Here is a 101,284-nt window from a genome sequence, read left to right as displayed (position 1 = left end):
CTACCTAGTCAATCACCAGGGGTAGAAGAATGTCAATGGCTCTCACAGGCTCACGGATCCATCCGTGGGCGAGTGAGCTTGAGCCTTTGAGCGACGAGATGGGGCACTCAGTCCCTGGTTTGAATGTTATGTCAGGTTAGGTTAGGGGACGGGAGGGAGTGGGCACTCTTTGGTGGGATCAACCGTTTCCGAGTCGTTGCTTGCTGCAATTGCAGACCCGAGCAACTTGCCTACGGACTTTTTGGGTATGGATGCAACGGTGACGGAGATGCTTGGGGAGATAGTGAGCTGCAATGCAGCTTACAGCGAAATGAAGCGTGGACAAAGCTGCATGTGCAGAGCAGAGCACGTCCAGATGAAAAGAGAATTATCTGACAGCTGGAACCTCCACTGTACAGTATAGTATGGTACAGAGAGATCCAGCCTGCCTGGGATTGCTGGACTATGGAGCAGACAACAAAGCACAGAGCTCAAGCACAATAGGTAGCCAGCACAGAGTGAGCGGGTCGTATTGAGGCTCGAGTGTGGGATGATCCCTGGAAAGGGAGAAAATAGGGGTCTAAAAGATGGAATTGCTTCACGAGAGGGGAAAAAAGAGATCACGCGAGAACGAGGATGAAGACGAGATGGCCAGAATGACGATTCGGCAAGAAAAATAGCAACAAAGTTACGGATAGAAGAAACAAGATCAATGGCTTTGGTTGCAAGGATCGGAAGAAGAAAAACTGGGATTGGGATGGATATGGATCTCGAGAGGTACAAAATAGCAACAGACAGTCCAGGGGAGTTTCTGGTTGTCCATGGCGGTCGAGAGTAGCAGCTACAGCGGACACCTACTAAAACTTTAGCGCAGCGGCGCGGACTTGAGAATATGGGGCGGCAACTTCCTTGGTGGAGCTCTACCTGGAGCAGGGCGGATCTTTGATTACTGGAGCGTAGATCCAGGGACATCAATTAAGAAGATACAATGATCCTTATTATTTTGTAGTTGTTACAATACAAGGAATAGACTTTTCTTTATCTCTCTCTCTCTGCATGTTATTTCTGCATGTTGCAGTTTATTGCAGCCGATGCAGAATCTCTTAGCTCAAGAGTGAGACCGTTTCAATGAAGATGGAGATGGAGGGCCGCCAATTGTGGCCGCCCAGGACAGTCTAAAAAAGAAAGCATCCATCCATCTTACCCAGGTACGTTACAGAACTATATTTGCACTTACAGTCCAATGACGGGCATGATACCAAGATTCTGCAAGAGAAGTGTCTGTGTGCATGTGTTTCTGCTTGCTTCTTTCTTGTATGACTCTTTGTACCAGGTAATCGACGGGAGTAACTTGAGATTATTTGCGCCTTGACGAGTCGGAACATTCAGTGTTTCTCCTTTGCGCCAATTCCCGAGTCGCCCCAGTCCTACAAGAGAGAAAAAGAGAGAGAGAGATCTACCCTTGTTATGAAAACCCATGTCCTTGTTCCAAGATTCGAGACTATTCGTTTCTTATTAGCGGATGAGCTGCGACATTGGTCTTAAAACACGGCAATGGTCCAATCCATAAATAAACAAGCAAGTAAATAATAATAAACAATTACTAAAGAATGGTCATCGCGAAACAAGATCATACCAACAAACCGGGCAAGAAAAAGAAAGACTAGAATCAGACTTCAAAAGTGTCCTCTTCTCTTAAAGTACAGTATCGTCAGGGGTTTATTGCGATCCAATCAATGCATTGTCTTGTTGCTAGCCTTGCAATCCACGAATCGTTTCGTGTGGCAGACGATCCAGCAGCCTCAATTCCTATCCTATGGACTCGTGCAGTCAATTTTGTTCGTATTGATATTCACTGTAATTATGATAACCGCCAGACGATTCACCGTTCGACAGTTCGTCCTGAGACTCCAGACCCCTTGAACTATAATCAGTTTTAACTTTCAGTAGCTCTTTTGGCGTTGTTTATTGTTTGGCTTAACTTAATGGGCGGCTGTTTCGCCAATCTTTCGCATCTATCTCTGTACTAATCTTTGCAAGGGATCCCCGCCCAGGATTCTGTTGCAACAGTCCAGATAACACGAAGGGGAAACAAATGGCTGATTGCCTGTGCCTTGGCCTTGGCCTTATACCCACTCAATGTTACTCAATTCGTCTACCAGTCTTTCATTCCTCTGTTGTGCTTCTTCATTCTCGCCTCTTTCTATCTATCTCATTTCCTTTTGCATTTTAAGTCACACCATGAGTAAATAATCCTCGTACGCAGATCCAGCTTGACTAGGATAAACGAGAGCAAATAAATTCGAGTCTTTTTCCTTCTCTTCTGACATTTGATTTTTCAGGTCTATTCGGCATCGCCTTGATTTGCCTATCATCCCATCTCCATACTTGAGGATATGGTGCAACAACTCGGTTGTATGTAAACTGGACCATGTGGGTTTCTTTGCGTCCAAGGCTGAAAGCTGAGATACAAGAGAGATCCACCGCTGACACTTTATTTCCAATACCAGTAGACCAGGTTTGATCAAAGAAATGTCTGCATCTGCATCTGCATCTGCATATGATCCTTTTCGTTGCTTTTTGCTATATGATCCTAGGATATAGCTGAAGATCTGGGGTCCCTTGCCAATACCGTCACGTCTTAGCCGATCACATCATCCGAACAGACAAGACAAGACAGCGGTTTGTCTCTCGTCTATCACTTTTACTCGAGGAAGATTGCACATGTTTTCTCCGTGCTTCCCGTTCCTGCATCGTAGTACCACGTTGAATGCTGTACGGTGCTTTAACGAGTAATACCCACGCACATACACTATCCCGTCTGCATCACATGAGATCACACATAGACGATCAAGTCACTTTTCCCACTGCCCACCTATTGTGTCAGGTGCATCATGTCCATTAGGTTTTTGTGCTTCCCTTGCCTTGTACCTGCGCAAGCGGGTAAGGATAACCCACTTTCTGTACCAGGGGTCCACGGTGAGAAAGGTGACGGAGGTTTTCAATTATTAAAGGTACATATCTTCAATTAATTTCACCTGATAAACTGGAGATTATAAAAAGAAAGCTGCTTGAAGAATGGCATCAGCAATTGGGCACGGATGCATGATGAAATCCTCGTTTGCTCTCAAATAGGATGAGTTGCCTTTTCTTTTTTTGGTGTCTTAGTTTGAGAACGCTTGGACACCCACTATTTGTGTCCCCCTGGGATCGCTGTACGCTATTCCCATGCTAGTCTCAATGCAGTCAAGCGTATCTCAGCCATAGCAGATCCTCCGCCACATCTCAAATCCTACAGACATTGTGGCTTGTGACATTTCTTAAACTGATGATCTTCTATAATATCAGACGCGAAATGAGCGACTCAGCAATGTTTCGAAATAATGACATCTCAAGGAAAACGGAAGTATGAAGCTACCGACGCGTCAAGTAACAAGAAATGCACCAAAATATTAAGTGACACGCCCGTGAGACGCGACCTCTTAGAGCATTGCTACAACAAAGTCACTACGCTGAGAGAATATGTCCTGTTGAAGCTGCCCAACGGCTCTCGTCTTCGACGGAAAAAGGTAGCATCTATTGGCGGAGGAGAAGATGCTGGAGAGATAGAAAAGACTTTATCACGACTGCTTGATACATCGCTAGTTTGCTTTGCCGACCAGCAGACTCCCATAGACGACACAAGATGGGAGCAATGGCTTGTGTTCTCTCAAAGGGAGGATGAGTCCTATGTTAGTATATCAGATGGAATCGCAGGATCTGTGTTCTCCCAGAGTGAGGTTAGTATCGTGTATCCTTAACGTGGGCGATCACTAACTTGCTTGTCCAGATTGTGGATTTCGTAGTATGGCTCCTATTCTCCAGAGATATACAGGTTGGAAAACGGCCCAAGCATATACTGTGCGATGGCTTCAGAAGATCTGCTGGACCAGGTGATCAAGGAACGTCTAGTATTCCTGGGCTGTTCAGTCTGTATCCCAATTCCCATGTAAAGGCACTCAGGGAAGCCCCTTGGCCACAGCTACTGGCGCTTCTTGGCAAATCCGGCGAGAAGATCATGATAGGCCTTCTTGTCGATACTTCAATCTATGTAGCCGTTGAAGCTGGCTTCAACAATTATCACCAGCTGACAGGTAGGATCTACAGACTTCCTGCGAAATGTCAATCTGACTTTTCTAGGCGTACCGCTTGCAGATCTTGACCTCCCTGGCGGCAATGTGTCGCTGGGAAAGGGGTCGGCTCGTGAAGTGCGCAAACCAGCAGATATAACACTGGTGAGAAGCAGGATATTCTACGCCAAACCATCTCTCACCACAAACGGACTTGTCCAAGCTGGTTTCAAACACATTCGTAAGTCGGGCGAAGATACGTGACTTTTCCAGAAATTGACAGCTCCAGATGTGTTGAACCGGTATCGCAAATCTTCAAACCCTGAAAAATTGGATACAGAACGCCAAGGCATAATCAAGCTCATAATGTACATGTTTCCTCGTCAGTTCAGACTACACAACGTCTTCACCTCTCAGGTTGACCCCGCCAAGACGTCGCAAAAGTTCCAGGACTATACGTTAAGAGAGGAAGAAATTGCCCCTGCATTTGAGTCCAAGCCAGGAGACACTGTTCCAAGGATGCCGAAAATACCCAAGCGGCTCCGCGGCGACGTCGAGGAACTCGTGAAACGCTTACAGGTTCTTCATAGCCGATGCTCATACATCGAGCTGTTGAAATATTACTGCCCTTGCGTATTTGATAGATCTTCAAGAAGCCGGAGACCAAGAAATAAGAAGATTCCAACATCCTCTCGGAAACCAAAGGCTTCACAGCACCCATCTCGATCGAACTACAGGTGTACTTCAACCCAGATGAACCCAGAAGCTGGAGCAGCCAGCACACAGGTGCAATCATTACCGAAGCACGATTCTTTGGTCGAACTAGCTACGCCGTCATTTCAGGTTTCAGCTTTTTGTCAAGCAGTCTTGTCTAAAATCATCCCTGATAGCTTCTGGGGAGACGATACTGTCAAAAAGCACAACAAATCAATTGTAATGCGAAACATTGATCACTTCATCAAGCTGAGACGCTTTGAAGCCATGTCGTTACATGAAATAACGCAGAAACTTAAGGTAAGTAAGTGCCTGGGGAGTTTAACCCATCCAGTAACTTACCATATACCAGATCGCAGATATCCCATGGCTCAAGCCTCACAACGCTGGTGACCAAAAGCCCAGCAGAACAGACACCGAAAAGCGACTTGAAATCTTCCACGAATTCCTTTATTTTGTTTTTGATTCACTCTTGATACCCCTAATCCGCAACAACTTTTATGTCACTGAATCGAATACCCATCGATACCAAGTCTTTTACTTTCGTCATGAAGTATGGAGACAGATTGCAGAGCCTGCCATGGCAGACCTTAGAACCGACATGTTCGAGGAGGTCAAGCTGGATGAGGCGCAGCAGATATTGCAAAATCGACAGCTTGGCTTCAGTCAAGTTCGATTATTGCCCAAGGGCGGCAAACTGCGTCCCATCATGAATTTGCGACGACGGGCTATGACTCGGGGTCCTTCTAGGAATCTTGGTCGTAGTATAAACACTGTTCTAGGACCGATTCACTCTCTTTTAAAACTGGAAAAGGTATGATCATTAGAGTTCACATAGAAGTTGAAGCTAACCAGTGGTTCAGAGGACCAATCCTTCAAAACTAGGCTCTACCATGTTCTCCGTCAGCGATATCTATACCCGCCTCAAGGCCTTCAAGGAGTCATTAGGTCCTGACCACGGCAAGTTGTACTTTGCCAAAGCTGACGTGAAGGCCGCTTTCGACACCATTCCACAAGAAGCAGTCGTAGAACTCATGCAATCCGTGCCCAGTCAGCCAAGATACACTATCATGAAGCATGTAGAAGTCAAATCAGGCGAACGAGCAGTGTTATGCGATGATAAGTCTTCTTCCAAAGCTATCCGACGATGGTATGCCACAGCTTTGAGCGAGAGGGAGAAGCCAGATTTCGCAACGCGCCTCGAACATGACTTGGCGCCGAAGAAAAAGAACACTGTCTTTGTGGACAGTGCTTTACGCAGGACTGAGAATGTTGGAGATCTCATGCGTCTTCTGAAACAGCACGTTGAACAGAACCTCGTCAAGGTGGGAAAGAAATACTACAGACAGAAAGTCGGTATTCCTCAAGGCTCAGTTTTGTCCTCGTTCCTATGCAACTATTTCTACGCTGATCTTGAGGCAAAGCACTTGGGTTTTCTCGATTCACCAGATTGCCTTCTCTTGCGTCTTATCGACGATTTTCTCCTAGTCACTTTGGACCAGAGCAAGGCAATCAAGTTTGTGAATGCCATGCATGTTGGTTTTCCCGAATACGGTGTTGCAGTTAACCCGGCCAAGACAATGGTTAACTTCGACATGCTATATGATGGCGAACCCGTTCGGAAGTATAACCACGAGAAAGGATTTCCTTACTGTGGAACGACGATCAGTTGTCAGACGTTGGATATCACCAAGGACAGGGACAGAGATACCAATATCAGTATGTTACACATTGCATCCGGTTTGGTCTTGTTACTAACACTTGAGTAGATGTATCGGCCTCCCTCACTGTCGACTTTGGTCGTACTCCAGGCCAGAACTTCCAACGAAAAGTCCTAAGTAAGAAACCTTCAACATGAATCTTGAGGATATACTAACCATTGTTCCCTTCTGCTCGACAGACGCCTTCAAGATCCAGTCCCATCTAATGTTTTACGACACAGCTCATAACTCAACTCGAACCGTTATTACATCACTACAAGGCGCTTTCGTTGAGACTGCCAGCAAAATGTGGGCATATCTTCGCTGCCTTGGAAAGAACCAACATCCCAGTAGTGAAATGATACTCCGTTAGTATACTCAACTCCATGAGGTGACCTCCGTCTTCTGACTAATCTTTCTTAGGAACTATTGCCAAGGTGATAGATGTGGCTTATCTATTGCTGACCAGCAAATCTCGAATGATGAGATATCCTCAGTATACTTGTGATGTGCGAAAGTCACAAGTTGCTCTGTAAGTAGACTTTTGGTGGCTATTCCTAGACTTTACTGACCTCAATAGCACTGCATGTTTGGCCTTTGAGAAGGTGTTGGCAGCTAAGCAAAGTAACTATCAGCCTGTGGTGAAGTGGCTTCGTAAAGAGGCAGATAGACTTGCTTCCGGACAAAAGCACGAATCGCTACAAACGCCAAAAGGCACACAGATGGCGATTTAGATAGTGACTCCGTTGTCAATCCGTGTAAATGGGTGGTCTGAAGCTCTATATTCTGGCAAGTTACTCTAATACATATCTATACCCTATGAACCATCGCTTTCCCTAATGCTTGCGCCATCCCACAAAGTTGGGTGAACCCAATTCTATATAATCTCAAAGTTGGATACCGCTCTTCCACCAATGCTTGTCTGAATGCCAAATAGGGAACAAGTACCTCTCCCATCGCCACCAATGATCATCTGGATGGCCGAAACCTAACCATCGCAAAGGAGAAATAGGCACAGGCTCGAGTAGCCAGATACCAGCAGATGAGATATCGTCTGTGAAGAAAAACGCAGTATAATACAACCAGCCAGCAGTTGATACAGCGTTGAAAACTTGCCGAGCTCCCCGAGGGGTGTTGGGGAAGGTTTTGTCCATCAGGTGTAGCAAAAGAAGCTGGATGATTATACCAAGAGGTTGGAGGAAGAAGAAGACTGGAGCCCTCCAGGGTTTGGTTTCAGGCATAGAGGATATGCTTCCTGCTCCGTGAAGTAAGGCAGACTGAATGAAGGACACATACATGGTGACAAACTGAGTAGCCAATGACCCCTTCTGCAGATATCCTTTATCAACAAGGAACTTTGCAGGGGAAATGAACTGGAGCCTGAATGTTTGATGCCAGAAAGCACCCCACCAGCCAGCAATTCCCCGGTCGAGAACCTGTGAGATTGGACCGAAGATATTGGTGTACTGCCAGAGCTCTCCGCGCATAGGGTACACATAGCTGAATACATAGTACTGGAACAAATCATGCAGATTGAAAATAGCATCGATGGCCGCGTATATGCCTATGAGACATAGGAACTCGCGGTATGCTTGAAGAAGCCACGGAGGAAGTTGCTGAAGAAACAAGGGCGGTGGAAGATCTTGGTCAGGACCGTAGGTGCAGTAGGGATCCTTTACCATCATGACGGAGCAAAAGTCCAAGACGAATGCAAGGAGAAGGACATTGCGGAGGCGAGTCCATACAAATTCTCTCTCGGTTAAGTTACGATAGTAGCCGCTTTTTGACACGACGGGCATGTCTTTGAAGGATACGGGGTCTCCATCGCGAATATTGGTTGGGATCTCAGGTCTAGGAACTGAAGTTATAGAGCAGTTCCAGCCTGTTGAGAAGAGTTAGTAACGAGGTATAAGTCATTCCCAACTGTTTTACGTACCGACTTCTCGAAAATTAGTAGCCAAGTCCAATGTCCAGTTTAATCTTTCACCAAAAGTCCCATTTTCAGGAAACCTTTGCCAAACGCAGATTGTATCTTCAAGATCTTGATGCTTAGCGCGAGTTCCAATATCTCCAGAAGGCGCATTGGCGTTGGCATAAGATTTCCTTTGTCGCAGTCCATTTTCGTGAATACCGTTGGCATCAAGAGTATCATTCTTGACAGTTCCATTAGATGATGCTGGCGTTTCTTTGTCTTTAGGCACTCTGATGATCCTCGCATGGTCGGCCTGCGGATTGGTCCATACTAAAAGATTCAAGTTCGCCAAGATACCCCAAATACCCATAAGGCCGGCTGCATAAGCGGGAGCAACATTGTAGCTCGACATGTGCCGAACTATATAGAGATCGAACACAAAGACAAAAGCGAGGATGAGCCAACGTGCATGGTAAAGCCAGGGCCTATTTCTATGCGGGATTGCTAGATAGATGGTCGGTAGGAGAAAAGGACCGAGAAGGCAAAATGGAAGAACGAGAGGTTCTCGAAGACCCTGGGCGACTGCTTTATGGAATAAAGCTTGGTATTCTGCGCGGGCAATATTGCCAAGATTGGGTATTGAAGTAACAGTCATGGCTGATTCTGAAAAGACAGTTACCGCTTGAGGATGTCTTTGTATGTAAGATGATGGATAGGGTTGTATCGACGTTTACAACTCTATCATGACGCAGATCGCAACTGCCGGCATAAAACGGGAATAGAATGGCCAGTGAAACTGACACTGTAGAAAAGTCTAGGCAGGATGTTCTAAACAAAAAGGTCGAAAAATAACTATAGTATAAAAAGTTGAACTGGACCCTTAAGATCGAAGTGAAGGATTTAGCGTCAGGCTAGAAACAGGAAATAGTCATAAAAACATCGGTCAAAGGGTCATGGATCTGAGGCTGAAATAATAAAGGCGATGGATGGTAATACAGCGGTGGAGAAAAGAAAAAGAGAGACCCTCTAGACCCTCTAATTAGACCCTGGGAAGAGCCTTGGAAACAAGGACACATGGATGTGATTAATGTAATGCCAGCTGTCGATCCATTTACTGAGAAAGTGGATAACTATGTGAGACATGATCTACAACTCAGCCTCATATGAAGCTATGGATAATAGATTTTGTGAATCTCTCGTCTTTATTAGGCTGTAGCGGAATTAGTCAGATTTTCTGGTTTGTAGTGGCCAAGATTTGCTGACTGGATTGTCGAATCCTTCCTTCCATTCTGTCTCTTGTCTCACAATCCACTATAGCCTTGGAGCCTCCACTGCTTACTATCTATCAAATGAACACCTTGAAAAGCCCATCAAAAAGCCAAGACTCTACTTAACTCTCTGCCCAAAAATGGCGTCCACCGTAGCAGTACCCGCTGCTGATAAAGTCACCAAGCATAGAGCGTGTGACGAATGCCGTGAGTAGCTTCATGTCTCACTGTCTGACTCGGAGACTTATCGGCCATTTTCTCTCCCAGGATCCCGCAAACTCGCCTGCTCCAAAGAACCCGACGGCTGCACCCGTTGCAAAAAGGAGGGAATAACATGCTACTACTCGCCCCAGAAGCAGATGGGTCGGCCCCGAAAGAGACGCCATATAGATACCGAGGAAGAAGATGTCACTGCTGCTGTGTCAGCTTCTCAGCCGCTGCCTCAAGAACAGTCTTTGCTCTTCCTCCAGCCCGCTGACGATATATCTTACCCTCAGCTTCAAGATACATTGCCGAGTGGAGACTTCCTCGATACTCTCAACTTCTTAGATGACCCTGTTTCTACAGACATCAACACTTGGGACTTGTTACCCAACTACAATGATGCTCTTCCATTCGATCCTCAGATCTTTGACCACGATGGGTCCTTCATGGAAAACAATTCCGCTTTACCAGCGCTGAATCTAAGCGGCGTCGATCTCTTGGGGACCATCAACTTTGGAGATACAGACCTTTCTCAAGACACCGTCTCAAAAGATCTAAGCCACACACTCCATCGGTACCTGACTGATCAGATCGAACCGCCAAACGCCGAATCACATCAAGCTTCAGACAGTTCAACACCCCCAGACTCTAGCGACAATGGAGCCTCTGTGAACTCCCCCGATGACACTGCCAGTTCACCAAACCCCTCGATGCGGTCTGTTCCCACGGTATCTTGCAGTTGTCTATCAACACTATTCTTCGCTCTCGAATCCCTGGGAAACTTACCAAACGAGGTCATCCCCGCTATGAAAGTCGCCCGAAACGCTTCCAAGGTTGCTCACGACGTTATCAAGTGCACCATTTGCTTAGACTGCATGCTAGAAGAGCCTCTCAAACCACCTCCCATCCAAGCCTTTCAGAACCTCATGCTTCTCGGTACGCTAGTTCCATCAGCATGTAATGCCTATGCACGTATCCTCGAAATGGTAGATGAAGAAACAGCCCGGGCAAAGAAAGAAGGCCGGACATTTTGGTTTGCCTTCAAAGATATTGGTGGGCTATGGGGTTGTGTTGGAGAAACGTCAGAGGGCTGCACGGCTTACCAAACGTACAACAACAAAACCATGCCACCAGACTTGTGGAGACTAACCATCCGCGGCCTCCTCCGTCTCGACGTTTACGGGCTTGATGGGAATGATCAAGAAATTCCTGGAGCTGCAGCGTATCGACAGCTAGGTCTCAAGGATGTGGTGGACACGCTGGAGGAGCGAAGCAGACAGAGACATGCACTCTTGGACTCACGGGCAGCCGCTGGACATAACCATGACCATATCGCTGGAGTCATATATCCATCGAAACCGGTTGCTCCGTCAGAACGCAATTGTACTAGGGTTCTCGAGACGGCTCGCATTGCACTGGAGAACCTCGTCATTGCATAATTTGCGAGAGACTTTTCTAGACGGACTTCGATATAAAAGGATACAACTGATGATACAGGATATGGCAGTACTATATTGGCTTTTTATAACAAGATATCACGACCGGGCGTTTCGGCTGATTCAACCAGCAGTAGTACTCGGAGCGTAATTTTGGAAATATATGGCCAACGGAAAAAAGTATTGTGACTTCTATTTATTCTCTGGGCACAATAGATCTCTTCCGCTCTATAATTATGCAATGCCTCTGACATGTTTTAAAGCGAGGATACCACGAGGGTCACGGACTTGCGTTGCCAGTGTAGAAACTCAGCAGACCTGATCATTCAAGCACTTATATGATATCAGTTCATTCTTTCATAATATTCTAGTTACATCTGAAGCCAGTACTCATGGCCATATTTCATTCAAGTTCTCACCAAGGCTCAAAACAGATCGCCGCCTGACCCACTGCCAACCAGATGCTCAATGATAAACGCCTTGCATGCATGCCGAGACTACCAAAATGCACTCGCCCTGTCCAAAAAGGTTTCCAAATTTCATCACGAGTCAAGATAGGCGCCAAATATGCACCAGAAAGCGCGACGTAATCAACATCAAACTTGTTCTTGATCCTCAATCATACCAAGAATATCAAGCTCAGCCTTAACAAGATTCTCAAACTCGTGACGGTCAATACCTGACGCTCTTGAAAGCAAGAACAAACTTCGGATGCTGCGCGAAACGTGTTGCTTCACACCAAACTCGTTCTGTGTCTGTTTGCCAGCGGAAGCCTCGAGCTTGGCAACCGTCTCTGAGCCATTGGAGCTTGCACTGGAAGCTGGACGAGGGTGTAGTAGCGCAGCATCAGCATCATTCCCGTTCTGTGTTGATTCCTTGGGATCAAGTTCGGCCAGCGTCCATGCACCCTGGGTCTCGTTGAGCTCTGCAGCTTCGGCAGACTCGTGTGCCCTTCCCATACCGAGCGGCGGGGAAAGCTGTGCAGCAACCTCCTCTTCATCAGGATCATGATTGTCCATAGCAGGCTGTACACTGTCGTACTGGGCAAAGTATGCATCCTCTGCTGAAGCTGCTCGTACGTCGCCGACTTGTGAAGTGGTCTTGGAAGCAGGAGCGGGCGACTTTTGTGCGGGGGTGCGGGCTGGTGTTGCATCATATCGTGCCCAGTAATCATCGTCATCGTCCTCATCATCGTGGCCACTATCTGGAACCTGTAAACTCTGGCTAGAGCCATTGGTATCCTTGGCGATATCGGTAACCTTCTTGGCCTGAGTCTCAACAAACTGCCGCTCAGCCTCTGCGATATTAGAGGCGCCTCCAAACTGCAAGAAAGGCGAAGGCTTGTCTGTGACAGTAACCTCGCCTACTCTCCAGCCATCGCCACCACCTTCAACATCTCCAACACAGTATATCAGCTGGAACGCCAATCCAAGAGTGGAAAGTGCAACGAGGGCTTGTAGGGTTTCTTCGTCAACTCGTCGAAATCGTGTCTCGGCGTCATAATCCCAGTCAACCTCGACCTCGCCGGACACAGGATGCGGCTCAAGGCTACCACCCTGGGCAATCTGTACTAGTTCTGGTATTTTGGCTTTGTCGTAGCAGAGCAGTTGGATCCATGGCTCAGAGCTGGATGTAGACAAAAGCTTGACTCGCTGACGTAGTATAGGAGAGAGAAGTGGCAGGATGCCAATGGCAGGCTCTTTAGAGATGGCGGACGGTGGGAGAGCAGGTAGGAACGGTGCCAGAAGTTGTGTCGCGTCTGGCGGGGGAATTTGTGGAGTGGCCATGGTGAAGATTGCTTGAAGACTGGTCGAAGTGTTTAGCTATGTTGCGATTGCGACTTGTCCAGCATCAGTTATGACGAACTGAATAGAAAAATCGAGGATCGTGAGAGTGGATTTCACGTGCAAATGGGTAAGCTCGTGGACCCAGTAGTTGTAGGTCAGTGGACAGTACAAGTTATAGATATAGAGTAAGATTAAGTATTAACAAGGGAATGTGAAAAGTTACAAGATAAGAAGAAGGATGTTAAGTATGAGGGGGTGTTGAAAATATATGCGACGGGTAAAGAACATGTGTTTGGGGGTTGTTTGCTCGGCAATGAGAGCCAAATATTAAAGGCAGGTACCTATCGGCGATGCGGCACAAGACGCTCAAGAGGCAAGTGACGTGCCTTGTCCATGCGCACTTTCCCCCGGAAATCTCCAAGCTCTACTCGATTGTGGGAGTCGGGCCAATAACGGCAACGGAAGATAACATGAGGAGAAGAAGGGTCCCGGCCGGAGCAATGGAGACTCTTTAGAGGCTCGGGAGGCTCTCTCGGCGGTTGTGCTTTGGTGGTAGCGATTGTGGGGAAGAAGGACCCCACGTTACGTAGTATCGAGAGGTTAAGCTCTTGATAGAATAGACGTTACGAGGAATGATGTTGTTTTTCGTATCTGATTATTCAACAATGCTTTGTGAGGATATCTTATTCATGCCTGCTCCAAGCATCATTTGATCTGCACTATTTCAATGATCACTCGCTTTCATTACAAAAAGTGCAGGTGACAATTCGACGATTTTGGTAGGCTTGGATGGCTTAAGCTAACTGTAACAGGATAGACCTGGTCGAGACCCTTGAGATTTCTCCAAGTTGATCGCCTTTTATTCTTATCGGTTCGGTTCATGAGTTCCTTTTCGGTCCAAGAGACCCCGAGGTTATCGGACATCAGATGTTGATTTACCTCTAAGAAATATCGGGATCCTTCTCTTTCCTTTCTGACACAAAGCAAAGGATCCCAAAAATCGATTAACCTCCATAAAGGGCACAGAAGGAAGGCTTCTATCTCATCCGCCAACAACCGCTTCCACCCGCTTATTCTAGGCTAACTGCTACTAACATCAGAAATTATGCCGTCACACAATGGAACTCATAGAATCCATCGTGAGTGCGACCAGGAAATTTCTAGCCAATGTGGCCACGGATCTCTTTCCCCGTGATGCGATACCTAATTATGACGAACTCACCAGAATCCTCTATCAAAAAAGCTTCGAAAATTTACAAAATCTTTATTTAGAGCTTTCAATATTTACCTAATTTATTATATTATCCGTCGGAAATACAACGCTATATTCCAATATCGCCTCCGCACATCGATCTCCGTTGTGTCGCAATTTGCTTATCAGTAACTTTTAATCAGCAACTTCTACCATCAATTCATCTTATTCACCTCTGCACCAGCATTTCACGATCTCGATATTGACCGTATCCGCGCTTCTATCGCCAGGCGCAATTGATTCTACTTAGCGGAAACTCGTGTTATTCCGCAGTCCGCCAGGGCTGAAGCTGGATGTCACACAAAGAAGGGCACCTCAAGGATGAGGTAGGATTCCAGCTCTCCAGCTTACACGACTCCTGGCTTACGATCGTAATTAGGGCTCCAGGATTCAAGTAGTTGCTGCCGGTGGAATCGCGGGATTGGTTTCAAGGTATTTTCCATCTTCAATCCTCAAAAAAGGGGTGCCAAAATTAATTTTGTGTGGTTTCTAGATTTGTCGTCGCTCCTCTCGATGTCGTCAAGATCCGTCTTCAGCTTCAACCACACTCTCTTTCCGACCCGGTAGCAGCTTTGCGCAATGCTCCAGCCTATCGAGGAGCTTTCGAGACCCTAAAACACATACTCAAGCATGAAGGCCTAACGGGCTTGTGGAAGGGCAATGTCCCTGCGGAACTCTTATATGTTTGCTATGGCGCTATTCAGTTCACGGCCTACCGATCGACGACTGTCTTCCTCCGAACGGCATTTCCTTCGAGATTACCCGATGCTGCGGAAAGTTTTATTGCTGGTGCAGCCTCCGGTGCAGCAGCCACGACTGTCACATACCCTCTCGATTTATTAAGAACACGATTCGCAGCTCAGGGGCGACATCGAGTATACCGATCGCTTCGTGGCGCAATCTGGGATATCAAGCGTGACGAAGGATGGCGAGGATTTTTCAGAGGCATTGGACCCGGTCTCGGTCAGATTATGCCTTTCATGGGTATCTTCTTCGTCACATACGAGTCCCTCAGAACATCGATGGAGGGACTACACATGCCATGGGGTAGTGGAGATGCTACAGCTGGCATGTGCGCCAGTGTCATCTCCAAGACAGCAGTGTTCCCTCTTGACCTTGTCCGAAAGCGCATTCAAGTTCAGGGACCAGCACGCAAACAATACGTCTACGAAAATATCCCCGAATATTCCACAGCCCGAGGCGCTCTGAAATCAATCTTGCGTACAGAAGGTTTCCGTGGCTTATACAAGGGCTTGACTATTAGTCTTTTAAAATCAGCGCCGGCGAGCGCTGTCACTCTCTGGACCTACGAACAGAGCTTGAAGGTGATGCTTGATTGGGACTCAAGCAGTAAGGAAACCATCCCCAATGAGTTATAGACTGTAACAATATTTAATAGATTTATCATGACAGAATGATTCGCCAGATTATCTACTGCTACTTGCGTGGTTTTATCTACAATTGTTGGTTTGTCCAAGTTTATGCAAGAGCAAGCGCAGCATTCTTTGCGTCCGCTCGCTCAATGCACTCTTCAATGACCTGCCAGAACCTGGCAGTATCGACTCCACGTGGGATTCTAACGCCCTGCTCACCAGGGGGAAGCAACTTGGCGATTGTGCGACCTGTTTGCTTACCCGCCTTGGCTTCCTCAAAGGTACCCTCGGTGATGACCGTAACGTCGAAGCGCTCGTCGTGCTGAGGAGGCTGGCTGTGCTTAGCATCCCACTCAAAGAAGGGGATCTCGCTTTCTGTGCCAATGAGAACGGCGGCAACAGCTATAGGGTCATGCAGAGGGGGGCCGGCAGTGATGCCAAACGCATCGCTAGAATTGTCAGTTGGAGGCGCTGGTTTGCGGTGTTATGACTTACGCATATGTCTGGGCAAAGAAGTAAAGGAGCTCAACAAGCATAGTTCGGAGACGGGTCTTTCCAGAGCCCGTCTTTTCAGCATCAGGTCCATACAGAAGCATATCTCTCACTTCGGGTGTAGCCAGCACCTGATGGCTAAGGTCAAGCGGCACAATTGTGGTCTTGGCAGCAATCTCCTTGTTATGGAAGACCGTCGCAGCAGCCTCGGGGTCGACAAGAATGTTGAACTCAGCCCACGGCGTGTAGTTTCCGATTCTAGGTCGACCGTCAACTTCGCCCAGCGGCGCATCTGAGAAGCCGTCGCCGATGGAGCCGCCCATGAGACTGACACCCTTGATGCGGCTGATGAGTTCTGGGTATGCGCGGAATAGAGCTCCAACGTTGGTCAGCGCACCAGTCGCGACAATCCATGCTGTGCCAGGTTGTTGAGCTCGGAGAGCCTCGGCCATGGCCTCAACGGCTGGCATGGTAGAGGGGGTGACAACGGGCTCAGGAAGAAGATCAGTGCCGTCTAGTCCAGTAACGCCATGAATGTCGGTTGGGGCATGAAGCGCAGGACGCTCGAGGGCCTTTCCTAGGCCGATGTACAGAGGAACATCATGCATTCCAATGGCGGTCAAAACAGAGGCCGCATTGTATGTGGTGTTCCTAGGTATGAATCAGATCATATTCTCTTATAGTATGGTACGGAAATCAAGGTGTAGTGAAGTAAACATACTCAAGAGGGGCGTTTCCAAAAACTGTTGAGACGCCGAGCAGTCTGATCTGAGGGTGATAAGCGGCAAGAAGAATTGCGAAAGCGTCCTTTGAGACTGTTAGTATTACTGGACATAACTGTCAAATGGTACAAAGCAATTGTTGAACACAAATCTGATGGATGAGTCTTGTATCACAACTAAGCCCATTTCGATATGAGACCAAAATGAGAACTCTGCGTTTGTCTATACGTACATCATGACCTGGATCACAGTCCAACCAAACAGGAACCTGAGCGTCCGACATTGTAGATAATAGGTACTTGGTCCAAGACGTTGAGAAATAAGGAAACCAAAAAAGTCTATACAAGAGAAGAGTTTCGAAATAGAGTCTGTTTAGGAAATTAGGCAGGTTTCAGTGTCAGCCGCAATTGTACTGACTGTATCGATACTGCAGGTGAGTTGTTAAAGTTGTGACGTTTCATCAGCCTACAGGAAACTCTTTAATAGAGACCCTGGAAGCTCTAGTTAACTTATGGTGGGGTTCCATTATCTTCCCCTCATTTTGCTGGTTATTTCTACCATGAATTGACTGGAGTCCGGGGTGCACGTTCCAAGCATTTTGTTTAATCTGACCTAATAAACTTGACTAGCAGACAAACTAAGAGGAAACAGCTTCCTCTTCAAGCAGGAGGTTAGAATCTATTTCGTAAAGCTTTTGTTTATCATGGCTAAAGATTGTACAATGAGTTGTTATACGGTGAATAATTATGCCTGGGGTATCTATGAGGCTCGGCTTCCGCCGAATACCTATATTTCATGATAGCAGTCCTGACTATCTGGTAGCCGAGGTCATATATCTCATGTCTTCTTGCGTGCTTCCATAACCCGCAACACATCGGCAGCATTATTAGCATCGCCCTTTCTCTTCTTTGGCCCTCTCTTTCGTTTTGGTCCACCTTTTGATTCTCCCTCGTCATCGTCATTGTTGCCTCCCCACTTCGAAAGCTTGACTTTACTCTCATCAAAGTCTTCCTCATCAGCAAACCGACTTGTACCGAAGCCCATATCCAAATCTTCGTCATCTCGGTCCGCCATCTGAAGAAGCCTCTTCTTTCGTTCTTCCATAGCCTTATTTTGTGCCTCCTCATCTTGACCATCATCATCGTCTTCGTCGTCACTATCTCCCTTGTCTTGCTTGATTGGGTTGAGAGCTGCTGCGCGCTTGAATGCTGCCATGATTGCAGGATCAGACATTGATGGCGCTTTGATCTGTTCCTCCGATACGAGACCCGTCTTGGCTCCTTGGAAGTAATTCCGGGGTGCTTGTGGTTTCGGTGGTGGTGGCATTGAAGTATCTGCGGTGGAGTCGTCGGTTTTCTGTTGCTTCGCCTTCTTGGAATCGTCGTCCGCGTCAGAATCTGAGTCTGAACCGTCCATGCCAGCCAAGGGGTCGTAATCGTCACCCACGCCATCAAAGATGTCCATGTCCATATCCTCTTCGGGCTCCTCTTCTTGCTTCCTGTACTGCTCCGGGACCTCCATGCCGAGAGGCTTTGCATCCTTATCTGGCATCAAGAGACCGGAACGGTCGGTCTCCTCTTCGTCGGCACCAGCTTGAACTTTGCGTACCTTCCTCTTCTCGTGCCCATCTTCATCCACAATGATCAGAACTTCTCGTCCTTTGCTGTCCCGCTCTATTCGTGAGCCGGCCTTTTGCTTAATTCCAACCTTTTTGAACCGATCTCCAAGAGTGTTCTGTTGTGCTTTGGCTGCTTCTCTTGCCGCCTTTAGTTCTGCCAATATTTGATCGCGTGTTCGCTTTTTGCCTGGTGCTAGAGATACTGTCGAAAGTTGGCCCTTCTTCTTCGTCTCCGTTTTCTCTTTCTCTATCGCCTGGACCTCTTTGTTTTCCATCTTCTCAAACTCATCGTCGATGTCGATCTCGCCCTCGTGCTCATGCTCGAGTTCTGGTTCCGGTTCGGGCTCGGGCTCTTCCTTAGGCTCATCTTTCTTCTCGCCATAGATATCCTCTCCCTCTCGAATTCTCTTCAAAAGCTTAAAGTCGAGACCCTTGACCAGATGGGTGCTGCTTAAATCTCCACCGGCGATCTCGAATCGTAGCTTCTCGAACGTCTCTTGGTCGATCTCCTCATCCTTCAACTGCTTTTCGAGGTCTTTCAGTTTCTCTACCCGTTCGTCTTCCGTCTCTTCGTCACGTTCTTTCGATCGATCGGTATAACCTGAAGCGAGTTTGACACCCTTCGGATCGTAAGACTTGAATTTCCTCTGCGGTCGAGCTGCACTGTTACGTTCGGCAAGCTGTCGCGCAAAGTCTGCTTGAGCACCAGCTACAGCGCGTCTTTTGTATTGTTAGTATTTGATGTCAAAGCGGCTGAGGATTGACTTACGGTGTCATTGGGATACTTGATCGTTGTCTTGAGCCCAGCGCATTTCCACCAGCTGGAGTTGATGAGGATGCGCCATCTTTGCTATTGGAACTCTTTTGCGAGTTCGACGCTATGAGTTTACGAAATTGTTCGTTATTCATCCCGAAGTCTGTCGCCCCAGTCGCGGCGCACTTAATCAGCGAAAGACAGCGTTAATGTCGTGATAAATTGCGATCTCGAAAGTTGAATTCAGAACTTCAACAATAAGGTACATGGGCCTTGATGTGTGGCTTGTGACTGTGGCTGTGCATAGAAGTCACGAGTTATCGTGTCGCAACGCGATTTCGTGCTCCACTTTACGCGCTTTTGACATCACTCGACCACGCCTCGGTTTGTCGCATGTCACGAGAACTTCACAACCATCGCACAGCAAACGACTGAACTAATTCTGAATGAAATCTACTATTCTTGGCACACAAATATCTTATAACATTTTATATTAATCATGTAATGCAAGGATAGCGATGCGAAAGAGTTCTCCTGGCGCATTATCCTTGCCACCACTATTACAAACCCTTAACAGACATAATACCGCTGTCATCACAAAGGAAAATCCAAGATGGGAAGCGTTCTTGATAAAAACTCTTCTCAAGTGAGAAAGCGCATCGAGACGCATACTTTTGAAAATGAAGGCGGAGATGAGTATGATGGCAGCGAGTTTGGTGGTTTCAACGACTATTTTCGGCGCAAGAAGATCAAGCTCCAAAATCTGGATGCAGAGACGCGCGCAAAATCGGACAAGCCTCAGATATTCAAGGGAATTGTCGCGCATGTAACAGGATATACTCAACCGCCGCTGCACATGTAAGTCTCACTGGGAACATTTCCGGTCTGGTTCTCAACTTACACAATGACAGTCTACACCGCGAGATAGTACAACATGGCGGCGGTTTCCTCCAGTATCTGGATTCAAAAACAATGGCTACTCACATCATTGCTTCAACTTTACCTCCCAAAAAGTCTGTCGATTTCAACCGGTACCGAATCGTCAAACCTGCCTGGATCATGGATTCTATCCAAGCAGGACAGCTACTTCCATGGTCTAACTATCGAGTCTTGGACGAAGGGCCGCGACAAAAAGTTCTCAAGTTTGATGGGAGTAGCGGTTTATCGCCAACGACGCCTCGGGCTAAGCAAGGCTATCGTGAAATGACAGACAACAGTTTCTATACCAGTCAGTTCAAGGCGCCTGCTCTGCCTAGCCAATCTTTAAGCCAAGTTCTTGAGAAAGCTCAGACTCCTGTTCTCACTAATCGAGCCTCGGATACCACGCAAATGGAAGGTGTTGAAAATCCCTCTTTCAAGAAGCCTGAGGCACGCTTCAAACCTCGTTTCGACGACCAATCCAACACAGCTTCAACTCGTTCAAAAATAAATAAGGACAATAGTATTGAATCCCAGACAGAGGCAGTCTCCGTGCCTACGGTACAGGACAAAGCACAGGAACCTCCAAAACTGATGACATCTGAGGAACACAATGCTCAATTATTGTCCGACCCACGGATTAGGAAGTCCTCGACAGCCAATCCGGATTTTCTGAAGCAGTTTTACTCTGAGAGTCGACTGCACCACCTTTCCACATGGAAAGCCGAATTGAAATCCAGAATGCAACGACTAGCTGCAGAAAGGGGGCAATCACATTCGAATCTCAAAAAGCGCCCTAACTCGAGGCGGTATGTCATGCATGTTGACTTTGACAGCTTCTTTTGTGCTGTTTCGTTAAAAAAGAACCCCGAATTTATCACCAAACCGGCAGTTGTTGCGCATAGCACAGGGTCAGGGTCAGAAATTGCAAGTTGCAATTATCCTGCTCGAGAGTTTGGAGTGAAAAACGGCATGTGGATGAAGTCTGCACTTGAGTTGTGTCCAGATCTCAAGGTGCTCCCTTACGACTTTCCTGCATATGAAGAAGCCAGTCGCCTGTTCTATGAGTCCATTCTCGACATTGGCGGCTTGGTACAAAGTGTCAGCATAGACGAGGCCCTCATTGACATAACATCCATTGTCATGACATCCACTGGATCTCAAGGCACGGGTTCTGATCCAGAGAACATTGCCCAGGAACGAGACATGGCAGACAAGATTGCAAAAGATCTTCGTGAGAAGATCAAATCTCTTACAGACTGCCATGTTTCTGTTGGAATCGGCGCGAATATACTGCAAGCCAAAGTCGCATTGCGAAAAGCTAAACCCGCTGGACAGTACCAGTTAAAACCAGACGACGTCTTGAATATGATCGGAGAACTCAAAGTCGAACAGCTTCCTGGGGTTGCCCGTAGTATCGGTGGCAAGCTCGAAGCTATCGGTATTGTTTTGGTCAAAGACTTGCGAGAAGTGTCGAAAGAACGCCTTGTTTCAATCCTTGGACCAAAGACCGGTGAGAGACTCCGAGAATATGCCCGTGGCATCGACCGCACAGAAGTTGGCGAGCAGCCGCCGCGCAAGTCTGTATCTGCAGAAGTCAATTGGGGCATTCGCTTCATCAATCAATCGGAAGCAGAGGAGTTCATATACAACCTTTGCAAGGAATTAGAGAAACGACTTTTGAACGAGAACGTCAAGGGAAAGCAATTCACCATGAAGATTATGAGGAGGTCGATGGATGCGCCTCTCGATCCGCCGAAGTCCCTCGGCCATGGCAAATGCGACACATTCAACAAGAGTACCACTTTCGGGGTGGCCACCAATGATCAACAAGTCATTGGTAAAGAGGCAGTCAATATTCTGCGGTCTTTCAAGTTCAGCCCCGGTGATCTCCGCGGGCTAGGAGTGCAAATGACCAAACTTGAACCTATCAAGACAAATCTGGCGGCTCCGGATGGTAGTCAGAAGAGGTTAGCATTCAACGCTTTCACGAAACCTTCGCCAGCCAGAAAAACTGCTTCGGCAGAACCGATCGACGAGATTAAAAGCCCAGAGAAGCAAAGGACAACACCTGGCCGTGAAGTTCACAAGGATCCAATTGCCGATGATCCTCTGACACCACGAAAGCAGAAAATACATCCTGCGATGGCGTTGACAAGGGTTAGTCAAGACGATTCGAAAGCCAAAACACCTCTCAACATATCGGGAACTCAGTTCATCATTCCCAAAGACGTGGATCCCACCATCCTGGCAGAGCTACCTAGCAGCATCCGAAGTAAGCTCATGGCTCAGAAGTCCCGGATACCACAGGAGGCCGAATCTCCAGTACCCAAATCTAGATCAGAGACTCCCGCGCCGTTGGATGTATGCCCAACTCAAGTTGATCCGGAGGTTTTCAACGCGCTACCTGATGATATGAAGGCCGAGATTATGGCAACATACGGGCGAAATCCCAAACCACCTACACCACATCAATCTCCACGCAAGGATCGTACAATACAAGCGAGGAAACCTCCTACACCTTCGAAACGAGGAAGACCGCGAGGCTTGTTTGGTAAAGCTCAGAGGCAGAGAGATGCCCAAGCCGGTCTATTGCAGACCAATTTCCGATCACTGAATCAGGTTGGTGACGCCTTTCAAGAAGAGGCTGCCATTGAGGAACTTGATGCGGAATTTCTTTCGGAACTGCCTGAGGATGTGCGTAAGGAGATCGTTGAAGATTACAACAGACGAAAGAGAGCCCAACAAAAATCGCTAGAGGCCCCTTTACGAAAACAGATTTCAACGGACTCAGACGCAGCACTGCCAGGCGGACAACTTAGGATTCAGTTCGCCGCAGCGTCACGTGAAATCTCATTTGCAAGTTCCGGAGTAACATCAACTCGGGAAATCAAAGACATGCTGGATGCTTGGCATACAGAAACAAGGAAGAATGGCCCCCACCGTGGGGATATAGAAGTATTGGAAAAGTTTCTTGAGCGAGTGGTGCAAGAAGAACGAGACTTGGAGAAGGCGACAAAGTTGGTCAAGTGGTTGGATGTTTTAGTTGAACAGGATGGCAGAAAGGGGCGAGGACAAGAGGTTTGGAGACAATCGGTTGAGGGCATCAAGGTGATTGTGCAAGGTGCTGTAAAGCAGCGAGGCATGGCACCGTTGAAGTTCTGAACAACTTATTGGTTACGACTAGATTATGACTATATACCCATCTTACATGACTTCTATGCTTTTCACCAGAGGATAGGCCACCCACATATCAAAGTGACAACAGAGATACTCCGAGTATGACAGAGACGAACATGACCCCCGGTATCTGGAATGTGGTCGCTTTATTTTGTGCATCCCCTCCATTAGAGAGTTGGTAGACACTCAATCTAAGTGGTCCTCCACAAACCTGAGATGAATTGCCCTCACACGGGTTTTCACAGTCATCGTCGTCAAGTTTCGCTGAGAGACTTGACAAGTAGGGAGAACACCAACATTCCCTAACAATAACTATTAGTCACAGCCATCCTAAGACTATGATTTGTAACATACCTTGACCACTCTAAACCGGCATATTTATATTGTGTACCGTTCGAAGTACAAAAGTCGAGACACATAGGGACTGTCATCTTTCCGGCTTTAACGAGGTGAGAACCATCAGCAAGGGCGCGCTCTTCGGCGGAGTCTTGGACTTGTGTTGTCTCGTTGTAGCAGCCGTAGTATGTATACTCGTTTGATCCGCGATAAATACTTGGTTCCGAATTTTTGGTTGAGTCCTGGGATGAGACATAAGAAACGGTGGACAACAATAGCGTAGTGATATAGGATGCTCGCATGATTTCGAGGTTATGGTGTTCTATTTCGTAACTTTTTGGTTGAACAGGTCGTCAAGGCTGTGTAGATAGACACGACACGAACCTCAGATACGAATTCACGATGCAGTCAGAAGAGAAATACGGTTTTATTGATGTCATCTACTAGAAATTCCATTTCTACCGACGTAGTTTGACACTGAAGGCTTTGCACCGGCGGAGGCGCATTACTTTTATATCACTGGAATGCACAGAGGAGGCAAAAGACGGACTCAGCGACGACAACTGTTCTGCTTTAGGAAGTATGTTTGTTCCTCGCGATTGATTCTTGAAAGTTCTCTTATACTCAAATTTGTTACTGACTTTTCTTGTGGTGCCGATGTGACTGCAGTGTGTACGGTAGTAACGAGACATGACTTATGGTCAGCACACAATATCAAGTACCGCCGATGGTCCTTCTTATCCTCGATGTGCCCACCAGAGGAGGTCCAATATATAACATATTCAACAAAAATGCATCATTTCATCTTTAATAACGCTCTTCCTATAAACCAGCCTGCCTCTAGACTATCAGGTCCAGTATTCATATTCCAAGGGCTTTATCAGCTATAGGAGTACTCCCTAAGCCCAACATCTTTCTTCGCAACTAACAACGATTAGTCTCTGCCATATCTCTCTAATTTAAGTAATACTCTAGTTTATCATAAACATCAAGTTACTCAGCTTCTAGAACTGAAGTGACTGACATCTAGACCCCGGCTTGTGGAGTACAAGAAGCGTGGCAACCAGTCATAAACCCCATATTTGCTTAGAGCTGGAAGCTTAGAACTAGAACCCACCTGACAGAGAGATAAGGACAGGTAGGTACTCCACGAAACCCCCAGTCTACCACCAATTTGGAAGGTACCTACCAGTCTTACTCTTCCACCAAGACCTAAGCTCCTGGGGCTGGGCTTGGTCTAACCTGAAGCTTAGTAGGTACCCTTGGTTTTCGTCCCACTACATGGAGAACTACTACTAACCTAACAACCTCCTCTTCTCTCTTCTCTTCTCTCCTCCGCACATTCTCCGCAACACCAATTGTCGAGCGTAATATTGAGCGCATTGCGACAGTGATTTCTTCGCTTGTCTGACCTCCTGCGCATTATATACTCCTACTCTCTGGCATACTCCGCACTTGCGCCAGATCTTTCGCGCTTTCAAAACCCCTCCATAAGCATCATTCACAATGAGCGGCTTCATTGATTACTCCAAGAACACCAGGTCAAAGAACTACCATGGATCTGGCTCTTTTGCTACTTTCATGATCATTGCCCGTAAGTCACCCTGTTGCGACCAATCGCTTCTTCCAAATACTGACACACGTCTTAGCTGTCTGCTTCTTCCTGGGTATCCTCTTCGCGTCGTTCCCCTACGACTTCCCTCTCCTCTGGACTAAGGCCCCCGTTCCCGACAACTTTTTCGACCATCTCGAGACGCATCTGAAGTTCGTGCACCAGTCCCCCGCGCTTATCAGCCGCATTCTCCACATTGTCATCTCCATCGGTTTCATCGGCTTCTTCATCAAGCTCTTCCGCCCGAGCGAGGCCAACTTCCTCTTTGACGGCGCTTCTCTGATCCTCTACCTCATCGGTTTCGGTGTCTACGTTGCCAACATTGTCAAGGCTCTCCGAAGTGTCAGCGCCGATATTTGGACCAACGATGGCTTCGACGGCAAGACCCACGAGGGTGAGAGCGGCGAGATGATTCTTGGTCGCGAGGACAGCTTGAAGGTTCTTTCCGCTAGCAACACCATTCTCGCTCTTGTCCTTGTCGGCATCCTTGTTCTCCAGGCTGGTGAGTGGTATGCTGAGAAGAAGGAGGCTGATGACTATGCCGCTATGGAGGCCAAGGAAGCCGCCGAGAAGAAGGAGGGCTCCCCTTCTAAGGCCTCTAACAAGAAGAAGCAGTAAATACTTTTCCATCGTTGCGATGCAAAACCTGGTTGGATAGTCTGAGTTCGGGTCAACACTTTAACGAGTGTTCTTACTCGATATGTATAAGTTACTGTATAGCTTGTAGATTGTTAATCGGCACCCCGCATGTTGGGAAAGGCAATTTGTTGCTTCATCATCTGATATTTATTCTCTATGTTCAACACCATACCGTGATTCGACATGTTAGCAATAGCAATAGCGCATTACCGCCTGTGACGACCCATTCAAGGTATAATAACAGCTGGAGTGGTCCTGAAAGGGCAAAACGAGATATCGAGGGGAAAAGCACATGCATATACTAATCCAATAAGTGTCTCTTTTTAATAAAACTATATACCAACGCTATCTATTCCATATCATTAAATATCTCCGACTTTCAAATAACCTGACTTAAGCATGATTTATACAGACATCTTCATCGCAATTGTCTTATGGGGGTCATATCCCTTGACCGTAAAGTCCTCTGACTTCCATCCATCAATGCTACCACCCTTTTCACGGGCGATTTCCAGCTCGGGGAAGTCTCGGGGCTCGCGCTCTAGTTGAACCTTGAGGGCGTCAACGTGATCGAGGTACACATGGGCATCACCCATAACGTGAGTAAGGCTACCGGGAACCAGTTCGCAGACATGTGCCATCATATGTGTCAGCAGGGCGTAACTGGCGATGTTGAAGGGGACACCGAGACCCATATCACAGGATCGCTGGTAGAGCTGGCAGTGAAGGTGGCCCTGGGGCTTCTCTTCTGGGTTCTCGTCCCTGCTTCGAGGATAAGACACATAAAATTGGGCGAACATGTGACAAGGTGGCAGAACCATCTTCTTCATATCGGCGGGGTTCCAAGCAGAAAGAACCAGGCGGCGGTCGTAGGGGTTAGTTCGCAGCTTGTGAATGATCTCAGCGAGCTGGTCTACTCCCTGGCCAGTGTAGTCCGTCTTGGCATCAACATACTCGGCACCAAAATGTCGCCATTGGAAGCCATACACTGGTCCCAAATCGCCAACCTCACGATGCTGAAGACCAAGGTTGTCGAGGAACTCGCGAGAGCCATTGCCATCCCAGATCTTGATGCCGGCGTCGCTTAGGCTTTTGGAAGAGGTGTTGCCCTCGATGAACCAGAGGAGCTCGGCGATGACGGCGCGGGTGAAGACACGTTTGGTGGTGAGGAGGGGTAGAATGGGTGTTCCATTGTTGTTGAGGGAGAATTTTAGAGGTCGAGGGGCGAAGATCGAGTATGTTCCTGTACCAGTACTGCAAATGTTGTTAGATATTGGTCAAAGTAGGCGCATCAATGGTGACTCACCGATCAGGTCGACGCTCGCCGGTCTCGAGAATTTCTCGAACGAGGTCAAGATACTGGTTCTCTTCATGGTTGATAGACTTTGAGCCGTTGGAGGGGTTGGCCTCTGCGGTGTTCTGTGAGATGGTCATTTTGGCGGTGATGGTGATCAGTTGCTGAGTAGAAGGTAGTGATTTGGGATGTCGAGTGTCTGGTAGGTGGGTAGGTGCATCCAGGTATCAGAAAAGTTGACTGTCTCGAGTGGAAGACGAAATAGCTTGGTCACTTTGTTTGGATCTCTGCTGGCTAACAAGGTGATTATTTCTTACGCCCTCGATGGATGGTTGCTAGGCATTATGCAATCAATTAAACTAGACGCGTCTTGTCGCGTCCACCGCGATTTCCCCCGCAGCCCCGCCATTTGAGACATTCCCCAGTGATAGAGACAGTATTAGACTCGAAAACACATTGGGGGCTTACTGACAAGCAAATAATCTCAACCACCAGGTCTTATATGATTGAGCTGAAATATGTGAGAGTATAAAAAGATTATTCCCATATACGAAGTCAAGGCTAGCCCTAGCATAAATACTTAGTGAGTATATCGGTTGAGCTAATGTGGAACGTTATTTATCATGGTCCCAAGATCTTATTTTCCGAACTTACACAAGTTCTTGGCAGGAGATTCCGACCAATGCCATAGTGTATTCTTCCTTGTCTCTGGTATAAGGAATATACAGGTGGTAGTACCTATGATACATCTACCTCTCTGCAAGCACAAATCTCAAGGACAAGAACAGACTAAAACAACGGCTTTTCCAGACATAAAATCCCTCACCTCCGCAGTTGAGAAAATTCAGATTGATAAACAGCTTTGTGTATCCATATATGAATTATTTCCTCCTATTCTTGTGTCTTTCCGTGAGAGGTCCTTCACCGGAGTGGATAATCTTATCAATCAGTTAGATCAAGGTGCATGACGCTAGTCTTGAAACTGCCGCAAAAGGCCAAGATTCCGTCCCGTGTTACAGGGCTTTCCAACATCTTATAGGGCAATTCAGAGTTCAGACGGAGCTGCTTGTACTCAGGGACCACTTGAAGAACCATCTAAAACCCCTCGTCCCTTTTAAAAATGCTCCAAGTACGAACCGAATGTAACGGAATCCCTGAGTCTCGTAGCTTCAAGCCGTGCACGGTCGATCTGATAAGCCAGATCCTCATCTGATTGGGTGAAAACCAGAAAGTCTGATGTCACATGCTGGACAGTTAAGAATTTTCTCCATGGAGGGTCTGGCTATGGCTCTGGCTCTGGATGAATGGATGTCCGAAACAAGCAACACCAGTACTTCCTAGTAGTAGCTCTTCTGCATGACGCTTGATCTCAAGCTCGCAGTGCAGGCCGTCGGTTTTATGTTACAGGCATTGGCCATTAATAACTCGTGCAGGTAGAACTCGCCCTGTACTGTAGCTGCGAGGCAATTTGTTCCCCTCATCCTAAACTTTTGATTTTTTCTCGGGACCTCTCTTTGTACTCATCCTTCAACAAGTGACTCACAGCGCATTTAACAGCCACGCTGCGACTCGCAAATTGGATATTATTTTCCTTCCCCTTTCGCTTATCCTTCTAATCTTATAAAACGACTTGCGCTCTTTCTAAAGCTATAAAGCTCCAATTGTTTCGTCATTGAAGCTACGGTCGATAGTCTGTAAGGCCCATCCTGCGACTCTACCCCTCCGACGAAAACCACAGCCACGACATTACGTTGGTACTTTCCACCACCGACGAGCCGTTATATAATACCTTATACTTTGTCGCGCACGTCATTTCTGTCAAGCTTCTTTGCGACACCGCTTCAATGGAGCCCAGTCCCATCTCTGTCGAGGCGACCCATGCGCCCGAGTTTCCCCTTAAGGGCAGGACTGCTCTTACAGAAGCACTCGAAGATGTGCTCTACGGATCGGTATGTGTTATTCTTCAACCAAGTCTCAACTATACTGACAGAATTAGATGGCCGGCGCCGTTGGCAAGTACATCGAATACCCTTTCGACACAGTCAAAGTTCGACTACAGAGCCAACCCGATCACCTCCCTTTACGATATACTGGTCCCTTGGATTGTTTCCGACAATCGATCAAGAGCGATGGAGTGCTGGGACTTTACCGGGGTATTACTGCTCCTCTAGTGGGTGCTGCCGCTGAAACAAGCAGTCTGTTCCTCTTTGAGAGTCTTGGTCGCGAATTGCTGTTCGCAAGCAACCTAGCCTCTCGAGAACAAGGACTTTCGCTACCGTACCTTTGGCTCACTGGTGCCTTTTCTGGAGCTTTTACATCTTTTGTCCTTACACCGATTGAGCTTGTCAAGTGTAGGATCCAAGCTCCCATGTCGGCCAACGGGTCGACTGGTGTTCCTCTCCGTCCCATTCCTGTTATCAAGCAAGTCTTTCGACATGAAGGCCTTCGTGGGTTCTGGCATGGTCAGCTGGGTACGCTCATTCGAGAAGCCGGCGGTGGCTCTGCTTGGTTTGGTGCCAAGGAGACAGTGACGAGCATGTTCTATCAGCTCAAGACGAAGACGGCTACCTCTGCGGCTGAGAAGCAGAAGATTCTTGAAACCCCGCTACCTTTCTGGCAACAAGCGATTGCTGGCGCATCAGCGGGTGTGTCATACAACTTTTTGTTCTTTCCTGCGGATACAATTAAGTCGCGAATGCAGACGGCCGCTGTGAGCGACCTCCACCAACGACGAACATTCTGGCAAGAAGGTTCTATACTCTGGAAGCAACATGGCATCCGTGGTATGTACCGTGGCTGTGGTGTTACATGCCTTCGATCAGCACCGAGCTCTGCCTTCATCTTCATGATTTACGATGGGTTGAAGCGAAACTTCCCTCTTCAATAACACGGGAATGTTCGGTGAATGTTTCTTGCTTGTAGCGGACGGGGTTCCATATTGGTTTGGAAAAGCGATTTTGTTCTCACGCATTGTAACGACTGGATAGAGCATATATGGCGTTCATCTTTGAAGTTTAAAAATATATCAGGCTGGCGGGTTGGAGAATGAGTTGAAGGTATTATTTCTCAGTTGATGATTAAGAGATAGGTAGTTACATAAAGCTTTTAGTATAAAGAGGATTAGAGCACGTTAGACTCAAATTGTCTCAATGCGTATGCATTTAAATCTTGTGATGAAAGTCTGAGTTTCATAACAATCTCCTGACAATTCACTTTACTGCTTCTTGTTCTTGTTGTTGACCTCACCACTTGCAAGGTCCCAGTTGTTCAAGTGTCCAATGGTGGTGCAAAGGTAGGTAGCAAAGGTGAGCCAGCCGAGATAAGGAACCTGCAACCAAGCAGAGACAGGATCGATGGAGCTGTAGAGGTAGGTGAGATAACCGTTGACTCCGAGCAGTGTCAAAATGTCAACTGAAGCCTCAATGGGGCGGTAGAGACCGAAGAAGAGAGGGGTCCAGATGAGGTTGAGGCCAAGTTGAACAGAGTAAAGAGTCATTGCCTGTCGAGTGTTGACGATAGTCTCGGGGGATGAGAAAGGAGAAAGACCAATGTTAGCAACTCGGTAGGCGGCATATCCCATGACACTAATTAGCATTAGTTGTGTTGTCTTTTATATGGCGGGGTTAAGACGTTGTCTTACCCATAAAGAACGGTCCAAACGGGTCCAAACAGCCATGGTGGAGGTTGAACCTTGGGCTTCTTCAACGCAAGGTATGTCTTTTGGGTTTCTATAACAAAAATTGCATTAATGAAACTGCTGATGACATCTCCGGGAGAATGTTAGCTCACGAGTAGCGCTGAAGCCAACAGCTGTGCCGAGGCCGATAGGTAGCAAAACCGACAAAGCCGGCTTGAGAAAGACCGAGTCCGGCAAGGTGAGGGCTGGAATATAGGTTGTCATGGTAAACACTTTGGATTGAGGAACAGAACCAATGCTTAACTAGCAGAGCGAAATGGAAAAGGAAAAGTCAGGACATGAAGTGGTAATATCTACTGATTGAAGACAATGACGTAATACATTTTGCAGTATGCGTAAACTCTCTCCCGAAAATGCCGAAGCTCCGGATGATAAATCTGTCCATTAAAGGGATAAAGTGGGCTGATATCTTCCAAAACGGAAGACAACATATCGGCCATTCAATTGAGGCATCACGATCGCATCGAGCGAAGCCTGTCAAATGGAAACTACCTAACTAAAAATGTCAATGCTTCTCGGTAACGAGCTGTCTACTCAATTGAGTCAACGTTCTGGGTGCGTCTCTGAGCAACCGCTGTCTCAGGCGTTTCTTGGACCGTAAATTAATATCCATTTATCGCGCTAATTGACCATGCCGCGACCAGTCGTGATGGGCAGGGGTTGGTCCAATTTACGCGTTAGACTGTGGCTGCTCTAACCGCGATTACAGCGCACAGACCATCTGTTTAATTGATCGTGGTCCGCGCCTCGCGTTTCTACGCGACCTCAACACGTCCAAACGCCCATTTCCTAGGAAATGGCAAGGGCGATGGGGCTCTTCCATTCTTTAATTCTCACAGCACATAACCTGCAGTTGCCATCGACAACACTTTGTTTTGCAACTTCCTTACTTTTCTAACCCTATACTACTTTTTGTTGGCAAGAGTTATCGACCTGCATCTGTACATTACTGTATATAAGTCAAAGTCGGAAGGTCCTATCTATCTATAGCCATGGCTCGCACAGCATCGCTAGGAAAGAGAGCCCGGGGTATCGACGAGACTGGTGAGTCCTTGATGGAAGGAACATGACCGACGCAGTTGCTAACTTGATGCTTCCAGATATCCCCTGCCAAATCACTACTCCTAAGCGAAGCCGACGTCTTGCAAAGGCTGCCTTTTATAACGACGAAAACCAAGATCCCGCACACTCCCCTTTCGACGACGAAGAAGACGATGTGTTGGCCGAGCTACCCCCCCGAACTCGCAAGTCCCCGTCACAGACAACTACAAAGCAGAACCCCGTCACACCTTCCACACCACGACACCGAGATGCTCTATCGGTGCCTCCTACTACGCCTAGACATGCTGTCATGTCGGCAGGCAAGCTCTTCAAACGATTGACACCACACACACCACTTTCACCAAGCACCATTCAGACTGTCTACCACCAAGCACGACAATTATTTGCTCGTGGAGCAGAGCCTGGTCAACTTGTCGGTCGAGAGGAGGAACGAAACCAACTCACACAGTTTCTCAACCGATACGCCTCTTCCACCCCTAATGGCTGCCTTTACGTCAGCGGACCTCCAGGCACAGGCAAGAGTGCTATGATCACCGAGATTACTCGACAATATGCCAACCACAAGGACATCCAATCTGCCTATGTCAACTGTATGAGCGTTAAGTCTTCCAAGGATCTCTACACTACACTGCTTGGTGCTCTTGGTCAAGGCTTCGATGCATCCGAGGCAGATGCCATCACCACTTTGCAAGGAATGTTTGTACCAAAGACGAAATCAGGCACCGTTTACCTGGTTACATTGGACGAGATCGACCACATCCTGACTATGGGCTTGGAGAGTTTGTATCGAGTCTTCGAATGGTCACTACAAAAGAACTCCCGTCTCATCCTTGTCGGTATCGCCAACGCCCTGGACCTGACTGATCGATTCCTTCCTCGACTGAAGGCCAAAAACCTCAAGCCTGACCTTATGGCATTCCTCCCTTATACGGCAACTCAAGTCAAGAACATCATCACCACACGACTCCAATCACTGATGCCTGCTGGGGGCAAGGAAGGATGGGTGCCGTTCATTCACCCTGCCGCCATCGACCTTTGCTCCCGCAAAGTTTCAAAGCAGACTGGAGACCTTCGCAAGGCCTTTGAGATCTGTCGGCGCGCACTGGACCTGATAGAAGTTGAGACTCGATCAAAGCATGAGGAAGAGGCAAGGGAGGAGCTATTGCAAATGTCACCTTCCAAGCGACCTCTTGGGGAGAACATCAACGGAGCATCAGGTGGTCCAAGAAGCGTGGTGCAGGTAATGGCCAACTCTCTCAAGGCTCTCACAGCAGAAACGGCACCCCGCGCATCAATCAGCCATCTCAACAAGATTACGGCGGCAGCTTTTAGCAATGGAACTACACAGCGTCTCAAGGCACTCAACCTCCAACAGAAAGCTGCTCTATGTGCCTTGGTGGCCTACGAGAAGCGAATCCGCTCTGCAGCCAAGATGGCTAATGGCGGCGCTACACCTTCAAAGTCGAAACTGCTGGCACCTACTATCAAGACTTTGTTCGACGCATACTGCCAGCTATGCACACGTGATTCTGTTCTGCACCCACTCTCAAGTTCTGAATTCCGCGAGGTTGCAGGCAGCCTCGAGACTTTGGGATTGGTCACTGCATCAGACGGAAAGACTGGAAGTTTTGCTGCACCACAGACACCCAGCAAGAGGGGTCGCAAGACTATGGCTGCGACCGGAGATGAGCGAAGACTCACAAGCTGTGTCGCAGAGAAGGAAATGGAGTCTGTAGCCGACGGTGTTGGCGCAGCTATTTTGAAGAGCATTTTGAGCGGAGAAGCATTGGATTAGACCACAAAAAGCATTCAAGGGAAAGCATGTAACAGCATTGTATGGCGTTTTGGGTTTGTTTTGTCATGGTTGGGCTCTGTTTATCATTATCTCATCGCATTTGCATTGCATTGCGCTGGTTGGTCACAAAGGTCTGGGTAGTAATCCAGAATTACTGGGATGGATAACGATACCATGTATGTAATTGTGTTCAGGGTTGATCAAAAGGTAGCGTAGCATGCGCCTTAAGGATAGATAATGCGAGTACGGGTATTGGACATGGCCATTATGGTGTCGTTAATAGAATAGAAGAACATAAACACACAATCGATCGTACTGCCTCCCATGTGAAGATTCGTGAGACACATTTCTAGTTTCATGTTACCTAATTTTAAGGATGCCATGTTGTTATCTAGAGATTATGGAGATGGTGATAACATCCTTGTCTATTACATGTAGTACTAGCATAGGGGTCTAAAGGTTTTGCAAGCATCATTCTCCCCATAGTTTGTACTACATAGGATTCTTCGCCCCGGCCCACGGCCCACGGTAAAGTTGCACTGAGAGAGGGACGTGTTGGTACCTCTAGGTCGCGTCATGGCCAGCGCTGGCGGCTTTTCCCGGACACAACCACGCCGCACACCAAATCTGTAGAATGACGGGGAAGATTCTGATGCAACTGTTGTCCTTTGCATTCACTCTACAGTAAAGGCTGCGGAGACGTAACTTTGCAAAAGTGCACTTCAAGCTGGTAATAGGTACGGCGCAGTAGATTCCAGCTGTGACACAAAATAAAGCCTCGAGGGACGGGAAAAGTACTCAGCTGGCCGTTTCCGCTAGCCTCTTATTAGGGTTGTTTGTCTTTCTAAGTTAAACCCATGGACCCAGGTCTTCGGCTGGACATGCGAGCCAAGCTCGTCGAGGCCTTGACCAAGCTTTTCTTGGCGGAGCGATGGCCTGCAATTCCTTGGCATCTGCACGCTGACTTTACAGGTAGGGTAGATTCGAGATTGGAGCCCTCCCTGATGGAACAAATAGTCTAGGTTTTGGGATAAATTCAATTGTACCAGGAATGAAAGTTTGAGAGAACATCTGGTTTAGGTAGCATTCAAGTGGAGAAATGATGCATCTCAATGACTCTTGTCTATTTCCTGACGTATTTCCCCTCCAATTACTTCTAGCAATTGTTGCGAGGCCGTTCGATGGAAGGCGCTATGGGGGTGATGTTTACTCTGCAGGCGCTAGGAAGGTACTGATCCAATTGGTTGGCTCCTTCCCCCCCCCCTCCCGTCCGTCCCGCGATTGTAAACCTTCAATCGTGGCTTACATACAGTTGCTAGTGCTAGTTAATCTAGGTATCGTCCGTCCCATCGCTCCTGCTTGTTACTGCTGCTACTACTACCTCCGCCTCCGCAACCCAACATTCGTCACTCGCTTGATCGCCCAATCCAACTTTTTCACCTCATCTTGCCCAGACAGTAGCGCATTAAATCATTATTCTTATTTCATATTCGCGATCCTTCATTTTATTCCAATCCTTGTTACGTTTCTTGGATGTCGATCTCCCTCTCACTCGTACCCCTCCTGCAGGCTTAGAACACGCAGCCCCAATCCCAATCACAGCCCCAGCCCGACCTCCGACGCGCCGGATTTAACGTCTCTTCCTTCCACCGCAAACTTAACCTTCCCGCACCCGCATGCATACAATTCAACGGCCTCCCGGCACGATTAGCTATCAGAGCCACGAGGCTGTGAGCTCTCGTTCCAAGGCCCGCGACGTCGGTTTTATAAGCTCGGCGTCGCTATCGACCTTGGATCCTGGTCCTGATGCCTTTGGCAACACGTCTGGGAATGGGTCGCCGTTCGAGATCTTCTCCGACGCTCTCTAACGCTACAGAAGCTCCTGGTCCTACGAACTCGACGGCTCCCAATACCCCCAATAACGTCGCGACATCGTCAACGGTCAACTCCGCTGCTTCCTCTACAGCCCGCGCCCCGGGGGCGACGTCACCGACGGCATCTGCCACCTCCTCTACGCGCCCGGGGTTCCTTTCGCGCTTCAGCCTTCCCCTCTCTCTACCTTTGCGCAATCGAAACCGCAACGTCACCGACTTTCACATCCGTGCCGAAGAACCCCATCGTCGATATAGCGCTGGCGACAATGTTCGTGGGGCTGTCGTCATTGTTGTCGTAAAACCGATTCGAATTACTCATCTAACTGTATCGCTGCATGGGTATGTGCGCGTCCTCAAAGATCCAACTTCGGTCGCCAAGGCGCAAGGGACTATTGTATTACCGCAGAATGGTGACGCGGCGCGACCACGATATCACGGCAATGGTCTTGCAAGCCTCTTTCAAGACGAGCAGGTATTAAGTGGCGAGGGACGGCTGGAGCCAGGCAGATACGAATTCGGGTTCGATCTCTTGTTTCCCGATAAAGGACTGCCAAGCAGTATTGATGTAGGCTGATCGCGTAACTACTGGGTTCCCTATCATTACTAATCCAATCTGCAGTTCGAGCGAGGAACGGTTTCATACATGGTTACAGCGACGCTAACCCGGCCAACCTCGATTGCCCCAACGTCATCATGCGAAAGAAAAGTAATGCTAGTGGAAAACGTGGATGTCGGACTACTGCATGCTCCCCGGCCGCGTACTATTTTCCTAGAACCGATCTCGAAACGAAACCGAAGGAGAAAGTCTATGGCACTAGACAAGTCTTCGACTGCCCAATCCGAGATTAACGAACTCAATACAGGGCATGAGTTGACAGAGACACCGACAGAAGACTACCGCGAACACACCACAGATCCTAGGAGTCCAATTCAGAGTGATTTACGAAGTGAAGTTAGTGGAGATAGCGGTGTTAGCAATAGCACGAGCTTAAGTAGGCTGGAAGCTCCACTGTCCCAAGTAGGGACACTCACGTCAGCGAAGCAACAAGCGGTTGATAAAAAGACTATCACGGCGACGGTAGAGCTACTGAAGGGTGGTTGTTTACCTGGGGATGCCGTCTCTGTGCGGGTCACGGTTCAGCATACCAAGAGAGTCAAGAGCATGACAGGAGTAATCGTGACATTGCTCAGACAAGGCAAGATCGACAGCAATCCTCCGAATGGCCTCTTCGACGAATCTATGAGCCGGGACGATGTTGCTCACATCGATAAGGAAGAGGTGTTTCCCCGATCACGAACAGGTCTTGGTGGCCTTTCGTTGACCTCATCGAGTTCGACAAGTATATTCCGTAAGGATCTTGACCAGAACATCGCACCGCTGATCATTGACCCCAACACCATGCAAACCTCAGTTACTGTCACTGTCAAACTTCCGGACGATTCCTTTCCGACAATCAAGGGTGTTCCTGGAGAAATGATCAACTTTAAGTACTTGGTTGAGGTGATTGTTGACCTTGGTGGGAGGTTGTCGAATCAAATGCAAACGGGTCCCGCTAGATTCGGGGCCTATGGTCATGCAAGCGGAGATAACAACACGTACGGGCCAAGGAGAGGAGCGAATATCGCAGACACTTCACAGATGCGCCATGAGAAAGGGGTTATCGCAGTATCGATGGAGACAATCGTGGGGACCTCGGACTCGTCACGGGGTAAGAAGAAATCTAGGGCCTCGCCGACATCACGGAGCGTACAGATTCTTGAAAGCGACGAGGAGGATGTGATAGGACAAGAGCCAAACTATGGCGATGGGGCTCCTCTCGAACATTACCCAAGTAACGGGCCGCTTTCCCCCGGTGGCTATTTCTTCTCACATCCCAACGGGAACCGACGCCATCCTATTCCTTCGCATCCGCCCCAGCCATATTCACAAGTTCCTCCCTTACAAGGTCCATCGCATTCACGCGACTTCGCCGGGCTAAGTACCAACGGTTTTGGTTCCTCTCCTCCAGTCCCCTCATATATTCCTCCTCCTGAGATACCAAATGAGAACAACCTGTCAGAAAAAGAAAGAATTCGGCAGGCCGAGACACGATTGCTACCAAGTCAACCTCCAGGAGCGGGCCCGTCTACAGGTGAGAACCAGGATGATGAAGATATATACGACGCAGAGGACACACCTCGGGTTCCAGACCTGAACGCTGGGTTTGATACGAGCACCTCTAGTGCTCCCAGTGCTCCTGAGGCTGGTGCCTCTGCACCAACCGAGGATGATATCGAATCGGCAGCGGTATCGTCGCCAGGGGCTGTGGAAGACAAGCAGGAACTTGAACGGCAGCGACTGCTAAATGAAGCCAGTGCTCCACCAGAAGTTCCCGAGGATATGCAAAGAAGAAATATCAGTGGTCCCTCAAGGGAGATGGATGCTGAAGCTAGCGCGCCGAGTGCGCCGAGTGCCCCTTTAGTTGATGATTATGATGAGTTTCCTGGATATGGTTCCGGGGCAGGGCCTTCCAGCGGCCCGAGCCATGGCGGCGGAGAACAGTTACCAGCATACCAAAGATGAGTTGGCATTTTGCCTTTCTCTTGGAGTATATTGTATAGGCGCATTTAGTATATGGGTCATGATGGGATTCTTATATAATTTGCGGGCACACAGGTTGGTGCCCGGGCGTTTTCGGGCATATGATGCGAGTTATATCACGATAAATATTAATATTGTTGAATACCCATGGTTGAGTCTTTTCATTCTCGACTACATATTTGTGAGCGGACGGCAATTTATATGGGAGGTATGCCAACATGGCGAGTATATGACGTATAAAGGCAGATGCAACTACACGTTGTCCTTAGATTTCGTCCATATAGGGATGTATTTTTACAATTGCTCTCTATGTCTAATGCTGCAGCACCACAGGCTTGCCGCTCTCCCAATTATCCAGGCTCTCCTTGATATTCACCCAATACCGTAGGCGTACAGCCTCGTGCTTCGCAGCATCTATATCGTCGTTCTGGAAAGCACGTTCCAAGACCTGTTCACTCTCAGCGATGCGCGCATCGTTTGCCGCACGAGGTTCATCTAGATCTTCTTCCTTCTCAGCATCCTCGATTTCCTCTCGTGCCTCCAGCACAAGCATCAGGAGCTCAGGCTCTTCAACCTTGAGGGTCTCGTCATTGGCGACGTCGACACCCCGCAGGGATAGCAGGTACTGAGCTCGCAGCAGAGGATTGGAAAGCGTCTTATAAGCTTCGTTTATAAGTGCGGACATAGCTTCAGCACGGGCCTTATCCTGTGAACCATGCATATCCGGATGGGCGCGGGCTTGCAGACGAAGGAATTCGCGGCGCAAGGCTCGCGTATCGATGGGGAAGTGACCCGCTGGAGGCGGTCCATCGGGAAGCGTCTCGGGGAAGAGCTCATAGTGCGTTGATGGCGGGGCACTAGACGATGTCTTTTGCTGTGACTCGGCCTGCGCAGCACTTGAAGCAGCGCGGGAGTAAGCGAAGGGCGTCGCGGGGCCCCGGGCGGCCGTTAGAAGAGCCGCATGTCGCTGTATAGGCGTTGTTGTTGTTGTTGCAGAAAGACGTTGTGAAGATGTGAGAGTTGAGGCTCGGCGGGCTCGGAGTTGACACCGGACACAAGTCCGAGAAAGATCGCGCACGACAGAGGAAGAGATTGAGGATCGCATATTGTATGAGAGAGATAACTGCTTCTAAATGCGCAAATATAAGAGAAAGTTGTCTTGAGATTGAAATTCTGATATGGCGAACTGCTATATTATGCAGTGGCACAAGTAGAAATTATCATTATCTGCGGATGTCGCTCGGAAAGCACTTTCTCAATGTCGTAATAAATCTTTAGCGTAGAATGACCTCAGCGACTGTGGCTATCATGTGGCGCATGTTGTGGCGCACCCAGTCATGATCCTATGCCTCGGCCAAGGTCGGCGGTCATGATCGGGGTCTAGTCCGACCCAATGGCAAACAACATAATTGTGTTTCTCATCCATGATGAGCCTTGAAACGGGACTTTTTTATCGATAATTCTACTAGGGTTCTCATGAGAAGATCCAATTGATCTAATATCGCTTGTTTCTCATACTCTAACCCATTCTATATCTCTCTTGTTCGCTCTTCTTCCCTCTCATAACAAAGAAAACGCATAGATCACCCCCAAAGGAACCCCCAATCCTCAAAACCCAATTGGAGCGGGATAAGATAATTAGTGCCTGCCGAGTCTGTAGATCTGCCGAAGTTGGTTTCGATATCTGACCAACGTTTCCATTTCTCTTCTTTTCATATCTCTTTCGCATCATCCCACTTCAATATACCCTTTTGTATCATCACTCATACAATCAATCACATAGTCCAGTATGGCCAAGGTCTTTGACGCGGCTGAAGGTATGAACAAACCCCAATTGAATCCTCATCATGTCCATGTTTACAGAGGGCGCGATCGACTGACACGCGATTGCTCGCGATAGTGGCCAAGCACAACACAGCAGAGAGCTGTTGGGTTATACTGTACGGAAAGGTCTATGACGTGACAGAGTTTCTGCCTTCTCATCCCGGCGGTAAGAAGATCATCTTGAAGCTTGCAGGAAAGGATGCCACCGACGAATATGATCCCGTTCACCCGCCTGGCACTCTCGAGGAGAACCTCAAGCCCGAAAACGTTCTCGGTGAAGTCAACCCCGAGACGCTCAGCGAATCTCAATCAACCGGCGAAAAGGCCGTTACACAATCCAATGCAGACGAGCCTCTGCCATTGGCATCACTCATGAACCTGGACGAGATCGAGCAAGAAGCAACGAAGCGCATCTCGAAGAAGGCCTGGGCATACTATTTCTCTGCTGCCGACGACCTGTTTTCAAAGAGCTACAACAACTATGTCTTCAAGAACATTCTTCTTAGGCCGCGCGTCTTCCTTGACTGCACAGCTTGCGACATCTCAACAACATTAATTGGTAATAAAGTCGGACTACCAATCTTTGTATCTCCGGCCGCAATGGCCAGACTAGCTCATCCTGATGGCGAGCAGGGCATTGCTAAAGCATGCGCTCGGTTTGGCGCCATGCAGATTGTATCTAACAACGCTTCCATGACCCCCGAGCAGATCATTGAGGGCGCGAAACCTGGTCAGACCTTTGGATGGCAATTGTATGTTCAGAACCAACGCGACAAGAGTGAGGCCATGCTCAAGCGCATCAACTCAATGCGCGACTACTACAAGTTCATTTGTTTGACACTGGATGCGCCTGTTCCTGGAAAGCGTGAACTGGACGAGAAGCAGAACTTTGACTACTCTGAGCCTAGTCCTGCCAGCGGCGAGAGCAAGCCTGGTGCTGGAGGTGTTGGTCAGCAGCTCTTCTTCGGTACCGCTGCTGATTTGACGTGGAAGACGACCCTTCCTTGGTTAGCAGCTCATACCGATCTGCCCATCGTGCTCAAAGGTCTTCAAACCCATGAGGATGCTTTCTTGGCAGCCAAGTATGCTCCTCAGGTGAAAGCCATCATCCTATCCAACCATGGCGGTCGTGCCGCTGACACAGCCCCTCCGGCCATACATACCTTGCTCGAGATCCGAAAGTACTGTCCTGAGATTCTAAGCAAGGTCCAAGTATGGATTGATGGAGGAATCAAGCGAGGAACAGATGTTGTGAAGGCGTTGTGTCTGGGCGCCAGTGGTGTTGGTATTGGACGTGCTGCTCTTTTCGGACTTGGTGCTGGTGGTCAAGCTGGTGTTGAGCGAACACTTGAGAGTAAGTTGAACCTAAGATCCCAGTATACTAAAGTCTTGGCCAAGCTGACACATGCAAACCGCAGTTCTCGAGGCAGAAACGGCCACATGTATGCGACTGCTCGGAGCCAAGAACATCTCGGAGCTTGGCCCTAGATTCGTAAGTTCTTCCCCAGCTTTTCCCCAGACTCCACCGTCGCATCTAACCGGCTCGGCAGGTCAACGCTCGACAGGTGGAACGAGATATCTACGATGGAGATGCTGGGCTGGATCGTCAAGGCTTGTGGACAAAGTCTAAGCTTTAGATGGGAGACGATCAGCTGGCGACGACATCTTCATATGTCAAATACATCCTCGGCAAGCACCCCCGCCTTATGAACAAGGGGCCCCTGCTTCCTTTCCCTAGTTGATTTTTCCTCCTCGAAACGGCACAGCGGTTGGTCCTAGGATACCATTATACGAGCTGCAATGTCGTTGCTTCTGCCTGGTATTATTACAAGGCCACAAAAGAGAAACAAAGACAATTCGAATATCTTAAACTGAGTCGCAGATGACAAACCTGCGGCACGACCTGACACCAAACAACATGTGTTCCCACAATTGATCAGTGCGTAGGGTTGAGCAGGCGTGCTCGGAAGGCATCGTTGCGGCGTAGTCTGTAAAAGAATTCAGGATATTGACCGAGTGTGTAACATCGAGAATAGAACCAAACTTTATTCAGCCGACGCCACTGGCCTGTCTTCCTTCACATGCAGATCTGAAGGGAAAAGGCGCTTTACACTGAGGAGTAAATGCCAATTCATCTCCAAGTTGATCAACAAGATGGATGGATCGTGCCCTGTCAACCAACCAGCCATCGGAGGTGGACTATGCAGGGACAGGGGCTAGCCCAATCAAACGATTGCCCCCGGTCAAATCCAGGCCAGACTTCAAGAAACCTGGTATTCGACCATACCGTCAGTGGATGTCCCGGCCGAGATGGTGTGTCGCATCCGGTCCTTCCAGAGGCCACATGAACATGAAAGAGAAAGAGCTGAACCCAAACCCCTCTGCTGTTGGAGCAACAGTCTGGCAGTCCACTGGCTTGCTGGCAGGTGGGTCAAAGAAAATCGAGACTTAGTTAAGGATGTCATAAAGATTAGCATAGTTTACTCTAAGCCTAAGCCTAAGCATATCTAAGTCATTTTGTCAGTAGGCTTCTGTGTCCTGGTTATTTTCGGACCGCCTGGCTGGCTCTCAACTACCTACTACGTAGTAGTGCCGACAGCCACCCTCAGGTCCAAGTGACACTTTTGAATGTGGCGCCTCACGTCCGTCTTTGTCAGGGAAATAAGAACGGTTGGCTGTCAAGCAAGCCACTTGCGCAACTCTAAATCGTTGTTCGTAATTGCTGTAGAAAGAGGGGTGCTGATACCACAACCAGACGTCGATTTCGATTCAATCTCAGCCCTCAGGAGATGATTTCTGTTGGTCAAACAGTCCATCCCTAGCCTTAACTAGCCAGACCCAGTCTAACATTGTTCCCCATCCACGGACGGTTGATCGTCCTGGTAGTGCGTCCTTGGCGGAGACATGTGCTGTGGTTGGACAGTGACAGTTTTAATTAGCACACTTTTTATCTGTCGCGTGCAACTGTTCTTGGCAGCCCTGGCTATTCCTGTCCGCCGTCTCAGGTGCACTATACAGTAGTACTGCTGTTTGTAATAGTTTCGGGCAATTGGTCGACACAGACCATCGATCAAGATTTCAAGATTTCAAGATTTTCAAGTGACGGAAGTTTCGGGAATACGCGAAAGGGATTACCGCCACAAATTCTGTGGCAGCAAGTGCTGTGAACCTGTCGTCTGTGTGTTAATGTTTCCCGTCGTCGTGCGAATAGCATCATGTTAAAATCAGCCCAATGCGACTCCCTGCCTCAATTCTCACATCACGCGGAATCACTCGAGGCTGCCTCGGAGATAAGCTTTGTCGAATCGAAACAGAAGCAAGGTTCAATGAGAGATCTTGCTTGAAAGATCGTGTTCCAACTAGACTATGAACTTCATAGATGGGTGTGCCGGTCATCGTCCGTTACACATCGAAAATTCTGCGACGTCGAACATAGAGGCAATGCAACTCGTTGGTCCTGAAAGATTCACAAGCTGCCGAGGAACAACTAAATAGGAATTGTTAGGGATTAGAAACCTCATTGCTGATCGAGGAAACACTCACCTCTTGCACCCCCGAACTCGTGCGGGGGCAAACCTGGGGAATAGCGCCATGTCCGCTCATCGGCGACTTGCCTATTCTGGCAACCAATGCCCGTAGACAGATGCAAAGGGACTCGGGCCAGGGCGATCTAGTCCTGTCAAGGTTGGGAGGCTGCAATGGTGCCGTACAGTAAGTGGATGGCACAGATGCAGATTATTATGGGTGTCCTTAAGTTCCTTCTTGTTTCGCCGCAAGGTTCGCAGAATGCCTGGTCGACCGATTCTACACCCCGGTGCAACTACTTATATTGCCGGTTGCTCTCGTTCCATTTTCCCCCTTGTTGCTCGTTGAAGGTTGATTTGTTCTCACTTCCATAGCTGTGTTCCTGACTTCTCTTCTGAGGAACCCATCTTATATTCCCCTTTTCCTTCATCTTCTGTTTGTTCAAGGGCAAGCCCTTGACTATTGGTAATTCATCATGTCGGAAAAGAACGAAGTGACCCAGACGGAGAATGGGGTCCAACCCAAGAACCGTACTTGCGCTCGACACTGCAAGCGCTTCTGGTGGGTTTATCTCATCGTTCTCTGTGTTATTACTGTCATTGTGGTTCCAGTGATGTAAGTACAAGTATCCGTGCTCTCGGGATCGTCAATGAGCTGACCCTGTGCTTTAGAATTTTGGTTGCTGTCCCCAAGATTGCACAAAGCAAGATCAACGAAGCCGAGCTTGAGATCCAAAGCGTCCAGATTCTTGAAACCGAGCCAGATGCCTATCTCATGAAGATCGATTCTTCCATCACCACTGATGGCAAGATCCATGCATCAGTTGATCCATTTGAGGCCGAAATGTATCTCGAGGACTGGCCAGCACATGTACCATTTGCGATAGTAAACATGCCCGAGACCAACAGCAACAAGCACCAGGTCGTGAACGTCACCCAGAATGTTAAGATTGCCGACATGGAGGAGTTCACTCGATTCAACGTCTGGTTCCACAACAACGAAACACTGCGCGTTACCGTCAATGGAAAGACAAAGGTCAAGCCAAGTGGTCTGCCACGCAAGTACGATGTCACCTTCAAGAAGACAATTGAACTCAAGGGTCTCAACCACTTCGCTGGCACCAAGGTTACCGATGGCCACATTGGCTTGAGCAGTGACAAGAACATCCCCAACTTCAACGGCACAACTGTCATTCCAAATGCTTCCGTCTTCACACTAGACAACGTAAGTCACCGATATATCTTTCCAAGCTCAAAACTCACATCTTCAGGGTAACGTTACCTTCACGAATTTCGTCGGAGACACGGAAGTTGGTACTCTCACGATTCCAAACCTGGTCCTTAAGCCAGGCGACAACGTTGTCAACATCACCGCCAAGATGGATCAGAAATTCATCCTTGACACCGTCGGCAAGGAGCCTTACTGCAAGACAGGAATTATTCCTTTCAAGCTGTTAGGCAAATCAGTCGTAAACCATGGCGAGAACCTCACTTATTTCGCCGCGGCGCTGGGAAGCTCCAACCAGACTGTCGAGATTGACATTGGCGCTATCTTGAAGAAGGATATTGGCTATGAAGTCAAGTGCAAGAGCGATTGATCGTAAAGCACTTTTGATGTTTGGGTCGCGTGCTGAGCATGTCGAGGCAGGAAATGAGGATGATAGCCGTCCGGTCGATTAATATGAAGCTAGGTAGTGGTTTGACCGAGACGTAGCCGATCACAATGATACCTTGATGCGGGTCTCCATTTATACCCGAGACTCTGATAACAAGCTCTGGTCTCTTTATATTCATCGAGTGACAGGTTAGCTCGAGATAGTTCCAGTATGTCGTAAGTGTCAAGGTGTCGATAAATGTTGAACAGAATCGTTCTTAGTTCCATCCGCTTTTCCTCTTTTCGCCTTTCGAGAGCCCGCCCTTCATCGTTGTGTCATGGCCCGTGGTACTTGTCGAAGTGACAAAGTCGACGGCTGTCCTGTTACCGCTTGCTCTCTCAGCCTCCTTCTCCTTGGCTAACTTGTCGTTACTCTTTCGTAACTTGTCCTTGAAAGCCCATTCAGGAAAGTCTGCAGGGTTCCAAAGGTCGGTGGGTAATGTGGTAGAATATTGATGACGTTCATCAATCTCGACAAATCTCATTAACTTGTCCATTAAACTTGGATTTTTCAGTGCTGAAGACTGTTCCAATTTGGCGTTAAAGTGAGTCCCCTTCTTTTTTAACTCCAGAAATTGCTCAAATTTCTTGTTGGCTCCAGGTGGTGGTGAGCCTGGGGGTGATGGGGGAATATCCATATTGGGGGCTGATGGCAATGTGAGATCTCGAAGAAGAGCACGATTGGCCGAGTATGGTGAAGCTGGTCTGAATGTTGGGTCTTGGTCATCCACGACAGCTTCTTCCATGGGCGGTAGAGACGGTCCTAGCGGTACAGCATTTTGTTGAATAGGACCAATGGCGACCACGTCAGGGCTTTTTGGTTCAGGTACTGTTATTGATGGTAAGATGAGATTTGCTGTTCAGATAAAGACATGAGATGTATGCTCACCTGGTGCGGTAGACTTTTGTTCTGCCTCCTTACTTTGCGACTTGGCATCATCATCTTGTGTGGTTGAGACAGGCTGCTGGTGAGAATTAGATAAGATGCTGAAATGAAAAGTAGAAGGGTACCTCAGTACACTTTTTTGCGGCTCGGGAGAATTGACCTCCTGGACATCGTCCTCTTCGTCGCTGCTTGCGTATCCTACTAAGCCGGCCATATTTGGTGTCCCGTAATGTGAGTTGACAGAGATGAGATTGAGCACGGTATACAATTCGTTGCAGGGGACTCGAGTCGTCTGTCAATAAATCGAACCCGAGGCAGCTGCGACCTGGAATCCTTTTTAGTCTAGCGCAGCTCTTGGTCTTCAATACATAAAATGTGGGTACCTCACCTGCTGCTTGGTGGGTAAAACTCGGAAGCCTCGAAACCATCAACTCAGCTCTATGCTTTCCATCTAAGCTTAAAAGTTTCAAGCACCTACAAATCGCCCACCCCTCCTTTGTACAGCTTATTTCATTTGGTATTCATCTTGAGGTGGATCACGACTCTCGGTTCCTCTGATAAATCGCCGAATAGAGGCATACGGATATCATACATATTTGCGCCGACAAGCGACCACGCGCCATCGCGCATTGTTATAAAGGCTTCGGTCTCCCCTTCAAGAGTACTCTCACCAACGAAGTGTCCTGCTGAGCCTGCGAGACCATCAACAATGGCTCGGCCGAGAGACTCGCGCTCACCAAGTCCTGCAGGCAGCACCCACAGTTCCCGTCGTTACCGTAACGATGATCGCCGGGATAGGGATCGTCGCAATGATGGAAGGGACCATCGCCGGCGTAGTAGATCGCGCAGTCTAGACGTAAGGAGTCAGCATCACAATTCTAATCGGCTTTATTCTGACGAGCTGCTCCATCAACAGCCCCGAAATCGCGACCGAGATAGAGACCGTGATCGTGCACGAGATCGAGACAACTACCGCCGAAGAGACCGCTCGCCAGACCGACGTGATGATAACTATTACCGAGGCGGACGAAGAGACAATCGAGAAAGAGATCGCCGAAGATCGCGAGAGCGCTATGATGATCGCATTCGCTCACCTGACCGCCGGCGCAACCGCAGTCGAGAGAATGATAGGGACGTGAGAAGGCGAGACGACTCCCGCAGCCGTGTCCCTGGACGCCGTGAGGGTACGACTGACTCTCCTGCTCGCAGCAACCGTGAGGATGGCAGAAACCAGAAAACGCCACTCGGCGATAGTGGCAGCGCCGGTGCCAGCCAGGTTCGATCCTCGTTTCCTCGTTTCGAAAGCATTGCTGATGGATTACAGGCGCAAACTCCCAAGGCCGATGGCGCGCAAGCCGATGTCGATAAGAAGGCTGAGAGATTGGCTAAGCTTGAGGCATGGAAGAAGAAGAAAGAGAGCGCAAGTCAGAAACAAAAAGAGGTAAACCCCAGTCAGACAAGGAATCTCTTGGCTGAAATGGACAAGAAGGCAAGCGGAGCGTCGTCTAAAACAGTTTCCCCATCAGTTTCTGCCGCTGCTTCACCTGCCGCTACGCCTACTGTTGAATCCCCCGCTGCCCCCTATTCTGGCAAGTTTGATCCCAAGGCCATTGCCAAAAAGTCCGCAGCCTCGCGAACGCACGACGCTTCAAAACCTGCACTTGGCTCATTGGGTGGACAGCCTGAAAAGCTTTCGGTTCCTGTCAAGCAAACCACTACTGGTACGTCTGGGTCTAATCCTCACTTGCGGAACTCAACTGACCCCTCCTTTTTAGCATCTGCTCTTCCTGCAAACAGAACAAAAGCAAGTGGCTTTGGTTTCATAAAATCCAATGCAGAGACTGAGAAGCTTCCTGCCAAACGTAAGCTTGACTTGGACGAAGAGGATACTACCAAGAGAAAGCTTACCAAACTCCCTGCCTTGCCTATTGAGGCTGATGATACCCCATACGCTGACCAGGATGATGATGAATCTGACGGCGATAACTTTGCTGAGAATGAGGAGGAGGCCGCTGCTGCTGCCCGTGCAGCTCATGAGCGACGATTGCAAGCGGAGAACCAAATGGATACAGGCGAGGAAGAGACTAAACCTGTGGATGTGCAGATGAACGGAGATGCGACAACGAATAGCGAGGCTGCTCAGCCTGAAGCTCCCACGGAGATGGAGGTTGACGAGGAAGATGATGTTGATCCTTTAGATGCTTTCATGGCCGATCTAAAGCAGGTTGAAGTTAAGCCACCTGCAAAGGTATCAAAGACACAAAAGGTTCAGGAACCCGAGGCCTACTTCAGCGATGACGAATACGATTTCAACAAGAAGGAAGACGGCGATGCGAATGCATTGTTGGCCATGACAGCAAAGCGAAAGAAGAAGGATATCCCGACAATTGATTACAGCAAGATCGAGATCGAACCTATTCGCAAGAACTTTTGGGTTGAACCAGCTGAACTGAGTCAGCTTACTGAGGCTGAAGTGGCCGACCTTCGCCTGGAGCTTGATGGCATCAAGGTTAATGGAAAAGATGTACCTAAACCGGTTCAGAAGTGGGCGCAATGCGGCCTCACACGTCAGACATTGGATGTCATCGACAACTTGGGCTACGAAAAGCCTACTCCTATCCAGATGCAGGCACTCCCGGCCCTGATGTCTGGTCGTGATGTTATTGGCGTGGCCAAAACTGGTTCCGGAAAGACGGTTGCTTTCTTGCTTCCTATGTTCCGACACATCAAGGATCAGCCCCCTCTCAAGGACACAGATGGCCCCATCGGCTTGATCATGACTCCTACTCGAGAGCTTGCCGTTCAGATCCATCGAGACTGTAAACCATTCCTCAAGATGATGGGTCTCCGCTCTGTTTGTGCTTATGGTGGAGCACCTATCCGAGAACAGATTGCTGAGCTCAAGCGTGGTGCAGAGATCATCGTATGCACACCCGGTAGAATGATTGATCTTCTGGCGGCAAACCAAGGAAGAGTCACCAATCTGAAAAGAGTCACGTATGTTGTGCTTGATGAAGCTGATCGAATGTTCGACATGGGTTTCGAACCCCAGGTCATGAAGATCTTCGCAAACATGCGACCTGATAGGCAGACAATTCTGTTCTCGGCTACTATGCCTCGCATCATCGACTCGCTAACCAAGAAGGTGCTGAAAAATCCCGTCGAAGTCACAGTCGGTGGACGCAGTGTTGTGGCGAAGGAAATCGAGCAAATTGTCGAAGTTCGAGATGAACCATCAAAGTTCCTCCGTGTTCTTGAACTTCTTGGAGAGCTCTATGACCGCGATGAAGACGCTCGTACTTTGATCTTTGTTGAACGACAAGAGAAGGCCGACGACCTGCTCAAAGAGCTGATGATGAAGGGCTATCCCTGCATGTCAATTCATGGAGGCAAAGACCAGATTGATCGTGATTCCACTATTTCAGACTTCAAGAAGGGCGTTGTGCCTATCTTGATTGCCACCTCAGTCGCAGCTCGTGGTCTCGATGTCAAGCAGCTCAAGCTTGTCGTCAACTACGATGCTCCTAATCATTTGGAAGATTACGTACACCGTGCAGGCCGAACTGGTCGTGCTGGTAACACTGGTGTTGCTGTCACTTTCGTTACACCCGAACAGGAGAATTGCGCCCCAGGAATCGCCAAGGCACTCGAGCAGAGCGGGCAGCCAGTACCTGAGAGGCTCAACGAAATGAGGAAAGCTCATCGAGAAAAGGTCAAGTCTGGAAAGGCTAAAGACACATCTGGTTTCGGTGGTAAGGGTCTTGACCGTCTCGACCAGGAGCGAGAAGCGGCTCGACTCCGTGAGCGCAAGAGCCACAAGGCCGAGGGTGAGGAAGAGGAGGTTAATGAGGATAAGAAGGAGGAAGAGGACGAGAAGGCCGAGAAGGCCCTCGACGCCATCCGAGCAGCAGCATCTGGCGTGCTGTCTCGGGAGACTGCAAAGGCTGATGATGCAGATGCGAAATCCATGCCTCCTGTCAAGACTAGTGGTGTAGTAAAGGACAAGGCCAAGGACCCATTGGACAAGGTCAGTTCGGCTGTCAGCGCTATCAACAGCCGACTTGGAAAAGCCGGTCAACTTCGTGCTGGTCAGCCCATCGACAACAAGGGTCCCGATGCCGGTGCCTTCCACGCCACGCTGGAGATCAACGACTTCCCTCAAAAGGCACGATGGGCTGTCACCAACAGAACCAACGTGGCAAAGATTCTGGAAGCTACCGGTACATCGATTACGACAAAGGGCAACTTCTACCCAGCTGGCAAGGAGGTTCCCGCTGGAGCAGAGCCCAAGCTATATATTCTCATTGAAGGTGACACCGAGGTTGTCGTTGGGTCTGCTCTTAGTGAACTCACGCGCTTGTTGCGTGAGGGAACAATTGCTGCTGTAGATGCCGACAGCAGAGCACCGGCCAGTGGACGATATACCATTACTTAAACGTGCTTGGTCTGATGCCAACAAGTAGACGTGCACTATCATCGTCATGCTTGCACGGGGCTAAGTCGTTGTCTAGGGCGTTGCTGAGGGGGCGGTAATGTGAAAGAGGATAAAATGTATACAACTATAGGAGTTAATGACGGCGTTAGAAACCCTCCGTGGGGGATTTGGTTGTTGCTGTTTACGCGATTGCAAGTCTGTGGATTAAAAAATAACGTGCTGTGTGAACTCTTCTCTATAACTAGTAGTATCTAAAGTGAAATAAACGCCGTGAATCAGAATATTTACTCGACAACGATAAAAACAATATCCGCCAAGTGCCCAAGGGCTGGTATACCAACATTTGCAAGCAAAGGAGAGTCTGATAGCTAAATCCTCGAAACTCGGATTATCGTGCAGCTGCATCAGGTCGCATGAAGTCAACTTGCCTCCCAACCTGCTCATCTAAGCAGAAGACCTGTCTCATGCCCAATTTCGAGCCTCTGTCGCCTGGTCCGCTTCACGCGCTCGAAGCTGCTCCTGACTAGCATCTTTCAATGTCTCTGAGCGAGTCTGCTTCTTCTGTGCTGCTAATTGCGTCTGTAACTTTCCACCCGGCTTCGAGGATGCCTTGGCGCGTGCCTATACTTTCATGTCAGCTATGGTGCATCGATAAGAGTCTCTGGGTGAGTTCTGACCTCTGCCGCTTCGGCGGCTTTCCTTCGCGCATTCTCTGGATCATCTGAACCTTGAGCAACGGCTGATCCACCTCCCAATGTTCGCGGTGGGCCGCCGACCGTTTTCGGGACCGGCGCTGTACCGGCAGCCGGAGGAGGTGCGGTGCCCAAGACACGGCCGGGTTGTGAGAAAGCCTCAGGCTCAGTCTTGCCACAAATGTTTCCCATTGCTACTTTGCGATGCGCAGTGGGTTGATATTATGTCTAGTTGACTTATATAGTGAATGAAGTGCTTTGGTTATTCAAACAGTGGTTTTTTGTTTCAGTGGTGATGTGTGATGTATTTTGCAATGCGTTGAAGAAGTTGAAGATAGTGAGTGTTGATTGCGCGGCGGCGATACTTAGAGGTTGGAGTCTCGTCGTGCCAAGATCCGAGGTCAGGTTGGGAGGGGCTAGAACTTTCCAAAGGGGAAGACACGATCGTGAGAGCTCTTATTAAGACACGTTCTAGAAGCAGAGTTTCAACGGCATGTCTTATCAGATCTTCAATATGATAAATTTTACAATGAGATTATGACAATTTGCGTTGTTGAGGTTATTTACGGTTATTTATGTCCGTCTTGATAACGACTTGGAGAGAAGTAGCGCTGCGCCTCAGAGGCTCATGTGAGCAACGTCACTCGGCAATGAGGTTCATGTTTATTAACAACTTAGTATAACTACCTACACAGATCATAAGCAAATAAACTCACTAATTTAAAGTCTCATCACTTAATCATTTAAGCTAGGTTCACATAATCTCTTTATTCCTTCCTCATCTGTCAAGAGAAACTCTGATACGTATAGAAGGACAGGCAGGCTGGAGCTCCAATAAGACATAAGTGGACCCAAATCAGAGTCCGGTAACGTGATTGGCTTTCAGTATACACGATTATTTGACTACAATACTTGTGCTTTGATGACTTCAACCTTCACCTATTCTTTCTGACTTAGACAGAGTTAAAGAAAATAAGACCAACAGGGTGCCCATAATTCAATGAATGGTTAGTCTGCTCCAAGAAACAGCTTGAATGCTAGGAGGTATCAAGCGGAGGACTAATCCTACTCACCCGGAGATGTGGAGTTAGGTCGAACCGACCGGAGCGGATAGGATCCGGATATCCAGAGTGTAAACGAGTGGACTACAATACGAAAATACAGTCAATAAAACTGGGCATCGGACCTAAATGCACCATTATTCGATGGCTCGGCTAAGGATGACCCAGGGTATAACGGCCGAAGGCTCTGTGGAGGCAGAGCTTAGACAGGTGCCTGAAGATATAGGGTAGCTCCTTCATACAGAACTCTTCGACTCACTCTACACACGTTCGACATGGCATTTGAGATCACTGTCTCTTAATATGTATTTAGAACTTTACTAGTTTGTCTGCTTTATCTTGTACACCGCCACGGAGAATTCTTCATGTGTGCAAATACACTGGCTCGATATGGGGTTTGTCGTGAGGTAACATATATGAAACGTTCACATCGAGACGAGCACAAGGTGACCGAAAGAGCACACGACAGAGAGAAGAAAAATCCTTTGAAGGACCCTTCCAAAACATATGCAGGAACGGAGCTTTGGCCTAAGAGAGGCCACCTGGGGCCGTTGATCCGCTGCAAATCAGAGTAACGGTAAAGACCTTATTGTCTGGGTTCCAGCCGGAAGGGTAGGCCGAGAGACATTACCAACAAGATTGGAGCGGTGAAAGTGGATTGACTGGAGATGTGTATGTGATGCAGGAACTGGGCCATCATGGTCACTGACCTCATATAGGTTGATGTATTCACAGAGGTAGACTCAGACGTAACCCCCACAGCAAAGACCGGGTGATTCAGTCAAGGAAGCCATGTTCTACCATCTTGGCCTAGATCAGACAAAGCATACAGGGTCAATACTGGTCGAAGCAAACATCCCACGCTCACTCATACACGTATTCCCCAATTCATATTAGGGTATTGGTTTCGCCCCGAAAGATTCCAGTCTCAAGGGTCATAGAGAACCAAGAGAGCTCTTGGCCCTGGATAATCTCTCATGCCCTCCGACCACCTGCCTATTCTTTTCTGTATTAGTGCAGAAAATTACTGTAAAAAAAGCACAGAACACAACCGATCCTATCCTGAGGCCTGGTAGACTCTGAACCAGCAACCATAGTAGCCATTCGCGCGTTCAATCCATGAAGTCTCATTGGCTGCGCATGCTAATCTCTAGGGAGCTGGACCCGCTAGAACGCACCGTGACCCACTGAAGTTTACAAAGTGCCTTAGTGTTGTACTGTACCCTTGGACTGCCCCTCCACCTTCCATGCCCAGTTCTTGAGCCGCTTGGCCATCCGGGTTCTCATTCTCATCGACTCTCTAAGCGTGGGCCAGCCATTCGCACGCAACATCCCACTGGGGACTTTGCTATGACCATCCATTTATTCCAATGACTCTCGTTAACATCTCGACTGTAGCCTCTATTCAGAAGCCTTTTTTGTGCGTCAAGTAACAAACAACAAAAGCAATCGTCTTCACTAGAACGACCGATTGCTGTTGTCATTTCTAGCAGTCTGTCCATGAAACCATGGACCACTCTCACTCGACAGCCTTTACTCCCCATTACCACCAGCCAACTTCTTTCGATGCCGAAAAAGTCGACTATGGCTTTGACTCTATGCTCGGCCACGATACTTGCCTGACGCATGGACTCGATTCTCTTGGGACTTGTAACAATACCGAGAATGCTTGTCTCGACCAGCGCTGTTTTGACCACTATGGCAAAACTTCTGCCGCAAAGAACGTCCTCGAGATTGGCCTCGATCTGAAATCCGGCACCGATAAAGCCTCCCACAGAAATGATCAGGCAAACATTCGTCCCTCGAGGGCAAAGACCCGTTCGCAATCAAACCTCTCCAACTCGCCTGCAAAGATGATGTCTCCTGCCGCAATTAGAGCTTCGGCGCATAGACAAAAGCGGAGGAGACAGTCCGAGCAGCTTCAACATCAACAACAGCAACACCAGCTGGACTATCACCATTCATCAGCCGCTCATCATATGCACTCCCCCCACTTCCTTCATGGCCAAAACATACAGCACATCGAACCCACCGCGGTCCTTCAGACTGTCAACGAGAACTTGCACCACAACTTCCATATGCCTATGCTGAGTGGCCACCACCCATCGTTTGGTGATGTGCAACAGCACAATGGTATGTTCTCGCCTTCAAGTACCTATGGCCACTGGCCACACGCTGTTGCTCCTTCCTGGGCCACCATGATGAATCAAGCCACCATGGCTAACTGTATGCCAATGCCATGGCCAACGCACACCGGTTGTAACGACGCTGCTTCCGCCGACTGTACATCTGCATGCGGTGACAACAAATGCTGGAGTGATTGCGGGGACGGAGATGATGCAGACTGTTGCTTTGATACCTCTTGCGCTGAGCTTGACTTTTCCCACAACGCATGCTGTTTTGAACCAACATGTGCCGATCTCGAACCATGTTTAGATGCTTCATGTCAGGAGGCTGCGATTCCTTGTAATGATCAGCATTGCGTCGGGACCACGGTTTCTACCACTCCGGCCTCTATCTCCGTCACAACACCCTCGGCCGAACCAGAGCCTATGGTCGGCGCCATCCTCAGCCCAATCGAGCCAAGTCGAGGCGTTTCTTTTGACATCGACTCAGCCATTAGGCAAAACTTTGGTTTTGCGCATGATCTTGGCCATAGCTTTACTGATGATCTGAACCAGCATGATGGAAACCTTAACAGTGGTCACAATGGCTCGCTATTGGATCATAATGCTGTTTTCCCTCTGTCCTCTCACTCCCCCACGCCCAAGACTGAGCTGGCCGAGAACCAGTCCATGAATGAAGAGACTGATTTCACTTGCAAATGGCTTTGTGAAGATGGCGTCCTCTGTTCGAAAACGTTTGGAGGCAACAAGGAACTTCAGGATCACTGCAAGAATGAGCATGTAAAGCACTTGAAGAAGGGCGAAAATGGCTTCTGCTGTACATGGTATGGTTGTATAAGACCTGGACCATTCTCGCAGAAGAGCAAGCTAGAGCGACATATGCAGACTCATACCGGATGTAAGTTCCAGCTTTTGACCCAGAATCCTGAAGCATGTACTGACCGCGGTTACGATAGACAAGCCAGTCAAGTGCAATATCTGTGGCATCATGCTTTCTGCAAAGCAATCACTTGATCAACACATGCGGACCCATTCGGGCGAGAAGCCATGGAAGTGCGAACATGAGGGCTGTGGAGCGCGTTTCAAGCAACAAAGTGCTCTCAGTAAGTCTGTTGGTTACCCAGTAAACGTAGCATGCTAATCCGTTTCCCAGCCATGCATATGCGTACACACACTGGAGAGAAGCCCTTGATGTGTGAGATTTGTGGAAAGCGCTTTGGTGAATCGTCCAATCTCTCCAAGCATCGCCGCACGCATAACGTCCGTGGTAGCCATGTATGTGAGCACTGCGGAAAGGACTTCCATCGCTTGGACCAACTTCGTCGGCATTTGCAAACACATCTTTCAGATGGCGAGCGTAAGAGCAGCAAAAGCTCCTGACATGGTCCTGCGGGGATGATTGGAGATGGGTGATGGAAAGTTTCAAGTCGTAAATATTTTTGGCGTTTCGAAATCAGCATTGACGGCGTTGGAGGTTATCCCTGGGTTTGGTTTTCATAATTCTATACTGAGACGCGGCGTTCTTGGAACAAGCTGTCCCAGATGGGCAGCACGAAACGGATGAGATGAGCGCAAGATCCAGATAAAGGTAGATAGATACCCGATGCCATCATGACAAAAGGAAGTAATGGACATAACGAGGTCCTCGTCGGACCACAGCATAGTCACTAGGCACAAACGTGCCTCAGCCGGTTGATGTGACTTGAGAGTTGATGCTGTGTGACGGTACTGGCGGTACTTCATGTATGAAAGTCCTTCTGCCGTGCTCGGGAGTTGCATTGGCTCCAGCATGCTGGTCCATGTCGCTTAAGAGCCTTGCCGTTGGATATGAACGATGTGGACGAATGAGCTCTACCAGTGGGACCTATGTAGGCCGTCGAGCTGTCAATCTCTCATCTCATTGAGACACCCGAACAATGGCCAGTTTCAACTATCTGAAAATCGGATAGAAATCTGTTACCGCTGCGGGGTCCTTTTTTAAATGCCGATTTAGTAGACAAATCTAAGACGATTCATCTTGAATCAGTCGAGATAGGGCTCTGTAGGTCAGGAATACATTTTGTGTAACAAAGTCCAAAACGAGGGCTGAGCGGGTGAAAAGTAAAGAAATTGGCCGAAAATGGCTGGATGAGGTTTTCTTTACGTTGCCTTTGCCTGTTAACGGAAGGATGTCGTTGGGGTTGTGGTGGGGTGACACGGGTTGGAGTGATCCGAGGCGCCTTTCAAGGGACCAACCGAATATGGCTGAGCCGTAGGGGAGAATTTTGGTATACAAATTAGTAGTCACTGGCATATTTTCTCGTTCAATTGAACGGAGGATAGATGAATGAGATTCAAAAAGGGGTCATGGGGTTGCATTTTCCCCCAATGTCTCTCAAGGTTCTGGTATTGAAAAGTTTATGCCTTGTTAGTTGAGAGCTCACGAGGCAGCAATATTTGTTGACAGTTATTAATCGAAAAGTGTAGCCGAGAATACCGTACAATTTGACAATCTGTCGAGATAGACCCAGGACATCAATATCACTGCTCTCACGTATCTTAGGAGTTGTTCATCATGACCTCATTTTTGTTTTTTAAGACTGCCTCCGGGCAGCCTCTCGTGGACATAACCCGTCCCAGATCGAGGCCCAAACCGGGAAATAAGTACAAGTCAGACCGAGATTCCCTGAGCCATGCGATGCAGATTTCGAAGTCTTTTGTTCAAAGAAAAAGCACGCCGCGCCCTCCATACCCCGTTTCCTTTCTACCCAGTGTCCGTCACATGCCAAGAACTACAAGCATTTTTAACTTAAGCCTGTGAGGGTTGTTAGCCAGTTGATCTCGAGACGTAATATAACGCCATGGAAGAGCTTCATGATCCTCCACGGCTCGTGGTTATCGTACCTTGATGGCGAACTTGCGCTGAGGGAAGTGGACAGTGCGCTTCTTGGTCTTCTCGAGAACGCGGGACTTCTCATCGGGTGATAGGCGGCGGCGGATGGCACGGGTCTGCTTGGGTCGGAGGTCGAGAGGGGCGTACTTCTTGTTCTTGTAGAAGAGACGGAGCTGAGCCCTTTGCTTGGCGTTGATGACGGTCAGGACACGAGCGATCGACTTGCGGATGTCGTGGCTATTCGAATTTGCGTTAGTGGGGCATAACTTTTTTTTTGACCATCTCGTGCAGCAGCAGCACAGCTGCAACACCGCAGAGACGAGGGAGAAATGCTCACATTCTGTTCAGCTTGGAGCCGGAAGAAGCGACCTTCTGGATGCGGAGCTGACCGAGCTCGGTCTTGAGCTCAGCGAGCTGCTTTGTCAAATCATCCTTGTTCTTGCCCCAGAGCGCGCCAGCCTTAACCTTTCCGGACGACTATTCAACCTGTCAGCGACTTGTCCATTCCGTGCTGTTGTCTTGCGTGAAGTGTGCTATCGAAATCAAGATCGAGTCTCTCGAGTTGAGTTGTGGGATGACGATCGTGGATTGTGTATGATATGTGCGTCTGGGTCGATGGAATGCTCGAAGATTCTCTGCTGGCCGCAAGAGACGTCGACAATACGCAGTCGACATCTGTCGTAACAACAAGGGCGTGGAATGCTCGTACTCACCATCTTGAATAGCTTCGAAGTGGTGTACGAAGTGTGTCGACGAGTGGTTTGCAAAATTATCAGCCTCGACCTGTCACCGTCCGTGTCGCGATAGATCGATTTAGAGAAGTTGGCGAGTAGGTGCGGAAGGTTAGGGCTTGCAAGGAAATGGGCGGTGGGGTTTGAGAAGGGATTAGAATTTTTGATTGGCAAGTGGGCTTGCTAGATTTTTCGTTTCTTTTTTCGGTAAAGGTCGTTTTTGGGAGCTCACGTGCCAAGGCATGTGACTGAAGCTTGACGCTACTGTAGGCGGTGTGCAATTCTGCCATTATTCGGACCAGGTGTCGGGCAGTTGGTCTGTCGTCAGGGAGTTGATCATGAGTTGGAAGATCGGCTGAAGCTTGTGCAAATACATCATCACGCAATTACCAGAAACACATTCATAACAAACAAAATGTCTTCTTCGGGAGCTCCTGACTGGAAGTCCCTACGACAACAAGCCCTACAGCTGGAAAAACAAGTATGTCGAATAGCCTTATGCGCCGGAATATTAGCTGACGTCGCCATTACTTAGACGGATAACTTGTTCCACACATATTCGCAGTTCTCGACAGCTCCTAATATCCCACCAAAGCCAACCGCAGAAGAGCGCGATACAGAAAAAAAGCTGGAAGGATTGTTAGAAAAGGTGCGCGCTGATGGTCTGCACTTGTAATCTCTTATACAGCTTGCTAACTCCGACACAGCGTGAGAATGTCATCAGCCAACTCAACCGACTTCTCGATTCCGACGCCGCCCTCTCCGCTTCTGCCATGAAACAAAACAACCTCTCACTCCTCCAAAAGAAATTCGCCAACCACAAGAAAGATCTGATACGTCTGCGCTCAACTACACAAGAAGCTCGCAATCGCGCGAACCTTCTGACCAATGTCCGCTCTGATATCGACCAATACCGCCAGAACAACCCCGAAGCTGCCGAGGCCGACTACATGCTGGAGGAGCGAAATCGCATCGACAACAGCAACGGCATGATCGACAACGTCCTTGGCCAGGCAAACGCTGTTCAAGACAGCTTCATCTCACAGCGCGAAACATTGGCGAGCATCAACAGGAGGATTACGCATGCAGCGAGTCAAGTACCCGGGATCAACCTGCTTATCGGAAAGATATCGGCAAAGAAGAGAAGGGACGGTATTGTCATGGGCAGTTTTGTTGCATTCTGTTTCATTGTCTTTTTCCTCTTTTCGTAAAAACTGAGCAGGACTTGGTTACTTTATATAATGTACAGGTGTTCAGGGGTATCAGCGTATTTGGTATTGTACAATAGGCCATGGTGGGGGTCATGATGTCTAAGATGCTAAAGTTACAATCGTCTCTCCTCTACTGGAGGACGTCTAATTACAAGAGTTTTGGCACCTCGAGATGCTGTTTACCTGGGTGTTGCTCCTTGGCTGTGGCGGGCAACACAGCTTCGTGCTTGATCTCGTCCACTATACGTGAGAGACCTTTGGCCATACCCTCTGTTTCGACGGGGTGGGCTGTTCCACTGCCTGCCCATCGGACACGACAGTACTGGTCGACAAGGAAGACGTATCCGACCTTGCTGTTGAGTAGACCGATGGATTCACGAATATCGTCGGTGACACCTCGTCGTACTAGGAAGTACTTGTCCCAGTCCTTTTCGGGGAACTGCTTTCGCAGCGACCCCATGAAGAATCGGATCAGCCAAGCCTTGCCAGCGTTATCCTCGTAGTTGATGTTGACAAGCTGTGTGGTTTCGGTGTTCTGTTCAAGCACTTGGTGGAGTGCTGGGTTTTCCTCCTTGGAGGTGAAGCTGCCGACCTGCTGCTCAGCCCATCGACTGCTGAAGAAATTGATGACGGAAGCCTTGCCGGTGAGAAGTGGTGTAGTGTCGCGTGGGTTCCTATCCGTCTTGAGGAGAGTTTCGCCGTAGAAGTTGGGGAAGAACAAAGAGAGTTCGGCCTTGAAGAGGCGTGGAGGTGCGATGAAGGATTTACCCTCATGGTATTGAAGGTTACCCCAGTCTCGGAAGTATGGTCGTGATATCTTTGCCGTTCTATCAACATGCACTGTTAGTCTATGCGACAAATAATATGTCTGATAGAGACTATCTTACAACTCCTTTCGTCTTTGCAGATGCTTATCATAGTTGACAAAGTCCTCGCGACGCTGTTGCATTGAGCGACTATCAATGCCTGTATTCTCTCCAGCCTTTGGTGGTAAAGGCATACCAATTGGTCGAGGGAGAGGCTTGGGCACGAAGTGGCCCTTTTGTCGTTTTCCATAACTTCGAGGAGCTTCAATTGGCTTGGCAACATTTGCTTGAGGATCTAAGGATGCGCCAGCTCCGGGCTTCTCAGTCCTTGCCGGCCGAAGAGCGGAGGTGGTGAAGGATCGTCGGGCTTCGCAGAAGAGACATGTTAAGGGTCGACGAGCGAGACCGGAGAGGGATAGGTCGAAACGTCGTGACGCCATCATGGTTGGTTGGCGGGGGAGGAGAGCAGGGTTACTGGGAGAGAGACTTGAGGCTCTTCTCTGTCCCTAAGATCAGACGTTGGAAAATTATTGACAAACCCCAAAAAGTCCAAAGTCCCCACGTTCAGAAACGGGAGCAGTGGAGCACAGGGCAATTGCCTGTATCGGCAATGTGGGGGTGCCGGTGTTTTCTGACAGAGAGACAGAGCCGAAGGGTCGCGGTCAGATCGGGCTTAGTACCCGCCAGTGCCGTCATTCCCCCGGATTGGCGGTTATCCACGGACGGGGCCGATGGAAGCCAGGCTTTCGGCTTAAACGATGCCATGGTATTAACCATCTCCTCTTTCTTATGAGGATGACTTGGTGCTGATATTTGTGATTTTCTTCTGCTTGTTACTCTCATTCCTGCAGACCCAATTGATAGTGCATTACAATGTTTCTCCAGCGAGGATCCCGTGTGCTACAGAAGCAATGGCACGTTGCCAGAACCATGGGCAACATGGCAATGCGCCCTCAGTCTTCAATGAAGGTCTCTTCTCCCAGATGGTTCAGCGAGTCTAGAAGATTAATGGCTATTAAGCCAGTTGTCCTGGCCGATATTGGTGAAGGTACGTCTTAAGCACTTACACCACCCCAGGATCTCACTAACACGAGCAGGTATCGTCGAATGCGAAGTCATTCAATGGTTCGTGGAACCCGGTGCTCGCGTCGAAGAGTTCTCCCCACTCTGCGAAGTTCAAAGCGATAAAGCCTCTGTCGAAATCACAAGTCGCTTCTCCGGTGTGGTCAAGAAGCTACACTACGAAGCAGGCGAGATGGCCAAGGTCGGCAAGCCCTTTGTCGACATTGACATCGAAGGCGAGGCCAAGGCCGAAGACGTCGCAGCGATAGCTGATCAACAAGCTGATAAGAAGGATGTACCTCCACCACCACCCTCAGAGTCCAAGCCCGAACAAACACAACCACAAGCTTCACCAGAAGCGCCAGTCGAAACACCAGTAAAGGAGAAGGGCAAATGCGCCAGCATCGCTACTCCGGCGGTGCGACATCTCTCCAAGGAACTCAAGGTCGACATTTCCGAAATTGAAGGAACTGGAAGAGACGGAAGAGTTCTCAAAGAGGACATTTACAAATTTATCAAGGAGAAAGATGCAAAGGGTAGCGCTCAGCAAATAACACCAACTCCTACACCTTCTCAGCCCCAAGACACCTCGGTGCAGTCGGAAACGGTTACGCCTCTATCCAACACACAACTGCAAATGTTCAAGACCATGACACGGTCATTGACCATTCCACATTTCCTCTACGCAGACGAGATCGACTTTTCAAGTCTTGTGGAACTGCGCCAACGTCTGAACCGTGTTATTGCCAAGGGCCCTACCGTCGAGGGACAGCCAAGCAAGCTATCATACCTACCTTTTATCATCAAGGCCGTTTCACTAGCATTGAACCAATACCCAATGCTCAACGCTCGAGTAGATGTTGACCCCAAGACCAGCAAGCCATGCCTTGTTCACCGATCGCAACACAACATCGGTATCGCCATGGACACTGCAGGCGGTCTCGTGGTACCCGTGATCAAGAACGTCGCATCCCTCAACATCCTCTCCATCGCAGCAGAACTATCAAGACTCCAAACATTGGCAAGCCAGGGTAAACTCAAGCCAGCTGACTTCCAAGGCGGCACCATCACAGTATCAAATATCGGAAACGTTGGTGGTACATATGTCAGTCCTGTCATTGTGGAGCGCGAAGTAGCCATTCTAGGTATCGGCCGTATGCGAACGGTACCTGCGTTTGACGAGAACGATAACGTGGTCAAGAAGCAAGTTACAAACTTTAGTTGGAGCGCTGATCATCGTGTTATTGACGGTGCTACTATGGCACGAGCTGCTGAGGTTGTGAGACAGATAGTGGAGGAGCCGGATCTTATGGTAATGCATCTTAAATAGTTGGAGGCGTTAATGTATATAATTTAGAGTTAAAAATACAGTTTATGATCAAGAACGAGTGTACCAAGAGTGAATCTATTGCTGTGCCGTTGTGTTGCAGGGCTTCAATGCAGTCGATATGGTGGCCTCACCTATTTTCGAATAAAGTCGAGGTACAGAATATGAATAAGCCCAATCTTTAAAAGCGGTTCTTCCGTAACCAGCTTGTTGTTGAAGTATATAGAGGCCTGCTCCAACGCATATAATTAAACCTCGTGATGCATATAATATCACAAGTGCCGACACGGCGTTGCCGTGCATGATGGCAACCCACCAACTCAAAGCTTCCAATGAAGATGCCTGCCTGTAAAAGAACATTGCAGTGGTACATCGTTACCATTCGCACGCTTGTTGGACTTGAGTCATTTTTCTCGGTGAGAGAGCTGAACCGTAGTCAGGCTGGCTGAGTTGTCATGAAGCATATGCATGAGCTGGATTGGGCTTGTCAAATATACAACCCTGTCATGTGCGACCAATACGGACAGTAACTATAGGCAGCCATAGTAGATCATTTAATAAACATCATATACAAGGTAAGTACCAAAGAAGCTCTTAGAACCGTTTGTATTTCTGTCTGCATTTGAAGCAGATGATAGATCTATAACATAAGCTGCAGGTCGTGCCTCTGGAAAATAAGCCTCAGACCGCTTGTCTGGTAGCTAAGCTATTGCTCTTCCTAAAGAGCAAATAGATCGACGCGGGTACCCAAACAAGAACAAAAAAAGGACCCAAACCCCCAGGGACAAGGGAATACCGTGCCGCCGTCCCTTTTAGCCTATCTGTATCAGCAGCCTCACCTTACATCGCCCCGCGGTTTCCGGGACCCAGCGACTGCAACTCTGACATTTGCGGGGAGAGGAGGGGCAACCCATGGGGCATTGAATGCATGACCCAAGATTCCAAGACTGAGACCAAGATTAAGCCAACTGACTTTTTCTTTGGATTCTTGTCCCTGTCCATCCCCTTGTCTTTGCCACGCCGCACCGGAAAGCCGACCGAGGATGTGAAGGCAAACTGACAAGACTTTTAACGCCGTGTAAAAGTAAAAAAGTGTAAATAAAAGTATCAAACTCCGAAATCCTGAATGCAAATAGCCGTGTAACGCTTTGACTCCCTGCTCGATGATAATTTTCGCATAACGTTGGAAGGTGGCGGGTGTATTGTGTGGTGTAAGTAAGGTGGTCGGTGAATGTTGTTGAAGGTCATGTATCAGTCATATGTAACTTATTTCATAGCTTGTCTTGAGACTTGGCCATGGTTTCCAATACATTGCTTAGAGCTTCTTGCTCAACCTCCTCGATAGGCCGGCTGACATCGATGGTGATAACATCCTTCTCGTCGGACAAAGGTCGCTCCAGGATATCGAATTGGCTGTGCACCATGTTGGCGCCCATGTAATGGTTCTGTCGTTGTGTGACACGAGCAAGGAGAAGCTCTTCAGAGGCGTCGAGGAAGACGAAGTGGATTTGGATGCGACGATCGTAGTATCCAGCGACACGGATGACGTCGCGGTACTTGCGCTTGAGGGCTGAGCAGGTGAGGACGACACCACATGACCCAGCGTTTAAGCGGTTGATTGATTCTTCTCGTAGGGCAGTGAGCCAGTCCCATCGATCCTCGTCAGTTAGGGGGATACCATTTGCCATTTTTTCAATATTGGCGGGAGGGTGGAACTATAAATGTTAGTGATGATATGCGATGTGAGTAGAGAATATACGTACAGAATCACCCTCGATATAAGGCATACCCAATGACTTGGCCAAATACTCAGCGACAGTCGTCTTTCCACATCCAGCAGGGCCCGTAACCAGCCAGATGTGTTGTTGTCCTTGAGTCTTGTGACCGTTGATGGCGGCCGAGTTGAGGGATGGGGTTGCTGCCGTCATTGGTGACGAAGTGGTGGGCGACAAAGTGATGGATACAGGTTTTGTAGTAGCCTTGAGGGGCATTGGCGTAGAATTGTAGGTGAGCATTTTCGAGCAGTGTTTTAAAAATTCGAATCGATTTTAAATAAGTTGTTGAATTGTTTCGAGGTTTTGAGTAGAAGGTTGCTCGTTTATAAGTGGATGGACAGACGCCTTGTTGTAGAATAAATAGTCCCAAGATACGGATACGCCTATGATCCAATACTGAGAATCCAGTGGCAGCAGTGATAAAAGGTCAATGAGATGAGCAATGACGTAGTAACGAGGTGTACAGTTTATGAATGAGTACAGACAGAATCGAGATGTATGAATGTATGATATTCGTTACTGTAAATCAAGAGCACAAGTAAGCAAAGTAAACAGACAAAAAGTGCCAAAAAGATCAGTGAAGCAGCAAGGACACGAGGGGCTAGAGGGGGATCTATATAAGCCTTAACTACAGGCAGTACAAGTCATAGCTGATGTTAAGCCAAGTTCCCTTCCCTGGGCTTTTCAAATTCAGGCTCAAGGAGAACCGGGGAGAAGGCCGTGACAGGCACGAAACTTTGGAAGACCTCCACTGTCGGTTCTTGTTCCATAGGGTGGCGTGGGGGCATGGGTGTAGTGAAATGGGCCCGGGGGTGACTGTCACCCGCTGGGCAATGTACCTAGTCTTTTGACTCCAGGGCATTTCCTTTGAAAGAGGGTGACTAGCATTGGAGGATAATTGGTTGAACCCGAAAAGGTCACCTAGACTCTCGGGTCCGGGCATTTCTTCCTTGATGGGATACACCTGCAGTTACTGTTGCAATTACAGTATCACAGTCGAGTTCAACAGTACATACTATTTTGACTCTCCTAGTGAAAGCATGGCTGTGGATGTGAGTGGACTCCAACTAGGAGGAACAGGACAAAAAAGCTGTCAGGGGAAAAGACAAGAGATTGGTGAGGAGTAGGGCCCCATGACGCTCGCTGTGGGACACGATGATGATGAAAGTCTGAACCCCAAATTCCATCTCACCCAGTCCCTGTCACTCTCCCGTTAATATGGGATGGTGAGGTCACGAGGCCTCTTTAGCACAACATCCCCTTGAAATTTTCCTACATACATAAAACATCATGGAAGAAGATCGTCAAAAGTTATGCACTACCTAGTGTACATCATCGGCTTTGCATTGCGCTGGTTCTCTAATGCGAGGCGACGCGAGTACACAGATGTTACTACAAGCAAAACAGGGGCGGATCTACACCTTTATGCTCCCCGGAAAGAAAAATCAATCCTTGCGCGGAGTTTCCGACTAATTTACTGCTTCGACGTCTTTAGCCGCCCAACCGCCAGCAACCAACGTCAAGTATCAAATGCAAGTTCCCGAGAGCTATCTGAAATAGGTAATTCTTTCAAACAAGGATGCGAGTTATCTTGAACAGTCTATTGCCAGTAGATAAAGGCCTACAAGTACAATCGAATGGGTCAGCACTTATCCGGTCTGACCCTACGGATAAAGACTCCCTGTACTCAGGTCCGAGATCCCATCTCAGTCTGACAAGTCTGACCAGAGATAACGTTGAATTGAGTTGGCTTGATTGATAATTCAGATGTCTTTTACTGTTACCGAGGTGTAGGTCCGAATTACCTGTATCAGCAAGAATATTACCCGTGGGTTGACCATTCATTCTCGGCCTATTATCCTAGGGTGATACTCGACCTTTAGATCCATATATATTGACGATTTCTTCTTCGAATGTTCCAAAGATGGGTCTCTTCTAAATATACTGCCCGCTATGACCTGGTCACAGTTACACTGACAATCAGCATCTCGTCTATCCTCGTCTCGCTTTGTAAAGGGGGCCCCAGCTAAATGTTCCTGTAATTGTAGCAAAGTAAGAACTTGGACCAGCAGGTACAGTAAAGCCGAATCATTTGTTACCACATCACAGACATTCAATTTCGATCAGAGTCAATATTTAGCCAGGTACGATCTGGTTGTAAGTCCAACTTAGTAGAGATGTAACGTCTCGATCTAGTCGAGCCTCATAGGAACGGAAAAAGCCACCAGGAGAGAACTGCGGTAGTGTAAAGTGTGGAGTAGTAACGTGGGGGCAGAAAAGGTCAGGTGGACAACTGCAATTCAAGCAGAGCATTGACAGAAAATTCTAGCCAGGACTTCATTTCCGACACGAAGAAGAAGGAATTCAAACACGAGTAAGAGTCAATTGAATACAGGGAGGTAAGATTCTGAGACAGAATTGGCAACTTGCCGATACTGCTAAGAGTCTGGTGAAGCAGTAGTATCATGAACATTACCCCCAATGTGATCAAGGATCAATTCTACCACGACAACCAAACATGAAACATCTACGGATACTCAACAATAATCATCACAATACCTGTTTTCAGAATACTCAACGTCGTATAACAACTCGGGGCAGCCAAAACTCTTCCCCGGAATAAACGGACTTGGTTGACTTTACTTGACTTGGTGTCTCCAAGTCTTAGACCTCGATCCATGTCACCCCAACCCCCCGGGCGTCCCGCACTGTCGGGTTGGCTAGATTAGATTCCGAAGGGCTGGCTCGGTTGGCGACACCGGCTGCTCTATCGTCTCACAGTCCGAGGCTTGGCTAGGTAGGAATCCTTCCCCGTGGCTGCGACTGTAAGATCTTACAACGCCACACCGCTTTAAAGTAGTTGCATATTCTGATACTCCCGGTATCAATTGCTTCAAAGGTTTGAAATGTATGTGATTTTCTGTCTGTGGCTTGGCCATTACACTTCGCCCTGACTGTCGGGTCTATCCAAGACCTGGGCATAACGTCTACCCTGCGTATACGGGCAATATGCAGATTTACCTATAGCCATTGACTGACATGCATCTGCTTACGCCCAACAATATCTGATCATCACATGGTCATATGGATCATTGAATTGAGGCCTGTCCATGTACACTAGAACCTCCAGTCTAAGCCTAGGGTGGCATCGTATGGGGGTGTAAGTAAAGTCGGCTTTTCCTTTCGGTTCGGCTCGCTTCATTTTATTTCACCACCACGACTATGATAGCTCGTGTCTGTTGATTCCGACATTGTCAGGATAGAGATATTCGTCAATTATATCTGTTCGGACTTTAGATGCAGTTAATACCGAACCGTTGTGAACATCCTTCACTCTTGAGTGACTTGGAAATTTCTATGCATATAGGGTACATGAGTGCTCCAGACTCATGGCAGCAATTGCTCTTTTTACTGTGAGGATAGAAAAGACTTACTTTAAAGGACTCCAGAAAGTCAATTAGGTATGCTATCTCTTGATATCGTGTTTAGCCTCCCAAAGCATTACGATTATTGCGGTAACAGACAACTGTGCTTTGATAGTACTACTATTGTCAGCTTGAGAATTCAGATCATCTAGAAACAATCGAGAACGAAGAATGACTAAGCCCATACACTCTTTTCCAAACATAGAAAATATCAGGATAGGTAGATACTATAATTGGCAGGCGACAGTTGAGCAATTGCCTTCTATGTAAGACTTCATGATAATGAGGCAGGTGGTTGGAAGCTGCCATGTGAGTATTCTTCGGTCTTTCACACAGTGCCTTCTGCACTACCCAGACAAGCATTGGTATAAGACCAAGGACAAATGCGAGTAAACAATGAACTCAACTGAAACTCATACTTCTTCATTTATGTATTTATATTCATCGACAGCATTTCAATAATATTTGACTTGAAACATCACTTCTCAGTGCTGAACCCCTCACTCATGTGGTGTCATGATGGGGTTCTGTGCACAGCTCGCTAGCCGCTATAGGAAAGAAGCTCTGCGCCTTCCATTTGCCGCCTTAACACGTTTAGGAAGCTGTGTTTGTCCCCAGAGAATAACGATCCATTGGCCGACGTGACCCAAAAACGTCAAACGGCAGTCACGCATGCCTCCTCTCAACTCAATCTCACCGTCTCTTGTTCTTCAAAGACTGCCTTCGCTAAGAATAGCAGCTTTGAGACACTCCCGACGGCCCATTCCCAACTTTACAAAGTCCTTCAATCGTCAGAGCCTCAACAGATTTTCAACCTCTGCCGTAGTCATGAACTCCAACGAGCTGGTACACTACCTCGCCGACAAGCCTCCTTCGGTTGTCAGGCTCGAGATTGAGAAGCACTTTGAGGCATTGAATGATAAGCAGAGGCGTTATGCTCACTACATCAGCAAGTAAGTCTTTTTTTGGGTTGTGGCCTTGTATAAGTCATTGTCGAGCTTGCTCATTCTGAAATGAGGGGCAACTCATGCTTGCTTATGAGGAGGGGTCGTGTGGCTCAGTGCTAACGCATCATCATAGAGCTGCTTTCGCCGGTACCAGAATTGTCCTTCGACAGATCTCCCCCGAGTCTGAGCCCATCTTTGACTTGATCTTGTCTCTGCACAAGTCTGCAAATGGTGATTGGAATGCATTGGCCAAGAAGGCCGGCGTTGAGGAGGAAGAGGCTACTCGCTTCCTCGAGTATGCTGCCATGTTCCTCGGCAACAATGGAAACTACAAGAGCTTCGGTGACTCCAAGTTCATTCCTCGCTGCTCCGAGAAGACTGTCGCTGCTCTTGCTGCCACTTCTCCTGAGGCCCAGAAGTTCTACGAGGCCACTAAGGGTGGTATCTTCAGCTCCGACAACCCTGCCATGATGCACTTGGGCTACCCTGACGATGGACACATGACTACTTACTACCCTGAGTCCTCCCACATCACCAAGGACGATATCAAGGCCGTCTCGGGCTGGATGGAGTCCAAGGGTCTGCTCCCCGAGAACAACCGCCTTCGCAAGACCTCTGATGGTAACTTTGAGATCCTGATCGCCTCCGCCGTCAAGGAAATCCCCAGCAATGGAGGTGATATTGGCAAGCAGACTGAGTTCACTGTGGAAGATGGACCTCTCAAGGGCAAGACTATCAAGCTAGTCTACGGTGACTACGCTGAAGAGATGAAGAACATCACCGCTTTCATCAACGGTGCTGCTGAGAACGCCGAGAACGACACCCAAAAGAAGATGCACGAGGCTTACAGCAAGTCTTTCGAGACTGGTTCTTTGGAAGACTTCAAGAACAGTCAAAGATACTGGATCAAGGACAAGGGACCTATGGTCGAGTCTAACATTGGATTTATCGAGACTTATCGTGACCCTGCTGGTATCCGCGGAGAGTGGGAAGGTTTCGCGTCTAGTAAGTACCCTGACATGACAGGCTTTGCACGGGTTTGCTAACAGTGATATAGTGGTTAATCGTAAGAATTACTTATACTACATGGTCGGTATTTCGCTAATAGCTAATTAGTGGAGCGGACTCGTGCCTTTGGTGAGCTCGTGGAGAAGGCTCCCAAGCTTATTCCCCTTCTGCCCTGGGGTGCCGACTTTGAGAAGGACAAGTTCCTGTCTCCCGATTTCACCTCTCTTGAGGTTATGACATTTGCTGGTGAGTGGTGTAGTCTACATACGTGCGATTGATGATATTAACACCGGATAAAGGCTCCGGTATCCCTGCTGGTATCAACATGTAAGTTCTTGACCTGTGTATTGTGGCAAGACATCAATCGCTTACACTCTGCAGTCCCAACTACGATGACATTCGCCAGACCGAGGGTTTCAAGAACGTGTCGCTCGGCAATGTGTTGAGTGCCAAGGCTCCTGATGAGAAGATCCCCTTTATCCGTGATGAGGATCTCGAGGTCTACAAGAAGCAGCGCGATGCGTCTTTCGAGGTCCAGGTTGGTCTTCATGAACTTACCGGTATGCAAAGGACTCCAATATGCTATTTGACTATCCTTACTGACGCACATTAGGTCACGGTTGCGGTAAGCTTCTCCAGGAGACTTCCCCAGGCACCTTCAACTTCGATAAGGAGAACCCTCCTGTCAGCCCTGTCGACAAGAAGCCTATCACAACATGGTACAAGCCCGGTCAGACTTGGGGCTCCGTCTTCGGTAGCATTGCTGCCTCATACGAGGAGTGCCGCGCTGAACTTGTTGCCATGCACCTGAGCTGCGAGTTCCCTGTTCTCAAGATCTTTGGCTTCGGTGATGGCTCCGAGGACATGAACAGTGAGGCTGGCGATGTTTTGTTCGCCTCCTATCTGTCCATGGCCCGAGCTGGACTTGCTTCACTTGAGATGTGGGACCCTAAGAGCCAGAAATGGGGACAGGCTCACAGCCAAGCCCGCTTCTCCATCCTCAAGTGCTTCCTTGAGGCTGAGGATGATTTCTGCAAGCTTGACTACAAGCAAGATGACCTTTCCGACTTGACCATCAAGCTCGATCGCTCCAAGATCCTCACAGCTGGTCGAGATGGTATGTACCTACCCACTCCGAGAGATCCGAACAAAAGCTAACAAGTAAATAGCTGTTGCCAAGTATCTCCAGAAGCTTCACATCTACAAGTCGACTGCTGATGTCAAGACTGGCACCGACTTCTATGTCCACATGACAACCGTCGACCCTGACTTCTGGGGCAAGAAGGTTCGCGATGTTGTTCTTAAGAACAAGCAGCCTCGCAAGGTCTTTGTCCAGGCCAACACCTCTCTAGATGAATCATCTGGAAAGGTCTCTATCAAGCACTACGAAGCCTCATTGGCCGGTATGGTCCAGAGTTGGGTAGAGCGCGACCTGTAAATTAAGCATCATGAAGCCAGTGACCACGTTGGCTATATAGGCTGTACATTAGAGAAACATACAAAATAGATGACGATTGATGTCATGATGAAGAGGGTCTACCCAAAGTAGGTGACATGTCAACGGAACAATCCACACACAATTATTGAAACTTTTTTTTATGATTCGTAAAACAATGTCCATTTTTGACCAGTTCAGACCGGAAAAGACCATGATCGCTCACACCAGTTGTTTTTTTCACCCAGGAGATGGGACATCCGAGTGAAGTTCATCATCATCGGCCTCTCACCGGAAGCCTCTAGAATTTTGTATGCTCGTTTGTTTTTTGACTGTAAAACCTGATTACAGACGCCAAAATGTGACCGATGCCCGTCGACTTTCAAATGCAATTGGCCAAACCAGCCCATTTCGGAGACCCTTGCCGTTCTACAACCCATTGTGTCGCAACCCCGGTACTCCCATCACCCCGGCACAAGATTGCACATTTACCAGGCCATCTCGTGGGGCTTGTCACCCTTCCTCAAGCTGAAAGAGGAAGAGAGGTAAGAAGCCAGCATATCAACCTTCTTGATGTTGGCAATCAGAGCCTTGTCGATGGCCTTCTGGTCGGCGGCGCGGCTGCTGTTGACCTCCTTCTTCTGTAATCGGCAGTCAGTATTCTGATCTCTGTTCACACATGTCGTCAAAGAATTGGAATGTCGTACCTGGGGCTTCTCTCCCTGCTTGAAGAAAGCCTCCTCACCAGCCTTCTCCTTGGCCTTCTCGGCGGTGAAGTACTTGGGCTGAGAGATCTCCTCAATCTTCTTCTCGTCGAGGCCGGAGATGTCGACCTTGTAAGAGGTGGCGATGACGTATCGGGAGTTGACTCGTCGGAGAGGGACACCGTTGATCTTGAAGGGGCCGGTGACGAGGAGGACACCCTGGTCGAGGGACTTCAGGAGGATGACACGCTTGCCACGGAAGCGGCCAGCGAGGAGGATGAGGACAGTACCGGGCTGAAGGGACTTGCGAGGAGTCCAAGATCGGACAGCCTTGCGAACCTATGATTTTCCACTGTTAGCAGACTGATGCTTGGTTATACTGAACAGTGCTGAGCAGGCAGTTGCTATAAGTGTGTGTGTGTGTGATCGCTATTCGATATTTGTCGCAATTTTGTGTGTACGGATATGTGCGTTCGAATCGTAGCCTCATAACATTTCGCAGGCTGAGGTCGTCCCATCATGCTTTCCTCCTTTGCGCTTGGGCGTTGAACTGCCAGTCGTACACCGAAAGTCGATATCTCGCTCCGATTTCCACCTCCAATTGAACCGCGCGGTCGCTTGTCCATAACACTTTGCAACTGCCTGCAAACACATCACAATCATCACCAAAGACTCACCTTCTTGTTCTCGGCATCATCGTCAGCGGGATACCACTTCTTGGCCTTATCCTCTGCTGCGACCACGTCTCGGGTCGACTTTCCGAAGGTCTTGCTCGTAGGCTTCGCCGACATTGTGACTCTCCTGGCTGGTTGACTTGGGGTTGGGTGGTGAAGGAAAGGAAGACACTTGGTGTTGATGAGTGCGCCCGAAATGTTAGAATTCTGTGAAAGCCGCTAGAGTTTGTGGGAAAATGTGAACCCTCGCCGGTTCGATAGCCCAATCAAAAATCGTGCCGTAATCCCCACTCTTTCGCTCTTTCCACAAGCCCTGAGAGACAAAAATATCACATGATTGATGTGATAGGAGGTTAGCTCCGAATGCTTATCTTATCAGCTGTTAGTGTCAGCTTCCAGGCCTGCCGATGACGGAACTGGAAGCTACGAGAAAATGCTCCAGGCGTCATGAAGAAGTGTAGCCGAGAGCTCGAATTTGTAGATAATTAGAGGTCTCCCGACTGCTGAAGAAATCTTTGATTTTGCTTCCCTTTTCTTTCTTTCAATCGCTCTTTAACAATTTCATTGTATTGCTATTCACAAGTGTCCATCATGCAGGCGCGAAGGCAACTAATCACTTCAACGCAGCGTATGGCTGCTAGTGCCAGGACTCGATCAGCCCGGCCACTTACACGAGTACTCGCAACACAACCCTTAAGACCAACATCCCTACGTTTAATTCCAAGTCTCGCAGTCAGAACATATGCCAATGGTCGACCTCATCCTCCAGGCGGTACTCACCGCATGAATATGAGTGGTGAGGAAGAAAAGCCTGCCCTGGAACAATTTGGTATCGACCTGACTGCTCGAGCCAAGGATGGCAAGCTTGATCCTGTCATTGGAAGAGATGCAGAGATTCAGCGAACCATTCAAATTCTATCAAGACGTACCAAGAACAACCCAGTCCTGATCGGTAATGCAGGAACTGGAAAGACAGCAATTCTTGAGGGTCTTGCCCTCCGTATTGTCCGTGGCGACGTCCCCGAAAGTATCAAGGACAAGAGAGTCATCAGCCTTGACCTTGGCTCTCTAATCGCCGGAGCCAAGTTCAGAGGAGACTTCGAAGAAAGGCTCAAGAAGGTCCTGACAGAAGTTGAGCAGGCTCAAGGAGAAGTAATTCTATTCATCGATGAATTACATACCCTCCTTGGTCTTGGAAAGGCTGAAGGCTCCATTGATGCCTCAAACCTCTTGAAACCTGCTCTAGCTCGTGGCGAACTCCAATGCTGTGGTGCAACAACCCTTAACGAGTATCGTCAAATCGAAAAGGATGTTGCCCTAGCACGACGATTCCAACCTATCATTGTCAGCGAACCCTCTGTGGAGGATACCATCAGTATTCTCCGAGGTATCAAAGACAAATACGAAGTCCACCATGGTGTACGAATCACAGACGGCGCTTTGGTGGCTGCCGCAACTCTATCTAACCGTTACATAACCGATCGCTTCCTTCCAGACAAGGCCATTGATCTTATGGATGAAGCTGCCAGTCACCTCAAGCTGCAGCATGAGTCCAAGCCTGAAGACATCATGCGCCTTGACCACAAGATCATGACCATTCAAATTGAGCTTGAGAGTTTGAGGAAGGAATCCGATGTGGCAAGCAAAGAACGCCGTGAGAAGCTTGAGAATGACCTCAAGAAACTCAACGAGGAAATCTCCGAGCTTAACGCGCGCTGGGAGAAGGAGCGTGCCGAGATCGAGTCGGTCAAGAAGATCCAAGAGGATCTCGACAAGGCCAAGTTCGAACTCGAGCAGGCTCAGCGAGAAGGCAACTTTGGTCGTGCCTCTGAATTGAGATTCGGTGTCATTCCTGACCTTGAGCAGAAGCTGCCCAAGGAGGGAGAGACCAAAGAGCCAAAGTCTAGTGACGCCCTCATCCACGATTCAGTCAGCCCAGACGATATTGCCAATGTTGTCTCCCGTATTACGGGCATTCCTGTGACCAAGCTTACCTCGGGTCATATCGAGAAGCTGGTGCACATGGAGGACTCTCTCAGCCAGGCAGTCAAGGGTCAAGATGAAGCTATCAAGGCTGTCTCAGACGCAGTCCGTCTCCAGCGAGCTGGCCTAAGCGGCGAGAACAAGCCTTTGGCTTCCTTCTTCTTCCTGGGTCCTACTGGTGTAGGTAAGACAGAGCTCTGCAAGAAGCTTGCAGGATTCCTGTTCTCGACTGAATCTGCAGTTGTTCGCTTCGATATGTCTGAGTTCCAGGAGAAGCATACCATCTCTCGACTTATCGGTGCGCCATCTGGTTACGTTGGCTACGAGGATGCTGGTCAACTGACCGAAGCTGTCCGTCGTAAACCTTATGCTGTCCTTCTCTTCGATGAGTTTGAGAAGGCACACCGCGACATCTCTGCTCTACTCCTTCAAGTCCTTGACGAAGGTTACCTCACCGACGCCCAAGGCCACAAGGTCGACTTCAAGAACACTATCATCGTTCTGACATCCAACCTGGGTGCCGACATCCTCGTTGGTCAGAACCACCTCCACCCCTATAGCGAAACAGCTGATGGCGAGATTGACCCATCCGTCCGCAAGGCCGTCATGGATGTCGTCGCTTCCGCTTACCCACCCGAGTTCCTTAACCGAATCGACTCTTTCATCGTCTTCAAGCGTCTCGCCCTCAGTGCCATTCGAGACATCGTCGACATCCGTCTCAAGGAACTCCAGCAGCGTCTTGACGATCGTCGCATCGTGCTCTCTGTCCCCAACGACGTCAGAGATTGGCTAGCAGAGCGTGGCTATGACCCTAAGTTCGGCGCCCGTCCTCTTAACCGACTCATCACCAACGAGATCGGTAACGGCTTGGCAGACCAGATCATCAGGGGTCAGTTGAAGATGGGAGAGACAGCCGAGGTCAAGATTCGCGAGGACAAGGAGGGCTTGGAAATTGCCATCAAGCACAAAGAAGAGAAGCCCAAGGAGGAGTAAAGCAGCTCTGATGACAAAATTGTCTGGGATATTGTTTAATGAGTTTATGTGTTTCACGTCTAATTTGTAAATTCTTCTGTATTATAGTATGATACTGCATACCCATCTCAGCATAATCATAGAATGTATCTGGAACTCTATCTAACGAATACACACTCAACTTTAAAGCATAATTAATAAGATTCTGTCAACTCCGACAAGACCATATGAATACCGGTTAGGGCTTGGCCAAAACTCTAAAAGTGCCCCAAGACTTTATTAGTTTCAGTGTGATGACCTATTCTTGGGGTATCGGACTGTGTCGGATGGTAGCATGTTGTATTTGTAGAGCCAAGCGATGTTTGATGAGGTTGTAATCAAAGGTGAGCCGAGCTGGGATGTTTCTTATCACCGTGGTACTTTTCTCAATATATCTGCAAGTAGGATATTGTATCTAGTTCAGCAGCACAATCGTGCTGTACACTGATTTACGTATAAGCATACAAGGCAAAACTGTACCCCAAGTGGACCTTTCAACTTGGGTCGTACGCATGTCACTCAGTCACAAGTTTGGACTACGATATAAGTATAGGCATGGAATAAAACAGATAGAATCTCTACAACAACCCATCTCGCAGTGGCCCTGAATTCATGCCTCGTTTCTACTCCTCGTTACTCGAGTTGCTCATCATGGTCATGTTCCCTGAAGCGACATGGGAAAGAAATGGAAAACAAAAAACAACAACCGATAGATGTACCAGTGCGCCACGGTTTGCGAGAGTATTCGTGTAAAATCTGCAAGGAATGCATTTTTTCAAAGAACAAACGACACCCGATTTGACGACTGTACAAATATCCCGGGATTCCCATAAGACGCCTCCCATCATCACCCGACTTTTCCTCCAAGAAGAAAAAAAAGAAAGTACGTTCTGTGGTCCTCGGGAGGCGAGCTGACGCTGGCGTATGGCAAACAAACGTTGGCCGAGAGGCTCACAGTGAAGCACCATTGAGAGACGGAGGAAGCGTAGAAACATGTTGCTTTAACAGAAAACGTGAATAGACGCGACTTTGGTTCAAGGATTTATCTTCGATTGGACCGATAACTTTGCAAATTACAACCGAAACCTCGAGTCGACACAAAGAGCCATTTGAGAGTATGTGGCAGAGCAGGAGAAAAAGGCGGGTTTCTTTAAGAGAGGTATCTCATCGATCTTTCTACTGGTGACCCGCCTTTCGGAGGGTGTTGGCGAGCCACTCGAGACCCTCATAGAGACCGTCACCTGAGGTGGCACAGGTGGACTGGATGTACTGTTGAAAGAGAAAAGCAAGAGATTAGCATGTGACCATACGAATGGAGATGTCGACTCCTGATTCTAGAAATCAGAGGTCCATCACTTACCCAGGCGCGTTGTCGCAGGCTGTGGAGGCCAAGCTTGTCTGTGATCTCGGCGGCGTTCATGGCGTTCTAATTGTAGCATAACGTTAGCATCATGATATCGCGGTTAAGTGGCATGGTGAGGGGAATATTTTGGAGCGAAATGTTGAGGTGGGGTCGTGACGTACGGGAAGATCCTGCTTGTTGGCGAAGACAAGGAGGATAGCATCACGGAGCTCGTCCTCGTTAAGCATGCGCTGGAGCTCCTCTCGGGCCTCAACAATACGGTCGCGATCGTTGGAGTCGACGACGAAGATGATACCCTGAGTGTTCTGGAAGTAATGTCTCCACAGAGGACGGATCTTGTCCTGACCACCGACATCCCACACGGTGAATTGAATGTTCTTGTACTCGACGGTCTCGACGTTGAAACCTGGTTAGGAGATAAATGTCAGCGATACTGGCTGGCTTGAGAGATCCGGGGCGTATCATACCGATGGTGGGAATGGTGGTGACAATCTCACCAAGCTTGAGCTTGTAGAGGATGGTGGTTTTACCGGCGGCATCAAGACCAACCATCAGAATTCGCATCTCCTTCTTCCCCCACAGACGGTCGAAAAGCTTCGAAAAGGCGAGACCCATGATTGCGGTTTACGGCTACGAGCCTGTGTTTCTAGGGATAGAGTAAAAGGTCCTAAAGGCGAAGGCGCAAGGTCAGCGATGCTGGGGGATGAAAGTTGAAAGAAGACGTGGCGAGGGACTTTGCTGCGTGCGAGGGGTATAAGGTAAAAGTAAAAGGGGACAAGTTTGAGTTTCAGAGGGAAGAGACAAAGGCTGAGACAGAATACAGGAGATGTCTAGCTAAGGGAGGAACAGGAGGTTGGATGTTTGGTGATGGTGGAGGCAGGACGGCTTTATGTGTCGCGAAAGGACACCTAAGTTGATGAACAAGGCAGCGATCAAGAGCTCATCCATTAACGCCTCTCCATCGTCAACATCATCCAAGTCCTGGAGGCTCGAGCTTGTAAGCGCTGTTGTCCCAGGCTGCCGCCGTAATCCATTGAAGCCAGCTATGCCATGCTGTACGTCGATATTGGTGGTTCAGGCCGTCACGAGGCGGATCAACGGGGGGAATAGCATGGCGGCGAATCTGGATCATCGGGCGGCGACAGCATGAGACGGACGTAGCTTGTCGAAGCCATCGAGACGAAGAGCGGGAATAGTCAGGCAGCAAAGAGCGAGATCTGAAGATACTCAAACAATATACAAAGACGCTGAACTTACTGGATCGTGGGGCGGTCCTTGGAGTGGTGGTGCAGAAAAAACGACGAGCGACGATGGATGGATGGATAATATGGATGGATTGGATTGGGGGTGGGCGCTGTCGTGTGGTTTGCACTTGTCGGTGTGAGAATGGATCACTCTTTAGGGAGAGGGGTGAGAGACATGTCTTTTTTTCCTTGGCCTCGGGCTGTTCTGCTACCGGGGCTGAGGCTGGTGAGCGTGCAGCGCTGTTACTGGACTGTTTACAGGTTACTTGCAGGGGGGATACTGGAGCCCAGGGCCTGTTTTCAATTCAATTTCAGGGGATTGTTGCAGTGGACAGGGAGGGATGAGGGGCAGAAAACGCAATTGCACCGCCACATGGTCAGTGACCTCTCTGATCTCGGGTACTTATTCTCGTTAAAGCGGGTACGTGATAAGAGAGCGACGGGAGGCTCTGATCAACGATTCTTATTGAGCACAATTTTAGGTAAGTCTTTTTTTCTAGGTAATGTTTGTGAAAGACTATCCAAAAATGATTGTATGATGTTAGCCTTCGAAGGCCATCTTTCGATATGTGTTCCATTTCTTAATGCTAGACATTAAAAGCTTGAATGCCGCGCAACCAGGTCCCGCTCTCTCATCCCTTTTCAAGGTACGAGGTATTCGCGAGGACAGATAAACGACAATTCAAGGTACCTTAATCCCTAGCATGCCCTCTCCCAAGCCACAGAGCCCCACCTCACCAAAGCTTACCCACTTTCCCCCTTTTAGGCTTGGGGACGCGGGATTGGCTTGTGAATTTTGGTAAGAATAGAAGCTGCAAGCTGGCAGGAACTCATGTCTCAAGCTCGGCAAAACCGTGGCTGCCCAGTCAGGAAGAGAGCCGCAACAGCAAGCAAACAACAGGCCCCCTGTCCCTCCAATTAGCAGCGGAAAGGTGTCAATTCGCTGCGGTTCGACAGCCCGTCTCCATTCTTGACTTTAGTGGACAGTATAGCTCCAACAGGGACATGATAACACTGTAGGATCGCAAAACGACCACGACGTTCATTTCGAAGCTATAGCGATCAATCGATATCCGACCTCGACTCCCATCTCCATAATGTACTTCGTCTCTGCGGCCAAGGCCCTCGTGGCTGCCGCTGTCTTCACAGCCGTCACTGCTCACAACATTGTTCTGCCCGCCCACGGTCGAGAATGCTTCCACGAGAGCCTCCACAAGGATGACACTATGACCGTGACCTTCCAGGTTGGCGATCGTGAATTTGGTAGCGCAGGCAACCTCGATATCGACTTCTGGGTATGTGTTCAGAGAAGGTACTTGCTGGGTATCAGGACAAGACGCTAACTTGGACAGATCACCAACCCTACTGGTCAATACGAGACAAACGAGAAGAGTATCTCCAACGGCGACTATTCTTTCACAGCCAAGCACGATGGAAAATATGTTTACTGCTTTGGTAACGAGGCCTGGACTGCCAACACCAAGGAGGTCTCCTTCAACGTCCACGGAATTGTCTACGTGGCCGAGCATGAGATGCCCGCCGACCCCCTCGATCGTGAAGGTAATTTCTTCTCCCTTCTGTAAGATTTCAATGCGGTCACTAACGTCCTTTCAGTCCGCAAGCTGTCTGACCTCCTTGCCCAAGTCAAGGACGAACAAGAGTATATCGTCATGCGTGAGCGCACCCACCGAAACACCGCCGAGAGTACAAACAGCCGAGTCAAGTGGTGGAACATGTTCGTTATTGGTGTCGTCATTGGCGAGTCTCTCTTCCAGGTCTGGTGGCTGCGACGCTTCTTCGAGGTCAAGCGCGTGGTTTAAGGAACCATTCAAGCTTATGCGATGATATGAGAAAAGGGGCCGATATGGAGAATTGCCCGGGTAATCGCTATTTGTTTATACGTCGCAGTTGCGAAGGACATGCCGGCGTAAAACTTGGAGCTTCGGGTTGGATGAAATGATCATACAAAAGAGCAGTTACAATCTGCGCAAATGTGACAATAAGGCATGTGTATAAAACATTTTACGTTAAGCCAAATACCACTATGATTTGGACGAAATCATGCAGTTAGGGAAAGAAATCTAGCGCTTGCAAGTGTTCACTGTAGACCAATCTTCATATCTTTATGAAATAGCATGTTCATTATTTAACCATCCAGTCTAAATCAGTACCCAAAAGATACGTAGCCATATATACTACAGTGCCTGGCAGCTTGAAAAGTCATTATCATTCCGTTGACATATTTCATTGCATACATGGCAGGACATGAACCCATTATAAAACACCAGAAAAGCAAAACCTCAAAACGCCGTACAATGACTCTCGGAGTCCTCTATGCAGAAAAGGGAAAGGGAGACTTAGGCTCCAGGATCAGATGCGGGAGCTTTACCCTGCTCAGCTTCAGCTTCGGGAGCTTCAACGGGCAACTCAACATCCTTGACAGGATGTAGTAGCATAGGAGGCAGACACATTCTGCCCTCACCGCCGCGCATGTTGCCGACTCCCTTGCCCTTCTTGCTCTTATCTTCAGTGCCCTCAAACTCCTCGCCGCCGTCGTTGTTGACTCGGAGACCTAACCAGCGACGGTACATGTTGGGTGCAAAGCCTGAGTTGTAGAACCAAGAGAGACCGTGCATGTTGTGCTCGCGGTCACCGAAGATGCTGGTGCGGGAGCCGCCGCTTGTGCCATCACGGCCGTTGTTGAAGACCTGGGCCATGTAGGCAGGAGGCCAGGCTCGGTCGACATAGACTGGGTGAGGGACGGAGACAGCCTTGTAGCCGTGCTGGAGAGCAACAGTGGCAGGCCACATTTCAGGGAAGGCGAATTGCTTCTTGAAAGCAGTCATCTTGTGCATGGTCGTCAACAGGCGGCGAGACATACGCGCAGTGGTGATAATATTGGCGCGGCGAGGGGGGAGTCCGTCTGATCGGTTGAAGCCGGTGATATCATCCTTGAGGCCCCAAGTTGTACCGTCGGGGTTGAAGATGGGGTTGAGCGCAATGTAGTCGGCTTCCTCACCAACACCCCACTGGTAGTGATCCTTCTCATAAGATGTAGGAGCAACGGGATCATTGCCAGGCTCAAACCAGTCATCATCGTCCTTGGGACGAAGAGGTCCCCAAACAGTGCGGTGGCCCTTGGTATCGTGGTCAGGAGTCTTGCCATCAAAGCCAGGAACACCCTTCCAGACGTTATCAGCACTAACAGTTCCCATCTGGCTCTGAACACGAGACATCTGTGAGAAATCCTCCCAGCTACCGTGAATGCTGGGGAAGTAGAAGCGAGAGTTGCGCTCCCAGAGACCCTTGCGGGGCTGGGCCTTGGACCAGTTCTCAAGCTTGCTGAAGAGATCGTAGTAGTGACCGGTGTAGCGCACATCCATCTCCCACTGCCAGAAGTAGTCGTACTCAGGGTGCTTATGGGCAAAGTACTGCATAGCCATGGAAAGACCGCGGTAGACACCGTGAACGGGCAGATCGGGACCGCGAGTAAAGTGATCGTAGATACCCTGGTAAAGAGCGAGCATCTGAGTCTCTGACCAGAGAGTCACGAGACCTCGGAACTCCTCAGGGATGGACTCTTCAATGCGTTCCTGGTAGATTCTCTCGTCTGCCCATACAGGGTGGGCGGCTTCATTCTTGACCTGGACAAGCAGGTGAATATCGTAACGTCCACCAGAGGTCACAGCAAGTTCGGTGATGAGAGATCGAAGGTGGGCAATGTCATCCTCGCGCCAGTTGTATTCATCCCAGCAGCGCACGACGACGGCTGTTCGTGACAATCCTCCAGAGGCCTTGTGTGACTCAACCTTGGGAGCTTCTGGCTCCTCAGTATCCTGGGACTCGGTCTCAGTGTTGTCGGACTTGGGCTTCTCAGGTCGAGATTCCTTAGTAGCAGATTGTTCAGGCTTAGGGGTCGCGGTCTTGGAAGTCTCAGCAGCTTTGGTAGCTTCAGCCTTTGAGCTTCCAACCTTAGACTCAGCGGTCTTTGGCTCTTGGGCCTTTGACTTGACTTCCTCAGAGCTGGTCTGCTTAGGCTGAGCCTCTTGTGTCTTAGCAGTTTCGACCTTAGGGGTAGCAGTCTCCTTTCCAGTCTTAAGCTTCTCCTCTTCAACACCCCGGCGCGCGAGAGTAGAGCTAGGGAGGGCCTTAGGCTTAGGCTCATAAGCGAAGAATCCATGAGGAGTCTGAGTCTTCTCAGGCAGCTCCTTGAAACGAGCTTGGTTGGTCTTGAAGCAGCGTCGCTGAACATCAGCCCAGTCAATCTGTCGGTAATCCACGCGAGGTGTCTTTTCCCAGACAGCATCTGAACCCTCCTTCTGGCCATGCTCACCAACGCTGAGACCACCGTTGCGTGAGGAGTAGCCGAATCCGTAGGGACCGTAGCGGCCGTAACGATCGAAGCAAATGTCCTCGGGCAGGTCCAGGGTCTCGTAAGATCCGATAGCATGCTCGGGGAAGCCATGGGGACGACCCTTGTAGTATCGCAGCTGGGGGACTCGGACTGTGCCATCAACATCCAGGAAACATTCCTTCATGCCTGTCTCTTCGGTCTTGTTCAAGTAACCACTCCAGTCGTTGCTCTTGGGCAGCTTCTTCTGGGGAACTTGGGGTTCGTCCTTGGACTTATCCTCCTTTGTGTCCTTAGAGTCATCCTTGGTGTCGTCCTTGGCCTTAGGTTCGTCCCGGGTCTCCTTCTTAGGAGCCTTGGTTCCTTGAGCCTCGGCTTCAATCTCTTCAGTGGTGGCCTTGTCGGTTTCCTCACTGTCCTTGTCCTTGTCGCCTTCCTTGCCGCTCTTGATCTCGTTCAGCTTGTTCCAGTCATTGCTCTCGGGCTCGTTCTTAACATGAGGCCACTCGGGCTTGACTTCTTCGAAAGTAGACAAGGTCTTGAGTCCACCATAGTATCTCTCCAGGAAAGGGAACTTCTCCCATGCAGGTGGTGGTGGGGGCGGTCTGTTGTCAACCTTGCCATTGGCAACCTTCCAGTTCTCGACTTGACTGGCGCGGACTAGACTAAGAACCATAACAATGATGAATGTTATCACTGTGCAGAACAGGTAGCGTGTGACCTTGTTTGGCACTCGGTAAGGGTAGACTTTGGCGATCCTCCGTCGAAGAGGAAGAGGCTTCTTCTGGTGGCTAGGCAGCATCAAGAGTCCGCTGTTCGCAGATCCAGATGTATGTCTTGAAGAGCCGGCCGAAGAGCTCTCGGGCGAGTATGGCTCATCTTCATAATCACTCTCATCATCGGTAGTAGTGTAGTCGTCGTCCGAATATCGTTCTTTAGTTGGGGAGTTCACTTTTTGATAAAGTGGGAGCTTCGGCTTGCTAGATCGAAGAGGGTTCTTTAGTAAACCCATGATGGGTTACGATTGTATGTCTGAGAGAGTAATGTTAGCAGCCATGATAGGAATTCTGGGTCTCATAACTAACCACTGGGTAGAGACCCTGGACGGAGAGTTTCTCGAGTTTGTGATATGTACTCTTAATTGCTGAAATAGAATTGATAACGCTCAACGAAAGGAAACAATTAAACTGAACAAGATATCAAACTCGTGTAGAAAAGTTGTCATGAAGAGCAAAAAGTGCTGGAGGAGGTCGCCATGCAAGTCTTTAGACCGCTCTTAGTTGGTGGTTGACCCATGATTCGAGCTCCATCATTCGCTGGTTTGTTTTGTTACGGATCCGGTTGTTGCTGAGCAACGTCGAGCTTAGGCTTAGACACGACGTCAGCTATTGATGGGCTTGCCTTAATTCGTAGCAACCAATAAACGCTGGAAGAATGCGACCAAGGTATCATATTGGAGGTGAGATTTCTGACTGAAGTTTTCCCTCTCTATTGTTTTGTTGTATTATCTCAGGTTGTGAACACCACCTCTTTGTTAGACGAGCTGTCGAGTTCGTCTAGCTAGCGAGTCAATCCAAGCAGTCTACCATTTTGGGTATTCAACCAACACAGAAATCGTTTGAAGGATCCGAAAAAGTCAAGAAATTTACGAGAATTCGCGGCGTATTCCCATGAAGGATTCGTGTTCATACGTAGAAATCCAGGCAGATTGGCGTTTAGATAGCGTCTAGATATTGGCTGACCACCCATACTTCATCTTGTTCAGGGTAGCCTTGGCATGGAAGCTTGGCTTACACGGTTGAAGCTTTACTGTTAACGGAACGACAATCTATCCAAACTATGTCATGGCTTATTAGCGGCGGATGGAGCCCAAGGAGGAAAGTTTGATAAAGGCTAGACGGCACTGAAGTAATAGCGTTGATTTTATTGAATGCTGTAGCTCTCAATCCAACGTCATGCCTGGCGGGGGCTGCAGCATATCAATTCACTAAACTTACAATGTCTCAGCCATACAGAAGCCGTGCGCTATCAAGGCTTATTCTGTAGCTCGTGACACTTGTTGCTCTACTGCACTCCTCGGAAGAGATTTTACTCTGTTAATGGGTTATGTTTCAGTATGATATCAAAAGGGCAGCTCTCACAAGTCAAGCCTCAGTCTTCATCATGTTTCAACGTGTGAGAGTCTTCAACGAAACTCAAAGCAAAGAACCAAGTAAACAAACCGTGCCAGAATACCAATTGCTTATGGGCTTAGAATGGTTGGTTGATAGCTCCTCGCCTACCATAACTTACGCTGCCGGACGGACAGGCACATATGACGATCCCCTCTTGTCACTCCCTTTCACCGTCTCCAATCCTTGGCCTCCCTCTTCTCTCCTCAGACTCCTCTGGGCTCTCCGCATATGATACGAAGATCAGCTGAACTTTGGGCTTATTCCCCGTTTTACGTCGGCAAGGTCGATCAGTCAATGCTTCTATAAAGCTGAAGGAACCTCCCCGGGCTCCTCTCTCATCAGCATCACATCACACTTACACGGCTTCCCTAGACCCCCACATATTCTACCAACCACATTGTGGGCGATATTGTCATTGTGGTTGCAGACTTTGTCTTGACAAGTTCGCCATTTATTGTATTCAATCACAAAGTAAACATTCAATGTCTTGTTCCTGAAAATGTCATCCGTTGCAATCACTTCCGCAGAGACTCTAGCTTCTCCTCCTCCTCATCTCCAAGGAGAGGCTGAGTTGGAATCTCTCAAGGCTTCATACGTCCTTCGCCAACAACCCATCTCAGTTACTCTTGATGGCCAAAACATATTCTTGTCTTCAATTGCCCTTATCCTCCTTATTCATTTCCTCGACGCCTACCATGCCCAGGTTCTTGTTGCTCTAGTTCCCATAGTATTGCTAGTCCACAACGACTACGTGAACTTCCTCAACCTGGGCCCTGGTGGTACGCCCTCGACCTTTGCCGGCTACCTTCGTATATCATGGTTTCGTCTTTGGGCTCTAAGAGACCCATATGCAGCACCAGAACTTGATCCTCAGCGCCTCCCAACATCAGGTATTCTCCGCCGCCAACGTCTCCCATACCGCGCAGGTCCTCGCCCAGTTGTTGCTGGAATTGCTCCCCAAAGACAGCTTGACCAACATGGTTCTCAAGAATGCTACCGATCTCTCCGCTGGTCCATGGCAAAGATGGCAAATCGTAACCCGAAGAAGTTTGGCACCGAGAAGTCGTGCATTGAAAAGCATGGCTTAGCATTATTCGCCAGACATCCAGTACAGACAAACTGTCAGGGTGAGATCTGTCACGTTCATGACTCAGATCACTCGATGCACATGTGTCTACACCCTGATGACATCAAAGAGGTGTTGCAAAAAGGCTGGGGCCAAAGACACCCCCTGGCATGGACTGGCCGGTTCATCAAGAGTCCAGTCTCTCCAGACTTTCTCATGGTCTACGCCCCACGAGGTGAGATTTGCTTTCAGGCAACCACTACATAACCAAATATACGCAAAGAATGACTAACATAACTCCAAATTAGATGACGAAGAGTTACAGGTCGTCTGCAACATCATTGAGGCCGCTATTTGGTATACAGTCGCTGAAGAATTTGAAATGGGCATATCTCCCAAACCCATGTAAGTCTAATTCGAGTTAGGCGAACGAAAAGGAATGACAATGCTCTTTTTGTGAAAATTGAACGCATTGCTTGGGAAGTTTTGTCTATATTCGGGTTCTGGGTATCTTACATTCTAATCAAGACTCGTCTTCCAACTGTATATAGAAATAGTCGCTTCTAATCCGAGTCTCCATGAGCCTCCTCGTCCTTTGATTTCTTAAACTTCTCCTTCCCTGTTGCTAGGAAAGCCTCCACCGTTCGACCGTCAAATCTTCTTCCGTGCATAAGATTGATGCATGCGAGGGCCGATTCTGCGTCCTTGAACTTGACCGAGACAATACCCTCAGGTTCTTGGTCGAACAGCACAACGTTTGTCACTGTTCCCAGCTTGGCGCACTCTTCTCGGATGTCCTCCTTGATTTCCAGCAGAGCAGCAGGGTCCTCCTCAAGCTCTCCCAACGTAAACATATGCTGAAGAATCACGAGCTTATCCCACTTGGTTGCTGCCTCCGGCTGTCCCGGGTACGGCAGATCGTCATCCCAGTCAGTCAGCTTCGCGTTCAATTTCTGGGTCTTCTTAATGATCTTTTGCCTGTCGCGATTGTTGTTCTGTGGCTTGCGCTCAGTTGCGCCATTGCTCTTCTGCTCATCGCCACCACCTTCTTGGTCATATTTCACCTTCTTGTAACTCGAATCGGCAGCTTGAACTTTTATCCGTCCCTCGCGTGTTCCGCTTGCAGTAACCCTGAAGTCTGTATCGTCAAGGAGCATAATGGCCATCTCGACACTCTGGGGCTTGAAGAAAACGATTAGAGCATCGCCCTTGAAGTTGCCGTCCCCGTCATTGTAAAGCTTGATTCGTGGTGCGCCGCTATCGATTTCTTCCGCAATGACACCGCATTTTCGCGAGAAAAGATCGTGGACTTCCTCGACAGTTGCATCCGCAGGTAAACCAGTAACGTAGACAGCTGTGTTCTGCCTGGGTTGTGGGGGTGCTTTTTGCTTCTTGTTTGGTCGCGAAGGTTTGCCTGGTTCGGGAGTCTTCGCAGAGAGTCAGTTTGAGGTTCATTGGCCAACGCGCATCGAGACTGCCTCAATGAAGTGATGATGCGAACATACCTCAGAATCCTGACCCGATCCATTTTTGCGCTTCCTTGAACTATCATCCGCAGCCTCATTCGCTGCAAACTGAGCAAAATCGTCGTATGCATCAGTTACTGGGGGCTCCAATGGCTCTTCGTCTGCAAGAACCCATCGCTTGTTATCGGCGTCAAATTCGTACTCGTTGCCGTCGTCATGAACCGCGATGAACTTCTTGTCGAGCTTTGAAAACGAAATGCGATCATCGCTATCGAATTCGCGAGGGTCTGTAGGAAACGGCAGATCCATTGTGAAGATTATCAGGCGGCCGGGTAAATAAACAAGGAGTCCAAATGGCAATGCGACTGGAAAGTCGAGGTTGAAGCTCGGATTTTGGATGTTAAAGAGCTAAAGTTATGGAGCTTCGAATACCCTGAGGCGCGCCGCTGTACGTCAGTATGCATCCCTTCCGGGTCCTGACTCGTGGGGCGCCTGGGCAACAATCTACCGTACAGCCCCACCCAGGACTTGTACAACATGATTCCCAAGGGATAGTGATATGTCCAATTTTACAGTGTTCACATGAGGGAAATAATAATGGATATGTTGATGAGTCTATTATATATTTAGAATCTCCGGAATGAAAAGCCCCCAGTCTTCAACCGCGAAACGCCAACGTTTGTAAGCATCAACCTTTATCTGGATAGACTGTAATAAGAAACAACGCCGTGGTAGATGCTTCAGGAACAAGAGTTCACCCAATTCATTTCTTCTCCTCCTCAACGGTCTTCTTCACACCGTTCACGAATGCCTCGACAGCCTGACCACCACCCATAGGCATGCCACTTCCTCGTAGATATCCACCATCCTGGACCTTGACTCCAAGAGCGTCGGCAATGCTAGGCAGGCCACCATCACGAATAGCCATCGTCAGACTTGCCAGAGCCTGGTTGAACTGAGGGCTTCGCATGACCTTCTTCAACAACGTTCGCTTGTCGTCAAGAGATAGGGAGGCCTTGGCAGCTTCCACAGTAGCTGCTGGTGGGTCGGACTTGCCGTCGACAGCATCTGATGAACCACTTGCAAGGACGACAACAGTAGGTGGAAGGAAGCTGATTAATGTGTCGGCAAACTCCTCAGGGGCTGACTCGATCATGGGTACCGTGATAGAGGTCGGGAGTAGGTGGTTGAGGTACGGGTACGCCTTATCAGCGCCTTGTTGTTGTTGCTGCTGCCCACCAGAGAGGCCTGATTGACCTCGGAGAGAGTCCAGGAAGTTCCTCACAGCAGCAGCGGCATCAGCATCAGGGGCTGAGGAAGAGGCCCTGAAACCACGTCAGCGCTATCACATTTCAAAGTTGATGCCACAGATCCAGCGCCAGGACACTAGTTCCCAATTCTCCTCTCGTAGTGAAGAAAGCTAGCTTTACACAGTTTAACCTGCTGTCCCAGATAAAGGTCTAAATGCCAATTCCATCATATGTATGCACGCACGCCGTTCTGTTTAACCACGCAAAGGGAATCACCTACGCTCTAGCACCATCAGCTCCTCCCTCTCGCGAGCCCTCGCCCTCCTCTCGAACATCTCCTCCTGTAGCATCAGGTCCTGCACCCCCGCTGCCTCGGTGTCCCTGGGGGCGCTGGTTCTCGGCGTCCTCCATAGTCTCATCCTCATCGTCGTCGTGATCGTTGTTGCGAACAGTGGACATCTCCTCAGACACATCGACTTCTTCGCCCTGTAGCAGGCGGTGGACGATGTCGCCGATCTTGCGATCACGGGGACTGTAGTAGGCTGGGTCTCCGTTCTCGCTCTGTGGCTTCGACTGTAGCCAGAAGATGTGTCGTTGGGAGGACGAAGAGAACTTCAGGACAAAAATACGGCCATCGGTCTTGGAGGTGGGTTCAGAAGATGTTGTGGATTCGTAGGGAGTGAAGCTGCCATCTGTAGGAACCATGATGAGGTCCACCTCGGGGTCGTCGACGGGCGAGCTGCGCTTGCGCCAGCAGAAATGCACGAGATCTGCTTGAACATTAGTCAAAGTACCAACAACACCCGAAAGTCAAAAAGCCCACCATCTTCGGAGTATAGGTAGATGTAGCCTGGCTCGGGCTGAGGCTTCACCTTGTAAGGCTTAGAGGAGGTCTGGAGAGTCAAGTTAGTGGGTGCTACTAGGATCTCGAAGCGCAGGTGAGCTGTCGTACATCGACCTCGCACTGGCCGGCCTTAAATGTGATGATCGGTGAGATTGGCATGGTCGTTATTTGTTAATTGACAAAGCTGGAAGAGGGCCGTGGTCGAGTATGTTGAAAGAAACTGTACAAAGTGTTAAATGGCGATTTTGGTTGACAAGGCTGCAGAAGCTCTTACGTCGTCAAGCTGTGGTATGTAGTCTGGCAGTTACCTAGCATAGCTCTAGACCCACCTAGACTTTAACCCATGACGCTTCTAGGTCGGTCTGCGGAGAGAATTAATCCGCTACATGGTCCGTTCCGCCCCTCAGGTTGCAGGGTGACCCAGTCAAAGCAAATTAGGTGAAAAATCTCATAAACCCCACCTTGGACATCGACCAGACAACCCAATTTCTTTCTCGCAACTTTCTCAGCTCTACAAATACCCGACCTTTCTCTTCTTTTTCCGACTCAAATCTTCACATCCTTCAAAATGGGCTTCACCGACCTCCTTACCGATGCTGGCGCTTCCGGTATGTCCCCGGCCTGATATTTTTGCGCCTCTAGTTTCCGCGCCATGGACACTGACAGCTGAACTCAGTGCTCAACAACTGGTTGAGCACCCGCTCTTACATTGTCGGGTATGTATTCTCTCCCCCCAAGATTTCTTCACATTTCCCTTTGATGCAAAACTTCTGTGATGAGACAAATTGGTCCGTGTTTCAGAGGCGCTTAAGACCCGCTGTTTGATGAAGCAACAAGCACTTGTGCAACTCTGAGTCGTTTTCAAACACATCATTTTTACCTCGACTATCCAGTCAAGACTATGTGCTAACATCAGTCTCAGCCAATCTGCCTCTCAAGCTGATGTCGCTACCTTCAAGGCCCTCTCTGGCTCCCCTGACGCCGAGAAGTACCCCCACGCCGCCCGATGGTACAAGCACATCGCCAGCTACGAGAGCCAGTTCGCCACTCTCCCTGGTGATGCTTCTGCTCCCTACACCACCTACGGTCCTGAGACCGCTGAGGTGACCATCAACCCCGCTCAGGCCCCTGAGAAGGCTGAGGCTGAGGATGATGACGATGTCGACCTGTTCGGCAGCGACGAGGAGGAGGATGCCGAGGCCGCCCGCGTCCGCGAGGAGCGTCTTGCTGAGTACAAGAAGAAGAAGGAGGCTAAGCCCAAGACCATCGCCAAGTCCGTCGTCACCCTTGACGTCAAGCCTTGGGGTAAGTTTTCTCTACTAAATTTGAATTCAATTTTATGCTGACCATTTCTAGATGATGAGACCGACATGGCTGCTCTCGAGGCTGCTGTCCGTGCTATTGAGAAGGACGGTCTTACCTGGGGTGCCTCCAAGCTCGTCCCCGTTGGTTTCGGTGTCAAGAAGCTCCAGATCAACATGGTTGTCGAGGACGAGAAGGTCTCCGTCGCCGATCTCGAGGAGGAGATCCAGGAGCTCGAGGACTACGTCCAGTCCACCGACGTTGCTGCCATGCAGAAGCTGTAAAAAGCTTGCATTCAGTTATGTCAACTTATGATGAGGCACGACGGCGAGGATTGATGACCAACGGGATTTTATGATTTTCAAATGAACTACGTAAAGGTGGAAAAGTCATGAATCCTACCCCTTCGTACCAAACATAGATGATGAAAATAAAAATTAAAATGATTGAGTACAAATATAAGTTTGCTGTAATCCTTTGTGAAGCCAATCATCATCTCTCGGACCTCAACGTGGCAGTCTATTGAGGTAGAAAACTCTTACCCCGCCACCATCATTAATTTTTAGGCCTCGAATGTTTACGAGGAGGGGCACATCGTCAAAAGATGCAGTTAAGTGGATATATCGTTCTAGGCCATATGATGGCGGGGTAGTCGAAGACTTGGCGCGTTAATGGAGCCCACTACTAGTCGCGGTCAAGCTGATCCCAGACAACGCGACACCATTGTAATTTTGATGCTACCACTAAAATGAAGATGTCATTGCTTTGAACGTAACTAGACCGCCATTCTCAGAATACTATACAAACCTTCTTTTTCTATCAATCCATAATAGTCGGGATATGCAGATAAAAAGCTTGGAATTTTGATCGCACACAGAACTGGATCGGCTGCACCATGTACGGAGACTTGGGCAACAAGCTGGTACTCTTCCCTTCGAACGCACCGTACCGCAAGCCAGCTCTGACTCTTGATACCAGGTCCAACATGCCAAACGGACGCAGAACTTGGCCCATCTACCACCTTACCAAACCGAAATAGTCAGAGCCGTGACCCGAGAAGTGAGGGATCTGGATAAAGATGTCGGGGAACTTCTCGAACCTTTCCAAGGTTCCTTCGACCCCAGCGCCGACCAGGCCGTTGCCTGCACACTCCTCGTAAACCATCTATCTATGCGAAGGAACAAAAGGTGTCTGCTTGCCTATCACCGGACGCGGACGGACAAGCTGGAGGAGCTGGTATGGAACGGAACAGACGTGAGTGATCTGTCCGGCCAGCAAGTACGAGATGCGGGCGCCTCTAGCACAGGAGCCAGCGATGCATCGAAAAGCAGTCTGAGCCCCCAAGAGGAGGAGTACTTTAGACAATACAGCGATCTTTTGGCAGCGTACAAGGGTCAATGGACGGATATTGATCTTACGGGTAGCCTGGAGCCACCGCGAGACCTGTTCATTGATGTGCGAGTGCTCAAAGATGCTGGAGAAATTCAAACAGAATACGGGTGAGTCACATGCTAACACTTGGGTAGTGATATTGAGCTGACTGGTTTAGGGCCATCACTTTGACTAAGAACAGTCAGTTTTATGTTCGCCAAGGAGACGTCGAAAGACTTATTGCGCAAGGATATTTACATAAGCTTAATTAGAGGGCTTTGTTCTTTGATGGGCTGGATGGTTCAGATGGTCATGACTATTATATTATTATACCCTGCTAGTTGAGTATTTATACGATTGCATGTTGAATCTCTGCCATATTGATATGCACGTTCTATGCGACTGGACACTGAGTGCTTTGCACAGTTAGTCAATGCAATGTGTAAATATCTTCGAGCTCTATGGAGTATCCCGTTCGCCTGAAATGCAACCCTCAGGAAGGGGATTCCCCTCAATATGGTTGTAGTAGTGGTGGAACCAGTGAATTCATCAATCATCATCATCGTTTCATGGATATTGTGAGTCAGGAGAAGAGGCCATATTCCATAACAAACATTTCACGCCTGAAATAGAATAGAGTTCAGCCCTAGAAGAAGGGATAGCATGTGAAATTGGTCTGCGTAATCCTCAGGACAACAAAGAAATTGGCTGGGCAGCACAAGTGACAGATTTAGTGAGTCAGTTTATGGCATGCCGCTTCATGGTCGATACAGTCCAGCCTTAGAGCTCAGTATCAGAGATTAGTTCCATCGTAAGATCGGCAACAGACAGCGGGAATCTCAACGTCCCCGCATACGCGGTCTCCATTCTAGAATAGATAGGCGTACCTAGTCGAAAGACTCTGCTGTTGATAGATGGATGATCTTAGCCGAACCGGATTTACATAAAGCAATGAATCCTGATTTACCTAACAATTGGCATCTTATCACTTCTCAACTCAGCCATTATCATTATCATTATCATCCATGCCCCCTGCGCTAACCCACTCGGCCCGTCCGGCCAGACTCGGCGGCCGTTGCAACCAAGTTTGACACTGTTTTGTTGGTGGTGGCGGTTGTTAGTGGGTTCTAGGTCAGTCTTAGCGGGTCTTGTCGCCTAAAAGCAGCGAGGAAAAAAAAGTAAGAGAGCCCGAGAGGAAAGAGAAGAGGAAGAAAAAAAAAAACTGTTCTGCAGCTGCAGGCAATGCGGCGTTCATGCCGAGCCCGGCTCATGACAAGGATTCCAGGATCATGAAAAGATTCTTACGCCATTTGACGACATGATTGACTGCTACGGCAGCAAAATCAAGAAATGTTATTAGGGACATTGGGATATATAGGCGCCTAACAACAAGACGCCCGATCACCGTACTGTGAAATTAACTTTTGCCGTATTCATGTTTCGTTGCCCGTTGACAACCTACTAGCCTAGAGGACCTACTGGACAGTGCTGAGCTGCCAGGTTCCAGGGCATGTGGATGCTGAGCCTAAGTTTGATAGTGTCATGAGACGACCCACCTCGCTTTCATCACCCCGGTCCTTGAGGTGAGTGCGTCGCAACTGATCGATTGATTGCTTGACATTCGTCACTCCATTCCCCAGGAATTCTTCTCCATCTCTCTTCATCGTGAAGGCTTCACTTGGAATGTTTCTTGTCTCGTTCGCTATTGTTTGAATACCCTTCATTCTTTGGACCCTGGAAGAGCAACACAGATCCAAGTACACAAAGTGTATCACCAACCTTTCGCTCATGCGACACACCTAGAACGAGCTGCAAGGTGCCTTTGCGGCCGTCCCAATTCACTTCAAAATGTCGTCGCCGCTTAACTTTACGCCTTGGAGGAGGAGAGCTTTGAGTGCTGCATCTCAGCGGGACAACGAACAAGCCCAATTGCCGCGCGACGAACCTTCAACCTCGCCTCCTCATCATGGCCATAGTCCTCATCTTCCAATTGCAAGGCCGGCCTCGATTAGCTCTGCTGCCGGCCACAGAGAACCCATTAGGTCTTTCATCCATGGTTCTGTGCGAGATAGCTTAGGTACGTTACACTTAAACATTCGTCTGTTCAACCGATCCGGTTTATTCTGATGTATTCGTAGCACCGATGGATAGCATTCAGAACGCTCGATCCGTCCGCCAGGACACTGCTGAGCTTGCGACTTACTTGCTTTCCGACCCCAAGACACAGCAAAACTCTTCTGTCCTCCAGCGAGCAAGAGTGTCGTACCAGGATTCGATCGACTCAGAGGTTGTCGACGACTCGTCTACAGCTGAGAACCCCCGTTCCTCGAAAACAATCCTCGAAGTTCCTGAACCACCGTCGCCAGATGGCCAAGAAGATGATCTCGATGCGGATGCAGGACCGTCAGTACTGGCCAACCTTCTCAAGCGATCCCCTCCTCAATCGATCGCACCAGACCAGCCAAGTGTTGAGAATGAAGATGATCATGTTGACGATCACCAAGCGGAGCAGGAACAGCGCCGAGTTAGTCACACGCAGGGTGCGACAGAGCAGACACCTCTGCTTACACGGATAACTTCAAACGGCCGACGATCTTACTCCGATCTGGAGGGACAGAAGTCTCAGGCGAAGAGCTCATGGTTCAATGGGTTCGTGGAAGTCGGTCACAGAATGGAAGAGAGGATGTCGGTTGCTATCAATCCCAAGAAGTGGGATCGCCAGGCGCTTTGGAAGAATGCAGTCCTTACCCCGGCCTCATGTCTTCCGGCTGTTGCTGTTGGTCTACTGCTCAACATTCTGGATGCTCTATCATATGGTATGTTTCACGGACTCTTGACTCTGCAAGATAACTAACAGTCACAGGAATGATTCTTTTCCCATTAGGAAAACCAATCTTCTCCCACCTTGGATCTGCTGGAATTTCTGTCTTTTATGTTAGCACTATTGTTTCGCAAATCACTTTTTCATCTGGCAGTATTTTTAAGGGTGCAGTTGGTTCTGAGCTGGTCAGTTGCCCCCTTTTCCCTTCAAACTGATATCTTCTAACTCGCATTAGATCGAGGTTGTACCTTTCTTTCATAATATGGCAGGAAAGATCACTGAAGTTGTTGGGGAAGAAAACCCCGATGCCGTGATCGCCACTACTATTGTGTCATTCTCCATCAGCGCCATGATGACAGGACTTGTCTTCTATCTCATGGGCCGATTCAAAGTTGGTTATATGGTCGGGTTCATTCCCAGACATATCCTTATTGGCTGCATTGGAGGTGTAGGTTGGTTCCTGATAGCTACCGGCTTCGAGGTTTCTGCTCGACTTGACGGCAGCCTACAGTACAACCTTGACACTCTAAAGCAGCTTTCTGACCCAGCCACTGTGCCTCTCTGGGTCGTTCCCTTGGTTCTTGCCATCATCCTCTTTTACGGCCAGTCCAAGATTACCTCCAAGTTCTTCCTTCCATTATTTATCCTAGCGATCCCTTTGATTTTCTATTTCTTTGTACTTGCGTTGGATACACTAGATGTTGATACACTACGTGACCATGGCTGGATCTTCGAAGGTCCTCCTTCTGGGGAGCCATGGTGGTATTTCTATACCCTTTACAGTAAGTGCATACTAAGCGGCTTTTTACTTCACTTGGCTAACTATGTGCAGAGTTTCACCTTGTTCGATGGGATGCGGTTATCGAATGCGTGCCTGCTATGCTTGCTTTGACCTTCTTCGGCATCCTCCATGTCCCTATCAACGTCCCTGCCTTGGCCCTTAACAGTGGCGAAGATCATGCTGACCTTGACAAGGAGTTGAGGCTTCACGGGTACTCCAACTTGTTGTCTGGCTGTTTTGGCAGTATTCAAAATTACCTCGTCTATGCGAATACCGTCTTCTTTATGCGATCTGGAGGAAATAGTCGCCTCGCAGGTTACATGTTGGCCGCGGCCACGTTCGGTGTCATGATCATTGGACCGTCTCTTATTGGATTTATTCCCGTTATGATGGTGGGCACTCTGATTTATGATCTTGGTTTCGAGCTACTGCTTGAGGCCCTATGGCTCCCACGTAAAAAGCTCAAGCTGGCCGAATACCTGACTGTTGTTGTGATTGTCCTCGTAATGGGCATTCACGACTTTGTTGTTGGTATCGGAGTCGGTATCCTGCTGGCCTTTGTGTCGTTGATCTTACAGACATCTCGTGTCTCTGCTATTAGAGGAAACTACTCTGGCGATATTGTTACGTCCACTGTCAGACGTAACCCTTCTCAACAGCGTTACTTGCACGAGGTCGGCCGACAGATCTACATCGCCAAGCTCACAGGCTACCTTTTCTTCGGTACCATCGTCAGTGTGGAAGAAAGGATCCGAGCGCTTCTCGAGGACAGCGCATTCACCAAGCAACCCATCAAATTTCTTATTCTCGACATGTGGCATGTTACAGGGCTCGACTACTCTGCGGGCGAAGCTTTCAATACCATCAGCCGGTTACTGGACAACAAGGATGTGGTTCTTGTCCTGAGTGGTGTTGACTCAGAAACTCAACTTGGCCGTAACCTGAGAGCTGTTGGACTTGGCAACGATGGCATCGAAGTCATGATGTTGCCCAATCTCAACTCAGCCCTCGAGAGCTGTGAGAACGAACTACTCAAGACTCTTTACGCCCGACAAGAAGAGATCAACTCTTTGAGACGCATATCGGCACAGTCAGCGCAGAATCTGGATGTCCCTTCAAACAAGTCATCTGGCTTCTCGTCATTCGATCCGCCTTTCAACTCTCCGCGTCGTAACCACCTCGCTGAGGCCGCTCGGGACGCTCTGAGCAGCATCGAGGTACAACGGCCGAAGAAGTGGCAGAGTTTCAAGGAACCACTTCGTCTCATGCTCCAAGTTTTCCAAGACCTGAGTGACAAGAACGAGGATTTCTGGTTCCCCGCAATTTCTTACTTCTCGCGGCGTGAGGTTCCAGCTGGCACTGTTCTCTTTAGGCGCGGTGAGCAAGCCAACGGATTCTACCTTTTGGAACGTGGTATTGTGCGTGCTGAGTACGATCTTCCTCAGGGGTGGCTTTGTGAGAGCATTGTCGCTGGAACAACACTTGGTGAACTGCCCTTCTTCTCCGAGACTGATCGAACTGCGACGGCTGTAGTAGAAAGAGATTGTGTAGTCTGGCTGATGGATCGTGACCAGTGGGCGAGGATCCAGAAGAAGGAGCCGGAGATTGGAAGAGAGTTGCTCAAAATATCACTGAAGCTTACAAGCGAGAGAATGAGTGCCATTACTTCTTACATACTGACGACAGCTGGCTAAACTAGACGTTGGATCAATCCTACAATAATTAATATTTATTGGAACTATTTATCGCATCTTTTGGTGATTTTCGGCGATTGGATGGTGCAGACTTTAAGGAGGCAGGCAGCAATGTTTAAGCCATTGGAGCACATGTTAGTCAGCCCGTACGAATCATCTAGGGTAGTTCTGTCCAGACACTGCTGGGTCATCATCAGCTTCAACTACTTCACCAAACTCCTATTGTATTATCAAGTATCTCTCTAAAGGGTAGTCTTTCGCTTTCTACAAGTCACTTGAACTTTTCCCTTAAGCTGAAGGTTCGGGAATAACAGCCAAACAACAAACTGTGATTTTCTCCACTGGTTCGCCACCGAACTGAAGGGCGTACAACGACACTCGATGGTTCAAACTTGACCAGTAACTCACAAACTGCAAACCATCAAAACCTCACGGCTATCCATCATGCCGCAAACTATCAGGTCGATACTTGGTAAATCAGGTCGAGTTACCAAGCCTATGAGATCATCACCACCATCTCGCAAATGCTCAAACTCAACGCCAAGAAGACCAGCGCGCAAACCTAAGGATCAAGAAGCAGACTTATTTCAAGACAAACTCGACGATCTAGGTTTGGCAAAAGTTTTAGAAGAAGATCTCACACTCAGGGATGTCGTTCAAGCTATGCGATACATCCGAGCGCGGATGTTCAGTCCCGTGCCACGAACAGGTTTCAACTCTACCAGGACGACGGAAGTGCTCAACTACCGCGCTACAACAGCACCTCTTGTTACAGTTGGACATCTCAATGCGATATTGAGGTCTCCGGGAAAGGTGGAGCGTGAACTTGCGGAGTTGGTGATGAAGGGTGTAGTGCGGAGAGTGAGAGTTGAGAGACGTGGTGGTGGAGGTGAAGCGTTGATAGAGACGTCTGACTACGACGATATGCTTAATAAGGCATCTCTGACTGAAGACACAAGAAACTCCTTCAAGACTTTCCTGAAAGAGAATCCAACTACACAGATACTTTACAAGGATGCCTTGGAAGGCAAGCAAACCGATGAGCTCATTCGAATGGGCTTTCTTACAAGTTCTACGCCATCAACGCCAGAGAGCACTCTTGACATACGGCCCGAGGATCGAACAACCCTGACGTCGATTCACCATGTTTCACGCTTTGCCTCCGGTACGGTCTCTGCCGTCGGTGGCCGTAATGCAATCCATCTCGCCGGCGGCGGTGGCGGCGCCCCGACACTTACACGGTCATCTTCTACACCATCTGGTCTCCGTATCGCGGTGCCGGGCCACGGTCGACATCTCAAGCTGGCTACTGCTACTGTAGACTGGGTACGGGATGCACTACGGCGAACACGCTGGGGTGAAGGCCCGGAGAGCTGGCTGAAGGAGCGGTTCGAGGGAGGGGGCTTGTATGGGCCGAGGTGGAAAGAGTTCTGGGGAGTCGAATGGTCCTGGGTTTTGGGAGAAGCAGTTGGGCTGGGCGTCGTGGAAGTATTTGAGACGGGAAGCGTAGGAAGGGGAGTGAGGGCATTGGGTGGTTGAGACGAATGACTCCAGTACATATATCGTATGGCATTGATATCGTGGTGTATGAGACCATGGTGTTACTACAAAGCAAGTTTATGTTTCGAACACTTTATCCAAGTTGATATCCAACAACTACAATATTTGTCTCGAACCCATGTGTATCCCAATGTTGGTTGAAACAGCCTGCCCATCAGCACTGCAGCTTCAGACAGCCAAGTCAGATTTCGAATTTACTTGATTAACCCAACTACAATCGGAGCTCCGATGAATGACATCTCATGGCGATAAAAGGGGCTTTTGGTATATCATAAATCGGACTGATAATTGACCTTGGCAGTATGATATGATAAAACGATAGCATTATACATCGCTTACCGAGTCTCCATGCATCAGTGCGTATCTTACACAGTGAGACATTCTTTCAGCTGGGGCGGAAGAGGCGTATTCTAGATGTGACCGCTGTGACTAAATTGTGATTGAGGTGATTGGAATGCTTAACAAGCATGAAAGCCAAATTTGTGATACTTCCAACCTATGTAAGGGCAAGGGTATCGCTGGATTAATAGTGGTGGCTTGCGTGTTTGCTCTCGGGGCCTCAAGGCCTGATTGTTTAGCAGAACGAATTATAAGCCTGTCTCCCCTGATCGCTGAAGCGATGTGACCCTCCATCTGGAAATCTTCATTCGAGTTGGCCACTGTCAATTTCAACGAACAACCGATAGGCCCATGATTATGACAGCTGACAGTTGACAATTGATATACAACACAGAGTACTTACATACGGTGGTAAATCCAGACTCGCGCAAGGCATGCTGAGCTTGTGTTTCGAACACAGTGAGACACCCATCAGCCCAACAAGTGTTTTGGTGTCTCGTAGCCTGTTTCGGGGTATTGGCAAAGTTGATACTACCAGGTAGCAAGCAGTTGCCCAACAACCATGAGGTTTCAAGCTGGGTTGCTATCAACAAACGTTCGATCCGAGCCAGGGTTTCTCGCCTGGATCAGCTTAGGCATGAAAAGTAAGGTGTGATGGGATGTTAGACGAGGCCAGGTTGACCTCGAACCACAAATGGATAAGAAGAAAGCCCTATAGGCGACGTTGATCCGAGTAACGGCTCTGGTGACACTGATGCAATCATTTTAGACTGGCATGTGTCTGGGTATAGCAGCAGTTCCGAGTCGCGTGTGGCCATGTACTCGACCGAGCCTGTCTCGACACAACGCTCTTTCAGCGTCGAGTATTTTCTTATTAAGGCAATATCGCTTGTCAAACCCCAATTATCCGAGCAACGAATCGTTATTCCCATTTATAGAAGAACCTTATGCCGTCGCCGTGATCTCTGAAGAAGTCGTGAACCACTAAAGTCGTCCAAGCAAAGCAATCCGATAATTCAAGTGATGACCCCACGAGCTGTTGAGGTTTGTGATAGGCGGAAGGGACTTCCATGAAGTCAAGAGCGAGATGAGATCTAAATGAGTGATCCTCGAGGACGGCGTAATGCCCGTCAAAGAAGTTAGAACCGTTGGCAGTGGAACCTGAAAACCATAGACAGGGCTGTCACATCGGGGCAAATATGAAGTGATGGAAACCCTTGCAATCAAGCACCTTCTTATCCCGCTTAATACTAGCCAAATATCAGCACCTTGTCTTGTTGATCAAGAAAGTCCTTGCATTCACCACTAACATCACTGAAACACAACGCCAATGTGATAACCACATGCAGCTAGAAATTGCTTACTGCTACCGTCTAAGCAAGTTGAAATTCTTAAGCCAACGACACCACAGGACTGGGTCTGGCCCAAGCCCGCCATGTGCTGTAGGTGGAGAGCTGGGGCCGTCAGTGAAAGGGGCACGAGCCAAGTTCAAGATTCAAAAGTCATCGATAAGCCGCGTTGTTAGGTTGGTAGGTTGGTCAGAGTGTTGGTGACTTCGTCAGGGGGTTATTAAAATTGCACCCATAGATTTTTGCACTCCAGACCAATGATATGCGGGTACATCAGAACCATTGATCGGCTTTGAACCGAAGAGATAAAAGCTGAAAATCTTTGCCGCTTTGACAACGACCGCTCAACCTCGAATGATGTTGATCTTTGAAGATGACCCGGAAATAATACCATCTCAATGGAGTTGATGTTTGGGAGGACAGCGATCCAGTGTAGCATCGGAACCTCTCCCTTCAACGAGTTTCGATTTGCTGAGGGGCTCGCTGTAAAGGAAACTGTTGGTTATTGACATGGAGATAAATTCTCTGTTGAGATGTATTTGATGCGAATCAATTGCAACTTTTTGGAGGAGCGCCGGGAGCATTTTCGGTTAAGGGAGTTCCCTTGCAAGCATTGCCAAGTAATCAATACACTGCTCAAGGGTCTCGTCCTCTCGAGAGGGGCATGCAGGTACTGTACAATGACTTTGCCTGCCAAGTCTGCACTTGAGGATCATTAGATCTTTTGTGGACAAAGCTCCATTTATAATGGGACTTGCTAGCAGGCGTTAATGAGCAATAAGGGTCTGCAATTAGTCTGAAATACTGTAGATCCTTCAAAATGAAGAA

General features: G+C 48.7%; 41 protein-coding genes across 41 annotated transcripts; 21 read left to right on the top strand and 20 right to left on the bottom strand.

The window, feature by feature from the left end:
• Positions 1-1,087: 1,087 nt before the first annotated feature.
• Positions 1,088-1,458, bottom strand: B0J16DRAFT_313708 (uncharacterized protein; the record flags this gene model as incomplete). Its single annotated transcript, XM_046125144.1, has 2 exons — positions 1,088-1,154; positions 1,217-1,458. 2 exons carry the CDS (start codon positions 1,456-1,458, stop codon positions 1,088-1,090), a joined length of 309 nt encoding a protein of 102 aa, XP_045989021.1.
• A 5,809-nt stretch (positions 1,459-7,267) lies between these two features.
• B0J16DRAFT_409007 (uncharacterized protein) lies at positions 7,268-9,523 on the bottom strand. Its single transcript, XM_046133067.1, has 2 exons — positions 8,439-9,523; positions 7,268-8,384 (listed from the first exon to the last, which is right to left on the bottom strand). The coding sequence occupies exons 1-2, from the start codon at positions 9,067-9,069 to the stop codon at positions 7,390-7,392; spliced, it is 1,626 nt and encodes a 541-aa protein (XP_045989020.1). The 5' UTR covers positions 9,070-9,523; the 3' UTR covers positions 7,268-7,389.
• A 184-nt stretch (positions 9,524-9,707) lies between these two features.
• B0J16DRAFT_18030 (uncharacterized protein) lies at positions 9,708-11,367 on the top strand. Its single transcript, XM_046122585.1, has 2 exons — positions 9,708-9,889; positions 9,950-11,367. The coding sequence occupies exons 1-2, from the start codon at positions 9,823-9,825 to the stop codon at positions 11,323-11,325; spliced, it is 1,443 nt and encodes a 480-aa protein (XP_045989019.1). The 5' UTR covers positions 9,708-9,822; the 3' UTR covers positions 11,326-11,367.
• A 380-nt stretch (positions 11,368-11,747) lies between these two features.
• Positions 11,748-13,314, bottom strand: B0J16DRAFT_18040 (uncharacterized protein). Its single transcript, XM_046122589.1, has 2 exons — positions 13,189-13,314; positions 11,748-13,128 (listed from the first exon to the last, which is right to left on the bottom strand). The coding sequence occupies exon 2, from the start codon at positions 13,107-13,109 to the stop codon at positions 11,919-11,921; it is 1,191 nt and encodes a 396-aa protein (XP_045989018.1). The 5' UTR covers positions 13,110-13,128; positions 13,189-13,314; the 3' UTR covers positions 11,748-11,918.
• Positions 13,315-14,308: 994 nt separating this feature from the next.
• B0J16DRAFT_18010 (mitochondrial carrier domain-containing protein) lies at positions 14,309-15,998 on the top strand. The gene is made up of 4 exons (XM_046122584.1): positions 14,309-14,687; positions 14,741-14,793; positions 14,855-15,711; positions 15,761-15,998. The coding sequence occupies exons 1-4, from the start codon at positions 14,655-14,657 to the stop codon at positions 15,769-15,771; spliced, it is 954 nt and encodes a 317-aa protein (XP_045989017.1). The 5' UTR covers positions 14,309-14,654; the 3' UTR covers positions 15,772-15,998.
• Positions 15,841-17,231, bottom strand: B0J16DRAFT_377830 (Inosine/uridine-preferring nucleoside hydrolase domain-containing protein; the record flags this gene model as incomplete). The annotated part of the gene is made up of 4 exons (XM_046130875.1): positions 15,841-16,183; positions 16,230-16,877; positions 16,948-17,033; positions 17,181-17,231. The coding sequence occupies 4 exons, from the start codon at positions 17,229-17,231 to the stop codon at positions 15,841-15,843; spliced, it is 1,128 nt and encodes a 375-aa protein (XP_045989016.1).
• A 364-nt stretch (positions 17,232-17,595) lies between these two features.
• Positions 17,596-19,644, bottom strand: B0J16DRAFT_17970 (uncharacterized protein). Its single transcript, XM_046122572.1, has 2 exons — positions 19,336-19,644; positions 17,596-19,286 (listed from the first exon to the last, which is right to left on the bottom strand). Exons 1-2 carry the CDS (start codon positions 19,473-19,475, stop codon positions 17,786-17,788), a joined length of 1,641 nt encoding a protein of 546 aa, XP_045989015.1. The 5' UTR covers positions 19,476-19,644; the 3' UTR covers positions 17,596-17,785.
• On the top strand, positions 19,542-23,467 carry B0J16DRAFT_278553 (uncharacterized protein). Its single transcript, XM_046123842.1, has 2 exons — positions 19,542-20,178; positions 20,232-23,467. The coding sequence occupies exons 1-2, from the start codon at positions 19,934-19,936 to the stop codon at positions 23,401-23,403; spliced, it is 3,417 nt and encodes a 1,138-aa protein (XP_045989014.1). The 5' UTR covers positions 19,542-19,933; the 3' UTR covers positions 23,404-23,467.
• Positions 23,468-23,491: 24 nt separating this feature from the next.
• Positions 23,492-24,056, bottom strand: B0J16DRAFT_391128 (WSC domain-containing protein; the record flags this gene model as incomplete). Its single annotated transcript, XM_046131920.1, has 2 exons — positions 23,492-23,720; positions 23,773-24,056. The coding sequence occupies 2 exons, from the start codon at positions 24,054-24,056 to the stop codon at positions 23,492-23,494; spliced, it is 513 nt and encodes a 170-aa protein (XP_045989013.1).
• A 1,204-nt stretch (positions 24,057-25,260) lies between these two features.
• Positions 25,261-25,984, top strand: B0J16DRAFT_377826 (Shr3 amino acid permease chaperone; the record flags this gene model as incomplete). Its single annotated transcript, XM_046130874.1, has 2 exons — positions 25,261-25,348; positions 25,404-25,984. 2 exons carry the CDS (start codon positions 25,261-25,263, stop codon positions 25,982-25,984), a joined length of 669 nt encoding a protein of 222 aa, XP_045989012.1.
• A 320-nt stretch (positions 25,985-26,304) lies between these two features.
• B0J16DRAFT_17943 (thymidylate synthase/dCMP hydroxymethylase domain-containing protein) lies at positions 26,305-27,822 on the bottom strand. Its single transcript, XM_046122564.1, has 2 exons — positions 27,312-27,822; positions 26,305-27,259 (listed from the first exon to the last, which is right to left on the bottom strand). Exons 1-2 carry the CDS (start codon positions 27,437-27,439, stop codon positions 26,410-26,412), a joined length of 978 nt encoding a protein of 325 aa, XP_045989011.1. The 5' UTR covers positions 27,440-27,822; the 3' UTR covers positions 26,305-26,409.
• A 1,006-nt stretch (positions 27,823-28,828) lies between these two features.
• On the top strand, positions 28,829-30,350 carry B0J16DRAFT_17932 (mitochondrial carrier domain-containing protein). The gene is made up of 2 exons (XM_046122561.1): positions 28,829-29,248; positions 29,296-30,350. Exons 1-2 carry the CDS (start codon positions 29,144-29,146, stop codon positions 30,184-30,186), a joined length of 996 nt encoding a protein of 331 aa, XP_045989010.1. The 5' UTR covers positions 28,829-29,143; the 3' UTR covers positions 30,187-30,350.
• Positions 30,351-30,513: 163 nt separating this feature from the next.
• B0J16DRAFT_313696 (TspO/MBR-related protein) lies at positions 30,514-31,200 on the bottom strand (the record flags this gene model as incomplete). Its single annotated transcript, XM_046125142.1, has 3 exons — positions 30,514-30,883; positions 30,940-31,027; positions 31,089-31,200. 3 exons carry the CDS (start codon positions 31,198-31,200, stop codon positions 30,514-30,516), a joined length of 570 nt encoding a protein of 189 aa, XP_045989009.1.
• A 580-nt stretch (positions 31,201-31,780) lies between these two features.
• B0J16DRAFT_408996 (P-loop containing nucleoside triphosphate hydrolase protein) lies at positions 31,781-34,167 on the top strand. Its single transcript, XM_046133066.1, has 2 exons — positions 31,781-32,040; positions 32,097-34,167. Exons 1-2 carry the CDS (start codon positions 31,989-31,991, stop codon positions 33,851-33,853), a joined length of 1,809 nt encoding a protein of 602 aa, XP_045989008.1. The 5' UTR covers positions 31,781-31,988; the 3' UTR covers positions 33,854-34,167.
• Positions 34,168-35,238: 1,071 nt separating this feature from the next.
• B0J16DRAFT_328020 (uncharacterized protein) lies at positions 35,239-38,448 on the top strand. Its single transcript, XM_046126187.1, has 2 exons — positions 35,239-36,292; positions 36,347-38,448. Exons 1-2 carry the CDS (start codon positions 35,660-35,662, stop codon positions 38,288-38,290), a joined length of 2,577 nt encoding a protein of 858 aa, XP_045989007.1. The 5' UTR covers positions 35,239-35,659; the 3' UTR covers positions 38,291-38,448.
• Positions 38,449-38,548: 100 nt separating this feature from the next.
• B0J16DRAFT_328019 (uncharacterized protein) lies at positions 38,549-39,530 on the bottom strand. The gene has a single exon (XM_046126186.1). It carries the CDS (start codon positions 39,411-39,413, stop codon positions 38,622-38,624), a length of 792 nt encoding a protein of 263 aa, XP_045989006.1. The 5' UTR covers positions 39,414-39,530; the 3' UTR covers positions 38,549-38,621.
• Positions 39,531-39,730: 200 nt separating this feature from the next.
• On the top strand, positions 39,731-42,257 carry B0J16DRAFT_328017 (FMN-dependent dehydrogenase-domain-containing protein). The gene is made up of 4 exons (XM_046126185.1): positions 39,731-40,125; positions 40,209-41,486; positions 41,551-41,624; positions 41,683-42,257. The coding sequence occupies exons 1-4, from the start codon at positions 40,098-40,100 to the stop codon at positions 41,767-41,769; spliced, it is 1,467 nt and encodes a 488-aa protein (XP_045989005.1). The 5' UTR covers positions 39,731-40,097; the 3' UTR covers positions 41,770-42,257.
• Positions 42,258-43,990: 1,733 nt separating this feature from the next.
• Positions 43,991-45,391, top strand: B0J16DRAFT_17859 (uncharacterized protein). Its single transcript, XM_046122552.1, has 3 exons — positions 43,991-44,272; positions 44,329-44,881; positions 44,928-45,391. Exons 1-3 carry the CDS (start codon positions 44,133-44,135, stop codon positions 45,252-45,254), a joined length of 1,020 nt encoding a protein of 339 aa, XP_045989004.1. The 5' UTR covers positions 43,991-44,132; the 3' UTR covers positions 45,255-45,391.
• Positions 45,231-46,474, bottom strand: B0J16DRAFT_17880 (HCNGP-like protein-domain-containing protein). Its single transcript, XM_046122554.1, has 2 exons — positions 46,200-46,474; positions 45,231-46,139 (listed from the first exon to the last, which is right to left on the bottom strand). Exons 1-2 carry the CDS (start codon positions 46,408-46,410, stop codon positions 45,529-45,531), a joined length of 822 nt encoding a protein of 273 aa, XP_045989003.1. The 5' UTR covers positions 46,411-46,474; the 3' UTR covers positions 45,231-45,528.
• Positions 46,475-46,582: 108 nt separating this feature from the next.
• On the top strand, positions 46,583-50,851 carry B0J16DRAFT_328008 (Pre-mRNA-processing ATP-dependent RNA helicase PRP5). Its single transcript, XM_046126184.1, has 4 exons — positions 46,583-47,052; positions 47,113-47,472; positions 47,521-47,917; positions 47,972-50,851. The coding sequence occupies exons 1-4, from the start codon at positions 46,906-46,908 to the stop codon at positions 50,629-50,631; spliced, it is 3,564 nt and encodes a 1,187-aa protein (XP_045989002.1). The 5' UTR covers positions 46,583-46,905; the 3' UTR covers positions 50,632-50,851.
• On the bottom strand, positions 50,852-51,941 carry B0J16DRAFT_328006 (uncharacterized protein). The gene is made up of 2 exons (XM_046126183.1): positions 51,309-51,941; positions 50,852-51,252 (listed from the first exon to the last, which is right to left on the bottom strand). Exons 1-2 carry the CDS (start codon positions 51,513-51,515, stop codon positions 51,094-51,096), a joined length of 366 nt encoding a protein of 121 aa, XP_045989001.1. The 5' UTR covers positions 51,516-51,941; the 3' UTR covers positions 50,852-51,093.
• A 1,485-nt stretch (positions 51,942-53,426) lies between these two features.
• Positions 53,427-55,828, top strand: B0J16DRAFT_17734 (uncharacterized protein). Its single transcript, XM_046122529.1, has 2 exons — positions 53,427-55,408; positions 55,467-55,828. The coding sequence occupies exons 1-2, from the start codon at positions 53,893-53,895 to the stop codon at positions 55,649-55,651; spliced, it is 1,701 nt and encodes a 566-aa protein (XP_045989000.1). The 5' UTR covers positions 53,427-53,892; the 3' UTR covers positions 55,652-55,828.
• A 1,556-nt stretch (positions 55,829-57,384) lies between these two features.
• On the bottom strand, positions 57,385-57,823 carry B0J16DRAFT_258309 (ribosomal L29 protein-domain-containing protein; the record flags this gene model as incomplete). The annotated part of the gene is made up of 2 exons (XM_046123178.1): positions 57,385-57,619; positions 57,720-57,823. Coding segments are annotated over 2 exons (339 nt in total), but the record flags the coding sequence as incomplete, so codon positions are not given.
• A 705-nt stretch (positions 57,824-58,528) lies between these two features.
• B0J16DRAFT_377812 (uncharacterized protein) lies at positions 58,529-59,324 on the top strand (the record flags this gene model as incomplete). Its single annotated transcript, XM_046130873.1, has 3 exons — positions 58,529-58,594; positions 58,649-58,762; positions 58,821-59,324. The coding sequence occupies 3 exons, from the start codon at positions 58,529-58,531 to the stop codon at positions 59,322-59,324; spliced, it is 684 nt and encodes a 227-aa protein (XP_045988998.1).
• A 74-nt stretch (positions 59,325-59,398) lies between these two features.
• B0J16DRAFT_17759 (ATP10 protein-domain-containing protein) lies at positions 59,399-60,746 on the bottom strand. Its single transcript, XM_046122538.1, has 2 exons — positions 60,212-60,746; positions 59,399-60,151 (listed from the first exon to the last, which is right to left on the bottom strand). Exons 1-2 carry the CDS (start codon positions 60,571-60,573, stop codon positions 59,473-59,475), a joined length of 1,041 nt encoding a protein of 346 aa, XP_045988997.1. The 5' UTR covers positions 60,574-60,746; the 3' UTR covers positions 59,399-59,472.
• A 101-nt stretch (positions 60,747-60,847) lies between these two features.
• Positions 60,848-62,568, top strand: B0J16DRAFT_278525 (2-oxoacid dehydrogenases acyltransferase-domain-containing protein). The gene is made up of 2 exons (XM_046123841.1): positions 60,848-61,178; positions 61,228-62,568. The coding sequence occupies exons 1-2, from the start codon at positions 61,004-61,006 to the stop codon at positions 62,520-62,522; spliced, it is 1,470 nt and encodes a 489-aa protein (XP_045988996.1). The 5' UTR covers positions 60,848-61,003; the 3' UTR covers positions 62,523-62,568.
• B0J16DRAFT_327999 (uncharacterized protein) lies at positions 62,569-63,124 on the bottom strand. Its single transcript, XM_046126182.1, has one exon. The coding sequence runs from the start codon at positions 62,877-62,879 to the stop codon at positions 62,598-62,600; it is 282 nt and encodes a 93-aa protein (XP_045988995.1). The 5' UTR covers positions 62,880-63,124; the 3' UTR covers positions 62,569-62,597.
• A 531-nt stretch (positions 63,125-63,655) lies between these two features.
• B0J16DRAFT_17698 (P-loop containing nucleoside triphosphate hydrolase protein) lies at positions 63,656-64,728 on the bottom strand. Its single transcript, XM_046122517.1, has 2 exons — positions 64,283-64,728; positions 63,656-64,234 (listed from the first exon to the last, which is right to left on the bottom strand). The coding sequence occupies exons 1-2, from the start codon at positions 64,532-64,534 to the stop codon at positions 63,791-63,793; spliced, it is 696 nt and encodes a 231-aa protein (XP_045988994.1). The 5' UTR covers positions 64,535-64,728; the 3' UTR covers positions 63,656-63,790.
• Positions 64,729-68,547: 3,819 nt separating this feature from the next.
• On the top strand, positions 68,548-71,112 carry B0J16DRAFT_352358 (peptidase family M49-domain-containing protein; the record flags this gene model as incomplete). The annotated part of the gene is made up of 7 exons (XM_046129258.1): positions 68,548-68,672; positions 68,800-69,671; positions 69,783-69,920; positions 69,974-70,001; positions 70,056-70,234; positions 70,288-70,791; positions 70,844-71,112. The coding sequence occupies 7 exons, from the start codon at positions 68,548-68,550 to the stop codon at positions 71,110-71,112; spliced, it is 2,115 nt and encodes a 704-aa protein (XP_045988993.1).
• Positions 71,113-71,597: 485 nt separating this feature from the next.
• B0J16DRAFT_257368 (ribosomal protein L6e-domain-containing protein) lies at positions 71,598-72,149 on the bottom strand (the record flags this gene model as incomplete). The annotated part of the gene is made up of 2 exons (XM_046123145.1): positions 71,598-71,744; positions 71,817-72,149. Coding segments are annotated over 2 exons (480 nt in total), but the record flags the coding sequence as incomplete, so codon positions are not given.
• Positions 72,150-73,078: 929 nt separating this feature from the next.
• Positions 73,079-75,463, top strand: B0J16DRAFT_377806 (P-loop containing nucleoside triphosphate hydrolase protein; the record flags this gene model as incomplete). The annotated part of the gene is made up of 1 exon (XM_046130872.1): positions 73,079-75,463. The coding sequence occupies one exon, from the start codon at positions 73,079-73,081 to the stop codon at positions 75,461-75,463; it is 2,385 nt and encodes a 794-aa protein (XP_045988991.1).
• Positions 75,464-76,566: 1,103 nt separating this feature from the next.
• Positions 76,567-77,596, bottom strand: B0J16DRAFT_17578 (ADP-ribosylation factor family-domain-containing protein). Its single transcript, XM_046122500.1, has 4 exons — positions 77,312-77,596; positions 77,006-77,250; positions 76,842-76,907; positions 76,567-76,750 (listed from the first exon to the last, which is right to left on the bottom strand). Exons 1-4 carry the CDS (start codon positions 77,457-77,459, stop codon positions 76,658-76,660), a joined length of 552 nt encoding a protein of 183 aa, XP_045988990.1. The 5' UTR covers positions 77,460-77,596; the 3' UTR covers positions 76,567-76,657.
• Positions 77,597-78,838: 1,242 nt separating this feature from the next.
• On the top strand, positions 78,839-80,225 carry B0J16DRAFT_296315 (emp24/gp25L/p24 family/GOLD-domain-containing protein). The gene is made up of 3 exons (XM_046124436.1): positions 78,839-79,383; positions 79,441-79,648; positions 79,703-80,225. Exons 1-3 carry the CDS (start codon positions 79,186-79,188, stop codon positions 79,906-79,908), a joined length of 612 nt encoding a protein of 203 aa, XP_045988989.1. The 5' UTR covers positions 78,839-79,185; the 3' UTR covers positions 79,909-80,225.
• B0J16DRAFT_278513 (uncharacterized protein) lies at positions 80,212-83,686 on the bottom strand. Its single transcript, XM_046123840.1, has 2 exons — positions 83,525-83,686; positions 80,212-83,471 (listed from the first exon to the last, which is right to left on the bottom strand). The coding sequence occupies exon 2, from the start codon at positions 83,449-83,451 to the stop codon at positions 80,446-80,448; it is 3,006 nt and encodes a 1,001-aa protein (XP_045988988.1). The 5' UTR covers positions 83,452-83,471; positions 83,525-83,686; the 3' UTR covers positions 80,212-80,445.
• Positions 83,687-84,979: 1,293 nt separating this feature from the next.
• On the top strand, positions 84,980-86,165 carry B0J16DRAFT_17545 (uncharacterized protein). Its single transcript, XM_046122493.1, has 2 exons — positions 84,980-85,914; positions 85,988-86,165. The coding sequence occupies exons 1-2, from the start codon at positions 85,113-85,115 to the stop codon at positions 86,086-86,088; spliced, it is 903 nt and encodes a 300-aa protein (XP_045988987.1). The 5' UTR covers positions 84,980-85,112; the 3' UTR covers positions 86,089-86,165.
• Positions 86,095-87,653, bottom strand: B0J16DRAFT_17540 (uncharacterized protein). Its single transcript, XM_046122491.1, has 2 exons — positions 87,185-87,653; positions 86,095-87,106 (listed from the first exon to the last, which is right to left on the bottom strand). Exons 1-2 carry the CDS (start codon positions 87,452-87,454, stop codon positions 86,243-86,245), a joined length of 1,134 nt encoding a protein of 377 aa, XP_045988986.1. The 5' UTR covers positions 87,455-87,653; the 3' UTR covers positions 86,095-86,242.
• A 90-nt stretch (positions 87,654-87,743) lies between these two features.
• Positions 87,744-89,527, bottom strand: B0J16DRAFT_327981 (proteasome complex subunit Rpn13 ubiquitin receptor-domain-containing protein). The gene is made up of 4 exons (XM_046126181.1): positions 89,348-89,527; positions 89,219-89,288; positions 88,676-89,165; positions 87,744-88,470 (listed from the first exon to the last, which is right to left on the bottom strand). The coding sequence occupies exons 1-4, from the start codon at positions 89,396-89,398 to the stop codon at positions 87,909-87,911; spliced, it is 1,173 nt and encodes a 390-aa protein (XP_045988985.1). The 5' UTR covers positions 89,399-89,527; the 3' UTR covers positions 87,744-87,908.
• Positions 89,528-89,684: 157 nt separating this feature from the next.
• B0J16DRAFT_327978 (uncharacterized protein) lies at positions 89,685-90,998 on the top strand. The gene is made up of 4 exons (XM_046126180.1): positions 89,685-89,847; positions 89,916-89,955; positions 90,162-90,544; positions 90,596-90,998. The coding sequence occupies exons 1-4, from the start codon at positions 89,808-89,810 to the stop codon at positions 90,823-90,825; spliced, it is 693 nt and encodes a 230-aa protein (XP_045988984.1). The 5' UTR covers positions 89,685-89,807; the 3' UTR covers positions 90,826-90,998.
• A 253-nt stretch (positions 90,999-91,251) lies between these two features.
• B0J16DRAFT_408976 (DNA replication complex GINS protein PSF1) lies at positions 91,252-92,326 on the top strand. Its single transcript, XM_046133065.1, has 3 exons — positions 91,252-91,463; positions 91,520-92,040; positions 92,091-92,326. The coding sequence occupies exons 1-3, from the start codon at positions 91,437-91,439 to the stop codon at positions 92,182-92,184; spliced, it is 642 nt and encodes a 213-aa protein (XP_045988983.1). The 5' UTR covers positions 91,252-91,436; the 3' UTR covers positions 92,185-92,326.
• A 1,194-nt stretch (positions 92,327-93,520) lies between these two features.
• On the top strand, positions 93,521-97,253 carry B0J16DRAFT_278501 (sulfate transporter family-domain-containing protein). Its single transcript, XM_046123839.1, has 5 exons — positions 93,521-93,989; positions 94,051-94,728; positions 94,776-94,918; positions 94,969-95,515; positions 95,566-97,253. Exons 1-5 carry the CDS (start codon positions 93,761-93,763, stop codon positions 97,206-97,208), a joined length of 3,240 nt encoding a protein of 1,079 aa, XP_045988982.1. The 5' UTR covers positions 93,521-93,760; the 3' UTR covers positions 97,209-97,253.
• Positions 97,254-97,414: 161 nt separating this feature from the next.
• B0J16DRAFT_327970 (serine-threonine protein kinase 19-domain-containing protein) lies at positions 97,415-98,835 on the top strand. Its single transcript, XM_046126179.1, has one exon. It carries the CDS (start codon positions 97,653-97,655, stop codon positions 98,745-98,747), a length of 1,095 nt encoding a protein of 364 aa, XP_045988981.1. The 5' UTR covers positions 97,415-97,652; the 3' UTR covers positions 98,748-98,835.
• Positions 98,836-101,284: the final 2,449 nt, after the last annotated feature.

Source organism: Fusarium flagelliforme (genome assembly GCF_020744385.1).
Source record: "Fusarium flagelliforme strain FIESC 12 MPI-CAGE-AA-0113 chromosome Unknown B0J16scaffold_1, whole genome shotgun sequence".
Lineage (NCBI taxonomy): Eukaryota > Fungi > Ascomycota > Sordariomycetes > Hypocreales > Nectriaceae > Fusarium > Fusarium flagelliforme.
This window is presented reverse-complemented; position numbering and strand designations above follow the sequence as displayed.

Coding starts and splice junctions, on each gene's coding strand:
- B0J16DRAFT_409007 (XM_046133067.1), bottom strand. CDS start 9,069: ATGACTGTTACTTCAATACCCAATCTTGGCAATATTGCCCGCGCAGAA. Junction 8,385..8,438: donor TACTAATTTTCGAGAAGTCG/GTACGTAAAACA, acceptor TCTTCTCAACAG/GCTGGAACTGCTCTATAACT.
- B0J16DRAFT_18030 (XM_046122585.1), top strand. CDS start 9,823: ATGGCGTCCACCGTAGCAGTACCCGCTGCTGATAAAGTCACCAAGCAT. Junction 9,890..9,949: donor TAGAGCGTGTGACGAATGCC/GTGAGTAGCTTC, acceptor TTTCTCTCCCAG/GATCCCGCAAACTCGCCTGC.
- B0J16DRAFT_18040 (XM_046122589.1), bottom strand. CDS start 13,109: ATGGCCACTCCACAAATTCCCCCGCCAGACGCGACACAACTTCTGGCA.
- B0J16DRAFT_18010 (XM_046122584.1), top strand. CDS start 14,655: ATGTCACACAAAGAAGGGCACCTCAAGGATGAG. Junction 14,688..14,740: donor AAGGGCACCTCAAGGATGAG/GTAGGATTCCAG, acceptor GATCGTAATTAG/GGCTCCAGGATTCAAGTAGT. Junction 14,794..14,854: donor ATCGCGGGATTGGTTTCAAG/GTATTTTCCATC, acceptor TGTGGTTTCTAG/ATTTGTCGTCGCTCCTCTCG.
- B0J16DRAFT_17970 (XM_046122572.1), bottom strand. CDS start 19,475: ATGAATAACGAACAATTTCGTAAACTCATAGCGTCGAACTCGCAAAAG. Junction 19,287..19,335: donor TCAAGTATCCCAATGACACC/GTAAGTCAATCC, acceptor ACAATACAAAAG/ACGCGCTGTAGCTGGTGCTC.
- B0J16DRAFT_278553 (XM_046123842.1), top strand. CDS start 19,934: ATGGGAAGCGTTCTTGATAAAAACTCTTCTCAAGTGAGAAAGCGCATC. Junction 20,179..20,231: donor ACTCAACCGCCGCTGCACAT/GTAAGTCTCACT, acceptor ACACAATGACAG/TCTACACCGCGAGATAGTAC.
- B0J16DRAFT_17943 (XM_046122564.1), bottom strand. CDS start 27,439: ATGACCATCTCACAGAACACCGCAGAGGCCAACCCCTCCAACGGCTCA. Junction 27,260..27,311: donor GGCGAGCGTCGACCTGATCG/GTGAGTCACCAT, acceptor CAACATTTGCAG/TACTGGTACAGGAACATACT.
- B0J16DRAFT_17932 (XM_046122561.1), top strand. CDS start 29,144: ATGGAGCCCAGTCCCATCTCTGTCGAGGCGACCCATGCGCCCGAGTTT. Junction 29,249..29,295: donor AAGATGTGCTCTACGGATCG/GTATGTGTTATT, acceptor TGACAGAATTAG/ATGGCCGGCGCCGTTGGCAA.
- B0J16DRAFT_408996 (XM_046133066.1), top strand. CDS start 31,989: ATGGCTCGCACAGCATCGCTAGGAAAGAGAGCCCGGGGTATCGACGAG. Junction 32,041..32,096: donor CCGGGGTATCGACGAGACTG/GTGAGTCCTTGA, acceptor TGATGCTTCCAG/ATATCCCCTGCCAAATCACT.
- B0J16DRAFT_328020 (XM_046126187.1), top strand. CDS start 35,660: ATGCCTTTGGCAACACGTCTGGGAATGGGTCGCCGTTCGAGATCTTCT. Junction 36,293..36,346: donor GACTGCCAAGCAGTATTGAT/GTAGGCTGATCG, acceptor TCCAATCTGCAG/TTCGAGCGAGGAACGGTTTC.
- B0J16DRAFT_328019 (XM_046126186.1), bottom strand. CDS start 39,413: ATGCGATCCTCAATCTCTTCCTCTGTCGTGCGCGATCTTTCTCGGACT.
- B0J16DRAFT_328017 (XM_046126185.1), top strand. CDS start 40,098: ATGGCCAAGGTCTTTGACGCGGCTGAAG. Junction 40,126..40,208: donor GGTCTTTGACGCGGCTGAAG/GTATGAACAAAC, acceptor TGCTCGCGATAG/TGGCCAAGCACAACACAGCA. Junction 41,487..41,550: donor TGTTGAGCGAACACTTGAGA/GTAAGTTGAACC, acceptor TGCAAACCGCAG/TTCTCGAGGCAGAAACGGCC.
- B0J16DRAFT_17859 (XM_046122552.1), top strand. CDS start 44,133: ATGTCGGAAAAGAACGAAGTGACCCAGACGGAGAATGGGGTCCAACCC. Junction 44,273..44,328: donor GTCATTGTGGTTCCAGTGAT/GTAAGTACAAGT, acceptor CCTGTGCTTTAG/AATTTTGGTTGCTGTCCCCA. Junction 44,882..44,927: donor CCGTCTTCACACTAGACAAC/GTAAGTCACCGA, acceptor TCACATCTTCAG/GGTAACGTTACCTTCACGAA.
- B0J16DRAFT_17880 (XM_046122554.1), bottom strand. CDS start 46,410: ATGGCCGGCTTAGTAGGATACGCAAGCAGCGACGAAGAGGACGATGTC. Junction 46,140..46,199: donor ACAAAAGTCTACCGCACCAG/GTGAGCATACAT, acceptor CATCAATAACAG/TACCTGAACCAAAAAGCCCT.
- B0J16DRAFT_328008 (XM_046126184.1), top strand. CDS start 46,906: ATGGCTCGGCCGAGAGACTCGCGCTCACCAAGTCCTGCAGGCAGCACC. Junction 47,053..47,112: donor GTAGATCGCGCAGTCTAGAC/GTAAGGAGTCAG, acceptor CTCCATCAACAG/CCCCGAAATCGCGACCGAGA. Junction 47,918..47,971: donor TGTCAAGCAAACCACTACTG/GTACGTCTGGGT, acceptor CCTCCTTTTTAG/CATCTGCTCTTCCTGCAAAC.
- B0J16DRAFT_328006 (XM_046126183.1), bottom strand. CDS start 51,515: ATGGGAAACATTTGTGGCAAGACTGAGCCTGAGGCTTTCTCACAACCC. Junction 51,253..51,308: donor AAGCCGCCGAAGCGGCAGAG/GTCAGAACTCAC, acceptor ATGAAAGTATAG/GCACGCGCCAAGGCATCCTC.
- B0J16DRAFT_17734 (XM_046122529.1), top strand. CDS start 53,893: ATGGACCACTCTCACTCGACAGCCTTTACTCCCCATTACCACCAGCCA. Junction 55,409..55,466: donor TATGCAGACTCATACCGGAT/GTAAGTTCCAGC, acceptor CGGTTACGATAG/ACAAGCCAGTCAAGTGCAAT.
- B0J16DRAFT_17759 (XM_046122538.1), bottom strand. CDS start 60,573: ATGATGGCGTCACGACGTTTCGACCTATCCCTCTCCGGTCTCGCTCGT. Junction 60,152..60,211: donor CTGCAAAGACGAAAGGAGTT/GTAAGATAGTCT, acceptor GCATGTTGATAG/AACGGCAAAGATATCACGAC.
- B0J16DRAFT_278525 (XM_046123841.1), top strand. CDS start 61,004: ATGTTTCTCCAGCGAGGATCCCGTGTGCTACAGAAGCAATGGCACGTT. Junction 61,179..61,227: donor CCTGGCCGATATTGGTGAAG/GTACGTCTTAAG, acceptor TAACACGAGCAG/GTATCGTCGAATGCGAAGTC.
- B0J16DRAFT_327999 (XM_046126182.1), bottom strand. CDS start 62,879: ATGTTCTTTTACAGGCAGGCATCTTCATTGGAAGCTTTGAGTTGGTGG.
- B0J16DRAFT_17698 (XM_046122517.1), bottom strand. CDS start 64,534: ATGCTCACCTACAATTCTACGCCAATGCCCCTCAAGGCTACTACAAAA. Junction 64,235..64,282: donor CTTATATCGAGGGTGATTCT/GTACGTATATTC, acceptor TAACATTTATAG/TTCCACCCTCCCGCCAATAT.
- B0J16DRAFT_17578 (XM_046122500.1), bottom strand. CDS start 77,459: ATGGGTCTCGCCTTTTCGAAGCTTTTCGACCGTCTGTGGGGGAAGAAG. Junction 77,251..77,311: donor CACCACCATTCCCACCATCG/GTATGATACGCC, acceptor TCTCCTAACCAG/GTTTCAACGTCGAGACCGTC. Junction 76,751..76,841: donor GCCTGCGACAACGCGCCTGG/GTAAGTGATGGA, acceptor CTCTTTCAACAG/TACATCCAGTCCACCTGTGC.
- B0J16DRAFT_296315 (XM_046124436.1), top strand. CDS start 79,186: ATGTACTTCGTCTCTGCGGCCAAGGCCCTCGTGGCTGCCGCTGTCTTC. Junction 79,384..79,440: donor ACCTCGATATCGACTTCTGG/GTATGTGTTCAG, acceptor TAACTTGGACAG/ATCACCAACCCTACTGGTCA. Junction 79,649..79,702: donor CGACCCCCTCGATCGTGAAG/GTAATTTCTTCT, acceptor ACGTCCTTTCAG/TCCGCAAGCTGTCTGACCTC.
- B0J16DRAFT_278513 (XM_046123840.1), bottom strand. CDS start 83,451: ATGGGTTTACTAAAGAACCCTCTTCGATCTAGCAAGCCGAAGCTCCCA.
- B0J16DRAFT_17545 (XM_046122493.1), top strand. CDS start 85,113: ATGTCATCCGTTGCAATCACTTCCGCAGAGACTCTAGCTTCTCCTCCT. Junction 85,915..85,987: donor CATGGTCTACGCCCCACGAG/GTGAGATTTGCT, acceptor ACTCCAAATTAG/ATGACGAAGAGTTACAGGTC.
- B0J16DRAFT_17540 (XM_046122491.1), bottom strand. CDS start 87,454: ATGGATCTGCCGTTTCCTACAGACCCTCGCGAATTCGATAGCGATGAT. Junction 87,107..87,184: donor GATCGGGTCAGGATTCTGAG/GTATGTTCGCAT, acceptor CTCTCTGCGAAG/ACTCCCGAACCAGGCAAACC.
- B0J16DRAFT_327981 (XM_046126181.1), bottom strand. CDS start 89,398: ATGCCAATCTCACCGATCATCACATTTAAGGCCGGCCAGTGCGAGGTC. Junction 89,166..89,218: donor CTACCTATACTCCGAAGATG/GTGGGCTTTTTG, acceptor ATGTTCAAGCAG/ATCTCGTGCATTTCTGCTGG. Junction 88,471..88,675: donor GGAGCTGATGGTGCTAGAGC/GTAGGTGATTCC, acceptor ACGTGGTTTCAG/GGCCTCTTCCTCAGCCCCTG.
- B0J16DRAFT_327978 (XM_046126180.1), top strand. CDS start 89,808: ATGGGCTTCACCGACCTCCTTACCGATGCTGGCGCTTCCG. Junction 89,848..89,915: donor TACCGATGCTGGCGCTTCCG/GTATGTCCCCGG, acceptor AGCTGAACTCAG/TGCTCAACAACTGGTTGAGC. Junction 89,956..90,161: donor ACCCGCTCTTACATTGTCGG/GTATGTATTCTC, acceptor CATCAGTCTCAG/CCAATCTGCCTCTCAAGCTG.
- B0J16DRAFT_408976 (XM_046133065.1), top strand. CDS start 91,437: ATGTACGGAGACTTGGGCAACAAGCTG. Junction 91,464..91,519: donor GAGACTTGGGCAACAAGCTG/GTACTCTTCCCT, acceptor TCTTGATACCAG/GTCCAACATGCCAAACGGAC. Junction 92,041..92,090: donor GAAATTCAAACAGAATACGG/GTGAGTCACATG, acceptor TGACTGGTTTAG/GGCCATCACTTTGACTAAGA.
- B0J16DRAFT_278501 (XM_046123839.1), top strand. CDS start 93,761: ATGTCGTCGCCGCTTAACTTTACGCCTTGGAGGAGGAGAGCTTTGAGT. Junction 94,729..94,775: donor TCTGGATGCTCTATCATATG/GTATGTTTCACG, acceptor TAACAGTCACAG/GAATGATTCTTTTCCCATTA. Junction 94,919..94,968: donor GTGCAGTTGGTTCTGAGCTG/GTCAGTTGCCCC, acceptor AACTCGCATTAG/ATCGAGGTTGTACCTTTCTT.
- B0J16DRAFT_327970 (XM_046126179.1), top strand. CDS start 97,653: ATGCCGCAAACTATCAGGTCGATACTTGGTAAATCAGGTCGAGTTACC.